Here is a 133,144-nt window from a genome sequence, read left to right on the forward strand (position 1 = left end):
GCAAGACACCTGCCTGCCCGGTGGCACTCTTCCTCCTGTCGGAGGTTTTCATTGTTGTGAGCATTTCTGTTGAGGATTGGCAGCAGGGGTGGGGTGGGGGGGTGCTTGGTTTTTATTCCCTCCCCACCTCTGCTAGGTGGTTGCAGCAGGTTTTGGTCACTTCACATGACCCTGGGACATTGTAACCATCATAAATATGAATCAGTTGCCAAGCATCTGAATGTAAACCACAAGACCCTGGAGATGCTGCAACATTTCAGCTGATCGGAGCTTCTTCTGGGCTCAGCAGAAGCACCGGGATCAGTGCCGAGCTCCAGCTGGAGCCTGGTGCTGATCTTGGTACTTCTGCTGAGCCCTGACAGCCCCGAAGAAGTGCTGATTCTGGTGCCTCCGCTGAGCTCTGACAGCCCTGCAGCTCCAGCTGTCTCTCGCTCAGGCTTGTGCGGTGCTGCCACCGGTTCAGCTCATTCCCCTCCCCTGCTACCACTTTTCTAGGATGGTCGTGTACCACCTGCCAGGTGCCAATGTACCACAGGTGGTACCCGTACCACTGGTTGAAAAGCCCTGTGCTAGAAGAGCTGAAGCCCAAGAGGAAAGGAGTGATCTGGGACTTCAGACTGCCAGAAGCTTTATCGAGTGGCAGCCTTTCAAAACACTGCAGTAGGAAATAGTAGCTTTGCCCTGGTTTTGGCGATGCTGCAGCTGAGCCAGAAATAAATTGGCTGAGTTTTCTAAACACTGACAACATTCTGGGATCAGAGAGCTCCAGGGCTGCTTTTAACTGAGAGAAAAAAATCCTCACTCACTTTACTGGTTTTGAAAGTGGATACAGTGGGATAGGACGGATTCCTTATGTGCCGCTGGGAGTAATAGCAGAATCAGAATGAAAAATAGTGGTTGAAATTTAAGAAAAGGGCATGTTTTCTCCTGAGCCAGTCTACGTTCGGCTTTGACCAAAATTGTTTCCAATTTGCTTTTCCACTTATGGTTTCTGATGCAATCCATAAGATGCAGATTTGGTCTAGGAAAGCTTGTGCTTTGTTGCAATATTGCTCAGTCCAAATAAAAGCAGAACATGGACTCGATTCACACAGAAAATGTAATCTTCCAGAAATGGTTGAAAGGTGGAGTCCATCTCACGGGTGTCCACCTTGGGGTATTCATCTCCTGAATACTTTGGAGGGGCAAAATATTGCTGGCCCCCAATGATAGTGCTGCCCTCTCTTCGGAATTAATTAATTATTTTATTCATTTATTAAATGTATGTGTTGCCCGTCTCATTTCAAAATGACTACAGGTCCTTCTCGACTTAGAACTGTTCATTTTGTGATCATTCAAAGTTACGATGGCACTGAAAAAAATGATTGTTGTGATTCCTCTCCATCCAGTGGATCTGGCAGCTGAGTCTGAGGAATCAGAGGAGGAGGAGGGGCCTGGAGTGACATTAGAATTAGAGGAAGGCTCTGAGGAGCTCCAAGACTTACAGTTGGACAAAGAGCCTGGCCCCTCTACTTGCGCTTAGGCTGAGACACAGCTGTGCTGGGATCCTGAGTTGGACAGTGATGAAGAACAGTTGGGACAAATCCAGGATGCATGAAAGCGCAGGCAAGAGAAGCGAGTAGGACAGAGGAATGTAATGGGGCGGATCCAAAGGCAAAGGAGAAGGCCTTAGGAAGCCACGCCTTGGCTGAATTATAAAAGGGAAGGTGTGGGAGGTGCTGGTTGCCGAAGGCAACCATTCATGTTGAGGATCGAGTTTCTGTGGACTGTGTTTGTTTGCCTTGGACATTGACCCAGGTGTGTGAGAATAAAAGGGGTTGGTTTTTTTCTTGCAGTTCCTGCCTGTTTCTTGGAAGAGGGGTTCCTCCTTGTGAACATAACAAGGACTCACATAGGCTGGGACAGAACAGTGATTCACAGTATTACTGTTTTTCACACCACTGTTGCAACATCCCCACTGTCACGTGATCAAAATTCAGATGTTTGACCACTAACTCATATTTATGATGGTTGCAATCTCCCAGGATCACATGATCTCTTTTTGCCACCTTCTGACAAGCAAAGTCAGTGGGGAAGCCAGATTCACTGAACAAGTGTGTTACTAACTTAACAACTGTAGTGATTCACTTAACAACTGTAGCAAGACAAGTCATAAAATGGGGCAAAACTCACTTAGCAAAGGGGTCACTTAGCCACAGAAATTTTGAGCTCCGTTGTGGACGTAAGCTGAGCACTACCTGCAATGGGAACCATCTGATGGGAACGAGAAGAAGCAGCAGTTGTTGCAACATGTATGCAGCCTACATCAACACCTTTCATTATAAGCCTACCATCTGAGGTTCACAGAAGGAGCAGTTTCAAAAATATTTCGGGGACATAAGTTGCTGAACCTGTTAACTTAGGGCTTCTCAAATATTGAACAGATCCTGAAGGAGAACACAAAGGTTGTTTAGCAACGTACTAATTAATGTTGCAAAAGTCACTCCTCAACCAGGAGAAGCTTGGATATTTCAGGTCCTTATCGCCCAAACCTACCACAGAATTTCACTTTCCCTTGATGATGTGACAGCAACAAGTGGACATATGTTTTGCAAAACAGCATCTGTAAATCTCATGAATCGCTCAGGAAAGTAATGAGCTTCAGATTAAGAGGGTTCGTTTTCTGTGAAATTGGAAAAGAAGAACCTGAAGGAATATCTCTTCCAGGAAATCTAACTCAAGCCAGGGGGATGAAGGTGTCAATCACAGCAGGCCTAAATGAAGACCCAGCACACGTGGCTGGGGAAAATAACTTCTGACCAAGGCAACATAGGAGAATGATGAAACTGCAAATAGATTGCAGCTGAGTGAACAGCTGAATTGTTAAGCTCATGGTAACCTCAAACTGGTATCACAACACAGCAATGTGTCTTACTGTGGTCTAGTCCTCCTCTGGTTGCTACTTCTATTTTGGCTCTTGGTGCAGGAGAGAGACCTGTTGTGCTATCTGTTCAAAACACACATCAGGTAGAGTTTTGATTGCTGGAGACATCATTATTGTCTTCTTCAGTTTGGTCTGCGCTGAGCCCATAGCCATCAAGATGCTGCTGGAGATTTCCATTGTTATATGCCTGGTTCCCACTGGATTTTAAAAAATATTTAAACTATTGGTATAATGGAAACCGAGGATGCAAAGCATTGGGTTCAGTCCTCAAAAAGAGTTTTGGATAGTGCAAGGGCACAAAGGCAGCATCCATCTACAGAATGTCCACAGAATGTGGTCAACAAGGTCAAGAAAACAGCCATAAGAGTATGGACAGAGTTCCACCCACTTTTAATGCAGATAACAGTGGGCAGAGTTTGATCACACTGTTGTGGTCGCCATCTTGGTGTGTGATGGTGCAGTGGTTAAAATGCAGCATTGCAGGCTGACTCTGCCCACTGCCAGGAGTTCAATCCTGACCGGTTGAAAGTTGACTCAGCCTTCCATCCATCCAAGATTGATAAAATAAGGACCCAGATTGTTGGGGGGCAATGTGCTGACTCTATGAAACCACTTAGAAAGGGCTGTAAAGCACTGTGAAGCATCTCTAACTGTTGTCAAAGCAAAAACATCCAATGTTAGCAGTGTTGACAAGCAGTATATAAATCTAAATACTATTGCTACTGCTACCTTGAGGGTTTTTTTTAACCATGGTCTCTAGACACCCTTGCATATCTTTAATAACTTGATTTTTTGCCTCATAACCATGCAGTCTCTGCTTTAATGCATGGTCTTGAGAAGTGAAGAAGCTTCTTGGATGAGAAGTGAAACATCTTCAAAGAAAAACAAAGAAAGTCCAGTTGAAGAAGCTGCTTGGATGAGAAGCGAAATGTCTTCAAGGAAGAACAAACTCCAGTTGCCTTTTGAAAAAGTACCTTTGGGACAACCATGACCTGGATGATTGAGAGTTTCCATGTTGTTGTTGTTAGCTGCGAAGTTGTGTCTGACCCATTGGGACCCTATGGACAACTTTCCTCCAGGCCTTCCTATCCTCTACCATCTTCTGGAGGCCATTTAGGCTCACGCCTAATGCTTCAGTGACTCCATCCAGCCACCTCATTCTCTGTTGCCCCTTTCTTCTATTGCCCTCAACCTTTCCCAGCATTAGGCTCTTCTCCAGTGAGTCCTTCCTTCTCATTAGGTGGCCAAAGTATTTGAGTTTCAGCTTCAGGATCTGGCCTTCTAAAGAGCAGTCAGGGTTGATCTCCTCTAGGACTGACCGGTTTGATCGCCTTGCAGTCCAAGGAACTCGCAGGAGTCTTCTCCAGCACCATAGCTCAAAGGCCTCAATTCTTTGGCGCTCAGCCTTTCTTATGGTCCAGCTTTCACTGCCATACATTGCAACTGGGAAGACCATAGCCTTGACAATACGCACTTTTGTTGACAGGGTGATATCTGCTTTTTAGTGTGCTGTCTAGATTTGCCATGGCTTTTCTCTCAAGAAGCGTCTTTTAATTTCTTGGCTACAGTCCCCATCTGCAGTGATCTTGGAGCCCAGGAAAATAAAATCTGTCACTACCTCCATTTCCTCCCCATCTATTTGCCAGAAATTGAGAGGGCCAGATCCCAAGATCTTGGTTTTGTTAATGTTAAGTTTCAACCCAACTTTTGCACTCTCCTTCTTCACCCGCAACAAGAGGCTCTTCAGTTCTTCTTCACTTTCTGCCATTAGAGTGGTATCATCTGCATATCTTAGGTTGTTGATATTTCTTCCGGCAATCTTAATTCCAACTTTTGATTCATCTAGCCCTGCCTTTCTCATGATGTGCTCTGCATATAAGTTAAATAGGCAGGGCGACAGTATACAGCCTTGCCGGACTCCTTTCCCAATTTTGAACCAATCAGCGGTTCCGTGTCCAGTTCTCACTGTTGCTTCTTGGCCCACATATAGATTTCCATAGATATCTGCTTTAAAGAGCCACAAGGAGCAGGATATATTTGCACTCTGCAAAGCACTTTTTGTGAATCAGCTCCAAGATGTCAGCATTCCTTTTATTTCCTAGCAAGTGCCTTGTTTCCAAGAAAGGACCTATCAACTCTCTTAATTGATAAAAAAGATGAAACCTGAAGCCCAGTGTTTAAATAGATAAGGGACACACTTTCCAATATAATAATAATAATAATAATAATAATAATAATAATAATAATAATAATAATAATAATAATAATAATAATAATAATAATAGTTAGAAGGAAATGTCCTGTGTTGGTGAAAAAGGAATTCCAGATAACGTTTTGGGAAATCAGAGTATTGCAACTACTACTCCTGGCTGCTATTAATTGCATTTACGTGTTTCCCAACAACTATTTTATGAATGGGAAGCTGTCCTTGACAACAACAACATAAAATCCTTGCAGGAGGATATAATAACATTCAGCAGCTGTCCAAAGCTGGGGAACTCTGTAAATGAGCCTCCCAAATGAAAGGATTTATTAGACAGCCCACTTTTCTGCAGGCAAGGTGAGCAAATTTCTTGAAACGAATTGCTCTTAATATCTTAGCATGGGGGAAAAAACCCTGCAGTCTATATGCTTCTCCCTCAGTCTTTTTTTCGCAAGGTTCAGATCTCCCTAAGATTATGTTGCAAAACCTTATTGGCAATCATCTGAATAAAGGCATGATGGTTCATTGAATAAAATAAAAAAATTACCGTAAATACAGTATATATAAAAAGCAATAATAGGGGTACAGTCAACTTCAAATTGGTTTAACCTGAGCTTACCTTTTTGATTAAAAAAAAATTCCCCAAACTTAAGAGTCCATCCATATTCCCTCCAAGGAAGTTCTCACATCTGGTTGGGCTTCTTGCAACCACTGGCAGCTGAAATAAGGGTCACCCTCATCCACCTGGCTGCCAAAATATCGCCTTCCTCTATCTGGAAAGATAGTTCTTGGTGGTTTGATAGATCCCATTTTTGCATGTCAGAGGTTATACAGATTCACTTCCTGGTGTCTTTTGTTTGGAGTGGTGTGAGAAGACCTCCTATCTGAATTGTTGGACAATGGCTGTGATGTGGTGTCCCAGTTGTAAGTTAAATGGACCACATCCTGACTGCGTATAAAGCACCTTCCCAAATTCCTACCTTGAGAATATCATTTTCTCAAGAAGAATGTGTGACTGATCCTCTTAACCTTACAAAAGTGCTGGTGAGAACATCCAACTAGGGTAGACTCATAGCCAGTGGTGGAATTCAGCCAGTTCTCACCAGTTCGGCAGAAACAGTAGCTAATTTTTTGTTGCCCAGGCCCAGAATGGACTTCCGGAAGCAGCATCCATACAGGGAACCGGTTGTTCACATATTTAAACCCCACCACTGCTCATAACCCATTGACCACTTTCCTCAAACATTTTGACTATGTTATGAAGGAACTAGAATTACGTTACTGATATGGTGAAACTATCTAATAAACAATTAAGGGTCATCAGTGGGCATTCTGCCAATCTGTCATAATGTCTCCTTCTCTCTAGTGCACAAAATTCTACCTAGTTCTGTCCCATCACGTAAGATATTGGCCAGGTTTTCCCCATGGGTAGCTAACTTGATATTGGCTAGATTGATCCTCCCCAAGGAGTGATATTTTCAAAGGAAAAGTTAGCTATCTTATGTTTGTGAGAAGCTACGGATGACATAAACTGTTATGGCAATCCATCTCCATTAGCTTTGAGGGTTATGTGAAATTTCAAAGTTCAGGACCCTGCAGATTCTGAAAATCCAGAATAAGGATGGGTGGGGAAAATTGCTTTTATGATGTGCAAAATTCTCACAAAATGCAGCTTTCTTAGATGATTCAAACAGCAGACTGAGAATATAGGAGGGATTCAACTTTTGAACAGAATGATTTGCAGCATAATAACTGAGTTTTATAGAGTGGATAGAATAGCAGTAGCAATAGCACTTAGACTTATATAACGCTGCATAATGCTGCACAGCCCTCTACAGGGTTCAGCATAATGCCCCCAACAATCTGGGTCCCCATTTTACTGACCTTGGAAGGATGGAAAGCTGAGTCAAACTTGAGCCGATCAGAATCGAACTCCTGGCTGTGGGCAAAGTTAACCTGCAATAGTGCATTCTAATCACTGCGCCACCAGGGCTTTTCAGTGTTCTAAATTTGTGTCTATGAACTATTTACTCATATCTGAAACATACTTTAGAAAGTACTTTAGGATTCCTAGTAGAAATCATCCTCTTGCTACAGCAAGAAAGAGAGAATCATGCAGGAATGTACAGGAATTATTCCCCTCATAGCACCTATATAATGGCAGCATAAGACTAAATAATACTAAAAGGTAAAGGTAAAGGTTCCCCCGCACATGCGTGCTAGTCGTTTCCGACTCTAGGGGCCGGTGGTAATACTACACTAGATAAAACCTATTCCTGTATACTATTACTGTTCACAGTTCCTTTTTCTGGCATCGTGCAGAAAACAAGCTTGGAATATTTTCCCATCAAATCAGGCGAGCATGTTTTGCAATGTGGCTTTGGCTCATAGGATGCTGCACCAACAATTTATTGTCTGCATCTAGACAGATACAAGAATTCTGTGCATGTGGATTCAAAAATAAGTCCAAATGAATTCAATGTGACTACACTTTGGACAGTTTAATAACGTTACATTTATTTCCTGTTCAAGAGCACAATTGACTGATGGTGTGCCATCAAACCAGCATTAATACATAGATTAATAGATCACGTAGATCAGAGGTCCCCAACCTTCTGGATACCAGGGACCAGTTCCATGGAGAAAAGTTTTTCTGTGGACTGGAGGGCGCATGGTTTTGTGTGCTGCCTGTATTCCACGGATGGTCGGACTGGTTGCTGGCATGCCGTGGCCCAGTACTGGTCCACGGACCGGGGCTTGGGGACCTCTGACATAGACAGCCCTTCTGTCCAACAGGACACCCATCATCACTTGTAACTGAGTCCATCCCCTTTGCTGTTTGTCAGCCTTTTCTTGTTTTACCTTTTCTAGCATTATAGATTTCTCAAGGGAGCTGGTTCTTGTTTAGGTTTAGGTTTTAGGTTTTATTTAATTTGTATACCGCCCTTCTCCCTAGGGACTTGTAATTTGTTCAAAATATAATTTAAGCCTGGTCATATTATTTTGGTGGCATGGTGGCTCAGCGGTTAAGATGCTGTGCTTGTTGGCTGGAAAGTTGGCAGCCCAGGTTTGAGACCAGAGTGCCACATGATAGGGTGAGGTCCCGTCCTCAGCCCAGCTCCTGCCAACATAGCAGTTAGAAAGCAGGCAAATGCAAGTAGATAAATAGGTATCACTTTAGTGGGAACGTAACAGCATTCCATAACATCACACTGGCCATACGACCACAGAAATGTCTTCAGACAGCGCTGGCTCAATGGCCTTGAAACGGGGATGAGTATTGCGCCTATAGTTGCCAATGACTAGCAGAGTAAAATCCGCAGGGACACCTTTATCTTTTACCTTTACTTTACCATATTACTTTAAGTGAGACCTTGGAATGGATTTTTCTGTGATCCAATTTTTGTTCCCTTGACTGTCCGTGATATTTGCAGGAGTCTTCGCTGAGGATCAATACTGTTCTTATTCTGCTTCTTCAAGGTCCACCAAGAGAACATGCAACATATCTGAATCATTTCTGCAATGACATCTGCCATTAGTTTAACCGAGCAATAAATATGGTTTGATGCCGTTGTTCTTTCATGGCATGAATAATAGCTATCACATACCTCTTGCTGGCTCCAAAGCAAAATATGAGTTTTTCTTGGGGAGTGAATAATCGCAAATGTTTACACTATTTGGCGAAGGTGCTACTATGAACATACTGCCAAATGTAAACATGTGTTAGCCACTTCATGGTGGATCGGTCATTGTTGAAGCTACAGGATTAGGAGAGGATTACAGTATTGTTTTCTAAAGGCTGTTCTTCTAGAACTGAGTTTCTTCTGCTGTCTTTGCTTGGATAGGCTGCTTCTACAGCCCACACACCAAGAGTACGGACGTTTGGCTCTGGGGGCAATGAAAAATGGCAAAGACAAACAGAAATCCTAAGGACAGCTGCTGTTACTTTGTGCATCTTCTGTTGTGGTCAAGAGTTGTGCAAGAACAGTGTGTTCCAAACCCAAAGAAGGCACCTGGCACATTTTTCTTGGAGGAAGATAAGAAGAGTCCATTACAATTAATATGAAAGTCAAGCATCAAAGCGAACATCTGAGCTGAATTGCCCCCCAAATGTCAGGGCTATTTGGATGAAGGGGCTGATTCTAAATGTTGTGTCTTTCTTCTGCCCAGCCTATCCCAGGTCCAAAGTATTGGAAGAGCATCTGACAGCAAATATTTGATTAATACCCTGTTAGTAAACAAAAATATGGGAAATGGGAACGGCTGGCCCCAGTGCAAATTCAGAGGCAGTTGCTTCATTGCTTTTGCACAAAAGGAAAATAACCCAAAAACAATCTTTTTCTTTTGTTCGTGCAAGTTAAAGCACACTACTTATGTTATGGTGGATGTTGTGTAGTCAGCTCTTTGGAGGCAGTAAGCGAGACGAGAGGTTGCAAACAGGAACATTGCTTTATTGAGGCAAACAGGAACAGAACTGAATCAGAGGCTTCTACGCAGCTACTTATACAGTTGGCTACTAGGTAGGTGGCGGCCAATAGGTTTAAAGGAACCCATTCCCGCCCAAAATCATCCAATGATCTTCTTGGAGACAGCAAGTCTGGCAAGTCAGTGACCGTTACACAGACACACCAATTGAGCAACCTTAAGCAGCATTCAAACAGACACATGAAACAGTTCAAGTAAAATACCAATACATTACAGTGGACTGGCAATTCCCTGGACTAGCACATAGGGTGGATCAGGAGCACTCCATCCTGGTGTCCCAAAGGTGTTTCCCCTCCCCCCCCAAAGACAACTGGACTTTCTTGATTTTTTCCTTTGAAAACATTTAACTTCTCATCCAAATAGCTTCTTCAGTACTGGACTTTCTTGGTTTTTTTTCCTGTGAAAACAATAGCAATAGCACTTAGACTTATATACTGCTTCATAGTGTTTTTACAGTCCTCTCTAAGCAAGTTACAGAGTCAGCATATTGCCCCTCACAATCTGGGTCCTCATTTTACCGACCTCAGAAGAATGGCAGGCTGAGTCAACCTGGAGCCGGTGAGAATTGAACTGCCGAACATTTAACTTCTCATCCAAAAAGCTTCTTTAGTTCTGGACTTTCTTGGGGTTTTTTTTCTCCTAAGGAGCTTAAGGTGCCACACCAATCATTTTTATCCTCTTAACAGCAATGTTTTACAAGTTTAAGTTGGATTTGCTTAGATATGCTTTCCTATTGTAGCCCAGTCCGTGGTTGAAACCATCATACCATCAGGATGGCTGTGAGATGCCTCAGCCATGTTTTGGTCCTGAGTCAAAAGATTGGAACCAACATTGTGTTAAGCCATCTTGCGGCTTGCCTTACTTTGGCCTTATCTGTTCCATGAACTCAGTCTTTGTGATTTACAGAACATGGTTAATGGCTGAATATGTTGGCACCAGTCATGGTTTATTCAGTGAGTTCTGTACCCTCGGGTTCTCTCCACTGGGACTTATGGTCATTGTAGTCCTGTCCCTCCAGAGAGAGGCAGGTTGGAGAAAACAACTCAACATGTCATAGTAGACATTGCCTTCTAAATTTATTTCCCCATTGGTTCTTTATAGAGTCTTCATAGCTTCACCTATCACAGAAGTGATATAAAGACTGTCCTCATTTCTATTCTTTTGCCACAACAATGATCCAACAACTTTAAGAATATGTATCCTTACAATACGGGTACTCTTTGACTTATGACCACAACTGAGCCCAACATTTCTGTTGCTAAGCGAGACAATTGTTAAGTGACTTTTGCCCCATTTCACGATCTTTCTTGCCACAATTGTTGAGTGAATCACTGCAGCTGTTAAGTTAGTAACTCAGATGTTAAGTTGATCAGGCTTCCCCATTGACTTTACTTGTCAGAAGATCGCAAAAGGTGATCACATGTCCCTGGGCCACTGCAAGTATCTGTCAGAGCATGCACAGTCTTATTGTGCAAGATAACCCAGGAGTAAATACAGTAAACAGTGGTCTATATTAAATGGTGGTTTATCTTACAGTATCTACAATATCATACACCAGGAACAATATACATACACATGCTAATACAGCAGGATCCAACAAATCACAATTACAGCAGGAAATGGAAGAGAGACAACACATCTGCGGAGCCTTCCCTTTTATACAAAGGCTCTTAAAGAGACACACAGCCTGCTTGCTCTTAAAGAGACACAGACCCTGCTGAGTCATTCCCATCATTACATCCTACATCTTTCATTACATAAACTGGTTAGCTGTTAAATTATTACCTTGACACTACCATAGATATGAACCAGTTGCCTAGAGTCTGAATATTGATCACGTGGCCTCAGGGGTGCTGTAATAAGTATGAAAAAACATTCATAATTTGCCTTTTTCATTGCCATTGTAACTTGGGTTACTAAATGAATGTCTGTAAATTGAATGCCAGCATAAGCCACTTTGTTCTCTTTGCATAGTTCTCTTCTGCCTATCTGGAAAGCCAGAGATTGGGGCTGTTGTCAATGTTGAAATGAAGGAAGTGTTAAAGGAAGCGATAATGGATGTTCCTGCCTTAGCTTCTCTTCTCAAACAATCATCAATTGCTCTCTTGATATATGATGGCGTGAAGATACGCAAAAGCAAGGAAAGGCAGGGCTTGGTTGGTTCATCTTTCTTGTCTAACCACAGATCACAGGCATGGAGGTGAAACAGCACCTGCCACCCGTCACTTTTCTGAGCATGTGTCTGTTCTGGAAGAGTGTTAAGCCTGTGTTCAAAAATAACTTGACTAACAGACTGAAAGGGAGCAATAAATCACAAGGTCTTGACTCATATTGCAAGAATGGCAGTGAATCGCCAGCAGTGCCTAGAAGTAGCAAATGGAGGAAGGAAACTTGTCCTCCCTGTCCAAATTAATAAAAACAAGGAACAAAGCAACATGAAACTACTTGTTAGCAAAAACAATGAAAAATCCACAGGGCATTCATAGGTAAAAGAACCAGCATCACACAGCTGGCACCACCAAGCTTTAATTTCAAGGCCAAAGCACCAGTCTGTGAAAGATAATAATAATAATAATAATAATAATAATAATAATAATAATAATAATAATAATAATAATAATAATAATAATAATAATAATAATAATTTATTTATTTATTTATTTATTTTATTACATTTATATACCGCCCTTTCCCTGAGGACTCAGGGCGGTTTACAGGGAATTAAAAAACCAGCAATACAAAAGTTAAAACCAATTTAAAAAAGATTAAACTAACCCTGTGCAATTAAAACCCCAATTAAAATAAATTACTCCTCAGCCTGGGCCCGAGAGCTCGAAGAGCCAGGTCTTCAGGCCCCGGCGGAATGACCGGAGGTCGGGGGCAGTCCTCAGCTCCACTGGCAGCTGGTTCCAGAGGGCAGGCGCCCCCACTGAGAAGGCCCTATCCCTGGGAATCACCCGCTGGCAATCTCTTACCGGTGGGACCCTGAGCAGACCCTCCCTGTGGGAGCGCACTGGGCGAAGGGCATTTGATGCCGGCAGCAGGTGTTTCCTCAAATACCCCGGACCCATGCCATGTAGGGCTTTATAGGTGATAACCAGCACCTTGAATTTCACCCGGAGGGCAACCGGAAGCCAATGCAGCTCGCGGAGTTACATGGGAGTATCGGGAGACCCCCATTACAACTCGCGCGGCCGCATTCTGCACCAGTTGAAGCCTCCGAGTGGTCTTCAAGGGCAGCCCCATGTAGAGAGCGTTACAGTAGTCCAAACGGGAGGTCACGAGCGCATGAGTAACTGTGCGTAGGGCATCTCGGTCCAGATAGGGACGCAACTGGCGCACCAGGCGAACCTGTGCAAAAGCCCCCAACAACAACGACAACAACAACAACAAAAACAACAACAACAACAACAACAATAACAATAATAATAATAATAATAATAATAATAATAATAATTATTATTATTATTATTATTATTATTATTATTATTATTATTATTATTATTATTTAATTTCTATACTGCCCTTCTCCCGAAGGACTCAGGGCGGTGTACAGGGCAAATACAGTAAAAATACAATGTACAAAAGTTAAAAAAGAGTTAAATAATACAGAAGCCTAATCCTAGCCCTAATCTCAAGTATTTAAAGACCAGCGCAGTATTCTTTCAAAGAAGAACTACACCCGTCTTCAACAAACAGATCTGCTCTATCATAAAAACGCTAAACCTATATACTTCGTGTAAGAAGCCAGTATAAGGCTGGACTAGTCCTTTGGAATACCACAATCAGGCATTATGCAGGTAGGTACCTATAGGAGTGCCAGATATATAGTAGGGAGTCCTCATCTTATGACCCAGAAATGGGCCCCAAATTTCCATCGCTAAGCCGGACAGTTGTTAAGTGAGTTTTGTCCCACTTCACAAACTTTCTCGCCACAGTTGTTAAGTGAATCACCGCAACAGTTAAAGTCAGTTACAGTACTAAAGTCAGTGAATTTGGCTTCCCCATTGACTTTGCTCATCAGAAGGTCACAAAAGGGGATCACATGACTCCGGGACATTGCAACCGTCATAAATACATGCCAGTTGCCAAGCGTCCGAATTTTGATCACCTGACCCTGGGGATGCTGCAGTGGCGATAAGTGTGAAAACAGCCACTTTTTCCAGTGCTGTTGAAACTCCGAATGGTCACTAAACGAATGGCTGTAAGTCAAGGATTACCTGTATGCAGTCTCTCCTGCAATCCTGAGCTAAAAGCTGTGGAAGGCCCCGTTCAGCAACTGGAAGGGAAAGTGTGTCTCCAACAATTAAATTGGCTGGTTAAAAACTGGGCAGATGCCCAGCACCTGATTATGTCATCAACCACATCATTACTGAAGTCTGCTGAATCATACCTAAGGCAACAATTATGCCTGGAAAAGAGGAAAAACAAACCCTCTACTTAAAAACTGGAACTGCTAAGACAATACGAAGATGCTCACGAGATGAGGGCTGTGCCATGAAGATGCATTGTTCCCGGGATGCATTCACGCCACGGTTAGAGGGGTATGAGCTATTCCAGACATGTCAAACACAAGGCCCGGGGGCCGGATCCGGCCCGCAAAGTGGTTTCATGTGGCCCGCGAAGCCATCCTGGAAACAGGGAGGGAAAGGCCCCCACTGCCTTGGCCTTCTACCAGAGACCCTCAGATCTGTCCCACTCCTGCCCAGGCCCCCATAGGCACCCTTGATGCGAACGATGTAGAGCTGGCCACACCCACCCAGTAGGCCATATGCACTCTAGCCACGCCCACCCAGTAGGCCACGCCCACCCTGGCCATACCCACCCGGCCCCCTGAGGGCAACTGCAATGCTGATGCGGCCCTCAATGAAATTGAGTTTGACACCCCTGAGCTATTCTAACTCACTGGTGAGAAACTAAAGTCAGTGTGTTTTCCCTGGGCCTAATCCTAACGTCATCCCAGACTTCTGAAAAGATCTGAATTTCAACTATTGCCAGATGCCGGAAAGAGACATCCTCCCTCCCTTCTGTGGTCAATCGTGCTTCCTAACCAAAAACAAAAGAAAAAAGTGGGGTTTTTCTAAAGCGATTTTTCAGAGCTCAGCTCTCTCCTTCTCTACTTTCCTCCCCAAGAAAAGTCCCTGCCTGGGAACACAGCAAAACTTTATAATGTATGCCAAGTGTGATTTCTCAAAATAGAAAACAAAATGAGACATTGGAGACTTGCTTGCTTGCTCCTTCTGAACTCTTCTGTGCCAAGGAATCATCTGCGTGGAAAGAAAGAAAAAAACAACCCAAAACAAAATAGCCCCTCCTCCCATCTTTATTTTCCATTTAAATATTTTTCAGACTGAGATGCTGGATACTAGACTCACAACTCCAATCCTCCGAGATCCCAGATTGGTGGTGTGCAATCTTAAGCAGTTTTATTCAGAAGTTCAGTCCGATTTCATTGCATGGGACATAAGTGGTATAGCCCTTGCATCCTTGCTTAGGAATCAATGCTACTCAGGAAAATTTATTTTCTCTGAAGCAAACATGCTCCCAATCAAAATTTGGGCGTATCAATAACTTACAATCTACGAATCAGAGTTAAAGAACTGCTATCCCAGGTTGGTAGCCGTTGAACATATTTTTAAGACTGAGGGACACATGGGAAGGGGGGGATACTTAATTAACCCCCCCTTTTCTTTCTCACCAGCTACACCAACAATCAGTAATGTCCACATGGAGGTCCAAAAATGTCCAGAAGATGCTTCCACAATGCAAGCACTGCCCATTTTGAGGGGTTGTGATATACAGAAGCAAGAGGTGGGGTGTTGTTCATGTGCTCACAGGTGCCATCCTGATTTTGGGGACCCTTTTCCCCCAAAATACTCCCTTTGCTGAGATCAACTGAAGATCCCTTGGTAAGGAATGACAGAGGCAATGTTGCACCATTGCAATGCAAGCCCCAACTCTTGTGTGAGCTCATGACATCGCATGATATGTACTAAAGGATTGGCACTTGGACCACCACAGACAGCATCTGTCTTTTGATTCTTCATGATTTGTGGATACCTCTCAGAGTATTTGTGGTAGATAAGAAAAATATATGATGCTCATAAAAAAAGTGCAGACCTGCCATCTTGACTTTTTGGACCATCCTCTGCAGACACCCTTGATATTTCTGATCTAACTATCTAAATCAGGGCCTGGCTGAGGAATTCTGGGAGTTGAAGTCCACAAGTCATAAAAGGGCCAGGTTTGAAGACCCCTGATCTAAATCTAACCCTTCTGATCAACCCTGAGCTGAAGCATAGGGAGAGAACAATGTGTACCATTTTGAGTTCCTGAAAAAAGAATGTAACCATTATAAATACTAGCTAGTCAGTGTCCTTTGGTGGTTCTTATTCCAAATTAGCTATCAGCCTGATGGACGCATGCAAAGGGAAAGAATATATTGGCATTTTTCACTACAAGTGGTCTTACAACTTACAACCATTCTTTTAGCAACTGTTCAAAGTTAAAAAAAAGCATTGAAAAATGTGACTAGCAATTGAGCTTCACACTTACAACTGTCACATCACCCTCCGCAGTCATGTGATCAAAATTTGGCTGCTTGGCAAGTGGCATGTATTTATGATGATTCAGTGTCCTGGGGTCAAATGATCGCCATTTGTGACCTTCCCAGCTGAGTTCTGACTAACAAAGTTGGCGGGGGAAGTTGGATTAACTTAACAGCGTCATGACTGACTTAAAAGCTGCAGTGATTCACTTAACAGTTATGGCAAAAAAGATACAGAACAAGAGTTGGAAGGGACCTTGGAGATCTTCTAGTCCAGGGCTCTTCAAACTTGGTCCTTTTATGACATGCTGGCTGAGGAATTTGGGAGTTGAAGTCCACAAGTCATAAAAAGGCCAAGTTTGAAGACCCCTGTTCTAGTCCAACCCCCTGTTTAAGCAGGAAATCCTATAACATTTCAGACAAATGGTTATCCAAAGTCTTCTTAAAATCCACCCATGGAGCACCCACAACTTCTGGAGGCAAACATTCCACTATTAATTATTTTGTTAGGAAATTTCTCCTTAGTTCTAGATTAGATGTCTCCTTGATTAGTTTCCATCCATTTCTTCTTGTCCTGCCTTCTGGTGCTTTGGAAAATAGGTTGGCCTCCTCTTCTTTGTGGGAGCCCCTCAAATATTGGAACAATGCTATCATGTCAGCCCTAGTCCTTCTTTTCATTAAACTAAAGTAAAGGTAAAGGTTCCCCCGCACATGCATGCTAGTCGTTTCCAACTCTAGGGGCCAGTGATCATCTTCGTTTCAAAGCCGAAGAGCCAGCGCTTGTCCGAGGACGTCTCCGTGGTCATGTGGCCGGTATGACTAGACGCCAAAGGCGCACGGAACGCTGTTACCTTCCCACCGGAGTGGTCCCTGTTTTTCTACTTGCATTTTTACGTGCTTTCGAACTGCTAGGTTGGCAGAAGCTGGGACGAGTAACAGGCGCTCGCTCTGTTATGCGGCACTCGGGATTCGACCTGCCAAACTGCCGATCTTCTGATCGACAAGCTCAGTGTCCTAACCCACTGAGCCACCGTGTCCCTTCTTTTCATTAAACTAGACATACTCAATTCCTGCAACCGTTCCTTATATGTTTCAGCCTCAAGTCCCCTAATCATCATTGTTGCTCTTCTTTGCACACTTTCAAGAGTCTCAAAATCAGGCGTGGCTCACTTGCTTTACTTATCAATGGAAATTCTCCAAATATATGTTGAGGACAATCTGTACACATTTTACTAGTGGAGGGAAAAATCATGGAGGTTTCAGATTGCATGGCAAAGTGGCCGCAAACTTTGGAAAGAAATCTTCCTTGAAATTCAATCCTTGGTTATATAAACAGAGGCATAGAATCTAAACTACATGTATTAGTACCACTTGATAAAGCCTTATTAAGGCCACCCCTCAGATACTGCATCCAGTTTTGGTCACCACATTACAAAACAGATGTTGAGACTTTGGGAAAAAGTGCAAAGAAGAGCAACTAGGATGATTAAAGGTCTGGAGACTAAAACATATGAAGAACGGTTGCAGAATTTGAGAAAAGAAGGACTAGGGGGGGGGGGACATGATAGCAGTGTTCCAGTATTTGAGAGGCTGACACAAGAAGGGGGTGGTCAACTTATTTTCCAAAGCACCAGAAGGCAAGACAAGAAACAAGGGATGGAAACTAATCAAGGAAAAAAGCAATCTAGAAGTAAGGAGTAACTTCCAAACAATAAGGATAATTAACCAGTGGAACAGCTTGCCTTCAGACGTTGTAGGTGCTTCATCGTTAGAGGTTTTTAAGAAGAGACTGGTCAGCCACTCGTCTGAAATTGTATAGGGTTTTCTGCTTGAGCAGGGGGCTGGACTAGAAGACCTCCAAGGTCCCTTCCAGCTCTATTCTGATTCTGATTCTGCTTTCACCAGCAGAAGTAGCTGCTGCAATTGGGTTCAGATTTCCAATTGAATCTCTGAGACTCATTCGTAAGATTCTGGTCAGTTTTTATTCCACGTGTGAGTTTATGGAAACAGCAATGTGTGAAATTATTTTGCTCTTTGAGCTAATTGTAGACTGGTGTTTTGCATGTTCTACAGGTCAGATGAACTCAACCTTTGTCTTCCCAATATTGAATGCAGAATTAAACCATTTGATTTTTTTAATTAAAAAAAATACCCTAGGGTTAAAGCTTTCCCACTTTTGTAAAGCAAATTAGTTTTCTGGTCACTATCATTTTTTAAAAAAATCTATGTTGCCGGTCCACGTGCAGCCAACTTTAATTGCAATATAGTGAAAGGTAAAGGTTCCCCCGCATATGCGTGCTAGTCATTTCTAACTCTTGGGGCTGGTGCTCATCTCCGTTTCAAAGCTGAAGAGCCAGCGCTTGTCCGAGGACGTCTCTGTGGTCATGTGGCCGGCATGACTAGATGCCAAAGGCGCACGGAACGCTGTTACCTTCCCACTGTAGTGGTCCCTATTTTTCTACTTCCATTTTTTACGTCCTTTCGAACTGCTAGGTTGGCAGAAGCTGGGATGAGTAACAGGCGCTCACTCTGTTACGCGGCACTTGGGATTCGACCCGCCAAACTGCCGATCTTCTGATCGACAAGCTCAGCATCCTAACCTACTTTGCAGATATTTGTATTATGGAATAAGTAGCAGCTTCAAGAGTGACTCAACTTGATTTCAAAGTACAGTGTAGAGGTGTACAATCAAGACCGCAGGCCTTTTTTGGTCATTTAAAGCTTTGGATACAGCTCCTGGAGATCACTGAAAGTTGGACAATACTTAACTGAATTTAACTGCAAATGAAATGAGATCAAATCAATCATAATCATAATCATAAGAGTAAAGTTGGAAGGGACCTTGGAGGTCATCTAGTCCAACCCCCTGCTCAGGCAGGAAACCCTATACCATTTCAGACAAATGGCTGTCCAGTCTCTTCTTAAAAACTTCCAGTGGTGGAGCATTCACAACTTCTGGAGGCAGGTTGTTCCATTGGTTAATTGTTCTCACTGTCAGGAAATTTCTCCTTAGTTCTAGGTTGCTTCTCTCCTTTCCATCCATTGCTTCTTGTCCTGCCTTCGGGCACTTTGGAGAATAGCTTGACTTCCTCTTCTTTGTGGCAGCCCCTGAGATATTGGAAAACTGCTATCATGTCATTCCTAGTCCTTCTCTTCATTAAACTAAAGGTAAAGGTAAAGGTTCTCCTGCATGTGCGTGCTAGTCGTTTCCAACTCTAGGGGCCGGTGCTCATCTCCGTTTCAAAGCTGAAGAGCCAGCGCACATCTGAGGATGTCTCCGTGGTCATGTGGCCAGCATGACTAGACGCCAAAGGTGCACGGAATGCTGTTACCTTCCCACCGTAGTGGTCCCTATTTTTCTATTTGCATTTTTACGTGCTTTCGAACTGCTAGGTTGGCAGAAGCTAGGACGAGTAGCAGGCGCTCACTCTGCTACGCGGCACTCGGGATTCGACCCGCCAAACTGCCGACCTTCTGATCAACAAGCTCAGCATCCTAACCCACTGAGCCACCGCGTCCCTGCTTCATTAAACTAGACATACCCAATTCCAGCAGCTGTTCCTTATATGTTTTAGCCTCCAGGCCCCTAATCATCCTTGTTGCTCTTCTCTGTACTCTTTCTAGAGTCAGAGTCTCAACATCTTTTTTACCTCGTGGTGACCAAAACTGGATGCAGTATTCCAAGTGTGGCCTTACCAAGGCATTGTAAAGTGGTATTAATACTTCATGTGATCAAGGTTTATCCTGACCCCACTCATTTTTAGAGCCCCCAAAACATCATGCAAAGGCCAAGTAAAGGTATGGGTCGAAGTTGCAAATTCCTGGAATGTTCAGGTTAGCTCCTTAGCCCCATCCAAGAAGATTAGTTGAGAACTAAAGCACATGAATTGGAGGCAGGATGTGTCAGGCTCAATATCTCATATTTCTAGTTTTTAATGGACTAGGTAGCAACAGGTGATAGTAACAACCTTCTTACTAGGTCCTGGAAAATAGTGGTCAGACAGTTGGAAAGGGTCAGCTTTCTCTAAACCTGTTCTTTCCATGATTTGGGGGGGGGGGGGACAGAGCTTCTAGAATCTCAAGATCTTGAAAGAAGAGCAGTAGTTTTTCAGATTGAATTCCAGGTCAGTAATCTGATAGGTCCACCTTCTTAGATAATAATGGCTGTGAACTCCTTCTTTCTCTCAACAGGATCTTTGCTTTCTGTCCAAATCCTTTTCATCACTACACCTAGTGTCATGGTGTTGCTAAAGAAGAGACTGAAAACCCAAAGATATCTAATTTATCCCTAAGGAACAAGAATGTTAGATGAAAACAGCTCACTCCAGACAGGCTTGGATTAATCTGAAGCTCAGATCTACAAGAAGGAGTGTGTGTGTGTGTGTGTGTGTGTGTGTGTGTGTGTGTGTGTGTGTTCCCATATCTGCCACAAAGAAGAGGGGGGGTCAACCTATTCTCCAAAGCACCTGAAGGCAGGAGAAGAAGCAATGGATGGAAAGGAGAGAAGCAACCTAGAACTAAGGAGAAATTTCGTGACAGTGAGAACAATTATTAGCCTCCAGAAGTTGTGGGTGCTCCAACACTGGAGGTTTTTAAGAAGAGATTGGACAACTATTTGTCTGAAGTGTTACAGAGTTTGCAATAATTTAAAATGTCTCCGAGCTTGTGGGTTGATTTCTGAACATGTTGTTACCAGGCTAGGTAACATCTTCAGCAGGGGATATGAGTATCAGTGTTTCCTACTTGAGCAGGAGGTTGGACTGGAAGACCTCCAAGGTCCCTTCCAACTCTGTTATTCTGTTATTAACTGACCAGGGGAATGATGTAGATCGTATGTGCCTGGATCTCAGCAAAGTCATGAAACTTTCTTTGATAAAAGCCTAAAACAAGATCAGTGTTTTTTTCAAACTTGGCCACTTTAAGATGTGTGGACCTCAACTTAAAGTTGCCGAGTTTGAAAAGTAGGTGAAATTCTTGTTAAAAGAACTCACAGTTGATAGAATCAATGCACCCAAAGAGTGCTGGTCAGTGGCTCTATACTTGAATCTGGGGATTGGACTTGAAGACCTCCGGAGGTCAGTTCCAACTCTGTTATTCAGTTATTCTGTTTGTCTCCTTGACCAAGGAGAGGCCATGTTTTAGTCTAATTCACACACTCAATTAACTTTTTCTCCCCAGCTATTCTAGTGTGTTCTGCATTTCTCAACTGTGGTGGCTTTTTGCAAGGCAGTTGTTGGACCAGTTCCATAATCTTCCCAAAGACACATGATGCTGTAACGTTCTGTCCTGGAGCAATGTTTGTGTACAATCAGTTGCTTCCACTGGCTTTTGTTTTCAGATACAGAGGCATTAAAAAGGATCTTGGTATAGTTGCTGATATGAAAGGCCTTCTTATCCTTGCTCTGTGGATGGTATTTACTCTCTGGTGGCTAATTCTAACAGTGGATATTTAACATACATAATATGCCAGGCACAAAATAGAAAACGGATTTTTCAGATGAATTTTGATTGCTTTGATGGCTAAAATTCTTGAAAGATAAATGTGGAACTATGCGTGTTACAGGAGATTGTGAGTAACAGGGTTGGACAATGTATAAACTTGATTTATATTATCATGATGAGCCATAATGTAAGTCTGTTTGCTTTTGATTGTGCAAATCCAGTCCTTGTGATGTATAGGCTCTGGTTTCTGATTTAGTATGCTGTTACAATTCTGGCTGAATGTAACTTATTAAACGAATCAAAGTTTGGTGTGGTGTGTGAATAGAAGAGTTTATGACAAGCTCATGGAACTTAAAATTAACAAAGGTAGTTTGTTTTGGCAGCTGAATTTGGGTTCAGGGGCAGCTTATTGGAAAACTTAAATGCAAGGATTCTATTGTCCTCATGTTTATTTTACTTACTTATTTATTAAACATATTTCCATGCTGCTACAATTAAAAAGACTTTTGGCCACTTACATAGAAAAAAATGTAAACCATATATGGTAAAAAGTAAAAAATAAAAAATAAAACCTGCTCTGACAATACAACAATCTGAAAACAAAACCGTGCAAAATAAAATTAAATTCAGAATAGAAGAAGACTATCTCAAAAATAGCTTGGTCTTCAAGAGCTTCCAAAAGACCAGCAATGAGGGAGCTAGCCAGATCTCCATGGAGAGGCTCTTTTATAACATTGGCAGTGCACCTTTAAACCTTAGACAAGGGGTCTTCAAACTTGGCCCTTTTATGACTTGCGGACTTCAACTCCCAGAATTCCTCAGCCAGTCATAAAAGGGCCAAGTTTGAAGGCCCCTGCCTTAGACCCAAACCTCCCAGTGCGGGATTCCAAGCAGCTGTCAATTTACAATAATTCATTTAACGACCATTCAAAGTTACAACAGCACTGAAAAAAGTGACTTACAATCAATTCTCGCGCTCGTTGTAGCATTCCCAGTTACATGATCAAAATTCAGATGCTTGGCGACTGGCATGTATTTACAACAGTTGCAGCATCCTGAAGTCATGTGATCAGCATTTGTGACCTTCTCAGCCAGTCTCTGACCAGCAGAGTCAATGGAGGAAGCTAGGTTTATTTAATGAGCTTGTGATTCACTTGACACTGCAACAAAAGGTCATAACATGGGGTGCAATTCACCTAACAATCACATTGCTTAATAACGGAAATTCTGTTCCCAACTGTGGTCATAAGTCAAGGACTATCTAGAGTAGCAGCTTCTCCCTGGTATATCCAATTTCAAAATGAGCCAATTTCAAAATGAGTGAGTTTTGAAGAACTATTAAGAAATGAAATCTTATGAACATGGGGTCTGCTCATATTTGAATGCACTAAAAATTAAATCTGTTAGAAATAAATGGAAGGAATAGAAAGTGGATTTAATTGATCAAAGTTAAAATAAGATATCTCACTGCTTCTGGCTACTCTTTTATGGACTTTTTGCTGACACCAGGACTGAAAAGATTATCTTTTATGGATCAGTTTATAGATAAGAGATGGATCAATATGGGATGGAGAGATAAATATTGATAACTTTAGAGAGGGTGAAGAGTTACTGAGTGTGTTTATAGTTGTGATAAAAGTTGGAAATCACTTGAGGACTTCCGGTGGCTCCGCGGCGACGGAGGGAGCCTTCCCGGGCTGCCCGCGGCTCAGCTGGTGTTTTTTTCGCCCGAAACAGCGCCGATCAGCTGTTCGGGCGAATCTGAAGCCCCCTCCTCGGGAGAAGAGGAGGGGGTGAGCCCCCAGGTGGGGGTTGAGTTCGCCGGGGCCGCCTGAGCTTGGAGCTTGGGCGGCCGAAGGATTGAACTCCCCCGTAGCCTGGGCTGCTCCCAGCTGACCAGCGTCTCTGCTCCGGACTTTATGGAGCAGAGCCAGGCGTCTGCGACCATCCCTGCTTGAAGGAGAGACTATGAAAGGGAAAGAGCAGGCAGAGCAGTACAAGAGGGAAAGATGAAGAGATGAAGAAGATTTTATTTTACTCTCAAGCTCGATGGACTTTGCTTAAAACTTAAAGTGAAAGTGCGTCACAATTGTAAGTAAAAGATGGCGGCGAAACCTCCCCCTAGAACTTTTCGGAGTGCTGGAAATTCTCCGGTGCAACAACAATCATTGTTGCAGGCGTTGCATTCTCCTGATGTATTGACATCGAAGGATCTTGAAAAACATACCCAGTTAATTTTGGAGTCAATGGGTGTTAAATTTCTACAGATGGAGGAGAAATTGGAGAAATTGGAGCAGAGAATGGAAGAAAGGATGGAACAGAAACTTAGAGAAATGAAGGTAGACATTTTGTCCTCAGTGCAAAAAGTTGCTAAATGTGTGGAGGTGCTGGATGATCAAGTGCAAGACTTGATTCAAAAGAATGCTTTATTAGAAGCAAAAGTATTGGAAATTGAAGATTTAAAAGACAAAATTGACAGTGAACAGAGCTTGGCCCAATTTTACCAGATGCAGTTTGCTGTGAGAATTAGAGGCCTAAAAGAGAATATTAAGGAAGATTTAAAGCAGCTGGTTTCTGAGGCTTTTGAGGGAGTATTGAACCATCCAGCATCTGAATTTAAACAAGGTATGGACAAAGTGTTCCGTGTGAATTCGTGGATTGCTAAACAGAGAAAGTTGCCTAGAGATGTGGTGGTTTATTTTGTAAAAAGGGAAATTAGAGATGAAGTTATACAAGCTGCCTACGATACCAAAGTTGTGATTGCTGGACAACAAGTTTTGGTTTTAAAAGAAATTCCTCCAAAGATTTTAAAGAGAAGGAAGGATTTTATATTTCTTGTGCAAGAGCTCAAGCAAAGAGATATAAGGTTCAGATGGGAGATCCCAGTTGGGTTGAGCTTCATGTATGATGGCAAAAGATACTGTTTGAGTAATGTGAAGCAAGCGCATGATTTTTATAATAATGTCTTGGAAGTAACCCCATCAACACTTCTGGAAGCTGCAGAGGGATCTGGAGAAGGAGAACATCAAGAGGATGAAGATGTACAGATAGACGAGAAGGGTACAGGAGGAGTTCAAGCTGCAACTCTTTTGGATGATCTTAGAGAACAGAGGGTGACGCGTGTTGCCTTAAAACGCTCAAAAAAGAAAAAAAAAATAAGACCAGTAGAAATCTATGGAACTTCCACAAAATATTTATAGTTAAGTGGTAGTTGTGTTTTTTTTTAAAAAAAAAAAGTTTTGGGATGCTATGTATGGTAATAGATTTTTTTTTTTTTAATTTGGAATGAATGGACAACTTACTACAGAGGAAGAGGAAGAAAGTTTTGTGGGTTAATGTGGGTTAATTTGTGTAAGAACTATTTATTAATGTGCAAATGAGAATATGTTAAGGTAATAGTGAATTGTGGAAGAACATAGATGGGAATGATGCTAGTTTTTTTTATTTTAGTTTTTTATATATATTTAGTATTATTAAGGATTGGTTTACTATATACAAGCTAGAGAGTGATGGATTTTAGAGTTTATAATTGTTAGTATATGATTGTTTATGATTGCCTTTTAGATATATACCTTGTATTTTGCTCTGGGAAGTCGGGGGGGGAGGGGGGAGGAGGGGAAGTGGAGGGGGGGAGGTAGGGGAGGGAGGAGGGGGAGGGGGAGGGGGGGAGATAGGGGGGAGGTAGGGAGGGGAGGAGGGAGGGGGAAGGGGGTTTTTTTTTTTAAAGGAAAATTGTATTTTATAAAACTTTTCAATAAAAAAAAAAAAGTTGGAAATCACTTGACTTTTCTCTTTATTGTGTTCTTTTTTCTTCCTCTTTTCTTATTCACGTAGATCTTTCTTACACTTGTAATTTTACTCCTCCTTATTCTTTTTTAGTAGATAACAAAATAATTTAAGGGACGCAGTGGCTCAGGGGGTTAGGATGCTGAGCTTGTCGATTAGAAGGTCAGCAGTTTGGCAGGTCGAATCCCGAGTGCCGCGTAACAGAGTGAGCGCCTGTTACTCATCCCAGCTTCTGCCAACCTAGCAGTTCGAAAGCACGTAAAAATGCAAGTAGAAAAATAGGGACCACTATGGTGGGAAGGTAACAGCGTTCCGTGCGCCTTTGGCGTCTAGTCATGCCGGCCACATGACCACGGAGATGTCCTCGGACAGGTGCTGGCTCTTCAGCTTTGAAACGGAGATGAGCACCGGCCCCTAGAGTTGGAAACGACTAGCATGCATGTGCAGGGGAAACTTTACCTTTATTCTTTTTTCTAATTCTCAATTATGTGCTCCCATACAACTTACGGCCTAAATAACTATATAGTCATTTTTTAAAAAAATGATGGAAATCTTCCATCTATCTCTTCTGATATGGCTGCATATCTTACAGTCTGCTATATCATTAGAAAATCAACCCAATCATGGCTGACCTTTGAAAGCAGGGTCCAACCTGACTTGGTACTGCGTATGAGACCACCAGAGAACTCCTAAGGCTATAGAGCTCATTGCAAAGTTCAAGGCATCTAGAACAGGGGTCTGCAACCCCCAGTCCGTGGACCAGTACTGGGCTGTGGCATGCTGGAAACCAGTCCGCACAAACAAGCAAAGCCCTCTCCATGGAATGCAGGCAGCACACAAAACCACGCACTCTCCGATCCGTGGAAAATCCTTTCTCCACAGAACAGGTCACTGGTGCCCAAAAGGTTGGGGACTTCTGATCTAGAGCAGGCAATAGTAGAGGTAGTCCTCGACTTACGACCTTCTCAAGCAAGATAATTGTTAAGTGAGTTTTGTGTTTCATTTTATGACTTTTCTAATCACAGTTAAGTGAACCACTACAGTTGTGAAGTTAGTAATACGGTTGTTAAGTGAATCTGACTTCCCCATTGACTTTCCTTGTCAGTAGGCGGCAAAAGGTGATCGCATGCAACCGTCATAAATCCATGCCAGTTGTCTCAAGTGACCGCTTTTTGATCATGTGACCATGGGGATGCTGCAATGGGCATAAGTGTGAAAAAGAGAGCATTAGCAATAGCACTTAGACTTCTATTCTGCTTCACAGTGCCTTTACAGCCCTGTCTAAGCGGTTTATAGAGTCAGCATTTTGCCTCCAACAATCTGGGTTCTCATTTTACTGACCTCGGAAGGATGGAAGGCTGAGTCAACCTTGAGCCAGAGAGGATCGAACTGCCGAACTGCAGGCAGCTGGCAGTCAGCAGAAGTAGCTTGCAGTACTGCATTCTAACCACTGCACCACCACAGTCATAAGTCACTTTTTCCAGTGCCACTGTAATTTTGAACAGTCACTAAATGAACGGTTGTAAGTTGAGGACTACTTGTAAATCTATATGGTCACCAGGAGTCCAGCTTGAGTAAAAGGAGCAGATAATTCACTGACAAGGCCTAAGGCTTAATTTGCTTGCACAGTTTGTGCCAGTTGTTTTCCAACTCATCAAGTATGGACTGTTAACTAATTTCCCTTCCTTGGTTTTATTTCTTTCCTGTTTTTACTCACACCTATGACTTTAACTGTTTTTTTTAACTATATACTTAACTGTTACTTATCAAAATAATGAGAATTGTATTAATCTAATGTTTGCAAAGAAGGATACTTTGGGGAAAGGGGAAACCAACTAAAATTAAAATATGGAATATAGATTATAGAAATTAATTGTTAAAGTTTGTTTTACAAATGTTACCCAGACAATCCACTGTTTACTAATTATTGAGTGATTTATGTTGTGTTAAAAAAACCCAATAATATGTGTGTGTGTTTGTATACATATACATATACATATACATATACATATACATATACATATACATATACATATATATACCACTCTAATGGCAGAAAGTGAAGAAGAACTAAAGAGCCTCTTGTTGCGGGTGAAGAAGGAGAGTGCAAAACTTGGGTTGAAACTTAACATTAAGAAAACCAAGATCATGGCATCTGGCCCTCTCAATTCCTGGCAAATAGATGGGGAAGAAATGGAGGTAGTGACAGATTTTATTTTCCTGGGCTCCAAGATCACTGCAGATGGGGACTGTAGCCAAGAAATTAAAAGACGCTTGCTCCTGCGGAGGAAAGCCATGGCAAATCTAGACAGCACACTAAAAAGCAGAGACATCACCCTGTCAACAAAAGTGCGTATAGTCACGGCTATGGTCTTCCCAGTTGCAATGTATGGCAGTGAAAGTTGGACCATAAGAAAGGCTGAGCGCCAAAGAATTGAGGCCTTTGAACTATGGTGCTGGAGAAGACTCCTGCGAGTCCCTTGGACTGCAAGGCGATCAAACCGGTCAGTCCTAGAGGAGATCAATCCCGACTGCTCTTTAGAAGGCCAGATCCTGAAGCTAAAACTCAAATACTTTGGCCACCTAATGAGAAGGAAGGACTCACTGGAGAAGAGCCTAATGCTGGGAAAGATCGAGGGCAATAGAAGAAGGGGACGACAGAGAATGAGGTGGCTGGATGGAGTCACTGAAGCAGTAGGCGTGAGCTTAAATGGACTCCAGAAGATGGTAGAGGACAGGAAGGCCTGGAGGAATGTTGTCCATAGGGTCGCGATGGGTCGGACACGACTTCGCAGCTAACAACAACAACAACATAATTTTTTTTTGGATTGCTAACAAATATGAGCTGTCACTGTTGTGACTACAGCCTGTGGATGGCCTTAGGTTAGGCTGAAACAGGAAATAAGATTTGTCCCGTGTTTGGGGCCTAGCAAGGTATTCTAAAATACTTAAAAAACACTTAACATATATGTATGTATGTATGTATGTATGACTTTACCTGTTTTAATCAGGGGTTTTCAAACTTGGCCCTTTTATGACTTGTGGATTTCAATTCTCAGAATTCCTCAGCCAGTGTGCCTGGCTGAGGAATTCTGGGAGTTGAAATCCACAAGTCATAAAAGGGCCAAGTTTGAAAACCCCTGGTTTTAATCAAGGAGGAATAATTAATGTGTTATTTCTCTTGTACTGCATGAATGGCACTTATATGGGCAATAGGAGGCCACAGGTGAAAAATACAGATGCCTTTTTTTTCTAGACATAAAAACTTTTACTTTTTCTTGGTCTGCCTCCTATCTCCCGTACCACATCAATTTCTGGTAACATTATGCAGTATTTCAAAAAGATTTATGTCTTGATTACTTAAGAAATTTAATAGGAGAAGAGTTCCCTCCAGTTCAGGAACAGCACATCTTCACAATTTTCAGAACAAACAAGCCAAATGCACAATGTACTGTACCTTAAACAAGCAAGCAAGGTCTTGTTTCAAAGCTATGTATTGTAAATCAACAAAAATGCATCATAAACTACATTTTTAAAAAAATCCCATTTATATCCCGCCCTTCTCCGAAGACTCAGGGCGGCTTACAATCTAAGCACAAACCAATGTGCTTAGCAATAGCCTTCATTCTATGTATATGCCTGCTTATTAGGGCTTTCGCCCCCCCCCCCAGCGGCATTATTACCAAGTCAGCTTATTGCCCCCAACAATCTGGGTCCTCATTTTACCTACCTCGGAAGGATGGAAGGCTGAGTCAACCTTGAGCCTGGTGGGACGCGAACCTGCACTAATTGCAGGCAGCTGGTATTACTTAAGGAGGCATTAGCCCACTGCTCCACCAAGGCTCATTATTTTTTTTCCCCATCAAAATTTTCTGACAGCTTTGGTGCTTTTCAGAAAAGTTCTTCAAAGACTACAGTACATATTTGGGAGTCTTGATGTCTTCCTCAAAGACACCAGTCCAGCTCCTGTTGATTAGAATGGCTAGTGCAGTGTTTCTCAACCTTGGCAACTTTAAGAGGAGTGGGCTTTTGTTGTTGTTAGTTGCGAAGTCATCGCGACCCTATGGACAACGTTCCTCCAGGCTTTCCTGTCCTCTACCATCTTCTGGAGTCCATTTAAGCTCACGCCTACTGCTTCAGTAACTCCATCCAGCCACCTCATTCTCTGTCGTCCCCTTCTTCTATTGCCCTCAATCTTTCCCAGCATTAGGCTCTTCTCCAGTGAGTCCTTCCTTCTCATTAGGTGGCCAAAGTATTTGAGTTTTAGCTTCAGGATCTGGCCTTCTAAAGAGCAGTCAGGGTTGATCTCCTCTAGGACTGACCGGTTTGATCGCCTTGCAGTCCAAGGGACTCGCAGGAGTCTTCTCCAGCACCAGAGTTCAAAGGCCTCAATTCTTTGGCACTCAGCCTTTCTTATGGTCCAACTTTCACTGCCATACATTGCAGCTGGGAAGACCATAGCCTTGACTATATGCACCTTTGTTGACAGGGTGATGTCTCTGCTTTTTAGTGTGCTGTCTAGTGGGCTTTAACTCCTAGAATTCTACAGCCAGCATGGGCTGGCTGGGGAATTCTGGGAGTTGAGGTCCACCCCTCTTAAAGTTGCCAAGGTTGAGGAACACTGGTTTAGTGATTGAATAGTTATAGTTATTTTAGTTTATGTATTATGCAAAGTTCTATTCTGCCCCATATTCTGTTTCTAGGTGGCTTGCCATAGCACCAGTACAATAAAACCATCACTAATCAATATAGTTCACAATGCAGTGCAATGCAAGTGCAAAACAGCACTAAAGAAATGTCAACAAAGAAAACAAACCTTCAATCCAAACTAGACATCAATACACTCTTCAATATAGTACCACATTCTGGCTAAACTTAAATCTACCTTGGCATGGGCAAAGAACAGAAAAATAAGATGCAGTTTACAGCCCAAATGGAAATAGATCCACTGTTATCAAGGAAATGTGTCTTTCCTTAATTCATATGGCAAGACTTAGAATACTATAGTACAGGTAGTCCTCAATTTATAACAGTTCGTTTAGTGACTGTTCAAAGTTACAATGGCATTGAAAGAAATGACTTATGAATGGGGTTTTCTTTTCACACTTATGCCCATTGCAGCACCTCTATGGTCAAAATTCAGACGCTTGGCAACTTACTCATATTTATGATGATCGCAATGTCCCGGAGCCATGTGATCACCTTTTGCGACCTTCTGACAAACAAAGTCAAAGGGGAAGCCAGATTCAGTTAACAACCGGGTTACTAACTGAACAATTGCAGCGATTCACTTAACAACTGTGGCAAGAAAGGTCATAAAACTCACTTAAATGTTTATTTATATATTTATATTTATTAAACTTATATACCGCCCTTCTCCCATAGGACTCAGGGCGGTTCACAAGGTTTTTTAAAAACAATACAACAAATCACAAAAATTAAAAACAATTAAAATGATTACATTAACCTTGAATAAATAAAATCCCAATTAGAATCCAATTAAAACCCCAATTAATACTCTCAGTCCAGGCCCGAAAGCTCAAAGAGCCAGGTCTTCAGGTCCCGGCGGAATGAGCGAGGGTCAGGGGCAGTCCTGAGCTCTACAGGCAGCTGGTTCCAAAGGGCCGGCGCACCCACAGGGAAGGCCCTTCCCCTGGGTATTGTCCGCCGGCAATCCTTTACCGGTGGTACTTGGCAACATAAATTTTGGACCCAATTATGGTTGTACATCGAGGACTACCTGACTTGCATGACTAGCTCAGGAAGTCTAGAAGGTGAAGTCCACAAGTCATAAAAGGACCACGGTTCACCTCACTGCAAACCAAGGTATCAGCTGAGGCAAGTAGAAATAATTTTTGAAGCACAACTACGATATGGCTAAATACTGAGAAAGAGGATTATTTGTTTGTTTATTAATTTAAATTTTCACTACCCTTCTCACCTAGGCAACTGTGCATGCTAGGCCTGGCTGCCTGAGCATTCATGAAACCCCAATTGTTGATCCGAAAGGCTGAGCGCCAAAGAATTGAGGCCTTTGAACTATGGTGCTGGAGAAGACTCCTGCGAGTCCCTTGGACTGCAAGGCGATCAAACCGGTCAGTCCTAGAGGAGATCAACCCTGACTGCTCTTGAGAAGGCCAGATCCTGAAATTGAAACTCAAATACTTTGGCCACCTAATGAGAAGGTAGGACTCACTGGAGAAGAGCCTAATGCTGGGGAAGATTGAGGGCAAGAGAAGAAGGGGACGACAGAGAATGAGGTGGCTGGATGGAGTCACTGAAGCAGTAAGCGTGAGCCTGAATGGACTCCAGAAGATGGTAGAGGAGAGGAAGGCCTGGAGGAACGTTGTCCATGGGGTTGCAATGGGTTGGACACAACTTTGCAACTAACAACAACAATAGGAAATATCAATTGTGAATGTGTGGATGACCCTGTTGTCTTTGGGCTCTTGCAAAGTCCTGGATGCAGGGTCATGAAAGGCCAGTAAGGAAAAGACTCAAAGTCCTAACCCACCCAAGAACATACAATATCTTTAGGGAAACGCCCAGAAAGGAACATGTTTAGTTACTTTTGCTCTCTTATCTACACTATGCCAGACTTACTGGGTGAAATCTTTATCGTATGTGTGTCAGCCTTGCTGGATGGCTTGCTTATGTAACCAGAAAGAATAAACACAAGGATTTCTTGTCTTTCATGGCTGCTCTCTTTTAGAAGAGCCCGTCGTTGTTCAGCTGAATAAAAACGTAAAGCTTGAAGGCAACTTCTGGTTTCCTGTATTTTTTACCAAGCAAAACCTCAGAACCTGCATATCCCAACCACTAGGCCAGGTTATGGAAGGGGCGTATCTAACCCTGATATTTCAGTGCCTTAAACAAAGGACAGAAAACCCAATTTCTACTCCTGCTGGCTTCTGTCTGCTGGAAGCAGGAGACTTTGGTGTCCTTTTCCTCCAGGGAAAGGACGATGATCTGATTTACTGTCACTGTTGTTTGCAAATAGTAGATCGTTTTATCCCAAGCTGTTTACATTCCTAGCTGGACCACATTTCCCCTGAACCGGCTGGCTAATCTAAACTGAAATATTCTCTTGTAAGTTTGCTTGGGGACACAGACAACCTGTCCATCTGTTGCTGTAAACCTGGTGTTGCTTCATCGTATTTTCCACTTCTCTCCATGCTATCTCCTTACATTCCTGTAACTAAGTCTGAGCAATCTGATCTCTCCCCCCCCCCACTGCTGCCCAGCCATCATACTTTGTGTTGTAGGAACTTGTACAGTCACATGAAGGACACCTTGCGTTGCGAGTGTTCCCACCAACACAAACAGGTCTGTGGATTTACAGAAAGTGTGCCGTGTTTGTGAATCTCTCAGTTACCTGCTGCTGAGAGGATGGACTTTTCATTTGGAGGCACAGTTCATCTCGTATATAATTGTAATTTAGACTTTTAAACAAGAAGATTAAAAACTAACACAAAGCAATAAAAAGTAGGGAAGGCAAAAAAAAAGGAAAAAGGAAAAAGCAAAGAAAAAGCAAAAAGTGCAAGAAAAAGAAAAAAACGTTGAAGAAAACAAAGATGTATAAAAAAGCAAGGCAAAGGTAAAGATTCCCCTGTCCCATCATGGGGTACAGTGCTGAAGGAGACCAAAGACATTTTCTGTGGTCATGTGGCCAGCATGGACATATATGCCAAATGAACACGGAATTCCCACCAAAGTGGTCCCTATTTATCTACTCGCATTTGCATGCTTTCGAACTGCTAGGTGGGCAGGAGCTGAGGCAGGAATGGGAGCTCATCCCGTTGCATGGCATTCAATCTCGAACCTGGACAGTCAGCTTTCCAACTAACAAGCTCGGCGTCTGAGAGAGAAGCAAACTAGAACCAAGGAGAAATTTCCTGGCAGTTAGAACAATTAATCAGTGGAACGACTTGCCTCCAGAAGTTGTGGATGCTCCAACACTGGAGGTTTTTAAGAAGAGATTGGACATCTATTTGTCTGAAATGGTATAGTGTTTCCTGCCTGAGCAGGGGGTTGGACTAGATGACCTCCAATGTCCCTTCCAATTCTATTCTATTCTATTCTATTCTATTCTATTCTATTCTATTCTATTCTATTCTATTCTATTCTATTCTATTCTATTCTATTCTATTCTATTCTATTCTATTCCAATCCATTCCACTCCACTCCAACGTTAATTGCTGAGCCATCGTGCCCCTCCATATAAAAAGTAGCTTCCAATATTCTTTCCAATAGTTATAAGTACAAATATATTTCACTTCTCTTTTTAAACTTATAGCATATGACTCTTCGCTCTGTAATTTACCCTGTCTAATTTTCAAAACCATACATTTATTTATTAATCAAAGGTATATAGCCACCGAGTGACTCTTGCATTCCAAAATGGCTGCAATGAAATGTGTGCATGACCTTGGGAGATGAAAGAAAGAGATGCCGCCTAGGAGTCAGTCAGACAAGAGAGGCAAGAGCCCTCGAGAAATTAATAGTTAGAGGAAAAAAATAGGAAGAACCTGCCCTAATTAATCAGACTGTTAAAACTGGTGGTGGAAACTTTGTACCTGTAGACTTGCAAGATTCTGCTAACGTAGCCTTACAAATAAAATAGATTTAGCTTGTCTAGTTAAAAAAAAGCACCTGTAGAAGCAATGGATGAAAACTAATCAAGGAGAGAAGCAACCTAGAAGTGAGCAAATTTTTGGAATAAATTGTCCTTACTATCTTAAACGGGGGGGGGCATGGAGTGGGAAAATGCATCCCATATGGAGAGGGAGGAGAGACGCAAACTAGAACTAAAGAGAAACAGTGAGAACAATTAACCGGTGGAACAACTTGCCTCCAGAAGTTGTGAGTGCTCCATCACTGGAGGCTTTCAAAAAGAGACTGACAACCATTTATCTAAAATGGTATAGGGTCTCCTGCCTGAGCAGGGTGTTGGACTAGAAGACCTCTAAGATCTCTTCCAATTCTGATATTCTGTTCTGTTTCTTGTCTGGTTTACCTGGGAGGGCTGACTAAGAAAGTCTAGAGGCCTTCTCAGAAAATAAGAATAGTGGGAGATTGCAACTTGGTCCTTTATTAATAATTGTCCCATCTGTCAGAAGATAGGATAAATATAAGGTGTAGAAGGTCTTGGATTTTGAATATCCTGGTGGGAATTTGATTGGAAAGGATTCTTTCACTTGACATCTTCTGAAGAATGAATGGAAGGACGATCCACTTTATAACTGCGGTTCAGCTAGAACTTCCTAGAGTGAAAAATATATTGTTCCCATCAAGCTTGCTGCGAAAAGAAAAAAAGGCAAGCAAGAGAAAAGAGAGGGACAAACTCAACTATATGTCTCTGGCACTCATTTATTTTAGAATTGCACTAGATCCATTTAATCCAAAAGAAATTAAAAAAAAAACCATTCAGGTCATATGCACATAACTTACAAGGCAAATCCTTCTGCATAAAAACCATGGCTGTTCCTGAAATTAGGGAACAAAGGGTCCTATTAAAGAATAAAGTGAAAAACTTTAGCAATGTGTAGGCTATATTTGGCAGACATTATGCCGCAATGCAGCAAGAGCTTCATCCAGGATTCAGGAATCTTTGTGAACCCAGGACATTGAGTTCATGGAGACAACCCAGGGTTAATCTCTCTGGATAAGCATCCCAAACACTCCTTTAATCAGACCTTGTATATGCTACTTGAGGCAAAGAGCTCATTTTACCTCATGTTATGGTGGACCTTCCCAAGCCTATTCCCGAATCTGTTTTGTTGGCTTGGGAAAGGTTGACTAGCATCTTCCCTGCAATTAGGAAAAAGTTTTCCTTTCATTCCCTTCTCCCAAGAGGGTGGCGTAAGGCACACACTGGAGAGTGAGGCATCCGTGGTCAAACAGTCTATGTGGTAGTTTCCCCTTTGAAGACCAGGTATCTGTCTGAGGGTCATAGCAATCGAGGGAATCGGAGTCCACAATGGCATTATCCACCGTAAGACAGCGGCCTCCAGTCAAATACAGCTTCTCGTTGATGGCTGCTGCACCATGGTGCATCCGCCTTTCCTTCATGTCTGCACACTTCACAAATTTATTGTCCTTAGTATCATAAGCAATTACTCTTCGGGTGTACCCTGGAGGGGAAAAAAAGCAAATTTGTGAAATTCGTAAGCCACAGGATCAACAAGAAGAACGTCTTTGGAATGGAAGGGAAGTGCAACAGAATCCAGGCAGTCATCAACTTATGACTACAACTGAGCCCCAAACTTCTGTTGCTAAGTGAGACAGTTGTGAATTTTGCCCCATTTTACAACCTGTCTTGTCACAATGGTGAAGTGAATCACTGAAGTTGTTAATTAGTAACATGGCTGTTAAGTGAATCTGGCTTCCCCATTGACTTTGTTTGCCAGAAGTTTGCAAAAGGGGATCACATGATCCCAGGTCACTGCAACCATCATGTCAAACCTTCAAACGCTCTGAATGCAGCCATTTTTCTTCGTTTTTCGGTTGCCACAGCAATGGGAGAAGGGCGATGCATTCTTATTGTTTAGTAAAAAGAATAACTTTTTTTGTGGGAACCAAGGTCAAGCAGCCTAAGTGTTTGGTGGGCTGGAGCTACCGTTAAGAAGCCCACCAAAGATGTTAATTGGGATTGTGATTTATGACACACTAAGGGGTGGGGAGTTCAACTTTTACTTTGTAACCTTTTTTTGGGGGGGAACTTTCAGTCTTGGTTTCACCTTTGTTCGTGCTGACATTATGTAGCCATTAAAATTGTTCTTTGAGGAAAGCAATTGCCTCAGAGTTCTTATTTCTGTGGGACGCGGTGGCTCAGTGGGTTAGGACGCTGAGCTTGTCGAGCAGAAGGTCGGCAGTTTGGCGGGTCGAATCCCGTGTGCCGTGTAACAGAGCACCTGTTACTCATCCCAGCTTCTGCCAACCTAGCACGTAAAAATGCAAGTAGAAAAATAGGGACCACTCCGGTGGGAAGGTAACCGTTCCGTGAGCCTTTGGTGTCTAGTCATGCCGTCCACATGACTGTGGAGACGTCCTCGGACAAGCGCTGGCTCTTCGGCTTTGAAACAGAGATGAGCACCGGCCCCTAGAGTTGGAAACGACTAGCACGCATGTGCGGGGGAACCTTTACCTTCTACTGGTCTCATCTATCGGAACCATGACACATCATTAATATGAACCAATTGCCAAGCATCTGAATTTTGATCATGTGACCCTGGGGATGCTGCAACAGTCATAAGTGTGAAAAACGGTCACTTTGATTGGTCACTTTGAATGGTCACTAAACAAATGGTTGTAAGTTGAATATTACCTACGGGAATTGGCGGTGGTTAGCAGCAACATAAACCTTGGCAAAGCAAGTTGTTCCACTGGGATTCTTTTTTATCTGGGTTCTTGTGTTGAGCAGAGGGTCAAGCCCAACACAGTGGTATCCACAGAGTTTGTGTGTCACCATCGGCAAGATGGAGGGAGGGAGTTTTGCAATGGAAACTCCACCTGATGAGACTTACTTCATGATGCACCACCTGCCATATTACTTTGACACTCCCCCGCCTTAGGCGTGCACCTCACTGACTCAGTGGCCTAAATGATCCCTTACAAATAATATTACTGTGTTCTCTATTCTTGTAATTTATTCTTTCTGTTGCAGCCATATTATTATGCTCTTCCCTTGTGTGGCTTGGAGTCAAAATAGACAGACCTGTTACACCATTGTGACAGTCATGGGAATGTGAATATAGGCAGCTATGGCTGAGTCAAATATAGTTCCACAAATCATTGCTTTGTATGGAGGTGCAAAATTTGGGCTCAAGGACCACAATAGACTTTGTACACTAGGTTGTGGGTTGCACTGAAAAAGGTAGGCAGGCCCAGACCAATTTGGGGGAGTGGGTTGAGAAGTGTGAGGGGCAAAGTAAGGACCTCAGGCACTAAGGACCTTTCCCCTCCACCCTTTCAATTTTCACTATGCTGTCTTATCATATTGTGGCTTGGCTTGGAAGGCCAGTATGGACACCAGCTGTTCAACTTAACATCTATCCAGTTTAACCCCAAGAAGGCCTGGAGACAGGAATGGGCCAAGGAACGTTCTTGTGGCCAGGCCATTAGTGATCCCTCTACCAAACCACCTGATTTTATTAACCTGCCTCGCTTTGTCTAGACAAAATTGAACAGAATTAGGTATGATACTCGAAGAAGAAGTGCCTCTGCCCTATATCAGCGGGGATGGAAAGATTCCCCTTGTTGCGATTGTGGTGCTGATATGCAAACTATTAAACACATTGTGCAAGATTTCCTATAATGTGCATTCTCTGGTTGCCTAGAACAGGGGTCCACAACCTATGGGCCATGGCCCGGTACTGGGCTGTGGGTTCTTGGCCTGCGGGCCACAGAAATGGCTGGCCAGGGGGCACACGCGTGGCCGCACCTTCTCCCCCACTCACGCTAGTGAGCACAGCTCTGTTTGCCCATGCTTGCGGGCGCGAACTGGTACGCTAGCATGGGGGGCATGTGTGCCCCGTTTGTGCATGCACAAACGGGCCGCTAGTGCGGTGTGTGTGCGCATGGCCTATTTGCGCATGCACAAATGGGTGCTAGCCACCGTGGGGGTGTGCGATCGTTTGTGCATGTTCATGGTGCCAGCGCATGCTGCATGCATAAATGCAACCACTAGTACTGTGCCAGTGGGTGTGGTCCTGTTTGTATGCATGCATGCGTGTGCACACACACACAGTAATTTGGTAATATTGGTATGAGCAGGTGGAAGAGTTCAGTTATAATAGCAAAGTCACAACCAGGTGTGATTGTGAAACTGATAATGTGCAAATTCCACATCAGTCCAAAGTGGAAGAACAAACCCAACAGTAGCTCCATGTGTAATCTTGAGCTTATTAGGCACCCTTTTAAAGAAAAACAATGTTCTGAATTCCTGAACTATACCGATAGGAAACCAGAAGCACTGGGGAAGGAACTCAAAGAAATTACTAAGGATTAGTGCGAAAAGCAACAATCTAAGATCAAGAAATAGAATAAAGCAAACTGGATTTCAGCACAGACTTCAGAAGTTGCCAAGAAAAGAGAAGCTGAAGCCAAGAAAAACAAAAAATCTTAGGAAGGAATCTAACAAAGAATTTCAGAAGAGGCAAGAAACGATGTTACAATGATCACTATAAAAACATCAAAGATGGAAATAGAAGCAGAAAATCAAGGACAGTCTTCCCAACATCTCCAAACTCAGAACAGTTGGAAGTTGGAAGGGACCATGGAGGTCTTCTAGTCCAACTCTCTGCTCAAGCAGGAAACCCTATACCAGAGGACCCCAACCTTTTGGGCACCAGGGACCTTTCTCCATAGAGAAAGGTTTTTCCATGGACTGGAGGGTAGGTGGTTTTGTGTGCTGCCTGCGTCCCATGGATGGGGCTTTGCTTGTTTCTGTGGACCAGTTGCTGGCGTGCTGCTGCCTGGACTGGGGTTGGAGACCCTTGCCCTATACCATTTCAAATACCGTATATACTTGAGTATAAGCCGACTCGAGTATAAGCCGAGACCCCCAATTTCACCCCCAAAAACTGGAAAAAGTTGGTGACTTGAGTATAAGCCGATCCGCCGTTCTGCAAGCCTCCGCCGCCAGCTGCTTCGTTCCGCAGCGGAAAGAAGCAGGCAGGCTGCTTCTTTCCGCAGTGGAAAGAAGCAGCCTGCTTCGTTCATGCTGCTTCGTTCCACAGCGGAAAGAAGCAGGCAGGCAGGGGGCGGAGGAACGGAGACCCGGCGACGTTTGGGGAGGTTTGGGCGCCTCTCCAAATATCCCCAAACGTCGCCGGGTCTCCGTTCCTCTGTGCCCTGCCTGCCTGCTTCTTTCCACAGCGGAAAGAAGCAGGCAGGCAGGGGGCGGAGGAACGGAGACCCGGCGACGTTTGGGGAGGTTTGGGCGCCTCTCCAAATATCCCCAAACGTCGCCGGGTCTCCGTTCCTCTGTGCCCTGCCTGCCTGCTTCTTTCCACAGCGGAAAGAAGCAGGCAGGCAGGGGGCGGAGGAACGGAGACCCGGCGACGTTTGGGGAGGTTTGGGCGCCTCTCCAAATATCCCCAAACGTCGCCGGGTCTCCGTTCCTCTGTGCCCTGCCTGCCTGCTTCTTTCCACAGCGGAAAGAAGCAGGCAGGCAGGGGGCGGAGGAACAGAGACCCGGCGACGTTTGGGGAGGTTTGGGCGCCTCTCCAAATATCCCCAAACGTCGCCGGGTCTCCGTTCCTCTGTGCCCTGCCTGCCTGCTTCTTTCCACAGCGGAAAGAAGCAGGCAGGCAGGGGGCGGAGGAACGGAGACCCGGCGACGTTTGGGGAGGTTTGGGCGCCTCTCCAAATATCCCCAAACGTCGCCGGGTCTCCGTTCCTCTGTGCCCTGCCTGCCTGCTTCTTTCCACAGCGGAAAGAAGCAGGCAGGCAGGGGGCGGAGGAACGGAGACCCGGCGACGTTTGGGGAGGTTTGGGCGCCTCTCCAAATATCCCCAAACGTCGCCGGGTCTCCGTTCCTCTGTGCCCTGCCTGCCTGCTTCTTTCCACAGCGGAAAGAAGCAGGCAGGCAGGGGGCGGAGGAACGGAGACCCGGCGACATTTGGGGAGGTTTGGGCGCCTCTCCAAATATCCCCAAACGTCGCCGGGTCTCCGTTCCTCCGCCCCCTGCCTGCCTGCTTCTTTCCGCTGTGGAAAGAAGCAGGCAGGCAGGGCACAGAGGAACGGAGACCCGACGACGTTTGGGGATATTTGGAGAGGCGCCCAAACCTCCCCAAACGTCGCCGGGTCTCCGTTCCTCCGCCCCCTGCCTGCCTGCTTCTTTCCGCTGTGGAAAGAAGCAGGCAGGCAGGGCACAGAGGAACGGAGACCCGGCGACGTTTGGGGATATTTGGAGAGGCGCCCAAACCTCCCCAAACGTCGCCGGGTCTCCGTTCCTCCGCCCCCTGCCTGCCTGCTTCTTTCCGCTGTGGAAAGAAGCAGGCAGGCAGGGCACAGAGGAACGGAGACCCGGCGACGTTTGGGGATATTTGGAGAGGCGCCCAAACCTCCCCAAACGTCGCCGGGTCTCCGTTCCTCCGCCCCCTGCCTGCCTGCTTCTTTCCGCTGTGGAAAGAAGCAGGCAGGCAGGGCACAGAGGAACGGAGACCCGGCGACGTTTGGGGATATTTGGAGAGGCGCCCAAACCTCCCCAAACGTCGCCGGGTCTCCGTTCCTCCGCCCCCTGCCTGCCTGCTTCTTTCCGCTGTGGAAAGAAGCAGGCAGGCAGGGCACAGAGGAACGGAGACCCAGCGACGTTTGGGGATATTTGGAGAGGCGCCCAAACCTCCCCAAACGTCGCCGGGTCTCCGTTCCTCCGCCCCCTGCCTGCCTGCTTCTTTCCGCTGTGGAAAGAAGCAGGCAGGCAGGGCACAGAGGAACGGAGACCCGGCGACGTTTGGGGATATTTGGAGAGGCGCCCAAACCTCCCCAAACGTCGCCGGGTCTCCGTTCCTCCGCCCCCTGCCTGCCTGCTTCTTTCCGCTGTGGAAAGAAGCAGGCAGGCAGGGCGCAGAGGAACGGAGACCCGGCGACGTTTGGGGAGGCGCCCAAACCTCCCCAAACGTCGCCGGGTCTCCGTTCCTCCGAGCCCTGCCTGCCTGCTTCTTTCCGCTGTGGAAAGAAGCAGGCAGGCAGGGCGCAGAGGAACGGAGACCCGGCTTCGTTTGGGGAGGTTTGGGGAGGTGCGCGCGCACCTCCCCAAACCTCCCCAAACTTCGGCAGGTCTCCGGACGGCGGTGGCTTGGGAGAGGTGAGCGCGATCCCGGAAGCTCCAAAGCCTCGGCCGCGCACAAGTCCTCGGTAAGTTTTTTTGTTGACTGGAGTATAAGCCGAAGTGGAATTTTTCAGCCCAAAAAGTGGGCTGAAAAATTCGGCTTATACTCAAGTATATACGGTAGTTAATAATAATAATAATAAGTTGGAAGGGACCTTGGAGGTCATCTAGTCCAACCCCCTGCTCAGGCAGGAAACCCTATACCATTTCAGACAAATGGCTGGCCAGTCTCTTCTTTAAAACTTCCAGTGTTGGAGCATTCACAGCTTCTGGAGGCAGGTTGTTCCACTGGTTAATTGTTCTAACTGTCAGGAAGTTTCTCCTTAGTTCTAGGTTGCTTCTCTCTTTGGCTAGTTTCCATCCGTTGCTTCTTGTCCTGCTTTCAGGTGCTTTGGAGAATAGCTTGACTCCCTCCCTCTTCTTTGGGGCAGCCCCTGAGATATTGGAACACTGCTGTCATGTCACCCCTCACCCTTCTCTAGTTGTCCAATCTCTTCTTAAAAATATCCAGTGTTGGAGAATCCACAATTTCAGGAGTCAAGTCGTTCCACTGATTAATTGTTCTAACTGTCAGGAAATTTCTTTTTACTTCTAGGTTGTTTCTCTCCTTGATTAGAAGATGGTTGCAACCTCAGATTGGTATGCTAAAGGATGTCAGTGGATAGACATTAATTGATTCAAAGAAGATGAAACAAATATAAAAGAAATATAGTGATGTCAACATCCAAGATACCCTAGCAGATACAAGAATCTCTAGTATAGAAGATAATGTTAGAGGAACACTTCCATTGTTACCAGATTGGAAAGCTACAGGAATTGATGAAATACGGCAGTCAAGAAAAGAAGAATCATTGACAAATGATAATGTGTCTTCACTGTATCCTCCAAAAAATATCCTGTTGAATTTAATCTAAAGCTGGTAAATAGACCTGCAAAACTATCTCTCTAAATTAGAGCCAAAGTGGCACAATGGTTAGAGTGCAATACTACAGACTTACTCACTGCTCACTCCAGCAGGACCCAGATTGCTGGGGGCAATATGTTGACTCTGTAAACTGCTTGGAGAAGGCTGTAAAAGCACTATGAAGCAGTATATAAGTCTAATGCTATTGCTATACTACTAACTATAATGCTTTATCATGTAATGGATCAGCTCAGAACTAATACAGAATCAGATATCCTTGCAGTAAATAATGAGAACTCTATTTAATTCAAGCCAAGTGCCACATTGCTGTGGATAATAAACTCTGTCTTGTTTTGATCTGATTTATTCAAGGGAAACTTGACATATATTAGATGCTTTTTGGAAAATGCCAAAAATCTGTTTGTTATTATTGAAATTCCCCCCCCCCCCAGTTCCAATTGCTCGATAAGCCAGGAACAACTAGATGATGTTATGACATACTTACTTGGTAACTGAAAATTTATCGGTAGTAAATCTCTTCGCTTTAAAGGAAAATGAATTATGTTTGAAATTAGTTGAAATGTTTGTGCTTTTCCTTAAATAAACCAACACACTTATGGCTTAAGCTTGTCAGCTGAATCATTGGCACAAAGTTTCAGAATAAATAGAGGGCAAGGTTTAGTTTTTTTACAAGCCTTCTTGTACATCTCTACTATGTTCACATTTTGGTCTCCCTGTTCTCTTGTGTTGTTGTTGTTAGTTGCGAAGTCGTGTCCGACCCATCGCAACCCTATGGACAACGTTCCTCCAGGCTTTCCTGTCCTCTACCATCTTCTGGAGTCCATTTAAGCTCACGCCTACTGCTTCAGTGACTCCATCCAGCCACCTCATTCTCTGTCGTCCCATTCTTCTCTTGCCCTCAATCTTTCCCAGCATTAGGCTCTTCTCCAGTGAGTCCTTCCTTCTCATTAGGTGGCCAAAGTATTTGAGTTTCAACTTCAGGATCTGGCCTTCTCAAGAGCAGTCAGGGTTGATCTCCTCTAGGACTAACTGGTTTGATCACCTTGCAGTCCAAGGGACTCACAGGAGTCTTCTCCAGGACCACAGTTCAAAGGCCTCAATTCTTTGGCGCTCAGCCTTTCTTATGGTCCAACTTTCACTGCCATACATTGCAACTGGGAAGACCATAGCCTTGACTATACGCACTTTTGTTGACAGGGTGATATCTCTGCTTTTTAGTGTGCTGTCTAGTACTCTCTTGTACAGAACTAAATGAAAAGCTTTGGCGCCAGAGATTGACACTGACATACCTATTATGATCAAAAGTGTTGTGTTGGCTTTATTAGACCCTCCAGGGATGGGATCAATGTTTCAGAAGTAAAACATGGAGCAAAGCTTTGCAGCATATTTTCTCTAATAGGTTTCAACTACCTTATTCCAAGGTTTCATCCAATATTATCTCTAACTATTCTACTCTTTTCTCTGTATGTTTTGCTTCTTTTCTCAGTTGTCATTCTGAATAAAAGTTGTGCAAAACTTTTCATTGTTTATGTGTGCCGTTGTGCCCACAGTAAAAAAAGGACAATGAAGATTATCTTATTTTATCTTAATCTCTGAGTGCTGTATTAGGAGACGCACTGTGAAATCATAGCAGAGAACAAAACATAAATTGAAATTAACATAAATTAGATTCAATACTACTATTGTAACAGATTCCACAATATATATTCAGGCATGCCAGTTGTAGGGGCAAAAAAAAACCCCCTACACTACAACATCAAGCAGAAAGAAATGGCTATATTTTGGGACACCTGCATGACAGTGATTTTCAGTGTAGGTTACCTCCAACGATAAAAATCCGGTCTCCAATCAAAACTGCTGGTGCACAGACGTTTTTCACCATCCTGGTCTCCATTCGGAACCACATATTCCTAGACACATGATACACCTGAGAAATACAAAGGGCCTTATTATTATTCATTATTAGTGCATGGCGTTATTACACTAGCTAAGAAACACAGTCCCAGTGGCGTAGGGTGGGGGGTGCAGGGGGGGCCGGCCGCACCGGGCACAACATCTGGGGGGGCGCGCTCGCACTCGCAGCTCTCTGCCCCTGCCTGGCTCACTCACTCTCTCTCACTGCAGTGCTGGCTGTGCGAATCCGATCCGAGCCGCCGGGTCGCCGCCCACTGTGGAGGGGGGGTGCCAGGCGTGCGGTGCGGTGCTTGCCTTGCCCCGGGTGCTGACAACCCACGCTATGCCACTGCACAGTGCTATTGCAGAGTAGTAGTTTGCCTGTCAGGGTAGCAGCCCTGTTATAAGTGTGCCACAGGAGGACGAGCTGGCACCGCACCAGACAGAAAGACCAGCGGCTCTTCCTGCAGCATCACCCAAGGGTCCCTCCCTTCCTGGAGCTGCCTTGCAAGCGGGCACCGCAACCAGGAAATCAGAGCCATCAGGAATCTGACTGCCTGCACAGAGCACCAGCTCGTCTCCCCACCAAAGTGGTACCTATTGCATCTACTTGCATAGAACATGCTTTTGAACTGCAAAGTGGGCCAAAGCCAAGGCAGGTGATGGGAACTCACCCTACCACACAGAATTAGGGCTTGAACCGCCCAAACAGAGACCATCTCCAGGGACATTAAGCCACTGAGACCCTGCACCTCCGTACACAGGGCATGAAATGGATGGATTTGAGATGAAAGGACATCTGTAATATTAAATCCATTTTTTTTAAAAAAAGTAAAAATACTGTATATTGCAAATAGAATAGAATAGAATAACAGAGCTGGAAGGGACCTTGGAGGTCTTCTAATCCAACCTCCTGCTCAGGCAGGAAACCCTATACCACGGGTCCACAACCCCCAGTCCATGGACCAGTACCAGGCCACGACATGCCAGCAACCGGTCCGCACAATCAAGGAAAACCCCATCCGCGGGATGCAGGCAGCACACAAAACCACACACCCTCTGGTCAGCGGAAAAATCTCTCTCCAAGTAACTGGTCCCTGGTGCCCAAAAGGTTGGGGACCTCTGCCCTATACCATTTCAGACAAATGGCTGTCCAATCTCTTCTTAAAAACTTACAGTGTTGGAACATTCATGACTTCTGTGGGCAAGCTGTTCCACTGGTTAATTGTTGGGTTGCAATCATTTACCTATTGGGCAAATAGTTACCAAGTTTTGGATCCGGTTCTGGAAATCCAAGTAAATTATTGGGTACAATCAAGTGAAGCAAGACCACAGTTGATTGACTGCCCCGAAACCACCAGTTTCCATCCCCAAGTGTGGACTTGAAGAAGCATCTCCCCAGTCCTAGTTCAGTTACTGAACTACTATCATACAGGTTGTCCTCAACTTATAACCTCAGCTGGAACCAGAATTTCCATTGCTAAGCAAGTTGGTTGTTAAATGGGTCGTGGCAAATCTTACGACCTTTTTTGCCATAGTAGTTAATTGAATCACGCAGTCCTTAAGCAAATCTGGCTTTCCCCATAGACTTTGTGTGTGGGTAGCCAGCAGGGAAGGTGGCAATGGTATGATGCCAGGAAGCTACAATTGCCATGTGCCTGAATTTTGATCAGGTGATCATAGGGATGCTGTGACAGCCATAAGTGCGAGGATTGGTTGTAAGTCACTTTTATCAGTGCCATTGTAACTTTGTACACTAAACAAATGGTTTAATTAAGTACCTGTATACAGTACTGCTTTTAGCTTACAGGATGGAAACTACTACGGATGTGTACAGTTGTTTAAATGCATAAGAAACTGAACGGCATTTGAATATTCAGCTCCATCCCCATTTGTGTTGGTGCCCGTCTATTTGTGTGTCAACTAGATTCAAACACACACACAACTGAATACCATTCAGCAGTTGAGAAATGAAAAGAATGCCAGAGCTTGTTTTAAAGTCTTCTTAGTGCATCATTAGCTGTTGCATAAACATCATGGGAAAGTCAACAGTTAATGTAACTTGTGAGCTATTTAACAGAATCCTGAATCATAATAGCCACCAAATGCTGATAAAACATTTGCAATGGACATCTGGAATTGCCTAACTTTCTGGGGTTTTTTTTTAATGACCACCCATGATTAAAAGAACATCTGGTATCGAAACAGTTTGTAAATTGCTTTTTTATGAAACCAAATATTTGAACTTATTACTGTACGTTATAAGATGATATCCTTGGTTCCTGTAATCACCAGCCAGCACAGCCACCGAATGACAGGAGTGCAAATAAAATGTATAAAAAGCACAAAGCTGAGAAAACATGACTTCAGAAAATTCTAGGTTTAAAAATGGAAAATACTGGTGTAATTCACACAACATAACCCTCAATCTGAGTTGGCAGAAACAATTCCCATGCCTGGATAACAACCTACAGGTAGTCCTCAACTTATGACCTGAATTGGGGCCAAAATTTATGTCAGAAGGTTACAAAAGGTGATCACATTCCTCCGGGACACAGCAACCATCATAAGTATGTACCAGTTCCCAGTGGCCAAAAGTGTGAAAAACAGTCACAGGTCACTCCTCTCAGTGCTGTTGTAACTTTGAACAGTCACTAAATGACCTGTTGTAAGTCGAGGACCACCTGTATATCTGAAAAAATCACATGGGGGCATCTTTATTATCTTTGGAAGTCCAGAATCTTGGAAAGAAAGAATCAAACAAAGATTAGCTAACCTGCCCTCCCCCCCACCCCCTTATTTTTTTTTTGTCAATCTGGTTGAAATTGTGGAGGTGATCTCCTGTGCTGGACTTTTAGCCTGTGTGAAGGTGTTGATCTGCTGCAAACTTGAGCCCATGAAGCAGGCAGGAAGATATTGATTTGCTCATATTTTATTACCTTCTAACAGTTTGAAGCTACAGAAGTTTGTAAATATAAAATAGAATGTACTTTAACAACTGACATGGTGCTACGCTTGTGGACTGCAAAAGCCAGCCTAGATGACCCTTTAAGACTAAGTATAATGCAGCCAGGGACGATGAGGTAGGTCAGGGGTAGGCAACCTTGGTTCTTTTATGACTCGTGGACTTCAAAGCTGACCCAGGAATTCTGGGAGTTGAAGTCCACGAGTCATAAAAGAGCAAAGGTTGCCTACCCCTGAAGTAGGTCAATCTAAACAGACAAGATGGCAGTCACAACCATGTGACTGAAGCCCCACCCCTATTTTACTGATCCCTGAAGGACCAGCCTCTTTTTGACTCTTATAGCCAATAAGAACAAGGGGTCGGGGTTCCTATTTCACAGCTGCAGCCACCATCTTTTTTTTTATTAAAGAGTTTTACAAAAACAGAATTTTACAATATATCCCCAAATCCCTCCCACCCCAAACCCACCCACTTCCCCCCCTCCACCATCATATATATATATATATATATATATATATATATATATATATATATATATATATATATATATATATATATGTATGTATGTATATTGTCCCCTCCGTAGATGCCCTTGGACAGAACCATTCTAACTAGTCCTTCTCTTTGTTACACTGGCATTGGAATGCTGAGACATACCCACATTTGCAATTGTTCCAAAAATTAGCCTTTGACCTGCCTCTGGACTAATTTGCATTACAATCACAGATTATTATTATTTTTTTTTGTCCATTCTGCAATATTTACGCCCCTCCAGATTGCATGTGGCAAGTAATGGTGTGGCCTCTTAGCAAAATGCTATTGTGGCTGTTGCCTATGCTCTTAACAGCAAAATGATTGCAAGTATAAATAAAAAGAGCTTTTTATGTGGTTTTTCAGGAGATGGAATTTCAGCTTAGCCAATGAGTTTGGTTATCCGCTGCACAGCATCCAAATGGTTTCTCAAAATAATGGAAACTTTCTTTTATTTTCTGCTGAGAACATTTTCTTAGCAAAACATAAGAATAGCCCAGACAGTTTGAACCAAAGGCAGACATGTCTGGAAGCATGCACTTGAGATAGCCCAAGTGAGATTATCAAGAGAGGAAATTACCTGTATTAGCCTGACTGGGTTTTGCATCAGATCTTCCCCCCCAAAGAGGTAGATTCTTTGGTCTTTGGCAGATACAGCAGGATGCAGAACTGCAGTAGGAATATTTGCCATGTCTTCCCAAATGTTGTAGATGCTATCATACCTTTCCATGGAATTTAAGATTTCCCGGTTCACGCCTATGCCTCCGATGGCAAAGATGTAGTTTTTGTAGGCCACACTTCTATGGGAATAGCGTGCTGTTAACATGGGCTCTATCAGCCTCCATTGATTAAGTTTGAGTGAGAAGATGTAAACATTATGGCTGACTTGCTTCCTCTCGTTATCTACAGGAATTCCCCCCAGAAGATAGATATTACTGTGCAGACTCACTGCAGAGGCCTTGTAGACACGGGTTGGATATTTGGCGAGGCCCAACCATTGATTTGTCTTCTCATCATATAGCAAAACGTCCCTTGTAGTTTGTTGATTGTCTTTGCGACCACCGATTAAGAGGAGAAATTCCCGACATGAATAGCGCCGGGGAACATGCCAGATGGGTTTGACGTCAGGGGCACTGACACTATACAATGAAAACATCTGCTTATTGGCAAGTTCTAAGATATTTTGACAGTCGGGGGATGACTGAATGAGAGAGTCGTTGGCTATGAAACGGAAGAAGAATGTTGGATGGACATACTGAAGTCTCACCTTTTTGAACAAGTCTTGAATATAGCCTTGTCGTGCTTGAAGATCATGCCTTACCCAGACCATAATCGCCTCAAAAACCTGTTCCTCCTCTCCATAAAGTTCGTCATTCCCAAGATAGTCTATCAACTCTAACACACAAAGTTCTTTCAAGTCTTCAGAAGTGGCTACCTCAGGGAAATACCTTAGCGCCATAGCTTTCGCTTTCCGATTAAGATCCTGACAGTGGAGGATTTCGGAAAGCCTGCTCAGACTAAGGCAATTTTCTGGAGAAAGCTGATCCTGGAGGTAAGCTGAACAGGCTTCGAAGAGTTTCATGTACTGAAGCATGGAAGCCGTCTCCATGAGACTCAGAATGTTCTCGGGCGTCATGAGGACCTCTCCCGTGTAGACGTAAAGGATGATAGACTGCAGAATGCCAGAGTCCATTCCTTGGAGGTTGACTTTTTCCTGGATGCTTTCCTTAAAGTTGTTACAGAACATGGCCTTGAAATAGGGGCTGCTGGAGACAAGAACATTCTTATGGCAAGGAATTTCAATGTCGTTTGTGCACAGAAGAACATCAGTTAGGATTCTGTTTTGTCTCAAGTCGTTCAGCTGCTTTAGGAGATCAGATGAAAAATCTTGGTCTCTGAACAGCAGGCCTTGGAGAGATTTTTCTTCCATGATGTAAACAGCATCCAAATGAGAATTCTTGGGATTACTGTATCAAAAGTTCTTCAGGGTGCAATGCAAAAGTCCCCTTGGAATAATGTCCATCTATTAAAAGAATGGGGAAAACAGCTGCTTACACCAACAAAGAAGGTTTTAAAAGGACATATACTGTATATAGGTAGTCCTTGACTTAGAACAGTTCGTTTAGTGACTGTTCAAAATTCCAGTGGCACTAAAAAAAGTGACTTATGACCGTTTTTTTACATTTATGACCATTGCAGCATCCCCATGGTCACGTAATCAAAATTCACACCCTCGGCAACTGACTCATATTTATGACATTTGCAGTCTCCCGGTGTCATGTGATCACCTCTTGCAACAAGCAAATTCAATGGGGGAGAGCCAGATTGACTTAACAACCATGTTACTAACTTAATAACTGCAGTGATTTACTTAATAACTGAGGCAGGAAAGTTCATAAACGGGGGCAGAAACGTACCTAACAACTGCCTCGCTTAGCAACAAAAAAATTGGGCTCAATTATGATCGTAAGTCAAAGGACTACCTGTATCACATTCCTCTTACAAAATAAACCTGATATTAAATTTCAGTTCTGGGCTTCTAATAGCCCAATGAGTTAAAAATAAGATTTAATTTTTTAAGGACTAAAGTTTCAACATGCTTGCAGTAATCAACGATTCAAGACCAAAGCAAAACATTTGTTCATAAGGAAGAAACGCTTTAAAAATTCTAGGCTATTTAACATTCCCCACCCCCTCAAAAAAAAAAAACAACCTTAGTCATTTCCAAAAAAATGTAACTTTGCAGAGCAACACAATTAAACTAAGTTCCTTGCATCTAGGAACGGATATGGGAAATCTTTTTTTTTTTATTACTGTGAATTGCTTTGGTTTCAGATCAGCCCCAAAGAGGAATCACGGATTTGTTTTCTTTGCATGAGTTCAAAATCTGCTAAAACATTGTCCCCAACCCTATAGTTATACTCAGCTTTACTGAACATCTGCAATAAAATGCACCCAATGTTTAGCTCTTTTTTTAATGCATTGGTTTCAGTTCTAAAAGAACAACAGATCATCGAAAAGCCCTCTGCTTTTTAAAGAGGACAGCTGCTAGCCGACTTCAGCCCACCTCCACCCCGTCACCCCATTCTTCAATGAAATGTACAAAATATAACCTGCGCATATATTGCAACGAGAAGTTTAAAAACCAACAACCCCATAGCAAATGTCTCCAAGATCTCGTGGCTTTTGTTTGTAGTAAAAATCTGGGCAGATCTGTTTACCTTAATCCTTTCCCAAACTTCAGTGTCTCTGGCTTGTTTATTCTCTGCTGAAACTTTCCATGCCTATAACATGCCTCGGAAGATTAATGTTTGAAAAGCAGAGGGAGAGAAAGCCATGAAAACCCTCCCTATAATTATTCTTTCGCCGTTTGAAGGATTCATTGGGGATAGTTTCTAGGTTTGTTTAGCATCACCGAACTGTCCTTGCTTTTCCAAGGGGGGTGGGTTAGCGAGGTACCATAACACGGCACTGGGTACATTCCTGAGCTAAGAATAGGGATCCTTTCCCCCCAATGTTGCTACATGTGACTTTCCAATTGCCTGCTCTAGCAACCAAGGGGACGCAACTCTGTCCTGCCAAGGAGCGTGCCTGTGCCAAGTATTTGCAAATGAAAATAGAGGGGAGATTAGGGATGGGGCATTGGCCGAAGGCCTGGCCTAAGCGGAGGAAGATGGCCCAGAGGTTAGTAATGCTAAAGGGCATAAACAATCTGAAGCCTCTAGAAGGCATTTCTCGCTGTTTGTTTGTCCCACGTTAACCCATCTTTCCTCTAATCATTGGTCTGTTAGGGAGGAGGTTGACTAACTTAGCCGGTCAGGGGAATGACGTAGGCCTCACCTACCTAGATCTCAGCAAAGTCATGAAATTCTCATTGATTAAAAACGTAAAACATGGACTCGATCAGCGTCTTTCAAACTTGGCAACTTTATGGTGTGTGGACTTCAACAGAGTTACAGAACAACAGAGTTGGAAGGGGCCTTGGAGGTCATCTAAGTCCAGGGCTTTTCAACCTTTTCACAGATTGTACCACTTTTAGGACATGACCAAATTCGAATTCCACCAGTGCTTAGCAAGGTGTCAAAAAATTGATGACTAAAAAAAAAAAAAAGAGGGGGGAAAGATTTGGGGCTTTACCGGTTAGATTCATTTGTTCTTATAGAAATGGCTAGTTTATAATATCGAGGAAAAGTAAAAAGTTGAGGTTCTACGTTAATGCTTCCTTCCTACTGCAACAGGGGAACTCAGAAGTCAATGCCTTTTCTTTTCTTTTTCCCTTCTGACCCTCACTTTTCCCTTTTTTCTCTCACCCTGCAAGATCACAACCTCCCCCCCCCCACCCTTTGCTAGCAAAAGCTTTTCTCTCGCTCCCATTCATTCACACGTTGCTTGCAAAAGCCTCCTTATGTCCAGTTCTGGGTACCTGTCAGACTCTCAAAATTCTGTTATTATATCCTGTAACAATAGAGCTCTAGTAATTTTTGTGTTGCCTGTTTCTGACCGATAGCAGTACCATTCAAAAAAGGCACTCGTAAGTTGGAGTGAGTTCAAAGGAAGACCCAAAGGTGCTTTTTCACGAGGCAGCTGGACTCTCTTGTTCTTTGTTTCTTTGAAGACATTTTGCTTCTCATCCAAGAAGCTTCTTCAGCTCTGACTGGATAGTGGGGACCGTCCAATAACTTCTTGGGTGTACAATCTAGAATAGGCTGACACCTTAAATGCTGAGATGTCCTTCATTGGATGCCTTCAGACATAGGCCAGAGATGTTCTGAAGAATTCCTCACAAAGCAGGAAGCTTTTTGGTCCCTCCACCTCCGTAATTCAAAGGTGTGAATTACTACTCCAGAGGAAACCTCTAGTAGGAAATTCCTGTACTAGTAGGGATTGAAATAAATCATTTTCAAAGTTCTTTCCAACCCTTACATTCTAGTGTAGGATGGTTGTCAAAGAAACATCTACTGTGTGGGATTATAATGATGTTAAAGGTAAAGGTAAATGTTCCCCCGCACATGCGTGCTAGTCATTTCCGACTCTAGGGGCCGGTGCTCATCTCCGTTTCAAAGCCGAAGAGCCAGCGCTTGTCCGAGGATGTCTCCGTGGTCATGTGGCCGGCATGACTAGACGCCAAAGGCGCACGGAACGCTGTTACCTTCCCAGCGTAGTGGTCCCTATTTTTCTACTTGCATTTTTACGTGCTTTCGAACTGCTAGGTGGGCAGAAGCTGGGACGAGTAACAGGTGCTCACTCTGCTATGCGGCACTCAGGATTCGACCCGCCAAACTGCCGACCTTCTGATCGACAAGCTCAGCGTCCTAACCCACTGAGCCACCGTGTCCCATAATGATGTTAGAAGCATCCTAATCCAAGGTAAGCAGAGTTAAAAACTGTTTTATTAGGTTTTAAGCAACAGGTAAGTCAAACTGTTAATCCAGGGGTGTCAAACTCGCAACGTCACGTGACGTGTCGCAACTTTTTTTTTTCCATTGCAGGCAATGGGGTGGGCGCAGTTTCGCCATGAGGCATCCTGCCCATGGGCCGGCAGTTTGACACCCCTGTGTTAATCAAACAGAAAGAACTACATCATATTAAACAGAGCTATGTATCTTTTTACTACCTGTGGCAAGTGAATACTTTTCCCAAGACAAACCAACAGGGATATTTTTGAGTGCTGGATGAGAAAAAGCTATTTGTTTTTCAGACTGTAATGTGCTATAAATGATATACATGGGTAAGCAAGCTGGCCAAAAACATTGTGGGATAACATTTTGTGTGTGTGTATGTGTGTGTGTGTGTGTGTGTGTTTTCTGCAAGGCTATATTAAGCAAATGAATGTAGGAAAAACATCACATGGAGAATGTAAGCTGTAGTTATTGCACTAGATTCATTAGCAAGATGACAATCATATGGATGCTACGTAGTCGATCAGCAACATTAGAGCATATTGTGTACTTTCACATCAAATTTGCTCTGTGTGGACATCACATTGGCCATCTTGATTCAGATTCAAGTCTGGTAAACCCCATCTGACCTCTGAGTCACATGGATAAATAGTCTGCTTGAGTCCCCTCAATAGCAATTCCTGCCGATGTCCCACACAAGGTCTTTCTAATTATGGATCTGCCTCCAATGGAATGAAGAAGCTTGAGGGGCACCAACTTGTTTTCATCTACTAATGTTCTATTTTCTAATTTCTAGTAAGGATTATTGATCCATGGCTAATAGTGAACATGCAAAAAAAAGTAAGGTATAAACTGGGGGGATAAATCTGTCTTTTTTCATTAACACTGTTTCTGAATTTTCCATTCATAAATTCAGTTCAGTTCATCCCACTCAAGGTCCTACAGGTAGTCCTTGACTAACGACAGCTGACAACAGCAATGAAAAATGTGACTTTGTCACTTTTTCACAGTTACGACCTTTGCAGCATCCCCATGATCATGTGATCAAAATTTGCTTGGCAACTGGTTCATATTTATGACCGTTGCCGTGTCCCAAGGTCATGTGATTCCCCTTTTGTGACCTTATGACCAGCAAAGTCAATGGGGAAGCCGGATTCACTTAACAACCGGTTTATTAACTTAACAACTGCAGTGGTTCCCTTAACGACTATGGCAAGAAAGGTCATAAAATGGGGCAAAACTCACTTAACAACTGTCTCACTTAGCAACAGAAATTTTGGGTTCAATTGTGGTCGTAAGTCGAGGACTACCTGTACATTGTGATACAGAAAGACCATTTGTATAGGTTTGAAAAATCAGGATGTGCAGTATGGACTGAGAGAAGAAATGATTTTTTGTTGGCCTATTGGATAGAAAGTGCAAAACTGAAGCATTTGTTTATTAGATTTTTATTACTTTATGTCAAGTTTCCGACGTATGGGCTTTTCAAGTGACTCTGAGGCACTGTTTACCTTAAAAGTCCTTTATTTAGCCTAGTACACCGGCAAATGCTTGCTCGAAGGAAGCTGGAATCTGAAATCTCCGCCCCTTGCACCTTTCTAATTTTGTCATTAATCATATTCTCCAATTAATTTAAAGAATCAGTTTCCCTTCCGTTAGAAAACCCGCCAAGTTCTTATCTTCTTAATTTCAGATGGCCTTGAGGTACAATCCTCCTCTTCCCCCCTTCCAACCTTAATCCAATCTCTTAAAGCAATACCCAAGTTTAACATATGAAATGGCTATTTCTTCATCTCTTGTCAAGCAATAACATTCGATGTTAGCAGCGTTGACACTTTATAGGTAACTCAAGGTGGCAAACATACATCTTACTCCTTCCTTCTCCTATTTCCTCACAACAACTCTGTGAGGTGGGTTGGGCTAAGAGAGAGTGAGCGGCCCAGAGTAACCCAGATGGCTCCCATGCCTAAGGCAGGACTAGAACTCACATTCTCCTAGTGATTGACCCAAAGTCACCCAGCCGGCTTTCATGCCTAGAAAACATGAGTAAAACTTTCATTAGTTGTATTGGAACTATTTCTCCTCTAGTGTAAGAAGTTGGTGGCAACATAGCTCTTAGCTACTGGCCTCACAGAGCCATTTGAGGAAGAAATTGTTTGCTTAGTGCACTCAGGGGGAGGGCGTTCTCTGTGGCGCGCCGGATTTATGGAACCATCTTCCAGTCGAGCTCCGGATGGCGCCTGATCTCCGCTCCTTCCGGCGCGATCTTAAAACCCATCTTTTTGAACAAGCTGGCCTGGCCTGATGGGATGGGGTTGGATTTTATAAATTGGTTTTAACTTTTAATCTGTATTAATTTATTACAGGCATTGTTGTTTAATTACTTTTTAATAATTTTTAATTTTTGTATCTTGCTTTTATTATGTATTGCCCTGTTCACCGCCCTGAGTCCTTCGGGAGAAGGGCGGTATACAAATTAAATAAATAAATAAATAAATAAATAAATAAATTTTCCTTGGGAAAGGAAAGAAAATATAAAAATGGGAATCAAAGAATTTTCAAAGCAGACGATTCATAAACAGGATCTCTAAATATTTCAGGCAGAAAACATCCAAGCAAAGGAAGAAAATCAGGGGTAGTACTTCAAAGCAATCATACTTATGGATTACTCTGTATATAAATAAACTAGAATCCTATAGAGTCTAGTTTATTTATATACTGAGTAATCCATAAGTATGATTGCTATAGAATTCTAGTATGTTGTTCCAAAGGAGACGTCCTTGACTTCTACTGCCATCAGGACCACAGTAATATTTGCATTTCATTGGAAGTGGAAGTCCTGGCTTGTTATTCTGAAAAATTCTGCTCAAATCCTAACTTTAGGTTACAGATTCTTAGAGGAATGACCAATCAAGAATCCTGGTTTTGATGCAATTTTTATTACTGAGGGAAAGAGGTATGCAGGAACAGTTAGGAATGTTGCTTGTGGACAAACATTCAAGTTCTTAAAAATTTTGAGTTATTGTATACATACCCACAGAGATTTGTTTCCTGTTAATACATGAATACACATGTATTTATACTCCCATAAATACAATTATTATCAGCTAGAATTTTCATCAGATTTTGGGTGCAATCCATAGCCACAAAACATCTTGGGTGGCCAGAGAAGAAGTTCGATAGAAATAAAATTGTGCTGAAACTCTTGAAATCAGCCAGGAAAAGAAATCTGTGTAAATGCCTAAAATAAATACACCTGGATACATTAATCTTCCAGATGTATCTTTACAAGTTAGGGTTTTCCCAGATGATTTAAAGCACTTCTACATAACTGAGCAGACATTTAAAACTTTTGAAGTCTCAAAGATTTTAGTGATAACACATTGTTGTCTTCTTCATTTTAGATTGTGAGGAGTAATTGGGAGATCTCAGGCAGCCAGGCTCAAAAATCAAACTAAGACACAAGTGGTGGAATCTTTGCTTGTCATCATGTCCTCCATACTTTGATGAGTACAGCCCCTGGTGTGTTATTCAAAGGTTCAAAACACGCCTTGGTTCAATTAAGATTCCACAGCTTTGTTCTTTGCTGTTTCCTTGCTTGATTTTAAGCTATTCTTGAATTTTATCTTTCCTCCCTTTGGCCATGCTACTAATTACATTCTGGCAGCAACTACTGCAAGGGCTCTATGAACTGTTGGTCAACTATCTGAAGGCCTGAATTTGCAAACTCCTAATTGGAAGGGCAGCAGAATCTAGCTAGCCTGAAGGAGAACTTACAAAATGTATATTGCTTAAGCAAGACTCAGTGGGTCAAGAGAATATGCAATTCCTGCATGACTGGCATGGCTGCAAGGAGAAAATAGAATCCCTTCTCTTCCCCTTCCCCTTCCCCTTCCCCTTCCCCTTCCCTTCCCTTCCCTTCCCTTCCCTTCCCTTCCCTTCCCTTTCCTTTCCTTTCCTTCTCCTTCTCCTTCTTCTCCTTCTCCTTCCAACTGTAATGTACAGAAGGAATGACCTCAATGGACAGGAAGAAAGAAACCTGAGCATGAGGCAGACCTATAATCTGAGAAAATGTCTAGACAACATCCTCCCTAGCTCTCACAAATATGGAGGGAGGGAAGGAGGAAGCACATACAGACTTGCAAAATTTTGCTACCATAATTTTATAATAAAATTATTTTTGGCTTTTACTATCTTGGTTTCCTCATCTGGAATACCCTGAAGGGCTGATAGGACTTTGCCATCTATAGCAGAATTTATCTGCCTTGATTTGATGCCATCCAAACACAGCGTCTTTCTTTGTGAGGTTCAAAAGCCCATAAATGTTGCAGAAGCTGAACATGTAATTTCAAGTGTATTGTACAGCAATGAGCTGGCTTCAGTGATATAAAAGTCATTTTTATTCAGGTTTAAGATTGAAAATTTCGAGTAGTTCTTATGAATTTATAAAATACTATTTAATAAGTCATTTGACCAATGACTCCCTTTCTAATACAAATAGTTAAATAAAGATGAAAACCTGGTCTGTTTTTCTCTCCCTTCTATTCCTCGAGGTGTTGATTATTTTTAGAAAATGTCACATTTAACTTGAGGCTTATTATTTTTAAATAGTTTTCAATTCTGCTCAAATTGCAGCCCAATTATATTTTTGCTATGTCTAATTTGCTTGCACTGTCTCTATGCTAAGTTTGGCTTAGATTGGCGATTTCAGGGCACCTCACTTGAGACATTTATAGATCGATCTCAATTAGCAGAGAATTCTACATGCGGCATGGCCCAGATTAGAGTACAGATCTTCTCTCTGTTACTAGAAAATGGCTTTAACGGATCAAAGCCCAGCAGAAAGGGAGCAGGAAAATGTATGCACACACACAGTGGTGGAACTAGTGCCCACACGCACCTACAGCGGTGCTGGCGCCCATGCACATGTGCAAACGGACCACTAATGCCCACACACAGGCACAAAAGGGACCACTACAGCCCACGCACATGTACAAATGGGCCACTAGTGCCCATGTGATGCTTGCAGTGGGGCCACTAGCACCCGCACGGCCACACTAGTGTGAGTGGGGAGGGTGCCTGCACATATGTGTACACTCGACAGACATTCCTGTGGCCCAGTGGCCAACAGGCCACAGACCGGTACTGGGCCACAGGTTAGGGACCCCTGATTTACAGTAGTGGCCAAAATTGTGAAAACCTTTTGGGAAAAGTGTATTTTTGAAGTTTGATGGCTAATAACACCACTTTTGTTTTTTGGAGTAGTACCATAAAATTATATATCAATGGAAAGATAATTTAATCAAGAATGTAATGCAACAAAGTTTGTTCAATTATCTGTACTGTATTCTATGAAATGTTATAGCTAAATAATTGGAAAAAGGAAGCACAACTTGCCTAAGCTTGATATCAGGTAGCTTTCCTTCATCTGATTGTAGCCAATGAGCACGAGTGTTTAGAGAGCCAATCAGGTGTCATCTTGTTTTGGCAATGAGCCAATCAGATCACAGTAGGATTCAGTTATTGATGTCATGTATTGAAGCTGAGAGGAGGACATTTGTCAGTGTGTTATGTGATCGCTATCAAGTTGGGTGGGATTTTTTTTTGTGTTCTTTCATTTAGTGAGCTTGTAAAATGTAATAAAATTAAAGTAATGGTGCAAAGAGTTGACTGGTTGCCTAGAAAGCGATGTAGAAATGGTGTAGGGTTCCTGCCTGAGCAGGGGGTTGGACTAGAGATGACCTCCAAGGTCCCTTCCAACATCATCATCATCATCATCATCATCATCATCATCATCATCATCATTATTATTATTATTATTATTATTATTATTATTATTATTATTATTGTATTATTAAGTGAACAAGGCTACAGTTATAAAGAAATTAGAAGAAAAATTGGTGGAAACTTAACCAAAGGTGGCATTTCTACCAAAAGGTTTCCACAATTTTGGCCACTACTGTAGTGGTAACAATGGTGCAAAATACCAGCATGGAGTAGAGTTTGCGCACTGGAGTAGGAACAACGACTTATTTAATGTGTGTGCTTTTGTCTTATCTTTCCGCCATGTGTTTGCCACAGGCAGTGGTTTGGACTAGATCTCCAAGGTCCCTTCCAACCCTATTATTCTATGTTCTATGTCTGTGTATGTGTATGTGTGCATTAAAGAAAAATCAAATCACCCAGAATACAGAAATCCAACGGTTAGCTTCTTAAAAACTGCTCGAGGCTGGAGCACATACTTGGAGAAAATATCCCCTTATTTCAGCATTTATGTTCTATACTTGTTCCATGCTTTGCTTGAAGGTCAGTCTAAATCAGGAAGAACAAAATTGGACCTGGGAAATTTCCAACCTGGGATACCAGAGAATTCTCTTAGGGATAAATGTGAGAAAATAGTACAAACTATTTTTCCATGCCTCTGGATGTCATTTTGGAAACTGAAAACCTGCACCAAGATATACAGCAGTTGGAGTAAACCAACTCAGAATTAGAATGGGGGATTCTCCCAAATGAGGGTATCATTATCTGACAAATTTTTCTCCTGCTGCCTAATTGACCAGCAAACGTGGCAGTACAAGAGGAGTTTGTATTCTGATGAGACAACAGAACAGCCTTATTTTCCAATGCCTGCATTCTCCCATGGGGGAAGAAGTATGAGTAAGATATTTGGGCCTTAGGACTAGCCTACAATATTTTAACCCGAGGCTACAGCAATTTCTCACTTAGCAACATGCATTTTTGGGCTCAATTATGGATGTAAGTTGAAGACTGCCTCTATTTTGACAGGACTATCCCTATTTTTTTCTGCAAAACATTCCAAGATGCTTTTTCTTCAACTTCATCATCCTGGCTTGTCACTGACTTGAATTTTCAGTGAGCACCGCCGTACTATTATACTAGCAGGCCTTAAAAGAAATGGTAGCTTAACATAAATCTGCAAGAGAACAGATCACTTTTTCTTCGATTAACACAAAGGCTTAAATTTTAAAACTAGAGGGTAAAATCCCTCACATAGAACAGCATAGCAGGGCGATCCAAAGGTACCAAGATGATGTACTTCACTTTCAGGTCCATAAAAGGAAGCTATGGGGAAGATGGTCACAAACAGTTTTCTATGACCAGAGAAACAAGAAATAAGAGTAGTAGGTATAAATTGCAACTGTCTAGATTTCATTCCACATAAGGAAAAACCTGATGCTACAATTTGTACAAATCTCTTTGGAGGCTTTTAAGAAGAGGATGAACTGTCCTGTCTAATAGATGGTTTAATGGGAACTTTAAGAGGTGTGAACTTCAATTCCCAGAATTCCCCAGCCAGCTATTCTGAGAGTTGAAGTCCATACCTCTTAAAGTTCCCAAGTCTGAGAAACACTGGTTTACTGGGTGATGATGATGATGATGATAATAATAATAATAATAATAATAATAATAATAATAATAATAATAATAATAATAATAATAATAATAATAATTTAATTTCTATACCGCCCTTCTCCCGAAGGACTCAGGGCGGTGTACAGGGCAATAAATACAATAAGAATACAGTGTACAAAAGTTAAAATAGAATTAAATATTAAGCCCAACTACAGTAAAATTAATTAAAATTAATATTAAAATTCCCAAACCCATCAGACCAGGCCAGCTAGTTCAAATAAATAAGTTTTTAGGTCACGGCGGAAGGAGCGAAGGTCAGGAGCCATCCGGAGCTCAACCGGTAAACAGTTCCAAAGGTCTGGCGCGCCCACAGAGAACGCCCTCCCCCTGGGGGTCACCAGTCGACACTCTCTGACCGACGGCACCCTGAGGAGGCCCTCTCTGTGGGAGCGCACTGGACGAAGGGAAGTTGATGCCGGCAGCAGGTGCTCCCGTAAGTAAACCGGACCCATGCCATTTAGGGCTTTATAGGTCATCACTAGCACCTTGAATCTCACCCGGAGGGCAACCGGAAGCCAATGCAGCTCGCAGAGTAGAGGTGTTACATGGGAGTATCGGGAAGCCCCCATCACAACTCATGCGGCTGCATTCTGCACCAGCTGAAGCCTCCGAGTGGTCCTCAAGGGCAGCCCCATGTAGAGAGCATTGCAGTAGTCTAAACGAGAGGTCACAAGTGCATGAGTGACTGTACGCAAGGCAGAGGATTGGATTTGTAATGTATTGGAATTTTTACTTGAACTGTTTCATGGGTCTGTTTGAATGCTGCTTAAGGTTGCTCAATGGTGTGTCTGTGTAACGGTCACTGACTAAGCCAGACTTGTTGTCTCCAAGAAGATCATTGGATGATTTGGGGTGGGAATGGGTTCCTTTAAACCTATTGGCTGCCGCCTAGTGGCCAACCATATAAGTAGCTGCGCAGCAGCCTCTGTTTCAGTTCTGTTACTGTTTGACTCATTAAAGCAATGTTCCTGTTTGCAACCTTCCCTCTCGCTTATCACCTGCAAAGGACCGGCTACACAACAGGATTAGTTGATCTTTGAGGTTCAATTTTATGATTCTTTATACGTTCAAGGTAGGGCATGATCCTATGTCTTCGCCCATCATTTGGAATACTTGTGAAGACAGCATCTAATGAGATTTATATCCTTGTGCATAAGGAACTTTTATACTGACAATGCCTGCTGCAGTGCAAAATCTACTAGGTGCTAAAGAATTAAGAAGCAATTATTTTCTTGTACCCTGCTTTCGCCAATCTTAAGATTAAACAGCTTTTCCTTTCCAGGAATTTTACAGAAGTGGGGGGGAAAAATAAGGATTTACTGTAAATGTAAAAAAATGTCAGATGCTATAAGGATTAATTGGCAATGGAAGAATTCTGGCTGAAGATACATACCTCACCTCTTCCAAGAAGAGTTTATTATTTATTTATTTATTTATTTATTTATTTATTTATTTATTTATTTATTTATTTATTTATTTATTTATTTAATTTGTATACCGCCCTTCTCCCGAAGGACTCAGGGCGGTGAACAGGGCAGTACATGTTAAAAGACAAAATACAAAAATTAAAAGAGATTAAACAAAATGCCCACAACTCTTACAATAGGTTAAAACACATTAAAAGTAATAAAAACCCAACCCCATTCCATCAGGCCAGGCCAGCTTGTTCGATGAGATACGTCTTTAGAACGCGCCGGAAAGAGCGCAGGTCGGGTGCCATCCGGAGCTAAACCGGAAGATGGTTCCATAAATCCGGCGCGCCCACAGAGAACGCCCTCCCCCTGGGGGCCACCAGTCGGCATTCTTTGACCGGTGGCACCCTGAGGAGGCCCTCTCTGTGGGAGCGTACTGGGCGGAGGGAAGTTGATGCCGGCAGCAGGTGCTCCCCAAGGTTTTCCAGACCCATGCCATGTAGGGCTTTGTAGGTCAATACCAGCACCTTGAACCTCACCCGGAAGACAACTGGAAGCCAATGCAGCTCACGGAGCAGAGGTGTAACATGGGAGTATCGGGAAACTCCCAGCACAACTCTCGCGGCTGCATTCTGTACCAGTTGGAGCCTCCGAGTGGTCTTCAAGGGCAGCCCCCTGTAGAGAGCATTGCAGTAGTCCAGACGAGAGGTCACGAGCGCATGAGTGACCGTACGTAAGGCATCCCGGTCTAAATAGGGCCGCAACTGGCGCACCAGGCGAACCTGGGCGAAGGCCCCCCTAGTCACAGCTACTATATGGTCTTCTAAAGAAAGCTGTGAATCTAGGAGGACTCCCAAGTTGCGAGCCCTATCTATGGGGGGTAATAACTCACCCCCCCATAGAAAGAGATGGGATATCCTGAATATCACGAGATGCCGGTATGCACAGCCACTCAGTCTTGTCAGGGTTGAGTCGAAGCCTGGGTAGCTTCTGAGTCGCCAGAAGTGGGTAGCTTCTGAGTCGCCAGAGGTGATTCTAGGGAAAAGTGTTGCAACTTTGCTTTCCCAGGGAGATTCTTTCCTTATTTATTTGTAAATGCCCTGGAAATCTGTCAAATAGTCTGATTAAAAATTCAAACTGATCATGTAAAAAACTGGCTGGCATTGCTTAACATGCTTATTGTGTAGCATGTTCATATTGTAAGTATGAATAATATGCACACTGTAGTAACTAGATCAGTGTTTCTCAACCGTGGCAACTTTGAGATGTGTGGACTGCAATTCCCAGCATTCCCCATCCAAGCGTGTGGTCCTCAATGGAAATGCATCTACATGGAGGGAAGTGTGTAGTGGGGTGCCCCAGGGCTCTGTTCAGGGCCCAGTGCTCTTCAACATCTTCATCGACGATTTGGACAAGCCAAATTCAACAGGACTACTCCTTTACCTGTGCACATTACACTGTTCTACCACTAATACTATTTTTCAGTGGTCAATTTATATCTTCACAACCAAAGAAAGTACACCTCCAATTTATTTCTTTTATTAGACTGTGATTAATAAACATTTGCAAGTACCCTAGCAAGAAATCCATGTTCCAGAGAAAAAAATAAAATCTGCTAAAAAGTAGACACACAAATAATACACACATTCATATTTACAATAATCTTTTTCATGTTGGCAGCTCAGGTGGCCATGTCCATCTACATCTCAATTATTAAATTATCTAAAGCTTTCCCGTGTTAGGCAATTTATTATTTTAGCTGCTAAAGTAACCGAGTAAAAAGTTCTTTATTTTTAAGCTTGAGATTCCATCCCATAATTAAGTGGAAAAAAACCCTATCTCTGGGAAGCATTTGATTAACCGTTTAGTAATACAACCAAAGGAACTAGACATACAGTTTAGTCCTCGACTTATGACCAGAATTGATCCCAAATTTTCTGTTGGTTAGCAAGACAGAAATTGAGTTTTGTCCCCTTTTACAACCTTCCTTTTCACATTTGTTAAGTGAATCACTGCAGTTGTTAAGTGAATCTGGCTTCCCCATTGACTTTGTTTCAGGTCGCAATAGGTGATCATTATGCAACTGTCATAAATACAGGCCAGTTGCCAAGCATTCTTATTTTGATCCCATGACCATGAGGATGCTGCAATGGTCATAATGTGAAAAATGGTCATGTTGCTTTTTTCAGTGCCATTGTAACTTCAAATGGTCACTAAACGAATGACTGTAAGTTGAGGACTACCTGCACATGTAAATTCATCTACCATCAAAATGCTCAAATGTCAAAATAAGGCATCTGCAAATGTTCCAGACTAGCAACACAATTTTATTTGTAAACATTTATGTTACATGTTCCAATAAGTTAACTGAATTCCAGCATTTGTACATTTCACTGTATATGGTCAAAATTGGATTAGGAAGAAAGAAACTGGACTGTTTCATGGTTGTTACTGTCCCATGTTTTAAAACCTTCCAAAATGCCAGCAGCATTAAAAACAGTGAGGAAATACAAAGAAAAGTAACAGGATTATTGAAAGAAAGAATTTAGATGATTAGGTAGCTGAGGGAAGAAGAGGTTGTATGTGTGTATGTATATATATTCTGGAGAAACTCACAGAGCAAGTCCAATAAAAATATTATTTCTGGATGTCTAGTTTACTCTAAATTCAAAAAGCAGATTACATCTTAATAATGAAGCACAAAGACAAACCACGAAATGTTATGGCCTAAAATACTACTAACTTGATTCTGGACAAGTAACAGCTGCTGGAAAAAACAACAACCCAAAACCAATTAAAAAAAAATAATGGATCCCACAGATGTTAAAATTCTGCCTTTGTTCACAGTATATTTAAATCATCATTCAAAAAAACCCCTAAAGTATAGCATATGCACGCATAAAAAACCCAAAATGACAAATTAAGGCTCTGCTTTGTATCTCTGTTTTCTGTTACAGAATCACCCACCCAGGACCCCTTGCAATATAGCCATTATTCACCATTCAGTATCTCCTTCATATCAAGTTTAAGTGTTACCTTTCTGGATTGTCAGGCCTTGCATAACTGCATCCAAAAAGGGTAGCTTATGGAAGCTTTGAGGTTAGTTATTGGACAAAAAAAAAGGGGGAATGTATTATCTGACATCTGGGAATCAAGTAAGAAGCCTGAATCAAGGTGAGATGGGAATCCCTGCCCATCTCTTGAATAGCTCTGAAATTTGAGGCTTTTCTGGTGAATTTCTAGGTGCAATGTCCATTCTACATTTAAGGAAAACAGGATGACAAAATGGCTGCCATTCTTGTCCCACCTTTGAAAATTCAAACATGTGGGAAATCCACTAGTTTGTCAATATACAAACATACATGGGGCGTGAATTTTGTCATAGTTTGTGTGTGTGTGTGTGTGTGTGAGGGGTTGGGATGGGTTGGGGCAACTGAATCTTCTACACATTAAAGGAGAGTATTTGTAGCTCAGGTTTGAAGCGAGGGGTCCTTGGTGCTCTCTGAGCTTGCTTGTTTTCTTGCAGACGTTTCATTACCTAAACAGGGTAACAGCATCAGATACCTAATTTGGGTAATGAAATGTCTGTAAGAAAACAAGCAAGCTCAAAGACCCCTCACTTTTACACACTGTAACTGTAGATGGAAACTGAAAGCAGTGGCATTTTAGGGTGGCAAAAAGGTTTCACAGGAGCCTTGAAGGAGGGCAGTTGAGAGCGGGCAAGTCACAACAGATGGTTGTAATCTGGAAGGAACCCCAATCTTGGCTCTCTTCTGTCACATGAAATATTGCCCCGAGCATCATAGTAACTGGGGTACATGTGTGTGTATGTGTGTGTGTGAGAGAGAGAATAGCTCCTCTTAGAATAATTCTCATGCAAAATAATTATAACACGATTCCCCTTATTCCTTATATTCTTGCCTTGTGTAATTGCAATAACCAAGTCAGTTATTCGAACAGACCAAATTATTTTGGACAAACTATGTTAGCTGCCAACTTATCCAATATTTAAAAGAGTAGCTTGATATCTACGAGAGGGTTCTTCAGCCTGAAGATTTCAATATAATAAGCTGCTGTTTATGCCCAGAAATGAGCCTGCTTCCTAAACAATTTGGCTTCCCAATATCAGTGGACCATAACCGGCTTTTGAACTGCAATCAATCTTCTTATTTATCCTCTTCCTATTTTTTTCCTTGCTGGTTAGAAGGCTCTTAAGTAACAGCTGTGGTATGTGAAGTACTGACTGTCAAGTTTCCGCCGTATGGTGATAAATTACATTTTTAGGTGAAACTGTGTGTTAAGTATAGTATTAAAGCCCTATCCTAATATAAAGAAGGAAAGGAGGGTATAAAATGCTGAGAAAGGAGAAAAAGATTGATAAAAGCAGGGCTGTTTATACAAATTTGTTTACTCCTGTTCTTCAGAAAAATAGAACCAGAATTGGTGAATAGAAATAGAAGGGGATTACTGCATTGTATGTATGTGTGTGTGTGTGTGTGTGTGTTGTGTGTGTGTGAGAGAGAGGGAATGAAACGATATCAACAACCTAAGTTCTAATGGACAGCAAATCCTTTTTAAAAAAAACACAAAAATAAACATTTCCTGCTATATCCTCCTGGAATGTCAAATGTGTTCTCTTATGTTCTTGGTCCCACAGATATCCCCACCGTTCAAGCCTGCTGATTTGCATTAAAAAAAAGAAAAAGAAAGAAAAAACAGTGAAAGAAACTAGCCATACTTCCTGCAACTCCCGGATCATCCATTTTAGGCCACAATGATTTTAGGAAACCATTCCAATTCCTAACTTCTTACAAGCTGCATTTTTAGACTCTGCAGCTGCTGAGAAGAGCCTGAAATTAGCAGAACCGCACTACAGAATGTGTTATCTGCCCTACAAAACTACCGTTAAGTATTAAACAACACTGTGCACGTTTCTTTTGCCCTTCTAGGAAGGGAACACTGACATAACTCTAGAAAGACTCCAGCACGAATCATTTCCAATTAACTTTTTAAATAATGAACCAACCACTTCAACTGCTGTGGCCGTCCACTAAAACGCCCCTCGGCATCTATTCCTCTGAAACAAGTGAACGCCCTAGGTCAGGGGTAGGCAACCTCGGCTCTTTTATGACTCATGGACTTCAACTCCCAGAATTCCTGACTCAGGAATTCTGGGAGTTGAAGTCCATGAGTCATAAAAGAGCCAAGGTTGCCTACCCTTGCCCTAGGTCACAGGTCTGCAACCCGCGGCTCCGGAGCCGCATGCGGCTCTTTCAGCCGTCTCCCGCGGCTCCCAGTCCAAAAAAAAAAAAAAGCGGGACTGAAAAATTTCAACCAATCAATTCAAATATGCAGGGTAGGTGCATATTTCGCCTTGGCTCCACTCTTCAATCAAACCCTGTTCTGCGCATATGTGCATCTACGCGCATGCGCACACATTTTTTTGCGGCTCCCTAGGGCCTAGGTAAAGAAAGGCAAGCTTAACAGGCAGTTCTTTCAGGATGATTTAGGAAATTCCCCAGAGGGTTATCCTCAAAAGATTCCCAATTCTGCATCAGACTTGCCTTCCTTTTTAATACCTTGCTTACTAGTTCTAGTATCCCCAGTCACCTGCCTATTCCTACATGGTAGGTAAATGTTTTCTCGAGTTTGGCCTTTTTGCTTGAGGGTCTGGGTTAACCCTGAACAGAACTCACTGAAAACTCTTCCTATGTAGCCTTCGACAACGTGGGAAATCGTTATCATGTCTGCAAACGTTTTGTGGACCCCACCCGCAGTCAAAGGAGCTGTCGCGTATACAGTATTTTTCAAGAAAGACCTTTTCACCTAGCGATTTTCCAAGCTGCCCGATGAAGGGTGCTTGGAAACCAAAGGGAACAGACTCAAAATTTCCAGGTTCAGCTTTTGGGATACTTGTTGCCACTTCCCAAAGACAAATTCTGCACAGGATGATGAATTCACACAAACGGAGGACTATGGGTTGAAATCCATTACGTGTAAAACTTTTGCATAGCTAACTCTACAACGATGTGCCCGTGGGATAAGATTTTTAGTTAGAAAGGAGACATTAATTAGATCTCTTAAATGTTTTCCCATGAGGCATCTGCAGATGTTTACAAAATGTAAGATTAAAACCCAGTACAAAATAGCATCGATCTTTCGATGCCAAAATCTTCCCACCATTGTTTTTATCAGGTAGTTAATAGACGTAGGTTGGCGATAGTCCCTTGTACTGCTAGTCCCCAAGAGTGTTGCTAGAATCACAGACAGCTGTGGAGCATTATTTGGGTATAATTTGTGCCTTTCTAACATCAAAAACCGTTTTAGCTGTTCCGTATTATTGTAATACAAAAGAACCAGGCAAATTTAAGGTCAGCATTACTAATATATAAAAATGCTATTTTATCCCTTGCGACAGCAGAGAATTTCACTGATCAGGAAGCTTAGAAAGGGGTCTATCTGTTAAAAAAAAAGAAAAAAGGAAAGATCGATTGTCTTGAGTTAAGAGACAGGCCAACAGCTAACAAAAGCTTTTTGTGTGTGTTATGGCAGAACATGCAAGAATTGGGGAGACAAAATGCCTCTTCCACCTACCCCTTCCTTCCCCATTGAAATGTAACATTACACACTTTTATTAACACCTTCACTGCAGGGGAACGTATTGTGATAGCATCACAAGTTTCAGAAGATTGGCACTGTGAGTTGAATGCAGTTGGTTACCACGAGTCCAAAGGCAAGTTGTGAACGCCACGCTATTTTAGGTGTTCTGGGGGCACGGCTGCAATTAGGACCGAGGAAGGAGACCGTCCACTCCATTCCGATAACATGCCATCCTTAAACACGAGATTCTTGGCGGGCAGCGGAACCCCAGCATCAGCGGACGTTGGATGAGAAAGTAAACTTGACGCAGAAGAAGAAAAACTGGCCTCTGAAAGCAACTCCATGGTTGAAATGTTTTCCTAAATGAGAAGAAGGGCACAGGGTTCAAATAGGATGCCAGTTTGACCACAGGCAGTCCTCAACGTACAACCGTTGGTTTAATGACCGTTCAAAATTACAACAGCGCCGGAAAAAGTGCTTTTCCCACTTACGACCGTTGCAGCATCCCCCATGGTCATGGGATCAAAATTCAGACGTTTGGTAATTGGTTCATATTTATGACGGTTGCAAAGTCCCGGGGTGGGTGGGTGAGTTTTTTCACGCGATCATCTTCTGTGACCTGACAAGCCAAGTCAATGGGGAAGCCAGATCCACTTGATGACCATTGTTTTACTAACTTCACAACTGCAGTGATTTCACTTAACAACTGCGGCAAGAAAAATTGTGAAACGGGGCAAAACTCACCTTAAGAACTGTCTCGCTTGGCAGCAGAAACTTTGGGCTGAATTGTGGTCGTTATGTCGAGGGCCACCCGTACTTAACTCACAGTCCCACCCCCTAGCCTGGCTAAACGCACATTTCTCAAGAATTAATTTTGCATAGGAAACTGGAAGAAGAACACAGGAAGACCCTGGCAACTTTTTGGGAGGGGGGACTTCACCAAAGATTGTAGGGCATGGGGGGGGGGAAGACTGTTGCAAGTGTTATGTTCTAATTTATTAACTATTTCTCTATTTTGATAATGACAGGATTCATCACAGTGAATTAAGGTCTTTCTCAAGCCCCTCTTCTATTCTTTTGCTGAATTCCCCATTTGCAGTAGGGAATATATCGGGCATCTGTACTGGGGTTCCTTTGCTGTCCCGACGATTCAACAGTTGGCTCAATTACACGAATATGCAACTTTGGGCAAAGGGGGAGGGAGGGGAAGGATTTCTAAAAACAAAGAGGGGCAAAAACACAAACTGCTTTCATTTAAAGTCAAACTATTCATGAAGAGTTTAATGAAGAGAAGGGTGAGGGGTGACAGGATAGCAGTGTTCCAATATCTCAGGGGCCGCCACAAAGAAGAGGCAGTCAAGCTATTCTCCAAAGCACCTGAAAGCAGGACAAGAAGCAATGGATGGAAACTAGTCAAGGAGAGAAGCAACCTAGAACTAAGGAGAAACTTCCTGACAGTTAGAACAACTAACCAGTGGAACAACCTGCCTCCAGAAGCGGTGAATGCTCCAACACTGGAAGTTTTTAAGAAGAGACTGGACAGCCATTTGCCTGAAATAGTAGAGGGCAGTGATGGTGAACCTTTTAGAGACCGAGTGCCCAAACTGCAACCCAAAACCCATTTATGTGTCGTCAGGTGCTGGGTGAGCGTGGCCCATTGGGTGGGTGTGGCCCATTGGGTGGGCGTGGCTGTGGTGGTAATGGTAGACTGGGACTAAAAAGTTCAATCAACCAATTCCAGCTTTGCGAGATCTTTTTTTCCCCGCGAGATGATGCAATTGATTGATCGAACCTTTTTTTTTTTGCACACGCTGGTGCAGGCCTAAAGGTTTTATAAAACCCAGCTGAAGGCCTAGGACTGGGCTGACAGCGTGCGTGTCCATCGAGAGGGCTCTGTTCGTCACCACAGGTATAAGGTTTCCTACCTGAGAAGGGGCTTGGACTAGATCACCTCCAAGGTCCCTTCCAACTTTATTATTGTTGTTATTATTATTATTATTACATGTTTAACTCTTCTTTCAGTCCACAGATTCTTGAAGAACACATCCACCCACTTCTGCATACACCAGTATTTCGGATGTTTGCCCAATGCACCTGTAAAGGTTTCCTTGTCAGTTCTGTCCCAACTTGAGGGCGCAGTGCTCGTCTCCGTTTCTTGGCCGAGGGAGCCAGCGTTGTCCAAAGACAATTTCTGTGCTCATGTGGCCAGCATGTCCGAATGCCAAACGCAACTTTGCAAGCTGTCCAGCTTCTTTAGCTGTTCCCACAGGGACCTCCTGATCAATGGTACTGAAGCCCACCCAGAGGTACAAAAGACCACGAGATACATGCTCCCGTTTCAGCTCCTGACGAAAGACTATCCATCAGCCCTTGCCCAGATGCAAATCCTGAACAGAAATTTGTAAACTGCCCAGGGTGGCTGGGAGTTGATCAGCTTATAAATAAATGAATATGTTATTGGTACATTTACCTGGAATGAATGAACAAAGCTAAGGACCTGCAGGGACAGTTTTCTGCTGGAATGTAACAGTTTTTGAAGGCTGCCAAGAGACAACAGAGAAAGTGACAAGGTCAGGATCTGATAACTAAACGCTATTATCCTTTATTTTTCTTTGGCATACTCCATCAAAGCCTCACCTCTCTCTGCTGCATAATCCATGGCTGGCAATCTTCCGACAGACTTTTCGGTTGAGGTCTGAGCTGAACAATGGGATTCCGAAGCTCAGTTCCAGGGGAACCCACTCCAGTTCTGTGGTAGGAACTGAAAAGATACCAAGAAAGGGCAGAGTGGAAGGGACTTCAGCTGCCAACGTGTATTACTTTTTAAACACTTTTGTGACTTTTAAAGCAGACATGTCAAACACAAGGCCCGGGGGCCGGATCCGGCCCACGAAGTGGTTTCATGCAGCCCACGAAGCCATCCTTAATTATTGTTTCTTAATTATTGTTTTAAATTTTAAATTTGGGCATTATATTTAATTGTATTTTAACTTTTATATTCTGTTTTTTTATATTTATTGCCCTGTACACCGCCCTGAGTCCTTCGGGAGAAGGGCGGTATAAAAATATAAATAAATAAATAAATAAATAAATAAATCCTGGAAACAGTGAGGGAACGGCCCCCACTGCCTTGGCCCTGGCCCAGAGACCCTCCTTCTGCCAGAGACCCTCAGATCTGTCCCACTCCTGCCCAGGCCCCCATAGGCACCCTTGACGCGAACGATGTAGAGCTGGCCATGCCCACCCAGCAGGCCATACGCACTCTAGCCACGCCCACCCAGTAGGCCACGCCCACCTGGCACCCTGAGGGCAACCGCAATGCTGATGCGGCCCTCAATGAAATTGAGTTTGACACCCCTGCTTTAAAGTAAAGGTAAAGGTTCCCCTGCACATGTGTGCTAGTCGTTTCCAACTCTAGGGGCTGGTGCTCATCTCCGTTTCAAAGCCGAAGAGCCAGCGCTTGTCCGAGGACGTCTCCGTGGTCATATGGCCGGTATGACTAGATGCCAAAGGCGCATGGAACACGGTTACCTTCCCAGCATAGTGGTCCCTATTTTTCTACTTGCATTTTTACGTGCTTTCAAACTGCTAGGTGGGCAGAAGCTGGGACGAGTAACAGGCGCTCACTCTGTTACGCGGCACTCGGGATTCAACCCGCCAAACTGCCAACCTTCTGATCAACAAGCTCAGCGTCCTAACCCACTGAGCTACCACGTCCGTCTTTTTTGTGACTTTAGGTCCCTTCAAATTACATTGCTAATAATGGGTAACTACTGCACTATAGTATGCAATAATGATCACTTCCTCTTGTATCTTCTAGAGGTTGAACTGCGCCTTATGCCAAGCAATAAACTCCACTCAGATGAACAAACAGTGGAAAAACAGCAATCAAGAGAGTTGTCTCTTTTTCTTCTGGGATGTTCATCAACAACCATCAGCACCACCATTAGTGCAGCTGAGCAAATCTGAAAAGGAATGTATTTGCATTTTCTGATTTTATCCCCAAAACAGAATGTAGGAAACACCCCTCAAAGCCGGTTTATGATAAATACTGTTCTCTGTATTCAGAAAGTTCATCGCAGAGGATAAAAATAATTTACCCTCTGCGCTTTTTTTTTTGCTATATAGTCCTCAACTTGCGACCACAATTGAGCCCAAGTTGCTAAGTGAGACATTTGTTAAGTGAATTTTTGCCCCACATTACAACCTTTCTTGCCAGAATCGTTAAGTGAATCGCTGCAGTTGCTAAGTTAGTAGCATGGTTAAGTGAATCTGGCTTCCCTATTGGCTTGGCTTGGCAGGAGGAACACTGCAACCGTCATAATGTGAGACGGTTGCCAGGTGTCTGAATTTTGATCACAGGACCATGGGGGTGCTGCAACGGTCGTTAAGTGTGAAAAACGGTCCTAACTCACTTTTTCCAGTGTAACTTTTGAGCGGTCACTGAAAGAACTGTTGTAAGTCGAGGACTACCTGTACAATGTGGCCCTTCCTCCTCCTACCGCTTGTTCTACCACAAAGCCCAACCAATCAACGAGCTGAATTCCTGCTTCTCGTTACAGGTGAGCCAGAGACTGCAGAGGACAGCATGGACTACTGTGTGATGCCATTTAAGGTCTCCCATCTCCTAATAATAAAATCTGCTCCATTTTGATAAGAGATTACCTTCTGGGCTTTGCTTGGCAGTGGGATCTACATAAGGCTCTTCAATGACCATTTCAAAGGATTCTGTACTTCCATTTACATCTGAGCTTAGGGCAAGCTCTGGTTCACCTGAGAAGGAAAATAAATACTTAAATTATAAACATAATCCACCTTGGATCAAAAATTGTCCATGACGGCATTCCTATTCCTATTCTTGAAATAATCAATTTTCTGGATAACCTTGAGCTGCGCTGCAATGGTTAAGAGGGATAAGATCCACAAAAGAGCCTTGGTGGAGCAGTGGGCTAATGCCTCCTTAAGTAACACCAGCTGCCTGCAATTAGTGCAGATTCGCATCCCACCAGGCTCAAGGTTGACTCAGCCTTCCATCCTTCCGAGGTAGGTAAAATGAGGACCCAGATTGTTGGGGGCAATTAAGCTGACTTTGTAATAATGCCGCTTGGGGTGTGTGTGAAAGCCCTAATAAGTAGGCATATACCTAGAATGAAGGCTACTGCTAAGCTTGTAAGCCGCCCTGAGTCTTCGGAGAAGGGCGGGATATAAATGGAATTAAAATAAAAAAATAAAAATAAATAAAAGAAGAAAGAATATAAATACAAAAAAGCAGGCTAGTTAGAGCTACATTCTTCCCTATAAAGACATGTGGATGTGAGAGCTGGACACCAAGAATGACTGAAGAAGAACTGACGCCTTTGAACTGTGTGATGCTGAGGTAAATTATTGCATATATTAGGGACAGCCAGAGCAACCAACAGAGGTGCTGAATCGTATAAGATCAAAAACATCACTAGAAGCCAAAATTGCAAGACTATCTCTGATTTACTTCGGATATGTCAGGCGTGCAAATTCATTGAAGAAGTCAACGACGCTAAGGAATGGTTAGTGGAACAAGAAGAAGGGGGCAAGCAAAGAACCTGCTGGCTTGAGAACATCAAAACTGACCCCAAAAATGGACACCCAACAACTGAAAGAAGCTGTGCTTGACAGGTTAGGATGGAGAACCCTTGTCTATAAAGTTGTCAAGAATTGGACATGATTGAATGGTTAAAACAACAACATACACATGAACTCCCACAGAGTCGGCCTCCTCAGGGTGCCATCGGCCAGGCAATGCCGGCTGGCGACCCTCAGGGGGAGAGCCTTCTCTGTGGGCGCGCCGACCCTCTGGAATGAACTGCCTCCGGAGCTGCGGACAGCCCCTGACCTTCGGTCCTTCCGCCGTGACCTGAAGACGTGGATGTTCCAACAAGCGGGCCTGGACTGACCATGGTTTTTTTAATTTGGTTTTTATTGTGTTAAATTGTTCCGTATTTCTTATATTCATTGTTTAATTCTTTTTTAATTTTTGTATTTTATGTTTCTTAATTTTTATTGTGAGCCGCCCTGAGTCCTTAGGGAGAAGGGCAGCATATAAATTTAATAAATCCTAAATCCTAACTGCATTTACTGTAACTAAAGGCTACGAATGTAAGGTTTTGGAATATGTTTCTTAGCTGCATACGTCTTAACGAATGCAGAAGAATCTTGCTACCCCCTTCTGATCTCTTTCCACACGTGGAAGAATGCACAGAAATTTAAATAACTAAATAACTACCTACCTACCTACTAATTTGACAACCCAAGGACCAACCTTTTTCGTCGGACGCATCGCTCAGCTTCCTCTTAACAGGGTGACTGAAAGGGTTCAACATGGTGATGTAGCCACAGAAGTGCTGGAGATCCATCTTTTCCCTCAACATCTTCAGCGCTTTATGAACACCCATGTTGAGACGGGAAAAATCTAGACATACCCCCCCCACACACACACACAAACACACAAAAAAGTGTACATTAAAACAGTTTTACTAAATTAAACCACAATGACAGGAGGATATAAAAAAAAGATTTGGAGAATTACTGAATGTTGACATAATGTCCGGTTTGGGATTTGATGTGCTCGTATTTGGGATTTCTGTTTTCATTTTGTTCAGTTTACAGTATTTTCTTTGGAAAAGAAAATGTGCAATCAAAACTTTTAATTAAAAAAAACGATTACTGATGGTGAGCAGGTTTTCCTGTCAGAATACAAGCCTTTGCAGAAGTCTCTAGACCTCTGCCTAAAGTCTCTAGACTTCTGAATATAGACAGAAGATGTCTATAGAAACATGAATCAAGAAGTGAGAGAAACAAATTTCTATCTTGATTTAATGACCTATGAACTATTAATAAATAACTCCACCTTACCACCTTGCTGTTCTGCTTCATCAAGTGGAAATGGAATATAGACAGTTTCCCCCACGCCGTATATGCCGTGTCCCTAAATGCCAAAGTAAGAGGTAAGATACGAAATCCGCATCTTTCTGACAACTTTCGGTTCTGCGTTTTTCCAAGTCGCCTCAATCGTTCTGTGATTTTGGAACATTGGTTAAGAGTTGTTGGGGTAAGATTGGGGATATCTAGGCACAACTTTCTCTGTGCCCACAAAATTCTCAAGGAGACTGGGCCTGCCATTCTCTCTCAGCACTATTTTACAAAGTGGCTTGTCAGGATAAAATATAGGTAGGATAGGAATGTTTGGCATCTTAGTTGGGACTGAAAATTCCATCGTTAAGCGAGGTGGTTGTGAAGTGAGTTGAATCCAATTTTATGACCTCTTTTGCTGTTGCGGTTAAGTGAATCCCCACGGTCATTAAGTGAATCACCAGGTTGTGAAGTGAAATCTGACTTCCCCCACTGACTCTGCTTGTTGGCAGCTGACTAGGAGAGTCACAAATGGGGATCATGTGACCCTGGTACGCTGCAACCATCCGAAATACGTGCTAGTTGCCGAGTTCCCAAATTTTGACATGATTGTGGAATGCAGCAACGATCACGTGTGAGGACTGGTTATACACCACTTTTTTTCAATGCCATCCCAACTTTGAATGATCATTAAATAAAAGGTCATACGTTGAGGACTACCTGCACAAATGAAATAAATATTTGTTTGTATACTGGTTTGAAGCCATTTTTAAGACCCAGCACTTCTAGATATCCTTTCCTGCAACTGCTGAGCACCGGGACCTGTTCTAAAACTAATGCTGTATCTAATCATTTCAAGTGTGAAGGCTTGTGAGTTCAACTCCAGTAGAGCTTCACAGAATAATATTTAGCTGCCCACATCTGACAATTCCCAATTGGGACAAAACCGCTCATGTAACACCTCCCGGTGGTCAATTTCATGTAAAACAATATGATGTTTTTTTTTTAACCCAATGAAAATTGAATTTTGTGGAAGAGATTGTATTGGCTGAGTTGATATAATCTGTATCTAATCCAACACACCTGGAAGGTTACCCTTTGTATCCTATGAGAACAAACACTGACCATGGAAATCTAAAAAGCTACAATTAAATGAACAGCCTACCCGCCATTTTTTGCCTATTCATGTTTCTGCTTCTACCCCCGCCAAAACAAAAAAATCTATCAAAACTCAGTTATTTAGTCTATTTTTTAATAAGTCCTTGTACCTGAATCAGGACAGCAGAATGGGTTAAAGCATCATTCAGCATAGTAAGCACATTTGAAGTGGGGACTACTCCTGGATCATGACCCCAAGATGTTATTAATAAGCGGTCATAGCCCTGGGAATCAAATGCAAAGAGACAAATTAAGAGCCAATTAACAAGATATTTCCATCTACAGTAGTGTTATTCAGTATCTGTATTTTTCCACAAGTTTTGCCATTAAAATTTTACTTGGTTCTCCTTTCAGTCTGCTCATCTGTACACCGCCCTGAGTCCTTCGGGAGAAGGGCGGTATAAAAATTTAATAAATAATAATAATAATAAATCCTTTTCTGTTTGTTGGGAGAGAAAATCTGATCTGTATTTATTTAATACATACTTTTTCAAGTAATAAATTTGCTAATGCCATATTTATAATTGGCCTGGGCACAGTCTTTGGTGGAAAGGCTTAGTATAATAATATAGTAGGCATCTTTGTTTTTGTAGTTAATTTGCTATCAATAAACCAATTTGATATGCAGATGTTAAGAATTGAGCGGTATAAAAAAATACAGGTATATTGTCTAGACAACAGGAGTGTGTCTTAGCTTTTGTTGCACGTGTGTCAATGGATCTCGAATTACGGCTTATTCAAGAAAAAAATAATATTTAGAATGTACTGGACTCCCCTTACCTATGGATGTAAAAGGACTGTCAAAAACAGCACTTTGTTCAAGATGTTTTAAGGATCATGCTTCTTTAAAGCACATAGTTTTACAATGTCCTCTAGTTTTGGAAGAAAGTAGTCGACTGTGCAAGAAAGCTAAAATTCTCAGAGGATAATATTTTCTTGAACCACATACGTAATACATGGAATTTGATAACTGGACTCTTCATGGTCAAAAAAATGAAACTGCAGCACTGGAAAAATAAATGTACGCTTCCCCTTCATTCAATGAACACTTGACTGCACGTGCCACCTAGGAGCTTATAACACTTATGTTCCTTGACATATTGTTTCATTTTATTATATAACATTTTTAGGTTTTTTTCCTACTCTTTGACAATGACTATTAGCTTTGTGTCTTGCCGTTTTCTTTTTATTAATTAAAAAGCAATAAAAATAAATCTGAAATATTGTATATTACCTAATAAACCCACTAGACCAGGGGTAGGCAACCTCGGCTCTTTTATGACTCATGGACCTCTGGGAGCTGACTCAGGAATTCTGGGAGTTGAAGTCCATGAGTCATAAAAGAGCCGAGGTTGCCTACCCCTGCACTAGACTAAAGAGTCCGATTCAGCCCATTTCGAAGTGCTCTAAATGCAATGTTTTCCAGATTCTTCTTTTGCCAGATGATAATGGCTTAATTATATTGATTTATCCCTGGAATCATCTGCCTTCTAGCATGAATTAGAAACCCCTTAGATTTCAAGCATCAATAACTTCTCAAAGGGTTACCAAATATTTTGAATTCCGAACAGGTCATTTTGGTAAGAAGTAGGGGAGTAAGTAAGAAGTAAGACGAGCCCATTTTCAATTCAAACATTTTGGAAACACTTTCAGTTACAATAAAGGAGAATATCTGTAGCTCAGGGCTGCACTGATGACTTTATCTAGTTTGGAGAATAAAACATCTGCAAGAAAGCAACCAAGCTCAGAGTTGTTTCAATCTTTCACAGTTTCACTCCGCATGCAACTATTGATGAGTTGTTCTGATGTGGAGGCCCAACTTCAGAACAATGCCATTACAGAAGACTCTCGGTCCCAGAAAAGTGCGGAACACCTACCTGAAATATATCTGGAAGTTTTCGAAGTCTTGTGCCTTTAGATAATAACAGGGATGGAGGTCCCTGTCCAGTTATGTGATAAATATAGAGCTTGAACCATACAGAGCTAACTTCTGGAATAGCTGGCCCAATATGCTGTGAAAAGATAAAAAAAAGTCAGAATAAAAGCACACGGGGAAGCTAATTCTGCTCAGCAAGAAGAACAAAGCCACTGCCATTAGCATTTGCAGTGGTCCTCAGACAATTTTATTTTATTTTTTTTAAAAAAAGTTAATTATAAGATAAAAATACAAAAAAGAAAAGTTAGAAAGAGGGTGGGAGGAAAGGTGTAGAGAGAAAAAACAAAAAAATAGAGACTTCCAATTTTTTTCAGAGCAGTAGAATACAAAAAAGCTACAATCTCTACCTTTCCCTTCACATTTTTGAACGTTTCAAGCCATTTCTATAACAACAAAACCATTCTAATAATCAACACCTAAAATCAAAGTTTCATATTTTTTCCCCCCAATTCAAAGCAAAAAATCCTGAAGTGGTTTTCAAGTAGAAACTCTTCTCTTGGATTAAAACAGTCAGTTTCACCATCTCCGACAACTGCATCACCTTTAACATCCATTCTTCCATTGTGAGAATTAGTCCTACATTCTAACAGTTTTATTTTCAGCATGACTCTTGGAACTGTTATTTATTAAAGAACACAAAATATGCTCATTTTGCAAAAAAAAAAAACCACAAAAAAACCCCCCTAAACCCTAGAAAATCTGTGTATTTATTATGAGAGACTGTTTAGTATCTCTTGGGTGAATTTTTTTCTGCTTGGAAGCCCTAATCAGATTTTTTTAAAGTGTGCATGTTTTTTTAAAAACAGAAACATTGTACATATTTATAAATGGCTATGAACAGTTGTGGAGGATTTTTTTTTAAAGGCAGGATAGGTCTTTAAATAAATACATAATAAAATTGTAAGGTCAAGCTACCAAGGACAGCATAACACAACGCTATGTAAGTTTCATGAAACTGAACAGGTGGAGAAACAAAACACTTTTAAAATTTAGGCAGCATTGTGTTGTGCTGTATTTGTAGCTTGTTGTTGTTGTTAGCTGCAAAGTCGTGTCCGACCCATCGTGACCCCATGGACAACGTTCCTCCAGGCCTTCCTGTCCTCTACCATCTTCTGGAGTCCCTTTAAGCTCATGCCTACTGCTTCAGTGACTCCATCCAGCCACCTCATTCTCTGTCATCCCCTTCTTCTATTGCCCTCAACCTTTCCCAGCATTAGGGTCTTCTCCAGTGAGTCCTTCCTTCTCATTAGGTGGCCAAAGTATTTGAGTTTTAGCTTCAGGATCTGGCCTTCTAAAGAGCAGTCAGGGTTGATCTCCTCTAGGACTGACCGGTTTGATCGCCTTGCAGTCCAAGGGACTCGCAGGAGTCTTCTCCAGCACCATAGTTCAAAGGCCTCAATTCTTTGGAGCTCAGCCTTTCTTATGGTCCAACTTTCACTGCCATACATTGCCACTGGGAATACCGTAGCCTTGACTATACGCACTTTTGTTTGTAGCTTGACCTTGCCATTTTTTTAAATATTATGTATTTATTTAAAGGATCTTGCTTACCTGGGGGATGCAGCTGCTGGTAGGTCGAATTTCATTGGTGAGGGGTGCCATGGAGACAAGCAGTGTGTAGTTTTTGTTCAAAACTCTACTGCAGGTGGCAGGATCCAGGCCAAGCAAGCTTTCACAGCGTAGCAAATCCAGAGGGAAACCTACATTAACAATGTCAAAGACACTTGGAATACAGATAGCAAACGAACATATATACAAGTGAAAGGGGCAGAGGAAAAGGGGAAGGAAAAATACAGATTTAGATGGTCTTTCTTCCTTGGGATTTAAGTACTTGGTTTTTGGTTTTTTTAAAGAACACCCCTAGGGAGGTTTGGAATGGGTAAGGAGATTTCCCGGTGAACAGACTGCAGGCAGTCCTCAACTTACCACTACAATTGAGCCCCAAATTTCTGCTGCCAAGTGAGACATTTGTTAAGTGAAACTTGCCCCATTTTACGACCATTCCTGCCACAGTTAAGTGAATCACTGCAGTTGTTAAATTAGTGACGGTTGTTAAGTGAATCTGGCTTCCCCATTGAGTTTGCTTGTCAGAAGGTCACAAAATGATCCCGCGACACTAAAACTGAATGTGAGTCTGAATTTTGATCATGTGACCACAGGGAATGCTGCAATGGCTGTTAAGCGTGAAAAACGATCACAAGTCACTTTTTTTTCCCAATGCTGTTGTAACTTTGAATGGTCACTAAACGAAGTGTTGTAAGTCGAGGACTCCCTGTTTAAATTCTTAGGCCCTTTTTTGCTTTCCCAAAAGTGCTTGAGAAGTTTATCATAATTATTTCTCGTGGCATAAAATATTTTCAATTTCCTTTATAATAAGAAGGGGGAGGCAGAGTTGTATAAAAAGCACCTAATGAAAACATCTGTGCTAAGGAAAACACAGCACCCCACCCAAACACACACACACACACACACACACACACACACACACACACACAATAACAGGTATCATAATAGCTCCTACATTAATCTGAACACATTTTGAACAATTAGTTGTTTATGAAGGAAGATGCCAACATATAGTTTTTAGCTCCTATAGCAGGGTTTCTCAACTTTAGCAACTTTAAAGATGTTTGGACTTCAATTCCCAGCATGGCTGGGTGGGGAATTCTGGGATTGAAGTCCACACATCCTAAAAGTTGCTATGGTTTAAACTGCAAGGGAGAAATAACAGTAGTTATTTCTATCAACACAGTACGGTTTGACTTAATAGTAGAGAGATGCCTTCATTGTGGGATAGCCTCACAAAGGGAACAAGACCACAAAATTTCCATTTGAACAACACATTCATGGAATAATAAATGTTGCCAAGAAACAAGTAGAAATTAAAATGGGATTTTTATACCTCCCAATATTTTGAAGAGTTGACTATTACTGTTTTTGAAAAATCTCATTAACTAACAGACTAATATGCTGTTTTGAAGAATGGGCTCCATTCCTGTATCATAAATTGTTTCGTATTGCTCTGGTACATCAAAAGATTATTATTATTTTTTGCAATAAAATATGGATAATTCTCTGTTCAGTAAATGGCAACAACTTGGGTACATAGTGTTTGGGATTCTTAAATAATTGTCCAGTGATACAGTTCTCTGATTTATGGATGCAGATATTCTTTTTAAGGAAAAAATAATATTTTTTAAAATACCATCTGTCTCCTTGAGGAACACCCATCGTCACCACCAAGGAAAAGGCCAGTGATTTATGCCCTTTTTTGTCTGGAACAGTTCAAGTCTATTTTATCCTACTGTTAAGTACAAAAATGTCTAAAGGAAATACTTTTGGCAGGGCAAATTTGAGGAATTTTGAGGAAGTTTGCATATGGTCTGTAGGTTGGTCTCTTCAGTAATAACTAAAGAAAGTCCACATGTCACTTCTTTTTAAACAGAACATCAGAATTTAGTGGACCAAGTTCCTTGGTTTTGTTAAAGCAAAGAGTCCATCCTCTTCTTTGTAATTTAAGAAACGGATAAGACAGACAAAACTCAAAAATTAAATTCCTAAGAAACATTACGTTTCTCGAGAAGCATAAATGAGCTGTGTAAAACCCACTGTGTAATCAACTGGATACTACATAAACAGATTTTTTTTTACCCCAGTGTTGTGGATACAGCAACAGCTGAAGCCTTGTTTAAGCAATCCTTTAGCCTGAAATAACAATTCACTAAGTTTTTCCCCTCCTTCAATTAATATAAGAAATTTATTTACCAATGACACTAACTGGAAGTGGGCAGTTTATATTCATGTCTTGCATCAACTTATTTCTACGAAAGAGTTTTTAACTGTACCCTTTCCTAGAGTTTTCATTAGATCAACTAGATCTAGGACGTTATGTATAAAAGAAGAAAAGGGCAAATAAAACAATATCCTTACTGGAAATAAATTAATTAAACAGACATAAAACTATCCAGCTTTGGGGCTCTCATGTGGTGATTGGTAGACAACTGTCTTGGCATCCTCAATGTTTATGTTCATATTGATTGTTTAAAAGATTATTCTACTTTTTTCCAAAGAAAGAAGTCAAGGCCTCAAACCAGCCTCAAACATTCTCCTTATTTCCAGGAAGCCTTTTGGATCCAACACATCCCAAAAAGCAAAGTTAAAAATAAATAAATTAAGAGGACTACAGTCCAGGGACTTATTTGCAAATAACCATACCAACAAAAAATGAGAAATAAGCTAAAATGGTAGACTGCAACAGGGATAGATGGGCAAATGAAGGGGTGGGCAACTTTATTAACCCAAAAGGACAGAGAGACTTAATCTAGACTTGGCAGCAAAAAATATGGAACACCAACATTGATAAAAATTGCAAGTGTGAGGTGGGTAAGGGTGGCATGTACGTTTTATAAAAGCAACTTAGGAACACAAAACACACCTTCCAGAGCGAAAGTGATGCTAAGTTGATCCAAAGCATTTAAACTCTGTGAAGCTGGAGAAATAAAATCTAGACACTCTTATTAACTGATCCAGAGACTGCCATGTAACCATTCTAAACATATTCTTCCAAAAAAACTGCAGCTAGGTAAGTCCTGGAAGTGATATAAACTTGAACATTATTTGGGGACTAACGAGTACAGACGAAGTTGGGCTACTGGAATCGAAGCCTTTCTTTAGCTGGGGGATGAAGAAAAATGGGCTGGTTTCATAAAAGACACCAAATGATATCCCCACCCCCATGACTTTCTTAGAATCGTAGGGCTGGAAGGGACCTTGGAGGTCACCTAGCCCAGTCCTCTGCCCACAGCAGGAGACTTTATTGATTCTGGATAAATGACTGTCCAAACTTTTCTTGACCTCCAGTGATGAAGCACCCACAACTCTTGAGAGGCAAGCTGTTCCACAGATTAAGTGTTCTTACTGTCAAGAATTTTTTTCCCTTCATTCCAGATTGGATTTCTATATTGCTCTCTTTAACAAGCTTTCACCCATTGCTTCTTGTCCTGCTCTCAAATGCTCTGGAGATTAAATCAATCGCCTCTTCCCTGTGACAGTCCTTCCAAGTTCTGGAAGGCAGTTACCATGTCACCCTAGTCCTTCTCTTCATTAGGCTAAACGTACCTAGTTCCCTTAACTGTTTTATCGTACAGTTTAGCCCAGGGGTCCTCAAACTTGGCAACTTTAAGACTTGTGGACTTCAACTCCCAGAATTCCTCACCCAGCCACAAGTCTTAAAGTTGCCAAGTTTGAAGACCCCTAGTTTAGCTTCTAGATTTCTTGTCGTCTGTGTTGCTCTTCTCTGCATTCTTTCTAGGGTAGGGTCTCGGCCTCTTTTTCTTTTTTTTTTGCACCATGAAAAATCCTAGTTGGGGATTGTAATTTACTCTTAAAAACAAATATAGTTCACAGAGGACTTCCACAAACATCTTGCTTCCATTAGAAATGCTTTCAGACAATCTTTGGACAAACCCTAATCTAAACTTCATGAAAGCGTAGGTGGTATCCGGTTGATTTTGTTGCTACGTCACTGTGCTTGAATTCTTTTCTGGCCTTAGTTGGATATATTCCACTCCTCCTGCAGTTTTAATGCCACACAGAAATTAATCTTTCGAAGAGAAGACCCACAACCAGCGATTCTCAAATGATTTATCACATATTTGGAACAGAGTTGCCCGACAAGAAAGGAAGCACCGAGCATATAAAATAGCAGCTTTCTATTAAAACAGATGTTTTTCACTGTACCATTACTGGGTTGTTCAACGTGTGAAACCTGAGCCACCAGGTCCTTATTGTGTCTCAGAAACAGGATAGTGTTTCTCAGGGTAAGAGCGTGATCAAAGTATCTTTGAGCTTCACCCTCTCCTGTACTCTGAACCTAAATAAGAGAAGACAAACATGGACCGTCTACACAAATGCGGTTGCCACAACAAATTGAATTAAAGTATTACACAACATTCCCAACTCAGGGGTTATGAGTGTCACAGCTGCTTTGACACTCTAAAGAAAAAATAATATCTATTACATTCACAGCTATTATGTTCCTACCGTGTTTCCCCGAAAATAGAATAGAGCTGGAAGGGACCTTGGAGGTCTTCTAGTCCAGCCCCCTGATCAAGCAGGAGAACCTATACCATCTCAGACAAGTGATTGTCTAGTCTCTTCTTAAAAACCTCCAGTGATGGAGCACCCAAGATTTTGGAGGCAAGCTGTTCCACTGGTTAATTGTCCTCACTGTCAGGAAGTTGCTCCTTAATTCCAGGTTGCTTCTCTCTTTGATCAGTTTCCAACCATTGTTTCTCGTCCTTCCCTCTGGTGCTCTGGTGAACAAAGTGACCCCCTCTTCCTTGTGGCACCCCTCAAATACTGGAATACTATCATGTTTCCCCTATTTCTTCTTTTCTTTAGTCTAGCCGAGGGGTAGGCAACCTTGGCTCTTTTATGACTCATGGACTTCAACTCCCAGATTCTGGGAGTTGAAGTCCACAAGTCATAAAAGAGCCAAGGTTGCCTACCCCTGGACTAGCCAAACCCAAGTCCCGCAGCTGTTCTTCGTATGTTTTAGTCTCCAGGCCTTTGATCATCTTAGTTGCTCTTCTCTGAATTTTTCCCAAATTCTCAGCATCTTTTTTGTGATATGGTGACCAAAATTGGCTGCAGTATTCCAGGTGTGGTCTTACTAGGGTTTTATAAAGGGGTACTAATACTTTGCGTGACCTTGATTCTGTAATGTAATGTAATGTAATGTAATGTATAGTATAATATAGTATAGTATAATAATAGTATAATATATAATATAATATAATATAATATAATATAATATAATATAATATAATATAATATAATATAATATAATAATATAATATAATATAATATAATATAATATAATATTATAATATATCAGGTCTTATATTAATTTTTGCTCCAAAAGACGCATTAGGTCTTATTTTTAGGGAAATACGGTACTCAATGCTTCTATCTGGCTGACAATCTAAAGTGGGGCTTATTTTTGGGGTGGGGTTTATATTATGAGCGTCCTGAAACATCATGCTAGGGCTTATTTTCCAAGTGGGGCTTATTTTCAGGGAAACATTATAGTACTTGGGATAACCTGTACCATATGAAAAACGGAAGGCAAAATCCAGTACTTTAGTTAATACTGCTAGGTCCATTTTTATAGGTTAGCTTTAGGTGCATATGAATAGAAATATATTTATACTGCAACAGTGGTGTGAAAAACGGTCAGAAGTCACTTTTTCCAGTGCTGTTTTAACTTTAAAACAGTCATTAAATAAATGATTGTAAGTCAAGGGCTATGTTTAACGAGCAAAGCATCTCCGTATTTTTTCCTTGCAATTCAATTATCGAGGGTTTCACTGATGATTGATATGAAAAGAGCTGAGTTATATCATGAAAATAAATGGGTGGGGGGGGGGTTTGAGTGGGATAGGGTGGAGGGAGAAAAGGGGGCAATGCTGTTTCTACAGGCCTGCAAACTGGATCCAGCACCTCAAGCAGCTTTCTGTAACCTTAAAAACTCTCCCAAACTTTTGCTTTTGTCCAGCACGGAAAGAAACAAAGATCATGGTATGAGCTTTGGATTTTGAAGAATGGCATCTATGCTGTAACTAGAAAGCCTTTACTGCAAGACAGTAGTCCTGTCACATTCTGATCGCTGCCACAAGAATTATGCTGTGTAAAACAGGGGTCAGTTGTTTTTATACCTTTTCAAGTTCCACCAGAAAACTGTCCAGTGACTCATCTGACAGTTTTCCTACTTCGAACATGGTGACTGCATGGCTTTTCAAATTCTGCAAGACAAAATACACCGCTACTAATTTTCAGATAGAATTCAAGATAAAAAGCACTGCGGGAAAAAAAAGAACGCAAAAACCCCTCTTGAATGCCTTTTGTGAAAATCAGCGCTTTAAAACTGACTTTGCCCACGATTCCATTTCAACTAAAAATAAACCCGGGAACATTTTAATAGGTTGAGTTCAATCAGATGAGCACGTCGACTTACTGGTGAAAGATTCCCCATCATCAAAAAGGCGGTCAGAGTTGAATCGAAGAGGAAGGCTATCCTCTTCGTGTGTGCAGTAGACAGACTTAAGCTGTTCACGCTGGCTGTGTCACCTTGGAAAGCAAAACAAAATCAAACCAGTCAAAATGGAATTCTACCAATCAGAATTGCCTATCCCACTAATGGACTCCTCACGAGTCAGGAAACAGGATGACTTGACAGCTTGCAAAACTGAGCGAATCGTCCTCTGTTGCCCTCACCCACCTGCCATTTGGATATGCTCTAAATCAGCTGATGTGCTATGATGTCACCGTAGGGCAGACATGTCAAACACAAGGGCCGGGGGCCGGATCCGGCCCGCAAAGTGGTTTCATGTGGCCCGTGAAGCCATCCTGGAAACAGTGAGGGACCGGCCCCCACTGCCTTGGCCCTGGCCCAGAGACCCTCCTCCTGCCAGAGACCCTCAGATCTGTCCCACTCCTGCCCAGGCCCCCATAGGCACCCTTGATGACAACGATGTAGAGCTGGCCATGCCCACCCAGTAGGCCACACCCACTCTAGCCATGCCCACCCAGGCCACGCCCACCCTGGCCATAGCCACCCGGCCCCTTGAGGGCAACCGCAATGCTGATGCGGCCCTCAATGAAATTGAGTTTGACACCCCTGCTGTAGGGTGTTTGTTATTCTTGCAATCAAAGTCTGAAAGGCTACAGATACCACTGAACTTACAACTATTCATTTAGTGATTGTCTGAAGTTGCAAAGGCCGTAGAAAAAGTGACTTATGATTGGTCCTCACACTTATGACTGTTACAGCAACCCCATGGTCACGTGTTCAAAATATGGACACATGGCAATGTTTGAAACATCCTGGTGGGGTTAGGTGAGCTTCATTTGTGAGCTTCTCAGTCAGCTTCTGACAAGCAAAGTCTTAATAACAGCTCAACAGCCGTGTGTTTCACTTAACAGCGTCAAGTGAGTTAACAATTGTGGCAAAAAAGGTCATAGAACTCAACTCACTTAACAACCACCTTGCTTAGTGATGGAAATTCTGGTCCCAATTGTGGTCATAACCTGAGGACTACCTGTGTAATGCTTCAGCACCAAACATGATACTGAATTAAGGCCTTAAGTTTTCTCAGCATATCTAATAGCTACTGGCTCAGGTGGTCTGAAATACCAACAGGCTGTGAAAAATATCAAGGCAAGAAATTTAATTGATGGAAAATCCTGAGTTTCACAATCTTGATATCCGTGAGCAATTCTAACGACATTAGGCAGTAGAGGGAATACACTTGGGTGTTAATTTTTGCTTGGGCAGGAAGCCTTGAATAACCTAACAAACACCCACAAAAGCCACAGTTTTATGGTGGTTCTCCTCCTACCTCCTGGGCCGTTCGCAGTCGGTGTTGACGGGAGGGCAGAGGTCCGCCCCGAGGTCTCTCATTTGTGGAGTTCCTCAGGGGTCGGTCCTATCTCCCCTCCTGTTCAATATCTATATGAAGCCGCTGGGTGAGATCATTCGTGTTTTTGGGGTGGGGTATCATCAGTACGCTGATGATACCCAACTTTTTCTTTCCACCCCAAACCAACACAGTGATGCACTTGACGTGATGTCCCGTTGCCTGGAGGCGGTTCAGGTTTGGATGGGAAGAAACAGGCTCCGACTCAATCCTGCCAAGACTGAGTGGCTGTGCATACAGGCATCTTGAATGAACCATTCTATTCCATCTTTAATGATGGGGGGTGAGGTGTTACCCCCCGTCGATAGGGCTCGCAACTTGGGTGTCCTCCTAGATCCGCGGCTTAGTTTTGAAGATCATATAGGAGCATGCCCAGGGGGGCCTTTGCCCAGGTTCGCCTGGTGCACCAGTTGCGGCCCTATCTGGACCGAGATGCCTTGCGCACAGTCACTCATGCGCTCGTGACCTCCCGGTTAGACAATTGCAACGCTCTCTACATGGGGCTGCCCTTGAGGACCACTCGGAGGCTTCAGCTGGTGCAGAATGCAGCCACGCGAGTTGTGATGGGGGCTTCCCGATACTCCCATGTAACACCTCTGCTCCACGAGCTGCATTGGCTTCTGGTTGCCCTCCGGGTGAGATTCAAGGTACTGGTGATGACCTATAAAGCCCTAAATGGCGTGGGTCCGGGATATCTTGAGGGAACACCTGCTGCCGGCCTCAAGTTCCCTTTGTCCTGTGCGCTCCCACAGGGAGGGCCTTCTCAGGGTGCCGCTGGTAAAAGACTGCCGGCGGGTAACACCCAGGGGGAGGGCCTTCTCTGTGGGTGCACCTGCCCTGTGGAACCAGTTACCCGTAGAGCTCAGGACTGCCCCTGATCTTCGTTCGTTCCGCCGGGACCTGAAGACCTGGCTCTTTGAGCTTTCCGGCCAGGATTGAGAATTTTAATTTTAACTTATTGTAATTGGGTTTTATTTTTTTTATTTTTTATTTTAATTCCATTTATATCCTGCCCTTCTCCGAAGACTCAGGGCGGCTTACAAGCTTAGCAGTAGCCTTCATTCTATGTATATGCCTGCTTATTAGGGCTTTCACACACACACACCCAAGCGGCATTATTACAAAGTCAGCTTAATTGCCCCCAACAATCTGGGTCCTCATTTTACCTACCTTGGAAGGATGGAAGGCTGAGTCAACCTTGAGCCTGGTGGGATGCGAACCTGCACTAATTGCAGGCAGCTGGTGTTACTTAAGGAGGCATTAGCCCACTGCTCCACCAAGGCTCCATGCTTTTAATTGGAGCTATAGGCGTTTTATATTTTACTCAAGGATAATTTAATTATTTTAACTGTTATTAACTTTTTGTATTTGTAGTGTTATTTTAATTACCTTGTGAACCGCCCCGAGTCCCATGGGAGAAAGGCGATATATAAGTTCAATAAATAAATAAATAAAATAAATAAAAATTTCCTTCGGCTTCCAGCTGGAGATAAGACGAGACACATCCTTCCTACAGAGTTCTACAAATGTAGTGTAGTCTAGCATGAGATAAGGATGTAATCTTCACCTTAAAAGAACACAAGGAGATTCATCCACAAAACACAATCTATTGCTGATTTTTTTTCTCTCTCTCTCTCAATCGGTGGCTCACCCTTCACTGCAAGTGGGCATGTTAGGTTTTTTTCCCCCCACGTTTAATGCCTCCTGCATGCAGAGACCAGCACGTTTGAAACAAATCCTTGCAACTCCTGAATCGGTGGAGTTTAAGTGGAAGAACCCCCTGCAACACGCTGCCAGCAGAGATCAGAAGACGCCAGGCCTATTAATGAGAGGCACCGGATGGTATGAACTGCAACTGATCAACCCGGCAGTCGGCACCCAATTGCTCACCTTGATCATCCTGACTGTTGGTATCTGTATCGGTGGCAGAAGAGCCAGCCTCTTGTACAGGACTCCTGCTTTCTCCGCCGTCCCAGGATAACAGCATCTTCTGTGGGTCCAACGTTGTTCTAACAAGGGGGGGAACACGTCATGGGAAGAGTTTTATAGGGTCAGATCAAAAGGCTACCTGATCTGCAATCTTGTAAGTCATGCATCTGCCTCCTGAGGAGTCTACAAATAGGATCTGAGGACAGCAGATCCCTCCCACTACTGTGCCCCAGCAACTGACCTGAATATCTTGAGGTTGGGAAACTGGGTGGAGCGGTCATCTCAAAATAGCATAACCATTCTAGAAGTCCATAGGCTCTCAGCAAAAAATTGAGTTACATTTTTTAGGCTTTACAGTCCAACATTCACTACCCAGGCTTCTAGCCTACTATCGCTGAACCCAGAATTAAATTAGAATTCTCAGGGAACTGGTTTTAATCACTGAAAGAGAAACCTTCATTTATTTTTGTGAAGCGATTCTGACTCCGGTGCTACAACGTGAATTTGGAAATGGGAAGATTTAAAGGTGCTTTTTCTTTGTCATAATTAAGGGGCAGCATTTGTAGCTGGGTGTTGAGAAAGTTTATGGAGGCTCCATTGAATTCAAAGGCTTTTTATTCATCGAGGGGAGTAGGATTGGACCAGACACGTCAAACTCGTGATGTCACGTGACGTCGCGCAACGTATCGGAGCTTTTTCCCCCATTGCCGGCAATGGGGCGGGCATGGTTTCCTGGTGACGCATCCGGCCCGCGGGCTGGCAGTTTGACACCCCTGGATTAGACCCTGAAATTGCACTTGTTAATCAGCAGAGAGAACTTTATTAGGAGTTTGCAAAGGACACAAGCCCCTTAAAAAGGAAAATCCTTTTATATGCCCAAGAGACAAAATTTGATGCTGGTGCAATGCAATCCATAAGGGTCTGTGATATTTTTTCTTGCTATGTTTCACCAAAAGATTGCAGTGTGTTAGCCAAGTTTTTCTTTAAAGTGGCAGTTCCTTATTTTTCACCTTACCCAACATTTCATTAGACTCTTGATATTAGATCTTGGACAACTAGCACGAGAAGATAGGTAGTCTTCAACTTACGACCACAAATGAGCTCAAAAGGTCTGTTGCTAAAGCGAGGCAGTTCTTAAGTGAATTTTGCCCCGTTTTACATCCTTTCTTGCCAGAGTTGGCAAGTGAATCACTGCAGTTGTTAAAGTTAGTAACACGGCCGTTAAGTGAATCGGGCTTCCTCGTTTGACTTTGCTGGTCAGAAGGCGGCAAAAGGGGATCATGTGACACCGTGACACTGCAGCCGTCATAAATGTGAAACAGTTGCCAAGCATCCGAATTCTGATCACGTGACCATGGGGATATTGCAACAGTTGCTAAGTGTGTGAAAACGGTCATAAGTCACTTTCAGTGCCGTTGTAACTTTGAACGGACACTAGAGGAACAGTTGTAAGTCGAGGACTACTTGTATTTGAATTGAGAGCATTTTTTTTAAAAAAACCCTCAGATAGAAGTATTTGCCACAAAAGACAGATTGGGTCCCTGCTATGTTCCTTCTGCAGGCGGGCACCAATATTTTAATTCAGGCAAGGGGGCCTTGGATGGCTCACTGGGACTTCAGCTGATAAAGTGGCAAAGAGGGAGAGAAAGAAAGAGAGAGACCATATTGGGTATTTTTAGCTTAGCACATTGTCGTAATTACACTTCAATGGCATTACTACTTTTATCAGCCAGTTTGTGGGCTGCCTTGAACACCATCTACCGATCTGTTGGTGGAAAAGCAAAATGTCAGTCCACCCATCGTTTTCACCACAATGTAAAAAAGATGTTGAGACTCTAGAAAGGGTACAGAGAAGAGCAACAAAGATGTTTGGGGGACTGGAGGATAAAACATATAAGGAATGGTTGCTAGAATTGGGTATGTCTAGTTCAATGAAAAAAAGGACTAGGGCTGACATGATAGCAGTGTTCCAATATCTCAGGGGCTGCCACAAAGAAGAAGGAATCAAGCTATTCTCCAAAGCGCCTGAAGGCAGGACAAGAAGCAACGGATGGAAACTAGTCAAGGAGAGAAGCAACCTAGAACTAAGGAGAAACTTCCTGACAGTTAGAACAATTAATCAGTGGAACAACCTGCCTCCAGAAGTGGTGAATGCTCCAACACTGGAAGTTTTTAAGAGAGTGGACAGCCATTTCCCTGAAATGGTATAGGGTTTCTTGCCTGAGCAGGGGGTTGGACTAGATGACCTCCAAGGTCCCTTCCAACTTCTTCTTCTTCTTCTTCTTCTTCTTCTTCTTCTTCTTCTTCTTCTTCTTCTTCTTCTTCTTCTTCTTCTTCTTCTTCTTCTTCTTCTTCTTCTTCTTCTTCTTCTTCTTCTTCTTCTTCTTCTTCTTGTTATTGTTATTTTAGAAATACTTTTGATTCCAAAAAGTACAATGGCTTTTAGAACAATATTTTAGAAATACATTGATTCCAAAAAGTACAACGGTTTTTTGGAAGAATGTAAAGGTATCACCTGACTGCAATTTAAGGCAACTGTGTCTTTTTCTGGGATCACAGCCAGGGGATCCTGTGCAATCTAGGGGAAAGACAGAACTAATTTTAAAAGTTGGAAATGAGAGCTGATTTTCTATCCCCAGGTTTCTTGAAGCAGCTTTTTGCAACACATATACATATTCTCATATACATAATCCTCTATGCTAGTGGTTCTCAACTTTAGCAACTGTAAGACGCCTGGACCTCAACTCCTAGATAGAATTCTCCAGCCATGTTGGGCTGGAGAATTCTGGGACTTGAAGTCCAAGTTAAGAAGCTTTGCTCTACGCATATTACTATGATTCTTCAGAACAGCATTTGGATAAATGGTGAAATAAATACAGAGTAAAACTGAGGTAGGAAGCTGAGGAAATTGTCCTCTTCTGCTTTCAGTAGAAAAATGTACTTTTATACTTACTTCAGCCTGTTTATTGAGGGAACGTTCCGCCATGATGAATGAAGGTTATCCAGGTTTATTACTTGACCCTTTTTATGGGCAAACCCTAACCGGCAATACATGGAAACAGCATTCTGGAAAAAAAAATTCCGTTTAATAATTTTGAGAAAGAGAAATAGAGAAGTTGAGCAATAGAACAGTTAATCTTTTCTCTTATACAATAAAATGGAATTGAAGCCTACCTTCACAAGTGACAAATCAATCTCTAGGACATTTGCTAGCTGAAAATATATAAAAGTAAGGATTATTGATAATTGTGTTCATTTACATCAGCTCCATTAAAAATGTCACACTTAGTGCCTACCATATAAGAGAGCCAATGATTGAATTACATAGTGTTTTCTTGGAATATTTAACAACATTTCATCATGGTGAAATAAAAGCAACCAATGAACTCATCGGCCTGGTCAACTGGCTAGTGTTCTAATACTAATTGTAAATACATTTCAAGTGTTTAGCAGACTCTTAAGATATCAATACACTCCACAATGATAAATCTGTATCACCTAATGGAAAATGCATTCTGATACAATTTCACAATCTCAGCAGTTTCCATGCATTTGGAACACAGCCACAGTTTAGCAGCACAATATATACTTCGGAATCTAAAGTTCCTTGGCCTAAAGTTCAGTTGATAGTCTGATCCAGGGTAAATCAGCTTTGCTTGTTAATATGAAGGCAGATTCCAGATGAGAAAGTTGAAGTATTTACAGCGCTGCAACACATTTCACAGTCACTTCAAGGATTTATTACGTGAGTTAATAATGCTTTTCGATGGGAAAATGTTTCCCATTAGTATAAAAAAACAAGGGGGCAGGGAGGAGGAAAGAAGCACATTCTTCTGCTTATTTTTCCAATTTAGCATTGCAACCTTACATCCTCGGCTCTGTAACAGAGATTTGAGCGGGAGGTGATCCGTGATGGCAGGGGGCTGAGGAACAGCTCCTCGTGGGAATGGTGGGATGAAATGGTTGAGACCTGTCCTTTCTTCCAGCCCTCAATATTCATCCCCAAGCAACGTCATTACCCCCTTGGTGGTCTTAGGACTCAGCTGCTGTTAGGTCAGTGTGTCCTGTCCTTGTCCACGATCTGATTATAGATGGGGCAGACAAGCTGGAGTTTATAAACCAGACCTTGGTAAGCCTGGAAGGTGGAGCTCCCTGTTCCAATATCTCAGGGGCTGCCCCAAAGAAGAGGGAGTCAAGCTATTCTCCAAAACACTTGAAGGCAGGACAAGAAGCAATGGATGGAAACTAATCAAGGAGAGAAGAAACCTAGAACTAAGGAGAAATTTCCTTACAGTGAGAACAATTAATCACTGGAACAACCTGCCTCCAGAAGCGGTGAATGCTCTAACACTGGAAGTTTTTAAGAAGAGACTGGACAGCCATTTGTCTGATGTGGTATAGGGTTTCCTGCCTGAGCATGGGGCTGGACTAGATGACCTCCAAGCTTTGGGGTTTGGCACTGTACAACCAGGGGGAGGGGGAGAAGGCAGAGAGCCAGTTGGCCATCATGAGACCTTAATGGCTTTTACAGGCTCAGCTCTGTAGATAACCATGCATGAGCTCCTCCAGTTGAAACTGAGCTCTGTGGAGGAGTTGAGTTTTTTTGCTGTTGCACTAGCCTTCCTCTTTACGACCATTCATTTAGCGACTATCCAAAGCGACAGCAGCATTGAAACAAGTGCCAGTCCTTGCACTTACAACTGTCCCCACTACCTGTAAATCTTGATTTGGGTCTGACCAGATGATCCTGTCAAGGTCTTGTTCCAATGTCACCGAGTGGGAGCCAAGACACAGCAACCATCATAAGTATGAACCAGTTGCCAAGCATCCATATTTTAGTCACATGACCATGAAAAAGCTGCAGTCGTCATTACGTGTGAAAAATTGATCATGTCACTTTTTTCAACGCTGTTGCAACTTTGAATGGTCGCTAAATGAATGTAAGGACTACCTGTAAATCAATCAGTGATGTTGGATTAATTAACATGAGGCAGAAAAACCTGTAGCACTCTGGTAGAACATGCCTACTAAGGACTAAAGAAGGATGACTGCAGAGCTGGTAGTAGTTGTCAATCAACTACAACAACCAATTGTTGTCTGTTTATATTTTTACAATTTATATTTATATGGCTGCTCATTTCATCCATGGGACTCCGGGCGGCTACAGGAATTAAAATACAATGCAATATAAATTGAAGAAAAATCGAATAAAAATAAATAAATAAATAAAAGCTTCTGAGCAGGTGCTGGTTTACAGCCTCAGAGAAGTATTTAAATAATGACTTACCTCTGCAACATTTGTGTGCTCATCTATGGAAACAAATATCTTGTACAGCAGAGTTTCAAAATAATCTCCCTGAACTCTGTTCATAACAAATCCTTCAAGTGGAGGCACTGAAAAGAAAAAAACCATGTTTTTAAGGATAATGTTAAGTATAAAAAGAAGTGCCATTTATCAAAGTAAGAATATACAATAGAATTCCTGCTTCTCTCTTTCAGAAGAGACAAGAGACTTTCATAAGCGAATGAGATAACAGTCACAGACTTACACTTATTTTTCTACTTGTAACTTTACCAAATACAGGAGGTCCTCGTCTTGCAACCAAAACGAAGCCCAACATTTCTGTTGCTAAGCGAGGCAGTTATTCAGTGAGTTTTGCCTCATTTTACGACCTTTCTTGCCACAGTGGTGGCGAAGTGAATCGTTACACTTGATAGGCTACTAACACAGTTGTAAAGTCAATCTGGCTTCTCTATTGACTTTGCTTGTCAGAAGGTCGCAAAAGATGATCATGTGACACCCCCCCAAGACATTGCAACCATGGGGATGTTGCCATGGTCGCTAAGTGTGAAAAGCGATCATAATTCACTTTTTTCAGTGCTATTATAACTACAAAAGGTCATTAAGCGAATGGCTGTAACTTGAGGACTACCTGTATCAAATGCGTAATGGGACATATTCATCACACACACGTACTGTAGGCTCTTCAACATTAACATTTTCATGTAAGATTCCTGTACAACAGGGGTCATCAAACTTGGCCCTTTTATGACTGGTGGACTTCAACTCCCAGAATTCCTTCAGCCAGCGGGCCACAAGCCATAAGAGGGTCAGGTCTGAAGAGCCCTGCTGTACAACTATTGGCCTCGGAGTTTATAGGTATTTTATTACTGCTGTTAAAACTGATAGTGAAGCAAATGCATTTGCTCACATTTGAACGAATGAACCTTTATTGTCAAAGTACAACATGTGTACATTGAGATTGGCTGAGCCTCCCTTCGTGCCCACCCCCACAACTGACAGTGACAACAAACCCACCATCTTGTTACACCATGTGAGCTGATTGCACAACACACCGGCCTCGCAAGTCAATCATACATAAAGTTTATAAAATTATTTCCCGTTCAAGAGCCTACCAGCCCATGGATAAAAGCTGTTCTTCAGCCTGTTGGTACGGCTGGCTATACTTCTGTATCTCCTACCCAATGGTAAGAGAGTAAAGAGGTACCGACCAGGGTGTGAGTCGTCCCTGAGGATTTTCAAAATAATATATGGTTGGAACAAGCATTATTCTCTCCTTCTCTTCGGCCTATGACTTAGAATCAGTCAGCCAAGCTAAATTATGGAATATACAGCCATATCAAAGTAAGTCCTTCCGCACACAATGAAACCGAGATCTGGAATTCAGCATCATTACGTCATTAAACTATTCCGTCAATTGTCCATAGCAGGGGTCCCCAACTCCTGGGCTGTGGCCCGTTTGGAACCTGGCCACACATGTCGTGGGGGGGGGGCTGTGCTTGTGTGCGCGGCCCCACTTGCACAAGCAGGTGATCACTCTCGCACGGTCAGCTCCATTTGTGTGAGCAGCAGGTGTGCGTGCCTGCCTCTCATACAAATGGAGCTGCACGCCCGAGCACACTCACCCACTCCTTGCACAGATCCATCCCCTCTCCCCACCACCACCGCCGCCAGTCCGTCAAGCCAGAAAGGATGGAGGGTGCTGGTCTACAGAGTTTCTCAGTCATCCAGGTTATAATTGTCCCAAAGGAGTTTTTTTTCCCAAAAGGCAACTGGACTTCCTTTGTTTTTCCTTGAAGACATGTCGCTTCTCATGCAAGAATCTTCTTCAGTTCTGACAGCAAGAACTGAAAAAGCTTCTTGGATGAGAAGCGAAAAATCTTTAAGGGAAAAACCAAGAAAGTCCAGTTGCCTTTTGAAAAAGCTCCTTTGGGGTATTAAGTCAGTTAAACTATTACATGTTTAACTGTATCAGCACACTGAACAGGTTTCTTTTAAAAACAGTTATACGCACCTGCTATGCAACTATCATCGGATATTGGTACATCAAGGTAGATAAACCCCTTATTATATAAGCCTATGGATACAAAAAAGAACCCCATTATCCTAACAGATTCTCATGCAGTGTCTTCAGTCACTCTGTTGTGCTGAGAAATGAAGAAAGTGAGACAGATTTCAGAAAATGGTACATGGAATAGTGACGGTTATGTTCACATTTTTCTCTAATTCAAATTAAATCCAGTTGCTCCTTTGAAAATTAATCCAAATTACTGCATGCATGGCACAGTATTGCACAGAGATGCTAGTAAGACAGGATACATCTGTGGCACAGAACTGAGACACTCTAAAGCAGTGTCCTCATCCTTGGCAACTTTCAGATGTCTGGGTTTTAAGACATCTTAAACTTTAAGAATTCTTTGATTTGAAATCCAAACATCTTAAAAGTTGCCAAGGTTGAGAAACACAGCTCTAAAGTATCCTTCCTTAACATGATTCTTTCTTCAAGATTGAAATTAATAGACTAGAAAACATGTATACACACACACACACACACACACACAAACACACACAAAAGGATATTGCTTTTTTGATGAGAGATTTACTTTGAACATATTCAAACGAAAGTACCAGAACAAAAATGGCTGGAAAGTTATAATTGCAACTTTATCCCTATGCATATTTGCTTAAAACATGCTTCACCAAAATCCAAACATAAATATATCTGAACAAGATTTAAATGTACGTTTCATAACTGTACAAAGAGCTTGGAAGAATACAAACATTTTAGCTGAAAAAGTATCGGCAGTAAAACCTTGCTGTAACAGACCAGTAGAGAGGGGTTATGTCCATTATTTCCAAATGCCTGTTAAAACTGTCAGTTATGTTATTTGCAGCAATTTACTATGTTATGTTCATTTGCATAATTATCTCATTTGGGGTTAATTATATCATTATGCCAACTGCTAGGAAAGATGTGAAATTAATATAAATTTAATTTCCTTCAGGAGGATGCCTGGACAGAAATCTGGTTAACTGCATTCAAAATCCACTAAACTGATTTTGTTAAATTGTGGTTTCGCTGTTTATCAATAGTCACACATATTTGGGCTAAAATCTCAAATGTCATACAAATACTTGGTTCGGTGTGGTACTCAAATATTTCAGATAGATTAAAATTTGCAAGTAAATTCCAGCAGCTACCAAAGAGTTACACAGACAAGGAAGGGTACTGAGAGCAGTAAGAGTCACACACATGAGTACACTGAGTTGTAAAAGCAAAAAGTATTTTACTTTGAGATGGTGTAAAAACAAAAATGCACAGTCAAAAATAAACAGTCCAAGTAGCAATCCAAAATACAAAGTCTTCTTACCAGTCCAGAGGTCAATACACAGTTCACAGTAACAGAGCAAAAACAGTAACAGTAGAGAGCAGTGAATTCAGAGAGAGAGAAGCTACGTTCCTAGCTTCCTCTTATGGCCATGAGAACACTTACACACCCATTGGCCAATTAACAACTTAAAGACATAACATCATGGTTGATATATTTTCAACCCAACATTGTAGGCTAACACCATATGCCTAACAAGCAGGATTCAGATGACTCTTATTCCATGAGCCTAAATTATTCCATGAGTTTAAATTAAGACTATTCGCAAATATAACATAGCGGAACTGTTTTCTAAATTGAGGGGAAAGCCCAAATACCTGATTCAGCACTAGGATCATCTATTCTAATAAAGATACAGAACAACAGAGTTGTTGGAAGGGACCTCAGAGGTCTTCTAGTCCAACCCCCTGCTCAGGCAGGAAACTCTAATACCATTTCAGACAAATGGTTATACAATCTGTTCTTAAAAAACCTTCAGTGTTGGAGCACCCACAACTTCTGGAAGCAAATTGTTCCACTGGTTAATTGTACTAACTGTCAGGAAGTTTCTCCTTAGTTCTAGGTTGCTTCTCTCTTTGATTAGTTTCCATCCATTGCTTCTTGTCCTGCCTTCAGGCGCTCTGGAGAATAGCTTGACTCCCTCTTCTTTGTGGCAGCCCCTGAGATACTGGAACAATGCTATCCTGTCACCCCTCACCCTTCTCTTCATTATTTATTTATTTAGTTAGTTAGATTTATATACCGCACTTTCCCGAAGGACTCAGGGCGGTTTACAGGGCATTTAAAAGAGAGTCAATACAAACGTTAAAACAAATTAAAAAAGATTAAATAAAACCCTGAGAACAATAAAAAACCCAGTTAAAATTAAAATTAAAAATATTCTCAGCCTGGCCCAGAGAGCTTGAAGAGCCAGGTCTTCAGGTCCCGGCGGAATGAACGGAGGTTGGGGGCAGTCCTAAGCTCCGCAGGCAGCTGGTTCCACAGGGCAGGCGCACCCACTGAGAAGGCCCTACCCCTGGGTGTTACCCGCCGGCAATCTTTAACTGGTGGCACCCTGAGAAGACCCTCCCTGTGGGAGCGCACTGGACGAAGGGAGCTTGATGCTGGCAGCAGGTGTTCCCTAATATCCTGGACCCTCGCCATGTAGGGCTTTATAGGTCATAACCAGCACCTTGAATCTCACCTGGAGGGCAACTGGAAGCCAATGCAGCTCGCGGAGTAGAGGTGTTACATGGGAGTATCGGGAGACCCCCATCACGACTCGCGCGGCTGCATTCTGCACCATTAGACTAGACATACCCAATTCCAGCAACCGTTCTTTATAGGTTTTAGCCTCCAGTCCCCTAATCATCTTTGTTGCTCTCCTCTGCACTGTTTCTAGTGTCTCAACTTCCTTTTTTACATCGTGGCGACCAAAACTGGATGCAGTACTCCAAGTGTGCTCTTAGCAAGGCATTATAAAGTGGTATCAACACTTCACATAATCTTGATAAAAAAAAGGAAAAGTCATACAAAGAAAGGCGAATGCCCAAATTATTCTCTATTTTCTCTAACATGGAAGCTTTCCAATCTTTTAACTCAAATCTGTAACAAAAATAATATGCAAGAATTACTCTCTTGTTTGGAAGGAATACAAACAAACAAACACATAACTCACTGTGAACAACATTGTAGTCTAGGACTCCAGCAAGCTGAGGACCTGAATCAATGATTTTATCAACTGCAGATTTTTCACAGGGAGTGCATATCTAATGAGAAAAGTGTGTATTAAATAATGCACGCATAAAGGTTTCAAAATTATTTGATGCAGGGTGGGCAACAAAGAACACAATCTATGCCTATGCTGAGAACCGTTGGATTGAATGCTAGAATAAATTTTTCACTAGAAAAAGATGCATGTTTTCTATCATGTTAATTCAGGATTGCTTAATGAAACTGTACTTTGTAGGAAGGTATAGATCAGGGGTCGGCAACCTAAAAAAGAAAAAGAGCCACTGGGAACCGGTTCCATCACAAATTTAAAAAAAAAGTTTTTTTTGCGCATGCGCGGACGCACGCGGCTGCCATTTTTTTAAAAATGAGATGGAACCGGTTCCCGGTTGCCCGATGGCGACGGCCCGTCTGCAAAGCTGCCGCTTTCGGCAGCTTAGCAGACGGGCCGCGGCAGCTTCCTCAAAGAGCGGCGCCCCTGCCCATTCCGAGAGGTGCGCGCGCACCTCTCCGAACGACCGGAGGTGCGCGCGTACCTCCGCGCGAATGGGCAGCGGTGCCGCTCTTTCAGGAAGCCCGCCGCGGCCCGTCTGTGAAGCTGCCGAAAGCGGCAGCTTAGCAGACGGGCCGCGGCAGCTTCCGCTAAGAGCGGCGCCGCTGCCCCTTCGCACGGAGGTACGCGCGCACCTCCCCAAAGGTTTGGGGAGGTGCGCGCGCAACTCCGGTCGTTTGGAGAGGTGCGCGCGCACCTCTCGGAATGGGCAGGGGCGCCGCTCTTTGCGGAAGCTGCCGCGGCCCGTCTGCTAAGCTGCCGCTTTCGGCAGCTTCACAGACGGGCCGCGGCGGGCTTCCTGAAAGAGCGGCACCGCTGCCCATTCGCGCGGAGGTACGCGCGCACCTCCGGTCGTTCGGAGAGGTGCGCGCGCACCTCTCGGAATGGGCAGGGGCGCCGCTCTTTGCAGAAGCTGCCGCGGCCCGTCTGCTAAGCTGCCGCTTTCGGCAGCTTCACAGACGGGCCGCGGCGGGCTTCCTGAAAGAGCGGCACTGCTGCCCATTCGCGCGGAGGTACGCGCGCACCTCTCCAAAGGTTTGGGGAGGTGCGTGCGCACCTCCGCCCATTCGGGGAGGTGCACGTGCACCTCTCCAAACGTGCGGTGCCACTCTCCATTTGGAGAGGTGCGCGCGCACCACTGCCCGTTGGAAGAGGTGCGCGCGCACCGGGCGGCTGGGAGCCGCAAGAGACGGCTCAAAGAGCCGCATGCGGCTCCGGAGCCGCAGGTTGCCGACCTGTGGTATAGATAGATAAAAGATTTTTTCCCCCAAACACTACACAATTAGTTTATGAAATTAAACATAAGCCACAGCTTATTACTGCTGTAATTTTCAAGCAGCTTTTACCAAATGTAATTTGACAAAAGAAAAGTTGCTGATCGTAACAGCCCATGTTTTTACGTTCATGACCTGGAAGTGGAGATAAACCCTTTAGCAGTCCACCTGCAAAGCCTAAATCTAATTGAGCTACAAAAGTTATTTAATTTATACCTTAATGTCATCCTCTGTGATATAACCGGCTTGTACCACCCACCAAGCTTCAATGGCAATTTCTACCGGTTTCATGGGTAGCAGATCACGGGCAGTTTTCCTTCTAAAAAATTTCTGAAATGGTTTAAAAAGAAATTACATTTTCAAATGAAGAACATTCAAATCTTTAAGCACACCATCCCCTCCCCCTGATAAGATCGTCCTCATCACTCAGAGCCTTGTTTCTGACCGGGGAATTCTGGGAGCTGAAGTCCACAAGTCTTGAAAGTTACAAAGTTTGGAGACCTCTGATGTAGACTGAAAGTGAGCAACCGCAGTAGGTTCTGGTTCATATTTCAGTTTCACCCACATAAATCTTAGGTTCTTTTTAACTGAAGCCGAGGCATCCACCTGAGAAAAAGTACTTGTTTGCCTTTTTCATAAGCCAAAGACAATGATAATAAACACACAGGGACAGGCCATTTACCAATCATAGATCTACAGAACCCACAAAGTAAGCCTTGCATCGGGGTACCCAAACTCAGTGACCCCTTTGTGAAGTTTTAGACTGGTCATTGACTCTCAGACATTATATGAAAATAGAGTAATATAATCCCTTCAACCCTTGGAGCCAATCGTTCTGGAGGACCCTGCCTCTGTTGGTCACATTGTTGTTGTTACTTGCGAAGTTGTGTCCGACCCATCGCGACCCCATGGACAACGTTCCTCCAGGCCTTCCTGTCCTCTACCATCTTCTGGAGTCCATTTACGCTCACGCCTACTGCTTCAGTGACTCCATCCAGCCACCTCATTCTCTGTCGTCCCCTTCTTTTCTTGCCCTCAACCTTTCCCAGCATTAGGCTCTTCTCCAGTGAGTCCTTCCTTCTCATTAGGTGGCCAAAGTATTTGAATTTCAACTTCAGGATCTGGCCTTCTAAAGAGCAGTCAGAGTTGATCTCCTCTAGGACTGACCGGTTTGATCGCCTTGCAGTCCAAGGGACTCGCAGGAGTCTTCTCCAGCACCATAGTTCAAAGGCCTCAATTCTTTGGCGCTCAGCCTTTCTTATGGTCCAACTTTCACTGCCATACATTGCAACTGGGAAGACCATCGCCTTGACTATACGCACTTTTGTTGGCAGGGAGATGTCTCTGCTTTTTAGTGTGCTGTCTAGATTTGCCATGGCTTTCATCCCCAGAAGCGTCTTTTTAATTTCGTGGCTGCAGTCCCCATCTGTGGTGATCTTGGAGCCCAGGAAAATATTGGTCACATTAAACACCCTTTTCTCCTTACTCTACTGTGTCGTTCGTGGGACTTGCTATTGCCATCGTTAGAGAGCTCTTTCTCAGCCAGTGATGAAATAATTTTATTAGCTGCCAATTCATTTTAGGATGCGCAGGTAGTCCTCAGAACTGCTCATTTAATGACCATTCAAAGTTACGACGTCCCTGAAAAAAAGCGACCTGTGACCGTTTTCTACACTTACAACCGTTGCAGCCTCTCCACGGTCACATGATCAAAATTCGGACGCTGGTCAACTGACTCATATTTATGAGGGTTGCAGCGTCCCAGGGTTCATGTGATCCTCCTGTGTGACCTTCCGACAAGCAAAGAAAATGGGGAAGCCAGGTTTATTTAAGAACCAGGTTACTAACTTAAAAGTTGCCGTGATTCATTTAACTGTGAAAAGAGAGGTTGTAAACTGGGGCAAAGCTCACTTCCCAACCGTCTCACTTGCCAACAGAAATTTTGGGCTCGGTTCTGGTCGTAAGTCAAAGACTGCCCATAACTGGAAAAAATGCAGAGCTTTACGTTCAAAGCCGTAAGTGAAAGAAAGAAAGCTTTCCATGTGCTGAGACTTCTCAGAAGCCCTTTCCAGGAAAACTGAGCAAGCAATAACTGGGAAGGTGTTTTTTTTTCCTTTTTCTTTTGATGGCTTCGGAAATCTCTCTAAAGCGAGGCGTTCATTTCATTTTCCAAGCCGTCTCCGAAGGCTGAGATCGTTTTGATTTCCCAAGATATTTTTTTTTAAAAAAAATTTTTTCTAGCCAAATTGAATTCACCTTCCTGTTGGAGCGCTTTCGTTCCTGGGAACGTGATTCAGTCATACATTTATAATATTGTACGACCGGTGCTACAGTGTTCTTTTTATTTTCAGTGTTATTCTGTTGAAGGGCAGGGTATACTTTTTAAATCAGTAACTATATGTCAGTACTGGGCAAAATGATGGCAGGATATTTTCTGCCATATTTACTTTCCTTCCAGAAACTGAGGAAAAATCAGGCTAAAAAATAAAAATAAAAAATGACCCTTGTAACTTGGAAAAGACTACAGATGACTGGATGCAAACAGTGGCAAGGCCAGTATTTCATAAACTGCCAACGGTAACCTGCCAAAACAAACTGTCCTTGATTGGCAGAGCCTCATAACTCACAAAGAAATGGAAATCTGCAAGCTCTTTTTAGGTTGCAAAGAAAGCTGGCTAGGCACAGTATGGGTGCTCAAAAGTATGAACCTATTTGTTTTAATATCAACCTGTAAACAAGAGGTCAATAGTAGATCAAATGGAGAAAACAGAATACATACTTTTGATGACCTACATTGGTTCATCAGATCAATATACTGGTTTCTTCCTATGCCAAGAAGCCTTAAGCCTGAAAAAAGAAAAGATAAAATCACTTAAAAACAGAATTATATTTGGAAACCTATTTTGACAGAAAGTATTACTAATATGCAGCATTGCTGCCATTATTATTATTATTATTATTATTATTATTATTATTATTATTATTAGCTCTATAACAAAAAAGGTACCCTTAAATGGGCAAAAACAGTAGATTTATCTGAACAATTTCATTTGTCATTAAATAACATTCAGTTGAAGATAGTCGTTATATTCTGGTTGGCTGAAAATGGGCATTTTGTCTGGAATTATCATGCATTTTTAGCATGTAATCTAAAATCAGTTAAGTTTCCCCTCAATTCAAAAGTTATGTAAGAACTTTATCTGAAAGACATCTACATTTGAAAGCAGTCACTATTGAGTCGGAACAAAGAAGGGCTCCTTAATTCTCCTACAACTGAAAGATTTCAAACAAGATAAACACACACACACACACACACACAGACACGTAACAGCTTTTATCCAAGATAAGCACTGTCCTGGAATTCTGAGCATTTAGTCCAAGTTCTATATTTGTGCATTGGAAAGGAGAATGGGTATACCTGCAAAAGGCATTTATTACAAGTTATAGCAATCTAAGTAGAATGTTAGATAATCATAAAACTAAACAAAGACAGAAACATTACTCAGAGTAATTGCTTTACTGCTCTGTTAACAGCTAACTCTCTTAAGAGCCATGTTATGGACTGCAAAATGACTACACTAGAATAACCTAAATAATCTAATTATTATGGCTTACAGCTGAGAAAATAAGCAACTGTTTAACAGTCCTGTGATATGCAGGAAATTTATTTTGTTAACATTCTCAATGTTATTCTCTTATCACTGTCTCTTTTGTTCTGTTTTCAGATGACAGATTTACTCTCTTAAACAAGTGTTACAACTTCCCCCAAAAAAGGAACTGTCAGGCATCTGGGCTTTGGAAACCAGCAAATTCTTTTGAAAAAAAAATAGGCATTTATTCAACCCATGTAAATATAATGTAAATTTATACTTACAGTCTGCAGCGGTAAAATTAGGCAATGAATCATAACTTTTTTCACTGTTCATTATGTCCTAAAGGGAAAAAAAAGCAAGGTCAGTTTCAATGACTGTACTTTTTAAGCTTCATAGCTGTATACTGATGCTATATCTTCTATTAAGCCAGGGGTCTTCAAACTTGGCCCTTTTATGACTTGTGGACTTCAACTCCCAGAATTCCTCAGCCAGCGACTATTGTCACTAGAAAAGAACTGGGGGATTAACTGCTACAACAAGCAATTGCCACTTCAATCTCTTCCCCATTATACATCTTATTTCTTCCAAGCAGCTTCCTTGATTGGAGAAATTGAACGACAAAGCCCAAACTGGAATACAAGTAGTGCTCAACTTACGAGTCATTCAGCGTTTGTTTGAAGTTATGACTTATCTAGAAAAAGGGATTTACAACCCAATTCTAAAGTTCCTACAGTTGACCACATATGACCACACTTTTGGGCACTTGGCAACATGGCTGCATAAATGGCTGCCTGTGGTGTCCCATGGTCATGTGACTTCATTTTAGGACAGTTTTACTGAAAACTGGAAGTTACTTCTGGTTTTTGACAAAACCACACTATAGTGAACAATGGGTATGTTCCAACGACCACTGCAAAAAAAAAAGGCAGTAAAGTTGGGTCATGTGACCAACCCATTTTATGACTGTCGTGACGTATGGCCATAATAGATAGGCTCCATTATGGTTGTATGCTGAGGACTACCTGTATTTATGTAGCTCGAGGGGTATAATGTTCCCCAATGTGTAGCAGTAATCTAAGTAAAAGCAAACACTAGACATGTGTTTCCAGTAAGTAAGCATTATATTGCAATAGAAGGAAACAGTCTATTTCTTTTCAAGTACTTCTCTTGGCTTACCTCCATTATTCCTGTGTAATATGAAAAAGGTGTTATCCTCAGGCCCTTCACCATGATATCAGACAAATGGTAGGGATACAACATAAGATGATCTCTGCTATATTTTAATAGATCCTCGTAGTATTTGCGTTCATCTTTCTTGATGTGCTTAACTGGAGAAGAAATGACATGTTAGAACAGTCTTAATTTAGTTAATAATGTAATCCCTTTTGGGATATAAAGACGTCAATGCAAGCTAGCTTACTTGCACACAAATCTGAACAATACTCTATCCATCCATGTAAGAAAGTCAAAACAAGACAGAATGGTTGTTATACTTAAACCTGTGGCCCAGTGGGAGAAAAATTATATTAATTTATTATAGATTTATTTATATTTCACCTATATGAACTGCCCATCTGTAATACTAAAAATGCAGAGTGTAAGATGTAACAATAATGTGGAGAGAATTAAGATCAAAACCGGAATTAAATTCCATCATTTAAATATTTAAATCATTAAAATAACTATTGTGCCACACAATAGTTACTATAAATCAGGATTCTTCTATGTTTGTGCTGGCCAAGGATGATGAGAATCAAAATCCTTGACACCCAGAGGAAGCCAGCAAATCTTTGCTCAGAACTGAATTTTTATATGGTATCTGATGTGTACAATGACATGGGGAACACATTTATCTAAAATGTGTCCAACATGGGTACAAAATGGTTTGAAGTTTTTAGATCACTGGCAGAAAGAGGTGACTTTTCTTTCACCTATAAATAATCAATATAGAATTAACCAAAAAGTCTTGGTAAATAATTTTTTGCTAGTACTCAAACACTAGCATCTGGTGGCATGTGGAATTAATTAAGAAAGAAGACCAATCCAAGGAATTCAATGAATATCACTTTTATCTTAAAAACTTCCAGAGTACTTATTTAAAGTATGTGTCTCATTTATTCTGCTTAGATTTGAGACTGTTTACAAATACAAATGATGGAGCTATTTCTATCTGCATTTATAAAATTTGAACAAAAACATCTTCCTTAGCTGCTCCTGTCATAGTTTATGATGTTTTACAGAAATTTGTAGGACCTGGTATATTTTCTTAATCCTCCTTCATAAGTTGGTCAATGTACTTCAGCAACAAAAAATCTATTATAGAGCTTTTTCAGTGTGGCCAGTATGGATAGCACAGTTACAAAATATTTTCCCTTTCCCAAATCTGTACTTCTTTATTCACCTAAGTTATTTCGGTACCGAAGTTGATTGCGGATACTGTACAGCACCACCTGCTTTTCATATTCTCGTTGTGAGTTTCCAAGACCCTATGAAGCAAACAAAACACATTCATTAGGATAAGCTACTAAAAATTTGATGAACGCTCAGATGTTCAGAGATTAACACCCACTCTTTCAGCTTGAAAGCACCACTCATCTTAATGGCTTAATTTTCAACAAAGATGCATGATTGACTTGTAGTAAAACAAAAGTATTTTAATGTATTTTTACCCCAAATGATTGTTGTAAATCTAAATGCTAAAAAGCGATTGGAGATTTTTTTCCAAATAGAATCAACTCTTAGAATCAATTTACATGTTATTTGGGGAAAAAACAGCTGCAGAAAGTTCCTGGAAAGACAGTTTATGTTATTGAGGCTGGATTCAATTACTCCCCATTAGTCTTATGAGGGTAAAAACTGTAAGGAACTGGTACAGAACTTGTTGTGAGCACAGATACAATTTTGAGAATGGAATCAGCACGAATCTCAAAACTGTAGTGGTTTCTAACATTCAAATATACATGGTTTTTATTTAGGTATTCAATTTCTATAACCAGTCATCTCACCCAATGTCTTAATACAACACATTGTATCAATGATATATCAAACATATCATTGAAAAATATCAATATTGCAGACCTATTTTTGAGAACAGCATGAAATAAAGTTCTTCGTATGCTCTTCGTAAATGTCACTACTAAATCTTGTCACTGTCTACCCATATATTCTTGAGAGCATCTGAGGCTAGTGAAAGACAACATACCGATTGTAGTACAGCATTTAAACTGAAACCAATAATCTAATTTTATAAGGAACCAAAAATGCAGAATAAAATTTATTATTCATTATATTGGAACTATGGAATGAAGAATTGGAATATCCAATCTTGATAAATCAATGGATCCAGGTTTTAAAAACACAAAAAATATATGATTTAAGAATGAAATCAATTCATTAGAAAATATAATTTCATAACTATTGGAACTTATTGCTAAGCACATTGATTTGTGCTTAGATTGTAAGCCGCCCTGAGTCTTCGGAGAAGGGCGGGATATAAATGGGATTAAAAAAAAACAACTCTCAGAGAAAGTCTAGAAAAGTGTTGGGCGTTAAGTATTTTCTGCTGGAATTGTATGACATTTGATATACAACTTTATTTTTGTTTCAAATCATGGCATTTGTTAATATGCTTTAGGAAAGAAATGCAATAGCTAAAGATGAACTAAATCCTTATTCTGAAACATGGACTTTGTCACTTCGTGAAGGACTTTAGTTCTACCAAGTCTGGTGCTGACAAAGAGTATAATCTTAAGTAAATGAAAAGAAACTTCTTGATAATAAGAAATGGATTCAAGATATGAGTTTTTTTCCCATTTTTAAAAGTCTTTATGTTCTTAAAAATGAAAATTCAGATCTTAGTAATAAGCTTAAAGATTAAAATTAATTTTAGCTCCATACAAAATGGACTAATTATATGTCTTTCTTTTTTGTGAGTTTCCTTTTTTGGTACATTATTTTAATTACTGTAATGTTCTTTTCTCACTGTATGGTCACGTTTTGTTGGTGTTGCATTTGTTTCTATTTCACTACTAAAAACACTAAGACAATTAAGTTTAACGTTAACAATTAATTAGGATGGTAATAAGGCACTGATACAAATGATATAAAGTTACCAGCTTGCAAAACAAATGCATGCAATTCTGCCACAAAGAGATTATAACAGCTTTGATTGTAACTCTTCCACATTATATGTGTGTTAAGATTGTGCACAAGAGTGCGATGTCGGGAAAGGTGGTAGAGAAGAGAAGAGGATGACCAGTAATAAAGGGGATGGACCCATGTACAGTGGCAAGAATGACAGGTGACTGGAAGACCAGGTAAGGGACATATCATGATGGAGGGACTCTATCTATATGCGGTCGCTAGGAGCAAAAAATAAAAAATAAAAATGACCTTAAGGCACAGAATCAAGAGCACTTCAATCAATCAGAATAGAGCTGGAAGGGGGACCTTGGAGGTCTTCTAGTCTATTCCAACCTCTTGCTCAAGCAGGAGACTCTGTGCCATTTCAGACAGGTGTCTGTCCAGGATTTTCTTGAAAACCTCCACTGGTGAAGCACCTACAACTTCTGATTAGTTGGAACACTTAGCAACACTTAGTAATTTCAAGTTATGTCTGCACAACTCGCTAACCCATAATTGGCTTAACTGTCCTTTACTGACCCAATCCCATTCTTAAGGGATCTTAACTAATAAGGCTGTCTGCACAAACTACTTAACCCAAATGTGAGCTAATCACATTTTAATTTAGAATGTTCTGTGAACTCATTTCAGACGTGACTTGTAATATGGTCCCGTGCGGAGCCTCAGGTAACCCTTGGAGCTGAGGAGACAGGGAGGAGAATGTCGTCCATGTCCACCTCACTTGCGGAATGGAAGCTCCAGAGCCCAAGCCTTTGTAGTCGAAGATCGTGCCTTCTTTTTCAACCCAGGCTCTTCCAGTAAAAGGGAAGTGGTGTTCGGGTTAATGAGGCCCTAAGGCGGGGGTAGGCAACCTTGGCTGTTTTATGACTCGTGGACTTCAACTCCCAGAATTCCTGAGTTAGCGTAGCTGGCTGAGGAATTCTGGGAGTTGAAGTCCACGAGTCATAAAACAGCCAAGGTTGCCTACCCCTGCCCTAAGGCAATGTGTCTCAAACTTGGCACCTGTTAAGACCTGTGGGGTAGGCAACCTTGGCTGTTTTATGACTTGTGGACATCAACTCCCAGAATTCCTGAGTTAGCATAGCTGGCTGAGGAATTCTGGGAGTTGAAGTCCACGAGTCATAAAACAGCCAAGGTTGCCTACCCCTGCCCTAAGGCAACGTGTCTCAAACTTGGCACCTGTTAAGACCTGTGGGGTAGGCAACCTTGGCTGTTTTATGACTCGCTGTACATCAACTCCCAGAATTCCTGAGTTAGCCTAGCTGGCTGAGGAATTCTGGGAGTTGAAGTCCACGAGTCATAAAACAGCCAAGGTTGCCTACCCCTGCCCTAAGGCAATGTCTCTCAAACTTGGCACCTGTTAAGACCTGTGGACTTCAACTCCCAGAATTCCTCAGCCGGCAAGGAGGACGCAGGAGGCCACGTGCCTAGCTGCCCTGGAACGGGGTCACGAACAGGTGCTGGGCTTGATCGGCATTCGCCTTAGCCTCCTCGGGCTGCACCTCACCCCGTTTCCCCGCCAACGGGTCCCATTGCTGGGGAGAAAGGCGAACCGCAGCCCGCCCGCCCGCCTGGGGGCGAAAAGCCCGAAAAGGCTGCGTTACGTCGGAGGGGGCAGAAGAGGAACATCCAGCATGAACTAGCAAGGGAGACCGGCTCGACTTCTGGCTCATCCTGACTGGGCTACGGGCAGCCCGAGGGGTCAACTTCGCGGGGAGCCGGAGGGGCGTTGCTGCGTATGGGTGCCGAGAGGGGTCAGTCAGTCAGTCAGTACCTGCTTAACGCTGGCGGGGAGACGGGCCCAGGGGTAGTTTTGGCGAATGTGAAACTCCACGTCCACATTCATGGCAGGTTCCCCGGGATGGGGTGGAGCGAGCAAGGGAGAACGGACGGAGGGTTGGCGGACCCCAAGTCCTCTTCGCCGCCGCCTCAGCCCCGCTCCTGAGGCGAGGCTCCGCCGCCACCCAACGCAACTGCTCAAACTTGCCTTCCGCTCCCCCTCACCGCTTCCGCGTTGTGGACGCCGGCAGGCCCGTCCCCTCTGCCGTGCGTCACTTCCGGCGCTGAGGCGAACTCAAAAGTCCTGAAAGCGCGGGACGGGCGGGGGGGGGGGAAGATGGTGAAGAATGCGCGCGGTGGATCCGGGGGGGGGAGGTCCTCCTACCTAATGAGCGATTCCGTTAGCTGCAATAGTTCCTTACGTACAAAAGAAAAGGCGTACCCTTTTGCTTTATGAGAAAGAATCCTTGAGAAGTCGAAAAAAAGTGGGACCGTTGGACCGTCACCTCGCATATCGGGGAAACTACGATTCCCGTGATGCTTGGCGCATGCTCCGCCCTTTTATTTGTGACGTAGAGAATGGAGGAAGGCGGGGTCTAAACGTTAACCTGAATGGCCTTATTTCATCTGTATTCCTTGGAATACAAATCCTGTCGTGCTTGACTGACGGTAATACGGTCTCTCAGGCCATTGAAAACCGACAGGAGGCTTATTGCTCTGTTTGGGTATTATGTTCCTATGACAATAGGTGTTTTTTTAAAAAAATGACTCTATGATTGGCTATGGCAGGGGTAGGCAACCTCGGCTCTTTTATGGCTCATGGACTTCAACTCCCAGAATTCCTGAGCCAGCTGGCTCAGGAATTCTGGGAGTTGAAATCCATGAGTCATAAAAGAGCCGAGGTTGCCTAGCCCTGGTCTATGGAGATTCTCAGTCACCCCTGTCATGGTTTATCCCTAAGGTGCTTTTTTTCAAGAGGCAGCTGGATTTTCTTGTTTTTCTTTGCCCTCAGCTCTGAAGACAAGAAAAGTCCAGTTGCCTCTCGAAAAAGCACTTTGGGGATGTGATTCTGTGAAATAATTTTTTTGGAAAGCCAGTTAAAGTGCAAACAATCATAAAAGCTGCAGACGCAAGGATGAGCTAGAGAGCAAGTGTTCGGATGGAAAGGCTGATAGTTTTATTTTTATTTTTATTTTTTTGCTGTTCTTGAAGTTTTCCTCTGATATAGGCACATATGCAAAATTAGAATGACTTAGAAGACAAAAAGATTTTCTCTTTGAATATTATCTAATAATGACTGTTTGCAAAACCATAATTTATTTATTTATTTATTTAATACTATTTCTATACCGCCCTTCCCGAAAATTACGTTTACGTTTTACGTTTTATTTAATTTATATACCGCCCTTCTCCCTGGGGACTCAGGGCGGTTAATGGCTTAAATTAATGGCTTAAATTAATGGCTTAAAAAGCTCAATGCCTGTCCAAATCAAGCAAATTGTTTTATATCTTATTTTATGTAGTGTCACCTATGCCAATATACTAAATCCCAGTGAAATTCATTTTGGTTTTGGCTATTTTGTATGTGTGTGCCTTTGAGTCAAGTCTTGATGATTTCCTGGACAAATTCCTGCAATTTTAAGGTCTTTTAAAAAGTAGTTTGCCATTGTCTCTTTCCTAGGTCTAAAAGAGAGCGACTGGCCCAAGATCTGCAAAGAGGGATAAGTAAAGAATCATGAGGTGTCTCTATCGTTTAAGTCTTTGCATTAAAGATCGGGAGGAAGTGCACAAGAGTGTGGTTTGCATTGTATCACCAACTTGATGCCAGTTTGATGTGCTGCAGATGCTTATATGTCTAGACTTGAGAAACACAGACATGGCACATGATGTACTAGCATTCTTTTCCACCGGTAGGACCTATGAATGTAACACCCCAGGATCAGGTGGCATTGGAGTACAAAGCATTTCACAGCCCCCTCTGCTTTATGATTTGCTTTCCATACTGGAAATTGTAGATAGCTGTCATCTATTTTTTTTCCAAACCTTTTTTCTAACTACTACCAAGTTTACTCTTGTGGAAGCAGACCTGAATGGCGTGTTGTTTAAAAGTGTTATTTTGTTTTTCAAACTAAAAACGGAATGACTTACAGAGTGTGTTTGCACAAACCAAAGTCAGATGGTGGGGAGAACGTGTTGGGCGGCAGCATATAAAGAAATGGCTCTGAGTGTCTTTGTAGATCACATGATGAACATGAATCAACAGGAAGACAGATGCAAAAGACAAACCAATCCACAGATAAAATCTTAGACTTCATTAACATAACATCAAGAGAAGTCATTCTCCTTTCTATTCTGATAGTTTTCAACCAAATCTAAAATATTCCACTCTGTTCTGGGGATTGAATCCTGGGAAGGAAATTAACTAATTAAAGCATGTCCAGAGAACTCCACGAGAATAAAGAATCCAAAAGGGAAAATTTAAGGATAATGGTTGGAGGCATTGGGTATCTTTTGCCTAGAGACAAGAATGCTACAATACGGTGAAATACGATAACAGAGTACAAATATCTGAATGGCTGTTATGTAAAACCAGGACAGAATTGTTCTATAGGGCAGGACAAGAAATTACAAAGAAGCAATTTTGGCTGAACAGCAGAAAAAATTCCTACAGTTAACAGTAAGAACTCTTCAGTAACAGGTAGTGGACTCTCCTTTCTTGGAGGAGTTCAAAGATAGCTGACTGGCCATGTCAGTGATATTGCACTTGTGCACTCCTGCGTTGAGCAGAGGGTTGAAATAGATAATCTCTGAGTTTCTTTCTAGCCCACAGGTCTGCAACTGCGGGCTCCCAGTCCTCTGCCATGTGAAGTCCAAAAAATAAATAAAAAGTGGGACTAAAAAAGTTCAACCAATCAATTCAAATATGCAGGGGAGGTGCATATCTCGCCTTGGCTCCACTCTTCAGTCAAACCTTGTTCTGCGCATGCACGCATGTATGCGCATATGCAAACATTTTTTGCGGCTCCCAGTTTTTCCTTTTGTGAGGGAACCGGTTCCGAGTGGCTCTTTCACTGTTTCAGGTTGCTGACCCCTGTTCTAGCCCTTACATTCTGTGATATCCTTGCGGCAGAAAATCTATTGCCTTATGCCAGGGGTCTTCAAACTTGGCCCTTTTATGGTTCGTGGACTTCAACTCCCAGAATTCCTCAGCCAGGCACGCTATGCTTCAGTCACATCCCAAAGTTCTGATTTGACTACATGCCATGCTAATAATCTGAATAGCACTTGTGCAGGATTTCGCGGTGTTGACGTGCTGCTCACACTCCATTTTGGCTGATCCACACTGATCTCAATTCAGTTCATTCTAGGAAGGCTGGACTTGGAATGTTGCTTTCCAACGTGCGGCTGTCTTTAATATATTTTAATATGCACCACTAGCAAAATAATTGGGAAGGTTAGTCACAAAGTACCGTATATAGCATTTCATTTGTGAGAGGCAGGAGCATGCTGGAAACAGAGGTTGCAGCAACGACATGGATTTTTGTGCCTGGATTTCTAACTTGCCTCTAACCCAGTGGTGAGATTCAAATTGTTCTGTACCAGCCTGCTACCGGCCCTGCAGAAAAGGCAGGGACAACCCCTTTTACGAGAAGGCAAGAGGCTGGAATTAAGCCTGCCAAATTTATGAATACAAAAACAAACAGAACAAGACACGAACCAAGAAACAGGAGCTTTTCAAGTGGTTGCCTTCAGCAAACCAGCCCTCCCACGCATTCCCCTTTTATACAGTTCAGGGCGTGGCTTCTCTCTGCCTCCTTCCGAGGTGCCCCATTGCCTTCCTCTGTTTACTCCTGATTGACTGCCTCCTGCGTCGGGCGTCCTTGAACAGGGCCAGCTGTGGGTCATCTTCATCCACGCTGTCAGGCTCACACAGCTGGGTCTCCGTCGTGACCAGGTGGGAGGGGCCTGGCTGAGGGCTCTGCGGAGCCTCAAGGCCATCATCAGCAAGCTCTTCAACACCCCCCCCTCCTCCTCCTCTGAGTCATCCGACCCAACTGCCGAACCCACAGGCTGACCCTGAATCACAACACAAATATGTGAACAACCAGTTCTCTGTGTGGATGCCACTTCCAGAAGTCCACTCTGAGCCTGGGCAACAAAACTGGTGCGAACTGGCTGAATCCCACCACTGCTCTAACCTGAAAAGTCTTGGGCAAGCTTATGTGTATTTTCAGCACATATGAGAATCTGGTGGCAACAGTGGAGGATTACAGGTTTGGAGTAGATGAGTGATGAAGAGCCTCAATGAATGAATCAGATGAATAAGAGTAGATCCAATGAGCATCTGGTAAATTGAAAGAAAGGGGGAAGGATGCAATTGATTTAAATGAGGCCCTGATCCTGCAGATATAATTGATGAATATGTGGCCAGGAAGTGAAAGGAATGGGTAAACCGAGAAAGTCATGACTGAACAAAGGACAAGTGAGAAAGTTTAATCAATAAAAGAAAGTGTTACAAAGCAGTGTGTGGAGGTGGTTGAAACAAGGAATAGAAAAGTGTTAGGCAGGCTTGGTATAAATTAGATTTAGCTGTGTTTTCTTATCTTTCTGTTATCTCTTACCTGAATTTCTTTGGATTAGTATCCCTTAGTTCCTTTCTGCCCTTTGCATAACGTTGCTTACTCAGGAAGGGGATAGCATGATGTAGGTATATTTTGGAGCAACCCAGTCTTAGGTGGGAAGTGAAACTTCTTGCTTCCGATTGCTGCTTCCGATTTCAAGAATCTTGATGTGCAGCAGTCTATTTTTAGGACAGCTGCCACCCTCACATTTCCCCATTTTGGAGCTATGTTGCAGTCATGCTCTGCAGCTGTTGCTGCAACTGATAAAATGTGCAAGTGATTGATGCACACTAAAAGATGCAGATAAGCCATTAGAAGTGCCAGTATATTGTAAACACATTTGGAACACCTCCAGCTGCAGAGTCAGTCTAAAGCAATATGTTCTGGTTGGACTGCTAGCATAATGGTGTTGAAAACTGGCATGTAATAATTTATTAAGATTTATAACTTGCTTGGGAAACAGTATGCAAAGAGCAATAAGATAGAAAAATGTGGGTTAGACAGCATCACCACCAGATGGTTTTGTAGCTGGTTGACCGGCCGTACTCAGCATGTGATCCTCAATGGAACGCATCTACATGGAGGGAAGTGTGTAGTGGGGTGCCTCAGGGCTCTGTTCTGGGCCCAGTGCTCTTCAACATCTTCATCAACGATTTGGACAAGGGGATAGATGGGGAACTCATCAAATTTGCAGATGACACCAAGCTGGCAGGAATAGCCAACACTCCAGAAGACAGGCTTAAGATACAGGAGGATCTACGAACTTCCGGTGGCTGCGCGGCGCCGGAGACAGCCTTCCCGGGCTGCCCGCGGCTCAGCTGAGTAATTTTCGCCCGAAACAGCGCCGATCAGCTGTTCGGGCGAATTTGAAGCCCCCTCCTCGGGAGAAGAGGAGGGGGTGAGGCCCCAGGTAGGGGTCGAGTTCTCCGGGGCCGCCTGAGCTTGTAGCTTGGGCGGCTGAAGGATCGAACTCCCCCGTAGCCTGGGTCGCTCCCAGCTGGTCAGCGTCTCTGCTCCGAATCTCTTGGAGCAGAGCCAGGCGTCTGCGACCACCCCTGCCTGAAGGAAGGACTATGGAATAAAAAGAGCAGGCAGAGCGGTACAAGAGGAAAAGGTGAAGAGGATTATTTTATTTTACTCTCGAGCTTGATGGACTTTTTTGAACTTAAAGTGAAAGTGCGTCACAATTGAAAGTAAATGATGGCGGCTAAACCTCCCCCTACAACTCTTCGGAGTGGTGGATCTTCTCCGGTGCAACAATCATCATTGCAGGCGTTGCATCCTCCTGATGTACTGACATCGAAGGACTTACAATAAGCTCTTGAAAAACATACCCAGGTAATTTTGGAATCAATGGGTGATAAATTTGCACAGATGGAGGAGAAATTGGAGAAATTGGAGGAGAGAATGGAAGAGAGGATGGAACAGAAGTTCAGTGTGATGAAGGTAGACATTTTGTCTTCAGTGCATAAAGTGGCTGAATGTGTGGAGGATTTGGATGAAAAAGTGGAAGATTTGATTCAAAAGAATGCCATATTAGAAGCAAAAGTATTGGAGAATGAAGATTTAAGAGACAAAATGGATAAAGAATTGAGTCTTGCTCAATATTACCAGATGCAGTTTGCCATTAGAATCAGAGGTGTAAAAGAGAATATTAAGGAAGATCTAAAGCAGCTGGTTTCTGAGGCTCTCGAAGTGGTATTGAATCAGCCAGCATCTGAAATAAAAGGAGGCATGGATAAAGTGTTTCGTGTGAATTCATGGATTGCTAGACAGAGAAACTTGCCTAGAGATGTGGTGGTTTATTTTGCAAAAAGGGAAATTAGAGATGAAGTTATACAAGCTGCCTATGATACTAAAGTTGTGATTGCTGATCAAGAAGTTCTGGTTCTAAAAGAAATTCCTCCAAAGATTTTAAGGAGAAGGAAGGATTTTACATTTCTTGTGCAAGAGCTCAAGCAACGAGATATAAGGTTTAGATGGGAGATCCCAGCTGGGTTGATGGTGATGCATGAAGGCAAAAGGTACCGTTTGGTTACTGTGATGCAAGCGCGTGATTTTTACAATAATGTTTTAAAAGCAACCCCATTAACACTTCTGGAAGCTGCAAAGGGATCGGGAGATGGAGAACATCAAAAGGCTGAAGATGGACAGACAGAGGAGATACGGTGCTGGAGGAGATCAAGTTACAACTTCTTTGGATGATCCCAGAGAACAGAGGGTGACGCGTGCTGCTTTAAAACGATCAAAAAAGATAAAAGAACAAGATCAGCAGAAGTCTACGGAACTTTCACAACGTACTTACAGCCAAGCAGTGGGAGGAGCATGGCCTAAAAAAGATAGTCCTATCAAAGCAGCGCTCCAAGAGCTTTGGGATGATATGCATGGCAACTAAATTTTTAACTTGGAATGTTAATGGACTAAATTCACCACAGAAGAGGAAGAAAGTTTTTCAATATTTAAAACAATTCAAGATAGATGTTATATGTCTGCAAGAAACGCATATTAGGGTTGTGGATCAAAAGTATTTATCGAACTCAAGGTTGGGTACGCAATTTGTTGCTTCTGCAATGAATAAGAAAAATGGAGTGGTTGTTTATGTTAAAAGTGCTTTAACAGCAGACTTAATTGAAGCAGATAAGCATGGAAGATACGTTATGATAGAGTTGCTGCTAGAAGGTAAAAAGACGCATTTAGTTGGATTATATGCTCCTAATCAACAACAAGCTGACTTTTTTAGTTTACTTCATACAAAGCTTACCCAGTTGGATTATAAATCTTTTATTTTTATGGGGGATTGGAATGGTGTTTTGGATGTACAGATGGACAAGGCTGGAGCTTTTAAGCGCGTCCCAAGTCATGCTAGACTGCCTAAATCCTTTTTTGAAATGAAGGACGACTTGGAACTGCGAGATATTTGGCGCGAGAGACATCTGCAGGAAAAGGATTATACTTTTTATTCTGATAGACATCAATCTTTTTCTAGGATTGATTTTATTTTGTTGACTAATGATTTTTTTTAAGGACTAAAAAGGTGAAGATTTGTGCAAGAACTATTTCTGATCATAGTCCAGTTTGGCTAGAGATTGACAAGGAGAATAGAGACAGGCGCTCATGGCGCATAAACGAGAATTTGTTTAGAAATCAGAGAAATGTGGAAGAATACAAACAGCGGATGAAGGATTTTTTTGAAATTAATATGAATAAGGGTACCTCTATGGATATGGTTTGGGATGCTAGCAAGGCCTATATGAGAGGGGTGTTGATATATATGAATAATAAACATAGACGTGCTGTGGAAGCAAGGAGGAAAGAACTGGAGAATGAAATAAAGGAAAAAGAAAAGGCTTTGATTTTGAATTCAGAGGATGTGAAGACTAAGGAGGCTATTAAACTGTTAAGAGGACAATTTGATAAATTAATGGCTGACCAAGTGGCAACCAATTTGCGGTTTGCCATGCATAATACTTTTTGCAACGCTAACAAACCAGGTAGATGGTTAGCTTATAGATTGAGGAAAAAACAAAGGGCTTCTAATATAGACAAAATTGAGTATAAAGGAAGGGTTGTGTTTCAACAGGACCTTATCAAGGGTGCTTTTGTGGATTTTTATTCTAAACTATACGCTAAGGAGAAGATTAATGAAAAAGACATTGATATATATTTGGAGAATGCTAGCATCCCGGTTCTTACGCAAGTACAAAAAGAGGAGATTAATCAATTAATTACAGAAGAAGAAATTTTTACAGCAATTAAGGAATTGAAGGTGGATAAAGCACCAGGTACGGATGGTTTGTCTGCGGCTTACTACAAAAATTTACAATTAGAGATGATGACCGTTAAAGGAACTGTTCCAGACAATCCAGAGGGGGGGAAAGGTGCCACCATCTTGGAGAACAGCTTTTATTTCTTTGATTCCGAAGAAAGACCAAGATGCTACTCAAGTTAAAAATTATAGACCGATATCGCTTTTAAATACAGATTATAAGATATTTGCTAAGGTTTTGGCTAATAGACTGATGAGGGTTCTGCAACAGGTGATTCATGGGGACCAAACGGGGTTTATCAGTGGTAGGCAAATGAAAAATAATGTGAGGTATATAGTTGATGTGTTAGAGTTTTTGGAAAGGAACAACCAGATCCCTGCGGCGCTAATTTTTCTAGACGCTGAAAAAGCTTTTGATCAATTGAATTGGCAATTTTTGATGAAAGTTTTAGATAAAATGGATTTTGGGGAAAATTTTCTACAACCGATTAGGGCATTATATCAAAAACAAACTGCCCGAATTATAGTTAATAATAGTCTGACAGAAGCATGTAATATTGAGAAGGGCACAAGGCAAGGGTGTCCGTTATCGCCCTTGTTATTTGTGTTAACATTAGAGTTATTATTGGTTAAAATACGGAATTCGGAAAAAATTAAGGGGATACAAATTAGAGATCAGGATTATAGATTGAGAGCATTTGCAGATGATCTGGTTGTTACAGTGACCCAGCCAGAGAACTCTGTTGTGGACCTGATGGAGATAATAACACAATACGGGAAGGTTTCTGGATTTAAAGTTAATATACAGAAAACCAAAATTTTGGCCAAAAATATGACAGCTTCGCAAAAGGCTCTCTTAGAAGGATTAACTGGATTTGAGATTGTTAAAAGGGTTAAATATTTGGGGGTGCTTTTGTCGCCCTCTAACACAAAGTTATATAAAAATAATTATGAAAAATTATGGGGGGAAATTCAAAAAGAATTGGAGAGTTGGGAAAAATTGCAATTGTCTTTGTTGGGACGGATTGCAGCAGTGAAAATGAATGTCCTGCCTAAATTTTTATTTTTATTTCAAATGATACCGATTCTTAAGAAAGATTCTAATTTGGAGGAATGGCAGCGAGGTATCAATAAATTTGTTTGGGCAGGGAAAAGGCCACGAGTTAAACTTAAGATTATGCAGGATACTCGTGAGAGAGGTGGTCTTAAAATGCCCAATCTTAAACTATACTATGAAGCTGCTGCATTAGTAGGAATAAGTGATTGGATTAATTTGACACAAGAGAGATTATTAAATCTTGAGGGCCACGATTTGTTGTTTGGCTGGCATGCATATTTGTTGTATGACAAGAAGGTAGATAATGTGTTTAGGGTGCATATTCTAAGACAGGCATTGTTGAGAGTTTGGAAGAAGTATAGACATAAGCTAGATTGTAAGATACCACTGTGGGCAATTCCAAAACACGCAATAGAAAATATACATGCTGGTTTCAAACATGATGTGACTACGTACAAGGAGATTTTGAGCTTGGAAAGAAATGTCTGGTGTTTGAAATCATATAGCCTCTTGCGAGAAGAGAAGGTTGTTCAGAATTGGTTTCAATATACTCAGTTACGGACCAGGTGGAAAGAAGATCAGAAAAATGGTTTTACAATGAGTGATGAAAATCTGATAAAGCAAATCAGAAATCAAGGTCCAGCACATATCAAACGGATATATCTTGCATTGATAGAGATTGACTCAGAAATAGAGCTTGTTAAAGATTGCATGATTAAATGGGCCCAAAATATCCAAGAAGTTATAACAATGGATACGTGGGAAAGGATTTGGGTGAGGAACGTAAAATTTACACAAGCTCAAAATCTAAGAGAGAATTTCTACAAAATGTTTTATAGATGGCATTTAGATCCTAAAAAGCTTGCAAGTATGTATCCGAATTATCAGCCTAAATGTTGGAGGTGCGGTGACGAAGACGCAACATATTTTCACATATGGTGGACTTGTAAAAAGGTTAAGGCTTTTTGGATAAAAGTCTGGTGGAACATGCAGAAGATTTTTAAACAGAGGATAAAGTTTTGTCCGCAACTTTTTTTGTTGGGAATAATTACAGATGCTACAGTTGTGGACACTAAGTTGATGTTGAATTTAATTACGGCAGCAAGACTTTTGATAGGTCAGTATTGGAAGAAAGAGGAACTGCCGACTATAGAAGAGTGGACTTTAAAGGTTTCCGACCTGGCTGAGATGGCGAAGATTTCGTCCTATTTGAAAGATCATTCGCAAGAACGCTATATTATGGAATGGAGAAAATGGATTGAGTTTATCCAGAACAAGTATAGGGTTAAGAAGTTTCATGTAGCATTTGAATAAGTCTTCTTTCTTTTTTTCTTTTTCTATCTTAGTTTTTTTATATATATTTAATATTACTAAGGTTTGTTTTATCCTATATAAGCTAGAGAGTGATAGATTTTAGAGTTTATGGTTGTTAGTATATGGTTGTTTATGATTGTTTTTCTTTTATATATACCTTGTATTTAGCTCTGGGAAGTCGGGGGGGAGGGGGGGAGGGGGGAGAGGTAGGGGGGAGGGAGAAGGGAGGGGGAGGGGGGTTTTTTAAGGGAAAAAGTGTATGTTAAAACTTTTCAATTAAAAAAAAAAGATACAGGAGGATCTGGACAGACTTGAACATTGGGCGCTATTTAACAGAATGAAATTCAATGGTGAAAAAAGTAAGGTTCTACATTTATAGTTTAGTTTAGTTTATAGTTTATTAATATTTCTATACCGCCCTTCTCCCGAAGGACTCAGGGCGGTGAACAGGGCAAGAATAAAATGCAAAGTTACAAATATTAAAAGAAGATTAAATAGTTGCCCATTAAAAAACAATTGATACAATACATTTATAAAAACCCCAAAAATACAGCAATAAAAACCCCACTAATCCCCCATCAGGCCAGGCCGGCTTGTTCGAATAAAAATGTTTTTAGATCGCGGCAAAGGAGCGAAGATCGGGCGCCATCTGGAGCTCTACCGGTAACTGATTCCATAGTTCCGTTGCTAAGCAAGGCAGTTGTTAAGTGAGTTGTGTGCCGGATGTAACTGATTTAAATTTTAACTGATTTTGCCACAGTTGTTAAGCAAACCACTGCAGTTAAGTGAATCGCACGGTCGTTAAGTGAATCTGGCTTTCCCCATGGACTTTGCTGATCAGAAGCTGACTGGAAAGATCACAAATCTCCAGCCATGCCAGGCCTTCTGTCTAAATGCAGAATTTATATTTCTTGAGTGTTGATGTGAGATTTACTAGCTCAGGGGTAGGCGACCTTGGCTCTTTTACGACTTGTGGACTTCAACTCTCAGAATTCCTGAGCCAAGGTTGCCTACCCCTGCACTAGCTATAGAATGTTACTTTGTGGCTCCAGCATCCAACCTTTGGAAAACTGTTGTCAACACCCAGCAGTGACTCCCCAGGAGGTAATGCAGTATTGCAGGCTAGGTCTGCTCACTGCCAGGAGTTCAACTCTGACCGGCTCAAGGTTGACTCGGCCTTCCATCCTTCCGAGGTCAGTAAAATGAGGACCCAAATTGTTGAGGGCAAGATGCTGATTCTGTAAATCACTTAAGAGAGGGCTGTAAAGCACTATGAAGCGGTATATATGTCTAAGTGCTAGTGCTTTTGCTATTGCTGGCAGTGAAAGCAGGAGACTCATGGCTCCCTCGGAGCCTGATTGGGAGGAGAGGAGGAGTTGGAACTGGGACTGTCCGACAGGGATGTCACGTTCTCCCTTGGCACGTTTGGAGAGGCCAAGAGCTAAGGACGATGCTGTCCCTCAGGCATTGGGGGAGGTGGTCATCCAGATGGAGAGCTGTCTGCCTTCACAGACACGGGAGGATAGGCTGCTGAAGGGCAGTGGTGCTGATAGGCAGTAGATCTCCTCTGATGAGGAACAGCTGCCTCCTCCACTGATCCAAGGTCACGGAGAGCTGGGTGTAGGCAAGCTCGGAGAAGGGCTGCAAGGCTACTCGGGAGAAGGTCGTCCCACCCCTGGAATGGAACACCTGGAATGGAGTAACTTGAGAAGCCATGGAGAGTTCGTCTTTCCAAGGAACAATTGTTGGATTTGGATTACACGCCCGCCGGCTTTGCCTTGTACCTTTTTGCCTTGCTTCAAGCACTGCCTTTGCCTTGTACCCTGTTTTTGCTTTAAGGACTGCCATTTGTCTTATGCCCAGACTTTGCCTTGTGGACTTTCCTGGTAATATATGGGCTTTTGTTTGGGGGACTGAGGGCTAGTATGGGGTGGAGCCTTACTGGTCATTGCAGGACTGTTTGTTGAATACTTTTTGAGGACAATAAAGGACTCTAAAGGCCAGCCTTGCCTTGACCACCTGGGTCATAACAGAACAGTACTGTTCTAGTTCTGTCTTAGATATCAAAGCCAGCTGGATGACTCTGGGCCAGTCATTCACTCCCAGCTCAACCCAATTCACAAGGTTATTGTGGGGAAAAGAAATAACTCTCGAGTTATTTATAGAAAAATAAGAAAGGCAGGATTAAAATAAATATTGTCTCAGGATTCTCAGATGACATTTGAAAGAGAACTATATAAGACCCTCCTTCTCATAATTAAAGCTGCTCTTCCCACTATCCATTTTTTCTTTAAAGTAAAGGTAAAGGTTCCCCCGCACATGCATGCTAGTCGTTTCCAACTCTAGGGGCCGGTGCTCATCTCCGTTTCAAAGCCGAAGAGCCAGCGCTTGTCCGAGGACGTCTCCGTGGTCATGTGGCCGGCATGACTAGACGCCAAAGGCGCACAGAACACTGTTACCTTCCCACTGTAGTGGTCCCTATTTTTCTACTTGCCTTTTTACGTGCTTTCGAACTGCTAGGTTGGCAGAAGCTGGGACGAGTAACAGGCGCTCACTCTGTTACGCGGCACTCGGGATTCGACCCGCCAAACTGCCGACCTGATCGACAAGCTCAGCGTCCTAACCCACTGAGCTACTAAAACGCTTGGTGTTGTCCGTTTGTAACCTTTAATTAGCAGAAACGTTATATCACAGGACAACAATTTTTGAATAAAGTACCTCAAATACACTAACTTAAAGACTGCATCCAAAATCCAGGACCTGTTATTCTTATGGAATTGAAATTTCAAGGATATTCAGACCAGTTGTATCCCTATCCTTGTGGCCACTGCAGTGCTGTCATGGTCAGCCAGGGTCATACGATCGTGATTTCTAATACTCCCCACCAACTTCCCACAAGCAAAATCCATGGGAAAGCCAGCAGGAAGTCAGAAGTCAGTCTCCCCCCACTTTTTTTTGTCTTCCTGTCATATAGGTAAGTAAATACTGACAGAGGATGACCCTGTAGGTCAGGGGTAGACAACCTCAGCTCTTTTATTACTCGTGGACTTCAACTCCCAGAATTCCTGACCAGCATGGCTCAGCTTGGAAACTCTCCCTTTCCCCTCAGCATGGCTGGCTCAGGAATTCTGGGAGTTGAAGTCCATGAGTCATAAAAGAGCCGAGGTTGCCTACCCCTGCTGTAGGTCATAGTTGCCTAGTATGCATTAGACATGTAACCATTTCATTTAATTTAAACTTTAGGTGAAAATTAAACCCATCTTTCATAATCAGACCAGTGTCCTTTCAAGACACCCTCTGAAATAGGTTCATTTGGGCTCCTGCTTTAGTTAGAAACAACTGAATCAGCAGTTTGGGACTTTGAATTAGTGTAATCCATCCTAATTAATATGGACAGATTCTTATATCCCTGCATAATTAAATCTCAGAAAATAGATTTTCCCCTTCATAGAGCAATTTTAACTGAACCATGGGTGAACGGAAAAAAACACCACAACTGTAAGGGTTTCACGAATGCCTTCTAGCAAGCACAATTCATGTGATCATATGAATGAGAGGCTATCAGAAAGTACGTAGTCAGTGACAGATCCTGTGCCATCGAGTCAGTGTCAACTCCTGGCAAACACCTAGATAGATTTTCTCCAGGTTGATCTATCCCAAAACTGGCCCTTCTGATGTTCCAGTTCTTTTATCCTAATTATCAATTAATTATCCACAGTAATTGAGTCCATCCATCTTATTGACAGTCATCCTCTTTCCTTCCATCATTCCTGAATTATTTATTTATTTATTTACTTATTATTGTTAGAAATAACAAAAGGCAGAGAATTTATCTAACACATCTTTCTTCTATTGTCTTCACAACAAGAAACGTAGGTCACCCAGCTGGCTTTCATGGCTAAAGCAGGACTAGAACTCATGGTCTCCCGCTTTCTAGTCAGGTGCTATTCTAGATTTCTCTAGAATCCAGAGTAAGATCTTTAATACGTTCAAAATACGATATTTTCCCCCCTGGTCATTTATTCCTCTAGTAAGAACTCTGGATTAATTTTTGATGATCTATTTATTTGTTTTCTTGCCTATCTATTCTCTTCCCAGCCTGCTTCTTCAGAGTCCAGCTTTCACATTCATAGTGAGTTCAGGGATATCCAATGGCTGTAGGATTTTGATCTTTGTAGGTCCTGGCATCTCAAGGTCTTTTCCTAGGCTGTTATTGCTATTCTACCAAGAATTAGTCTGTGATGTATTTCTTCATGCTAGTTCCTTTCGATTTGTTTTTCATTTTGCTTGTTTTATGCCTTCATCTCAGTCTTAGCCCTTGATAACTGCTTGGACAAGATTGTATGGTTTTCTTGGAAACCAGCATTTTCAGAAGCGGTTTACCATTGCCTTATTCCAGGGGTCTTCAAAGTTGGCCCTTTTATGACTTATGGACTTCAGCTCCCAGAATTCCTCAGCCAGGCATGCTGGCTGAGGAATTCTGGGAGTTGAAGTCCACAAGTCATAAAAGGGCCAAGTTTAAAGACCCTTGCCTTATTCCTGCAATAAAGAGATAGGCCCAGAATTACCCAACTAGTTCCTCGCCTCAGGCGGGACTAAATTCATGGCCTCTCAATTTCTAGCCCGGTGCCCTTAACCAGTAAACTAATCTGGTTTTCCTCCCGTTGATAATTGATCCTAAAGTGAAGAAATTCTTCATTTCAATATCCTCGTTGTCAGTTGTAAAGCTGGTTACTGTACCTGTTGTCATTACATTAGCCTATATGTAATTTTCATCCCGGTTTTTCAGTTGTAGGAAGAAAAGTCTTCATCATGGTTCCTCCAAGCGGGGAATAAACATGGCAACTGCTTTGGGAAGAAGGTTGTAGTGTATTGCAGAGGAAAGCCAGACAGAAAGATGGATCCAACAGAAAAGAGCCAGAGAAGGACTGACCACAGGTGGGTAGTGAGTTTTTATACCCCCTGGACTCTATTGTCTGGAGTTATTTCCTGTTTCAAGCTTTGTATTTCCTTTGTCATGTATTCTGTCCTGAGCCTAGGTGTGCCCCTCTAGGATTCTTGCTGGTTGTCTGTCCCAGCCCACCTCCCTGGGCCCGGGGTATGTAGATTTTAGATGTCTGAAGTCTTCTTAGCTTCAATTACTGCTAAGCTTGTAAGCCGCCCTGAGTCTTCGGAGAAGGGCGGGATATAAATGGAATTAAAATAAAATAAATAAATAAATAAATAATCTTCCTGAATGGTTTACATCTGCATTTCTATAGAGTTGGTTTCTGCTTGGGGGAGGGAGACTTGGGGCTATTAAGAAAACCTGCGCATGCTTTTCTGCCTCTTTAACTTCTTTTTAGGAAATGTATTTTCCTGCCCTTTTAATATTTCCTTCTCTGGGGAGCTGACTTCCCACACAGTGCTGTTTGATTTTCTTTACTAAAGCTTGCAGATCCTTGGCGTTCTTTGGCTAACAGCATCATCAGCATAGTGTAGGTGCTTGACATTCCTTCCTTTAGTTCATCTTCCGATCCAAGCTCTCTTAAGGCATATTCAGCATTTTAGCTGAATAAATAAATAAATATACAATCTTACGGTACCTCTCGCCTTGTTAAACTGGAGCCAATCAGTTTGACTATGTTCCATCCAGCCTGTGATCTCCTTTCCTGTGTATAGATTTCACATGGAATCAATGAGATATTCTGAGATTCCTGTTGTAGCGTGGGTGACCGCGTGGACACAGGAACGAGTCAACATAGTACAAGATACCTTTATTGATTACAAGATGGAACTGAGTCCCCAAACCCCCAGTGTCCTCTTATAGCCTACTGATGCCCATGAACCCAGCCAACCCGGTTGCTCGTATTTTCCCACCAGCCAGGTAACACCCAACCTGGTGTTGTATATTTCCCGTCGGACAGGTTGACCAATCAGGATGCCTGGCCAATGCCACCTGGTGTTATGGTGGCTATACTAGCCTGGCATTTCTACATACACAACAATTCCCATTCAAAATAGCAGAATAACAGGGTTGGAAGGGGTCTTGGGGATTTTCTAGTCCAGGGGTCCCCAACCCCCGGTCCGTGGACCGGTACCGGGCCTCAGCATGCCAGCAACCGGTCTGCACAAACAAGCAAAGCCCCATCCATGGGATGCAGACAGCATACAAAACCACGCACTCTCCGATCCATGGAAAAAACTTTCTCCATGGAACCGGTGCCTGGTGCCCAAAAGGTTGGGGACCTCTCTTCTAGTCCACCCCCCTGCTCAAGCAGGAAACCCTATACCATTTCAGACAAATGGTTGTCCAATCTCTTCTTAAAAACCTCCACCCACTCGCCCTTAGGAGGCAAGTTGTTCCACTGATTAATTGTTCTAAATGTCAGGAAATTTCTCTTTAGTTCTCCTAAGGATATTCTACAGTTTGACATGACTGACACAACCGAAGGCCTTTCATAATGGTGCAGCACATACTGACTTTTATTTAGGGTTTGTTTGGGGGTTTTTTTGCTTTTTGTTCTCCCTATTATCCAGTCTGCAGATGCAATAATGTACCTCCTTGATAAGAGGCCCAAAGTTTATTAATTGTGCAGTGTTTATCTAATTGCAACTTCCCCTTTCCAGATGTTGCTGTGTTTACATGGCATATTCATTCACCCAACTGAGCTTTGTTTTCTTTAAATGACCCAAGGTTTGGAGTTCACATTGGTGAGTTCTGATCGGACTTTGTGCTAAAGTTAACAGCAATTAACTAAAGAGCGCAACTTGCCTACGGCTCTTCCTCATTTTGTTTCCAGAGTGCCTAAGCTTTTTCTTATTTTTAATGGGAATTATCAATCATGACAAATATATCTGCACTTTTCTCTAGTAAGGCCATAACATTTTTCGGCGGGCAGGGCAGGGGGGGGAGGAGGGTGATGGTGGGAAACAACATTGTACTAAGTTTATATTTTAAAAGTATCAGTTGCTGCAGCAGATGGCAGCAGCTAGCTGACCTTGGCTGATTTTATGTATTTAGTAATCAGTTTTATATGGCTTCCCATCTCATGGAAAGTAACTCTGGGTGGCGTCCAGCCACCTGATAAAACATCAAATATATAAAACCATTGTTACCTAAAAGGGATGCAGTGCCTCAGTGGGTTAGGACGCTGAGCTTGTCGATCAGAAGGTCGGCAGTTTGGCGGGTCGAATCCCGAGTGCAGTGTAGCAGAGTGAGCGCCTGTTACTCATCCCAGCTTCTGCCAACCTAGCAGTTCGAAAGCACGTAAAAATGCAAGTAGAAAAATAGGGACCACTACGGTGGGAAGGTAACAGCGTTCCGTGCGCCTTTGGCGTCTAGTCATGCCGGCCACATGACCACAGAGACGTCCTCGGACAAGTGCTGGCTCTTCGGCTTTGAAACGGAGATGAGCACCGGCCCCTAGAGTTGGAAACGACTAGCACGCATGTGCGGGGGAACCTTTACCTTTACCTTTATTGTTACCTAAAACCATTATATAATAATTGTTAAAGAAACATTAAAAACATTAAAAATTACAAAGGCAGAACTAAAACAGGAAGAGAAAAGAATATGGAAGGATGTTAATGCTAACCAGGTTCAGATCTGATTGGAGGGGAGACTGCCTGACACCTTAGGGACGTAGAGCAGATTGTTGAAATTTCCTAAAGGCAACAGGGGCTGCTTCCATATTCCCCCCCCCAAAAAAACCCCTTACTGTACATGGATGGTTCCACTTAGCTATCAGGAGAGAGATTTTCTCTTTTTAGTTTATAGGTTTCCCTTTGAATTGGGAAACTGAGTATCTAGAGCAGGGCTTTTCAACCTTTTCACCCATTGTACCACTTTTAGGATATGGCAACATCTGAGTACCACCAGTTGCCTAGCAAGTTGTCAAAAACCTGATGACAAAAAAAAGGAAAAAAAGTGATGAAGTACAGGTAGTCCTCGACTTACAACAGTTCGTTTAGTGACTGTTCAAAGTTACAACGGCACTGAAAAAAGTGCCCCCCGAGTGCCGCCGGGCAATATACCTGCCTGCCTGCCCGCCCGGCGGTGCTCTTCCTCCTGTCCGAGGTTTTCATTGTTGTAAGAATTTCTGTTGAGGATTGGCAGCAGGGGTGGAGTGGGGGGTGTTTGGTTTTTATTTCCCCACCCTCTGTTGGGTGGTTGCAGCAGGTTTTGTTCACTTCAGATGATCCTGGGACACTGTGACCGTCGTAAATATGAATCGGTTGCCAAGCATCTGAGTGTAAAACACAAGACGCTGGAGATGCTACAACATTCCAGCTGATCGGTGCTTCTTCTGGGCTCAGCAGAAGCACCAGGATGAGCACCGAGCTCCAGCTGGAGCCTGGCGCTGATCCTGGAGCTTCCGCTGAGCCCTGACAGCCCTGCAGCTCCAGCCAAGTTTGAAGAGCCCTGCTGTAGAAAGATACAAACGGTTCTATCCCCGCAGCAAAAATAGAAATAGTTTTAAAAAAAAAGTATAGCCATGAAAAATGACAGGAGAATCTGTAAAGCTCTTACTGGGGACAGATTTCTAGTTTTCTTTCCTATTTGAGAAGGAATGTGGCTCTGACTTGGGGGCAACGAGGAAGAGATGAGCCATCCCTTAAGGAGGGAATGACAGAAAATATTATTCAGTCCAGGAAAAGGGAAAGCACGAAAAAGAAAGTCAAAATAGCTCCACCTTGATTTTGATTGGTAGGAGATGGGAGCGTCACAGAGAGAAGATGTCAGGATTCTGTTATTCTATCCTACAATGATAAAGTGATATTCCTGGAATCTTGGTTATGCTTGCCTATCTTGAAGGGCTGACAACAATTTTGAAAACCTCTTCTGCTCTATATGGTGTAGGTTGTAGGAGATGGCCTTTCAAAGGGAAGTAGTAGTAGTAGTAGTAGTAGTAGTAGTAGTAGTAGTAGTAGTAATAATAATAATAATAATAATAATAATAATAATAATAATAATAATAATAAAAAACAGACAAATCACCATTTGGAACACAACACGCCAGATATCACAGCTGTAGAGAACCGAAGTGTACAGCTGATTGATATCACTGTACCAGGAGATGCCAGAGTCGAAGAAAAAGAACTGGAAAAAATTACGAAATTACAAAACTACACGATTATGGATGAAATGCGTAATAGTGATACCCATTGTCATCGGGGCACTGGGAACTATGTCCCAAAACTTTACAAAACACATCAAGAAATTGCAGCTTCCTTCAATAACTCCAGCAAAGCTACAAAAAAACTGCGCTACTCGGAACATCTTACATTTTAAGGAGATACCTGGTTGATACCTAGGATGCTGGCAGCAACCCGTGTCAACCACTAGTGCCAGTCAATTTGAGTGTTCAGTTGACTGAGTTTCATGTTTTATGAATAAAAGTTTTATAACCATCGTAATAACAACAACAACAACAACAACAACAACAACAACAACAACAATAATAATAATAATAATAATAATAATAATAATAATAATAATAATAATATTGGAAGGGACCTAGGAGGTCATCTAGTCCAACCCCCTGCTCAGGCAGGAAACCCTATACCATTACAGACAAATGGCTGTACTAGAACAGAATTAGGCACATCTGCTTCATATATATTTTGGATAACTACTGTAAAGATGCATCGGAATTGCAAATCAAGTTACATACTGGCTTCTTAGGGCTCCCTGAAATGCTTCATTTTTTCCCCTGCTTCTTTATTTTTTCCTCAGCATTAATCCTGTATTATGCTAAAGATGTAGCAAGACGTTAATGCCGATATATTTAACAAGGAAAGAAGGATCAAAAGACTCTTGAAACTAGCTGCCCTAGAGCGGAGGTTTCCTAAAATGATATGATGTTTTTTTCCCCTGTATATATCTCAGTACATTTCAGATCCCCATTTTTAAAAAGAATGTATAAAATTAAAATAGAGTGTCATGGGATTATGGGGGGAAGAGCAGAGCTATAGAAATAAGGGGAAAATGAAGAGGCAAAGATAGAATATACCGTATTTTCCGGCGTATAAGACGACCCGGCGTATAAGACGACCCCCAACTTTTGAGATTATTTTCAAGATTTTTTGTCTTATACACCGGAAAATCAGTGACTGATTCGGTGCTGGGCACGCCTGCCTGCTTTCCTCTACCTGAGCTTGCTTCTGCAACAAAGGCCCAGCAGCCGGCAGTAGAGAGCGCCGCGCCGCGCGGCTCGCCTAAGCCGGCGTCCACTTCCAGAGACAGCCAACGCCGCTTCCTTAGTTGGGGAGGAAGGTAGCAGAAGCGGAGCCAGCAAGCTCCCTGACGTGCCTCCGGAGAGTAGGCAGGTGGCGGCGCCCGGGGACCCGTCCTTCTGCCAACCAAGACCGCCCCTCATTTCCCTCTGACGGTTGTTGAAGTAGCAGAAAGCAGCAGCCCAGCCAAAGCAGCCGCTCTCCGGGGGTGACTCCCCCTTTCTCTCTCTCTCTCTCACACACACACGTCTTTCCCTCCCCCGAGGTTCTTGTGTGCAATCCCGCTCAAAAGTACCGCAACAGTCTCTCAACTTCGCGGTTTCCGCCGCGACGCAGGCGGGGGTGGACGCGACACTGAGGTGCCATTTAAGAAAAGAAAAAAAAAAGCCTAAGAGGGCAGAAGAGGCTAGTGGCCGGGTGCGAAGGAAGATGTTCCCGAAGTCTCGGGCAGAGCTAAGGTCATAAAAGGGGATTTGAGAGGTCTTCCCTCTATCCCCACCTTTCCTTTCTTGCCCTCCATCCTCCCTCCCCACCGCCCCGCGTGCTTCAAACTGGGCTGAGCAGGGAGCGGCGGCAGCGGTGACGGCAGCGGCCGTTGCCTTGCAAACATTGAGAGACAGCGCCTGTCATGCTTCTGTGCAACAGCCAGCTCCCTTCTCCTCCTCCTCCTCCTCCTTCTGTTGCTGTGCTGCATTGGGAATAGCCGCGTTGCCACTGAATGGAGAGACTGAGGCAAAGAGGAGCCCAGACCGAGCGCTGACAAGAGGCTTTGCTGCTGTTGTCTGAGGCAAAACAAAACAAGGAGGGGTGTTGGTTAGCGAGGCGTGAGAGAGCGAGCGAGCAAGCGAGCGCGGGAGAGAGAGAGAGTGTCAGACTACAGAAGGAGCGGAGCTCGCTTGCTTCTCTCTTTCCACCTGCCCGGATGGCTGGATGGATCAAGAGCTGAGCCCGGCTGGCGAACAAACTTGCAAAGGCCGTCGGATGCCTTTGGGAGACGCTGCCGTTTTCGCTGGATGCCGGGACACCATTTCCGCCCGCGCCACTTTGCACAAGGGGTGGGAGGAGGACGCCGAAGGCGATTGTTGGCGCGGCCGGGGAGTGCACGCGTCTGCAGGACTGCCCTGCCGGCTCCTGCCTGACGCTCTTCCCTCTTGA

At 42.6% G+C, this 133,144-nt stretch overlaps 2 protein-coding genes across 9 annotated transcripts; both read right to left on the reverse strand.

Annotated features, from left to right (window-relative positions):
- Window positions 1–34,314: 34,314 nt before the first annotated feature.
- KLHL38 (kelch like family member 38) lies at window positions 34,315–49,465 on the reverse strand (the record flags this gene model as incomplete). 2 transcript variants are annotated; one of them, XR_014492238.1, is made up of 4 exons in its annotated part: window positions 34,315–34,649; window positions 35,119–35,519; window positions 43,968–44,073; window positions 48,116–49,465. XR_014492238.1 is itself a non-coding variant. In XM_083360555.1 (3 exons), the coding sequence occupies 3 exons, from the start codon at window positions 49,463–49,465 to the stop codon at window positions 35,203–35,205; spliced, it is 1,773 nt and encodes a 590-aa protein (XP_083216681.1). In that variant the 3' UTR covers window positions 34,315–35,202. The 2 variants fall into 2 exon arrangements, 1 of the variants encoding a protein (XP_083216681.1); XM_083360555.1 differs by having other exon boundaries at window positions 34,315–35,519.
- A 21-nt stretch (window positions 49,466–49,486) lies between these two features.
- Window positions 49,487–111,227, reverse strand: FAM91A1 (family with sequence similarity 91 member A1). Of its 7 annotated transcripts, none has more exons than XR_014492236.1 (25): window positions 111,008–111,227; window positions 107,492–107,576; window positions 106,267–106,418; window positions 105,372–105,429; window positions 104,277–104,344; window positions 101,714–101,827; window positions 100,119–100,209; window positions 97,087–97,149; window positions 95,058–95,164; window positions 92,945–92,983; window positions 92,724–92,836; window positions 89,732–89,850; window positions 86,380–86,492; window positions 86,081–86,167; window positions 84,102–84,234; window positions 79,914–80,062; window positions 78,304–78,438; window positions 76,537–76,650; window positions 75,272–75,344; window positions 74,679–74,828; window positions 73,049–73,156; window positions 71,021–71,144; window positions 70,854–70,923; window positions 67,221–68,742; window positions 64,090–67,181 (listed from the first exon to the last, which is right to left on the reverse strand). XR_014492236.1 is itself a non-coding variant. In XM_083360551.1 (24 exons), exons 1-24 carry the CDS (start codon window positions 111,077–111,079, stop codon window positions 49,508–49,510), a joined length of 2,388 nt encoding a protein of 795 aa, XP_083216677.1. In that variant the 5' UTR covers window positions 111,080–111,227; the 3' UTR covers window positions 49,487–49,507. The 7 variants fall into 7 exon arrangements, 5 of the variants coding, with proteins under 5 accessions (XP_083216677.1, XP_083216675.1, XP_083216676.1 ...); XR_014492237.1 differs by having other exon boundaries at window positions 64,090–66,898; window positions 67,028–68,742; XM_083360551.1 differs by lacking the exons at window positions 64,090–67,181; window positions 67,221–68,742 and adding an exon at window positions 49,487–49,558.
- Window positions 111,228–133,144: the final 21,917 nt, after the last annotated feature.

The sequence above is a fragment of the Vipera ursinii genome, assembly GCF_947247035.1.
Source record: "Vipera ursinii genome assembly, chromosome: 3".
Classification (NCBI taxonomy): domain Eukaryota; kingdom Metazoa; phylum Chordata; class Lepidosauria; order Squamata; family Viperidae; genus Vipera; species Vipera ursinii.

What these genes read in the sequence shown, in the direction of transcription:
- FAM91A1 (XM_083360549.1), bottom strand. Translation starts at nt 111,079, where the DNA reads ATGAATGTGGACGTGGAGTTTCACATTCGCCAAAACTACCCCTGGGCC. An exon ending in TCGGTACCGAAATAACTTAG is followed by an intron (nt 106,419 to 107,491) that starts GTGAATAAAGAA and finishes TTTCTTCTCCAG; the next exon opens with TTAAGCACATCAAGAAAGAT. An exon ending in CGATGCGTCCGACGAAAAAG is followed by an intron (nt 73,157 to 74,678) that starts GTTGGTCCTTGG and finishes TTTCCTTCTCAG; the next exon opens with GTGAACCAGAGCTTGCCCTA.